This window comes from Eublepharis macularius, chromosome 5 (assembly GCF_028583425.1).
Source record: "Eublepharis macularius isolate TG4126 chromosome 5, MPM_Emac_v1.0, whole genome shotgun sequence".
NCBI classification, from domain to species: Eukaryota; Metazoa; Chordata; class Lepidosauria; order Squamata; family Eublepharidae; genus Eublepharis; species Eublepharis macularius.
Window position 1 is genome coordinate 82,531,173 of NC_072794.1, and position 144,179 is coordinate 82,675,351.

Consider the following 144,179-nt stretch of genomic DNA (forward strand, 5'->3'; position numbering starts at 1 on the left):
TTTATTTATTTATTTCAGGGGTCATTTCATAGAAAAAGAGCTGGAGGGACTCATTAGCATAACTCATTAGCATATGACACGTCCCTTGACAGCACCGGAAGTGTCATTAGCATAACTGATTTGCATATGCCACACACCCTGGCATCACTTTTCCTGGCTGTTTTGGACCCAATCCTGGCCATTCAGGGCTGAAATTGGGCCCAAAATGGCAAAAAGGGGCTGAAAAGGGCCAAAAAGGGGCCCAAAATGGTCAAGATCAGGCTGCTGCTAAGTGGGAGAGTGATCTACCACCCGTCAGAGGCCCGATCAGGGCCATTTTGCCCCCAATCCAGGCTGAAACGGGCCCCAAATAGTCAAGTCAGGTGGGCGGGGCCACTTGACATGTGACCTCTTTGGGGAACTGCTGGAACTGCGTTCCTGTGCGTTCCTGTTCCCTTGAAACGAGCCCTTATTTATTTATTTATTTATTTATTTATTTATTTATTTATTTATTTATTTATTTATTTATTTATTTATTTATTTGATGATCAGGAGGGGGAGGGCTTGGAAAGTGGTACCTAAAGGGCAAATGCTCAAGAGGAGGAGGACAGGTGGTAACTATACAACAGTTTTGCAAACAATGGCAAGATTCCCCCCCTCCCCCATAGCTTATGCAGTATAACCATTGATATGTGTTTTCTCTGTACTTTAAAGCCATGGTAGGGTGCAGTCACAGGGCAATAACAAGCTGGAGCATAGAAATGGCAAGCAGAGAAAGGGGTAAATGCCCATCTCCCCCTGTTGCTTCTCTAATCCCCCTCCTCACTTCCTTTTTTAAAAAAAACCAAAAGGCACCTGGAGTCCTACATAGTTACAGCAAGTACTCAAAGTATTTCTTTTTTAAAATATGGTTTTTATGCTGTATATAGTCTTTACCCATCGGTTGTTATTGTTGTAAAAAACGAGTTATTTTAAAAGAATGAGGCTTCTGGTGATAGCGCCCTTCACCCAGATGTCCAAAGGGTACTGGCATTGAAGGCAAGCTCAGAGACATAGGGCCTCCGCATCGAAAAGGCTGCCCCCAGTGACCCTCAGATGCTTGATGCAAACTGTATCGTGCTCATGTCGAGGGAAATGCCGGTCTTTAATCAGGATAGACCCTCAAAGAGAGCAGAAAATCAAATAACGCAAAAGTTAAGCCACCAATAAATATGGGGAAAGAGGAGGGGGCTTATAGCGAAAGGTAAAAAGCTTGGACCCGCCTGTGGCCTCTGGGAGACGGGTCGAACGCTGGGGGCTCTCTTGCCTGCTTTTGACAAAGTATCTCTCTCTCTCCCCCCACCCTCTCTCTCTGTGCGTGTCTTTCTTCTCGCTGGGAAAAAAATATGGAGTTAATTATCATATGTATATGTCAGCTTCAGGAAGGGGACTGTACTTGGATAGCCCATAAGAGCCTTTAAAAGAAAGGGGGTGGTGGTGGAGGAAAGGATCGGAGGAAATAAAAGTGCAGAACCAGCCAGCCGGATCGCACAGCGGCGGCGGCGGCAGCGGCAGCAGCCAGAGCGGCCACTTGCCCCGGAGAGCAGCGCTGCCTGGTTTGCCGCGGCTCCCATTCATTGCGCGAGGGAATTCCAGCGCTCGCTGGCTCCACTAGCTGCGAGGCTCAACTCATATGGCCAGAGCGCCCGGCCGGGATTGGTTGACTTCCAGACCACGCTGGGCACAAGGCTTGCTTTCCGCCTTTGATTAAACTAACCCTCGTTCTCCAGGACTCATTAACGATCTAGGGGGGATCCCACACTTTCTCCCTTTTCCTGTTCGAGGGAGGGGGGAGTTGCTCCCATATTTAAAGGGCCCGCTGCAAGTGAGCTACAACAACAAACGTCCACGGAACAGCCGCCCCCTTCCTCCTTCTCAGCGAGGGAAGATCCTCTGCGGGCAGCAGCGCTCCGTCGCCTGGAGTTTCCTTCTCTCCGTCCCCCATCCCGCTCCGCTCCGCGACGCTCTTCGGAAGGACGATTTCCCCCAACAATGCAGAATTACAAATACGACAAAGCGATTGCTCCAGAGAGCAAGAATGGGGGCAGCCCTGCCTTGAACAACAACCCCACCAAAAGCAACAGCAAGAAAGTTTTGCTTATTTGCCTCGATCTCTTCTGCCTCTTCATGGGTGAGATTTGAAATCGACCGACTCCCTCCCCCACATTTTAATCCACTTTCCTCGGATATCGTGTTTGTGTTTTTTTAATGCAAGCTTTGGCGTTGCACAAACTTTCCCTCTCTCCGCAGTCTCCGTCTGCCAAAACTAACCAGCCTTCTCCTCCTCCTCGCTCCCTCCGCCTTAAAACTTGGGTCGGTCGCTCTCCCTCTCTCCTTTCCTGCTTTTTTCTGAACTTCGCGACGGAGAATCGCCCTTCTCGAGCCCGTCTGTTTCCCAAGGACTCCTCTGAACGTGTCTTTGTCGGGCAGGCTCCAGTTTTCTCTTTTTTCGTGGGCTACGCCAAGGGGGGGGGGGTCAAGAACCTTCCGCTGCCAGGCTGCGGTGCTCAAATCACAATGCCTGCAGTACGTGTAGAGAATGCCCGAGCCTGCTGGACGCGGGACGCGGCAGCCAGGCGCGGGGAGTGCCAAGGAGTAATTAAAAGGAGGCTTTCTTTGACTCTCGGAAAGCACCCGGCGAAACCGCAGAAATGTATGGAAACCCCTAAGCGTCCTGTGGTCAGTCCAAATAAAATGGAAGTCCCAGCAGAGAGCGGAGTCTCGACTGTAAACACAGCATCTCCCGTCCCGGCTAGCTCTTTAGGAACAGCCGGGAAACAGGCATACTTTTCATCTGGCTGCGCCTGGCTGAAGAATAAGTTGCAAAAGGTGGCCTCCGATGGCTTGTGTGCCTGCGCCCAGGAAAGCAGGGCAGAGAAGATGGGTTAGTGTGGATTTTTAAAACTTTAGAGTTGAAAAATAATCCCCAGACAAAATGCTCTTGCTGCAGTTGTACTGAAGCTGTATGGTTTGTGCAAACTGATTCGGGATGGAAAAAAACCACCTCCTTTTAAAAGGGAGGATTAACTCTACCCACCCACCCCCCAGTGAAATGTTTGTCCCTAGATTCTCCCATCTTAAGGGGGAAGGAGTGGCTGTGGTAGATGGTGGATAGGCTTGGAATTTCCACCCACTAGCTTAGAGCACATTGGCTCGTGTGGCTGCCATAGGGTGTTCCTTGGAATTGTGCTTTGGAAAAAGGCACTTTAAAATCCCATTAAATCCAAACTGGCAGCTCAGTCTACAATATCAAAAGGGGGGGGGGAGTTCTTTAGGGTGTAGGGTTGTCACCTGTTTCCCAACAAGGCTCCTGTGCCTTGTCAGAATCAGCTGTGCAGCAGCTGGGAGCTCAACAAAGGAATCTTTTCCCAGCATTGTACTCCCATACCTGAAAAAGTTTCACCTTCAGCATTTCTACCTACCTGTCCTCTTTCGCACAGGAGCCTTGGCAGGGAAATACAGGTGGCAACTGTACTGTAGTGCTCTCACTGGCTTATTGAGGTTATGGGCTTTTGTGGGCAGCAGACTACATGGAGTGACCTGAAAACATGGTGGGCGTGTGCAAGGGTGGATTGAGTTGCAAAGTAGATTGAACATTAAGTGATCACAAAATACTATCTGCTACTGGCAGACATTTGCCTGCTTCAGGAGCACTGTAGCAGATAGCAAGGTGCAGTCTGTTTGAAAGGTCTGTTTCTTATTTCAGACCATGTATTCCAAAGAACTTTACAAGACATATGACTGCTGTGGGGTATTCTTCAGATCCTCTTAATAGAGATGACACTAAATCGTTATAGTCCACTCTAGGGAGGAAGAAGGATCAAGAGATGCCTGTGAGATAGCACATTAATCCACCTACACTGAAGTAGTGCTGTGGATACTAATGGGCTTACTCTTAAAAATATTTTCTTTTCTTGAAGGATTGTGTCTTTCAGGAAAACTATACATATGATGAAATAAGCAGGCCTAGTGTGCATTACCCAAGCAGGATAAGTCCAATTTCATACATAGTAAGAATCTCAAGTTTGCCACCAACTGTACAAACAACATGGAGCTGCAGCCAACAAGTGAGTCTGCATGGCACTGATGTTTTCAAGCTCCCTGTCACATTCAGGCATCATGTTTCCTGGTATGCACTTAAAAAGCCCAAGTGTGAAACTGTTTAACCAGCATGTGCGTATCTTGCTTGTGCTGTTTGAGAATCTAGCTTTGTCAAGATCACTAATTTGCTTGCTGCTGTCCGACTGCACATATTGATGTATATGATAACAGTGTGTACATAGAACAATTAAACTGTAAAAGTAAAACAGCTCTGTCATATGTCAATATCTGAGCAAACTCTGGTACATGTAGAATGAAGGCCTGTTCCCTACTGCAGTAGATGCTGCATTTTATTGTTTGATTTGGACATCTTCTCTTGTCGCTATATTATGTATCATATGATGAGCAGTACTTGTATCCTAGAACTGTAATCTCCAAAATATCTCTGTCTGATACTAATTTATCGTAAGAAGTGGGTAGAAATCCAATGTGTTTGCTAAGCAAATCTCTATCAACCAGCCCCTACTGGTCATTACGTCAATACAAGAGTGGTTGAATGTGTATCTTTTTAAGGGGTTCACAGTTGGTGGAATTTTGCCAGAAGCTTCAGAATCTGCAATATACAAGGTGGGGAGTAGAGCGGGTGTGAAAGGGGGAGGAGTTTGTGCTCAGCTGAATAGCAGAGCAAATAAAAATTCTGAAGTGCTTTCCTTTGATTTTCTCTAAGTGGAATAATAGAGGTAAGCTGATCCAGCACAGATAGATTGTGTGGTCTTCTTAGAAAGATAAACAAAGGGGAATTAAAACAGTGTTCCAAGAAGGGTTTAAAAAGAAGACAATTGAATTCAGTGTCTGGAATTTTTTTGCTCCACTTTAATCAAGATGACCTATTTTAGTGCAAAGTGCTGGCTCAGTTTTTTAAAAAGTAAAAGATATGATGGAAAACTGAGACTAGGGGGCACTGTGGTCTAGTGAATGTGTAATTAACCATACCTTCAAAAGAGCTTGGATTCCAGTTCTGTTAACTACTGGTTATTGGATGGTGGTGGTAACCTAATATCAGTATACTTGGGCTATCCATCTGTATACTGTAAATAAGGCTTGCCTGGGACTTACAGTGCAGTAGCAGCATTACAAAAGGAAAGTAGACTGACAATCAGAAATGTATGGCCAGGAAATAGTAAGCCATGGAACTGCAGCCAACTGCAGCTGAGAGGCGTCATTTGCTCTAGTCTATGGACAGCTTTAAAAAATATAGCAATATGGGGTCACATAACTTAATTACAGTATTCTAAGAAATATGAATATAGTTCATATGAATATAGTTCATATGAATATGAATATAGGTCATGTAAGTAAAACTATGGTGAGATGCAGAATGCTGTAGCACCTTTAAGCTAACACATGAGCTTTTATACGCAAAGCTCATTCTTTTGAGATTGAAATAATGGTTAATATGCACAGGAGTGGGCTGTGAAATAATGTCAAATAAATAGACCTGTCAGTTTCTCCTTTAATTTAAAGTAAATGAAAGCTCAAGTTACTATAAATCAGCTACAGTGCAACCCTGTGTGGCACTGCAGTCTAACAGTGCAAGTCTAAAACTGGAGTAACTGCTTAGGATTGGACTATAAGCTTATTGGCTTCATGCATAACATTGCACTGTTGGCCTCGAAAGCACTATAGCACATTTTGTTTTGCTCTCTTGCATTCTAATGCAGCTGCCCATCTGGAATATAATGTCTCACATGCACGTCTAGTGCAGCCCAGTATTTAATAAAGAAACAGAATCAGAAACAGTCTTCTGAGAATTGCTTACAGGCGGAAGAATCCAGCAGTTAAAAAAAAAAAAAGTTCAACAGTCAGTTGCTATAGACAAGCAGGAACAATCCACTGGCTTTAAAAAAAGCACTGAATAACTCAACAGCATCTGATTTTAATAAACAGACATTGCCATCTATAAACCTATTGTTCCTGCTTAGAGCACATTTTTCTTCCTACTGTCAGTTTGGTTTAATTGGGGAGGGTGTTCATCTATTACTAGTCATCATGAATGAAGCAAAGAGAGATTATCATTGTTGTTTCCTATTCCCTCATGCCTCTGGGCTTGTGTAGGCAAAACTTTAGTCTTGGTTGCATGGAAAAGATGAAATACTTGAAAGGCGCTATATAAATTTAGCTTACCTTTTGGGTCTAACTAGGAGATTAAATTCCTCTGTTGATATCTACCATATCAGTATTTGGAACAATGGCCCCTCTCTCATGATAGTGTTCCATCTTAATTCCAAAGAATTAGGTCTTGAGAATTCTTTCATGTTCACTTGCCAGCTGAGGACATTCCAGCCAGAGATATTAGGGGGAAGGTAAGACTGAAATCCTGTGAACATTCACCTGGAAGTCAGTCCTATGGAACTCACTGGGACATGCTTTTGAGTAAATGTGAGTAGGATTTAGCTGTCAGATTGAAGTCCTGTGTATATTTACTTGGAAACTGAAATCAGTGAGAGTGATGATTTCTCTGGAAACGACTGTCTTGTGCAAGTCTGTTTATTCTAGATCTTGATGCATTGCACATTAAAAAGTGTAATTAAAATGAGGGGTGACTTTTGAAGCCACAAGCGCTTTTCAGAGAAGGAACATGTGAGCCTGTTGGAGAAGATGAAACTTCACATAAAAGGAATTTTGTTTACAGCCAGTAATTCGATGGCTAGTGAGTAAAGGTGATTAAAATTCCTGTTGAGCCTGAGTGCCAATTTCTTTCCTCCTGTTTTCAAACAAGGAATAATAATATTATGAGGGCATATGAGGTAAGGCTGGTAAAATATTTTGAATAGTAAATCTGTTCTTCTTTATCACATCTAGATTATGTTAAGAAATTATCTGAAAGCGCCACTTTATTTTGACATACATAAAAAAGAATGCTTATAAAAACAACAACCTATGTTATTACTATTGTTCAGTATAGACTACCTGGAGCCAGTTAACAGCAGGAAAATGATCCCTGCAATTTCTTATGTCAGAAAGAATTATGTACAATTAGTACTTTGAAACTCCACCCTTCCCCCTCTTTTATCTTAAAAATGAGGTGAATAATTTTATTTTATAACATTTTCTCCAATCATTAAGAAACCTATTTATTCTAGTGATGAAAGAATGATGGGTTCTTTTAAGCAATGAAGATGGGATTCAAGCTTTTAGTTAAGGTTGAGTGGGAATAAAGTCATTGTTAAACTACCAGGCAAGGAATTTTGAGGCTTTCTGTTGCTTAAAGGTTCAGTGGGCTTCATTTTTAAACCTTTTGTTTCCTAGCAGAAACAACCTTTGTAATGTGATCTTGTTTACCCATTTAGATTAGATTTGTTTACATCCTTGTGAGAATAGTAAGACTTCAGTCGTAAAGAAGTTATGATAGAGGTGAGGCCCACCTAACAACTGACTAAGATAAACTTTATTCTTTCAAAAGGTTTGTTTTTATTTACATCTGGAGTGACTGTAGGGATTAGTGATGACACTTAACAGCCTCTATCCTTTTTACACCTCTTATTCCTAAAGGGAATCGAGCATGTGCTTAAGGACTGATGAAGCACTTTCAGTTAGGGTTGCCAGGTCCAGGTTGGGAAATTCCTGGAGATTTTGGAGGTGGAGCCTGAAGATGGTGGGGTTTGGGGAGTAAAGGGGCCTCAGTGGAATATAATTCCGTAGCGTTCACCCTTCAAAGCAGCCATTTTCTTCAGGGAAACTGATCTCTGTTGCCTGGAGATCAATTGTAATTCTAGGAGATCTCCAGCTATCACCTGGAGGCTGGCAAGCCTACTTTCAATGTTAGTGCATGTTTGGAAGATTGTATTCAGATTGAAAAGTAGGAGCAGGCACATGTCACAGTTGCTATCCAAGGTCAGCACACAAGGCTCTTTTGCACTGATTGCACCAGCCAGATAGTTAACAGTAGCAAGCAAGAGACTCGGAACTGATCATGTGCATGATCTCTGTGAAAGTGAGAGGTTTCCAAAATAGGGTACATCTGAGTGTGGAAATGCCTGAATTAGTGGACACCTACAATGTCCCTTGGGAGATCCCTGAAATAAAGGTCAATTGCTAAAATAAGAGACATTGAACAACTAATCATTTCTGGTAATGAATTATTATTAGTAGTAATTATTTTATTATTTATTGGATTGATTATTTACTCTCCATGTAAATGGGCTCAGAGTGGATTACAACATAAATAAATTACAATTAAAACAGCATTAAAATAATAAAATACAGTAACAATACATTTGGGTGGCACCCCAAGTTGCTCAACCCCCAACCAAAAATATATTAATATTTTAGTGGAAACCGGGCTGAGGTTTTTTTAAACCGCCTCCCCACAACCGGAGACCAGCATGGAAGCCCACCTGCACCTTGGCCTCAGTCATATGCTGAAAAGGATGCAATCCTGTGTATGCTTAATAGGCAGCAAGTCTCATTCAATCAACAGCCCCCTCAGTTAGCCTGCTTTTTGATGTATAATAGGTATGCCTAAATTCTATTGTCAGGAGTAGGAGGACATTCAACTAGGGTTGCCAGGTAGGATTCTCAGGCTCCAGGTGGTGGCTGAAGATCTCCCGGAATTAAAACTGACCTCCAGGCCATAGAGATCTGTTCCCCTGGAGAAAATGGCTGCTTTGGAGGGTGGACTCTATGACATTATACCCTGCTGAGGTCCCTCTCCTTCCCAAATCCTGCCCTCCACTCCTAAAATCTCCAGGAAGTTCCCAACTTTGAGCTGGCAACCCTATTGCCAGGTCCCCTTGACCTCCCAGCAGGAGGGGGGCACCTGCCACTTACCTTTCTGTTCTTCTTGTGCACACGCAAAGTGTGCACGTTCCTGGCAGATGTGATGATGTCACTTCCTGAAGTATACCCACTACATTCTGGCCTGGGAGGTTTCTTGCCTCCCAGGCCTGTTCCCTGGGGCCTTTCCCCCCAACTGGCCAGATGAATGGCAGTGGGGGGGGGAGAAGTTGGGGGTGAAGAACCCCTTGCCTAGATCTGCTGCTTTCACTAGACATGCCAAGCGCTGAATATGAGAACTTCTATAAGCAACGTAGATAGGCACAGTAGTCCAAAGCATGTAATACCATTTATTAATACCAACCAAAATAACAAAAACCAGTGTGCAAATTCTCAGGTTCTGCAGACCTCTTCACCCATTTGGATATTAAATGTTATATTTGTAACATTAAGAAGAGCCTTGTCAGGTCTAACACAGTGGCCAACCAGTTATTCTGGAGGGCCAACAAAGAGGCCAATGAGTTTCCCTGATGTTGCCCCATTGCACTCATTTTCAGAGGTTTACTACCTCGGAAAGTGTATTTTCCTTGCAGTCCCCATGGCTAGTAGCTGATGGACCTATCTTCCATGAATTAATCTAATCCTCTTCTATAGCCATCTGAGCTTGTAGCCATCATTACATCTTTTGGCATTAAATTCTAAAATTAAATTTGAATCTCTTATCGAGTAAAGAAGTACAGTCTGTCCCGAATCTATTGCCCATCAACTTCATTGGGTGCCCTTGAGTTCTAATATTTATCTGCCTTATGAACTTTTCCAGGTGGATCCTGTGATTTCTGTGCAGCACTTGAGGGCCTGAACTGCAGAGCCCCTACTACACTGTGCTACAGATATGCTTTGATTTCCTTCTGTTTTTCTTAATACCCTGCCTATTTTGCAGCTTTCAGCATACCAGAGTTTATATGTTCTCGCTATGTGTAGATTCTTTTGCTGGTGGGAAACTTAACTCTCTAAATCAGGCTTCTGTGTATGAAGGTTTTGTTTTGACAGCTGTCAAAAGATATTGGAAAGGTATACCTTTCCCTTGATTAGTAGGTGATCCCATTAGTTACAAATGTAAGGTCTCTAATTGGTAGAGGCGACTTGTGAAATCATGTAAAGTTGTCATCACTTTAAAAAAGCAGACAGGTGTGAAAACTGAGGGTTCAGTCACCTTTGCATGGATCCGGTTGGTGGTTTGCATCTCCAGAGAGAACAGAATTGTTAATGACAACTTCCAATTAAAAAGAAAACAAACCGGAAGAGATCAGATTCATGAATTGTGTACTTAGGCCTTAGCTTCATAAAGCTTTATTTCTTGCTTAACTGAACCAAATTGCTTTTGAGAAATGTGGTTGATTGGGTATTAGATCTGTCAACTAGCCATGGTAGCCAAAAGTAAACTCTACATTTTTTCAGGAACTCTGATTTCAAGAACTCCCATTACCCAGTGCTGGGGATGGTATCACCATCATGGCCTTCTTGTAAAGCTTCACTAAGCATCTATTTGGTCTTTGTCAGTCAAAAAATGAACAGCTACACAAACCCCTTCATCTGACCTTGCATGGAAATCCTTGGGGAAGCTGATTAATTTGACTAGTAATTCTACTTGTCATAGAGCCTCATCACATAGAGGTGTGATGCCATAGAGATGTGATGCAGGTCTCCAGAGCTGCCATTTTCTCCAGTCAGGAGATCAGTTGTAATTCTTGGAGAACACCAGGCCCCACCTGGAGGCTGGCAACTGTATGTGTAGGAAAAGATGGGCAGTTGAATCAGGAGACTAGGAGATGGTAGCCACAGGAAAGGGGTAAGATCTGTTTAAGGCATGGGCTGATTCCGCATACGTTGGATAATGCACTTTCAATGCACTTTATCAGTCGTTTGAGGTGGATTTTTTATTCCGCACACAACAAAATCTGTTCCAAATGATCTATAAAGAGGATTGGAAGTACATTATCCAACGTGTGTAGAATCACTCATGGACTGCTGCAAGCCACTTCATTTTGGAGCTTTTTCTCAATTACAGTCCATAAGCTTGAGAGATTCCTTAAAAAGTGAAAGAGATGTCAGGGACTCTGGACAGATCTCCCAGCATTCTCTGGTAGTCTTTTCCTGCCAAAGCATAAGGTCATGGTTGCATGTCAGGTTTCTGAAATTATTGCAGCCATACATGTACAGATCTGTTCTTACCCTAGGCTGTTTCACCTGACACATGGGACTATGTTTTCTTGGGTGTGTCATGTCAAGCAAGAAAATTTCTTGTACAATTCCTGTACAAGAAAATTGTACAGGAAAGAGATGGCTTGATTGGAAAGCTCAGGAATTTCCCCCATGGTAGGGAAACTCCTACCTACTTCTTCTAGCATCCTTTCCTCCTTAAACTACAACACAGGAGAATGAGGTTTCAGTATTTGATGATGTTTTGTCAAGTAACATGTTGGTACTCTTTAATTTCTCCACACTCTTTGGGTGATCTGGGTTTGCTTTTTACTAGTACTTTTTATTTTAAGCAATTAAGATACATAATATCTTTCTACTAGTGTCAGGTCATAAGAAGGGAATATTTGGTTTGCTATGCACATGCAAGTTGTGAAAATAGATTAGAGGTTCTCAGATTGGGGTGGGCTCTTCTTGGTGGGGCATGGAAGATCTGGAAGGGTGTGTGCGAAATTCCACCCCTCACAAGCCAAGACTATGAGTGGGCTGAATGCCTAGCAGAAGCTCTTCATTAGCTTCATGCTGGTTTAATGAGGGTGACTACTTCCAATTCCCAATCTGATTTGGAAAGAGTTGTTGCTCTGTTCTATTACTGTTTATTTGTACGTAATCTGAAGAGAAGGTCACAGATGTTTGTTTGATGCCAGTGTTGGTTTAATGCATCAGTCCAGAGATCTCTACACACAGCAGCATGTACATGTGCACATGCGCATCTCTGCTGCAAAACAGATGATTGGTGCTGAGTTGCCCTTCTAGGTGACCATCTCAGAAAGTAGTAGTAGTAGTAGTAGTAGTAGTAACTGTACTTATATGCCACTTTTATAGACAGATTAGTGCCTCACCCAGAGCGGTAAACATGTTAATGTTATTATTATCCCCACAATACAGCTGGAGAGCTGGGGCTGAGAGGAGTGGCTTACCCAAGGCCACCTGCTGAGCTCATGGCAGTAGTGGGATTCAAACCAGTAGAGTGCTGATTTGCAGCCGAACCACTTAACCACTGCTACACCACTGTGCTACAGCACAGAATGTTTAGGGGAACTCATGAAGTTATGGTGTAGATGTATTCATGCAGGGCTTTTTTTCTGGGAAAAGAGGTGGTGGAACTCAGTGGGTTGCCCTCAGAGAAAATGGTCACATGGCTGGTGGCCCCGCCCCCTGATCTCCAGACAGAGGGGAGTTGAGATTGCCCTCCGCGCCACTCAGCGGTGCGGAGGGCAATCTAAACTCCCCTCTGTCTGGAGATCAGGGGGGCGGGGCCACCAGCCATGTGGCCATTTTCAAGAGGTTCTGGAACTCCATTCCCCCGCGTTCCCCCTGAAAAAAAGCCCTGTATTCATGAATGCTTAGTTAAACAACCTTAGTTTCCTTTTGGTCTTACAATTCTGTGATTTTGGTGTTTCTACTTCTACCTACACTGGCCAGATGGAGCTTTGGGTAAATAAAAACATTCATTTCAGGATAGAGCTAATTTTACAGTTGTCAGTGACACCAGCTGCCAAAGTTGTTCTATGAAACCAAACATCTGAGATTACGAAAGGTAGTATTTTTAAGTGTAACTTTTTCCTTTGTAATGTGCTACTCTTCTGACAGATTGCTGGGGTAGCCATTGAAGTTTGTGGCAAAGGAAGTGGCAAAAATGCATCACACCTATATGAAACAAATCTCAAAATGCTTTTATTGTAAACTGGTCTGGATTGCAGTTGTTTTGAAAAGGCTTTTTTTAAGGAAAAAAATATTACTGAATTGCCCAAGGGATCTGACTGTGGCTGTGCCAGAATAAGGTTCACAGAGTGCATATTAATTCCATTCCAGTCTTTTCATAATAGACTTATTCAGACATAATCAGAGTGGGTTCACCCTCCTTTAGTGAATTTGCTTAAACTTTAATTCAGAAGAGCAGAAAATGCAGAGAACGTGAAGCATGTGTGTGCCCCAGCTCTTTTTTATCTTTGAAAGCCATTCCAGCCCTTCTTGGGGGAAGGTGGCATTTTCCCCCACCATCCCCCCCCCCCCCGCCCAGAGATGTTAGTAGAGGTCAGTTCCTGCTGTACATAATTTGCACAGAAGCCAGAGCTAGCAGTATTTCCCACTGTTGCTTTCAGTGTAGGCATTGTAAAAGCTTGGTATCCATGGCAACCAGCCAAGTACTCCAAGCTAAGATCTTCTAAGCAAAAAAAGATTCTGTCTCCATGGTTTTTGAGTAACCACCAAGGAAAGAATAACATAATCCCCCAAGTTTGTTGTTAATTGGTAAGTTTAATACAGTTAATTATATTTCTTGATGGAACAAGCCCAGTAGACTCACAATAATAAGTTCTTTGGAAGCATTTTTTTCTTGGTATAAAAATTTATTTATTTCATTGATGATGCTTATCAGACTGTTTGGGAGCAGATTATCTGGCAGCATAAAATGGCATTATTTGTCTCACTGACATTAGTGGATCTTAATCAAATATTTGCTCTATGTGCAGATAGTATGCATCCGCACAAGTTAGTGTAAGGGTATAGGCAGATTCTGGGAACATCAGCAGGGATCAAACTTGACTGCTGATCAAAGGGGCCTCTCCTTCTATCCCTCAGTTTTAATGTGTGTGTGTGTTTGAGCTTCAACTTGTCATGCATACAATAAGGAATCCAGGGTTCATATGCTGGTACCACATTGGATTACTCAGTAGGGAAATAGGAAGGTACATGAGGACTCCATGAAGGTCTGGAGCATGTAGGTTGCATGAACATAGAAGTTTGTGTGAGGAAAAAAATGTAAAACCACTCATTAAACCAAGCTCCATGATGTAGCCCTCAAGAAGTTAACAGGGTCAAAACGGTTTGGCAGAACACAGACCCTTAGAGTAGTATGGGGGCACACTAGGGCCGTCGTCACACGGGCATCTCTTCCGTTAAATTTACAGCATATAGCGTCCTACCTGTTACCGGCACAGTGACGTTTCTTTGGGTCACCTAACGACTCTTCGCGCCACCAGCTGTCCACACCGAAGCACTCTGTTCTGTTCTCTCTAACCGCGCAGAAGCAGCTCCTCCCCCCCTTTTTAAAAATTATTCTGCCGTTTAATTCCACTATAACGGAATAACAGCATATAAACATTCCGTTAGAGCAAAACATTACGACCCTTTTGTTTTTCCAACTTTGAAATTATATAAATAGCCCTTTGCCCGCAGAAAACTCCCTGTCTGACGTTATCCCCATCGCTGAAGACTCTGCCATGGCGATTGAGTCATTTTTACTTCAGCAGAAAGTTTGCATTGTGTTATGTCGTTATGGCGTTATAAGGACATAATAAAATAAAAAAGGGGAGTCGCAGGAAGAAATGGATTCTGGGATTGAAGGGAGGGCATAGGGCGTTGCGAGGCAAAATACATCGATGTGAGGCATTCACACTGAGGCACAAAATAGCGCAACTATCCAGCACAAAGCAGAAGAGAGAAAATCGCCACAGTGTTGGAATAAGGTGGGTGTTTGCCGGGAAATAGCGCCATTTTAGCGCTAAATAAAAGCCCGTGTGACGACGGCCTAGAAGGAAGCCAGCCAGTTGTGGACAAGGATGTTAAAGAGGATGGGGCTGTGAATAGATCATATTTGCTGAACTCCAGTGGACAGTTGAGGCCATGCTTCTTTTAAGTCACTGCTGCAATTAGGTTATAATTAGAGATGGGCACGAAATTAACGATCCAGCTGATCGTAGATCTGCGCTGGCAACGATCCCGAATTAACGATACACACCGAGCATCTCCCATTCCCGATCTGTGGATCATGGAGGCCAAAGCGGGCCGCGCTGCTATTCCCAGCTATGTGGGAAGGTGGGTGGTGGCGGTGGCCGCCGGGCCTGGCGGGCACGGGAGGCGGCGATGAGCTGCCTCCCCTCAGGTCCCATTCAGCAACAAAGGAGGTCTGTGTTTGGCTGTCAGAGCTGCCTATCAGGGTTTGCAGGGATGAGATTGGAGTGCCCATGGCTACAGAACACCCCCTCCCCCCTCCCTCCCCTGGGTGTCTTCTTCCAACTTGTGACTGCTTTGCTGCTCTGTGGTTGGAAGGAAGCCCTGCTGATCAAGGAAAGCTGGGCTTCCATTCAGGTTTCCAGGGCGACAGAAGGAGGGCAAACAGAGCTCAGGCTTTCCCCTGGCTCCATTGCCAGAGGAATAGATTGCTGGCGCCTGAGTGTCTGGATCTCCGATCTGAGCCCGAACGCAACGATCCAGGCCTCTCCCGATCGCTGGATCGTTGGCCGTGGACGATCACGATCCGCTGGGTTGCGATCACCATTATTGTGGGTTTTTTTCGATTGTAATGCAGATCATGCCCATCTCTAGTTATAATCCTAAGCATACCTACACTTCTTGGAAAACATCCAATTGAACCCAGTGAAATTTACCTCTGAAGAAACACATGTTGGATTGTTAATGTCATTACAGTTTTTTAAAAAAGTGGGGTAGTGGGGGAGAGGACAGAAAAACATCCTATAGATGTTCCACTGAAAGAAAGCTGGTCCACACTTTGCCTGTTTGTTCAAACAAGCCATACAGCAAAGCTGGGACAGAAATTTTGGTTAGGAATTTGCATTTACCCTGTCAATCAGATACTTCTCCTTCAACAGATGTACTTTATATAAGGAATACCCTCTAGAACTAAACTGTTGGCTCCATGCCAAGGTTGCAACAGGTTGTATCAAGCCATTTTTCTGTTTGTTCATTAAAAGGATCTTATTCATCTTGAAGACTTTCAGTGGGTTGAAAAAAGACCAAAATAAAAAATAAAACGGTAACATGAGAAGCATCCACAGGGGTAGGTATTTATGCTTGTAGGAGCAGATCCCTACTAGGCAAGTAAGGTGTTACCTGGAATAAACAATTAATATCCAAACTCTGTGCATGACAGAAGCATCAACTGACATCAAGGCTGATGCTTTGTTAAACTTAGGAAATAAGACTGTCATGCTACTCCCATCCCAAGGGAGGGGGATAAGTAATATAATTTTCTCTTCTCTTTGAGTTCTAACAATCACTTTTTTCACATTCTGTCATTGAACAAGGGGACAACACAGGCATGAGTCATCTTCTGCAACTGGCTCTCAAAGAGGAAAGGTAAAAGGAAAATGAAAGAGATGGGGGCCCAGGCAGTCTGCCCCTTCCTCAATTCTTTCAGTGCTGCGTAGACAACTAAATCAACATGGTAAACAAACAAAAGATCTCTATATTGTCAAGAGGTACCTTAAACATAGAGAACTCTGGACTCTTGGTAAGCATCTGGTTCTCTGTAGTGCCTGTAATTCTACAGGGTAAGCTTTGTTATCTGGTAATCTTTCACTGAAGAAAATAATAGATCCATGAGCTGAAGAAAATGGATACGATGGAGCAGGTCTGTGATAGGATCTGGTGGATTCTAAACATATTAATGGAATTTCACTAATAACTATCACAATAAACACAGAAGAAGCCATCCAAGTAGGGTTGGTTGAGACCCCGTTGGGTTCCCTTATTTTCCTATCATTTTGGCAATAATAATAGAAATTGGGCTGTATTCTACTAATTGGCACATCTGTCCCTATGCCACTTACTGTACAGTTACACCCTTCTAAATCCATTGAAGTCAGTGGACTTAGAAGGATGTAACTCTGCTTAGAATTGCAGTGAGTCTTCTGCAGTTTGATCATATCAGTAGTTCAACAAGCATTACTTGTATTTCAGACAATTTTTATCAGTGAGAGGAGTTGTATATGAGTATGTTATTAATAGTTGGAATGTGGTACAAACCAGTGTGATGCAGATGGAAGGTTTACTGAGGTCCTTTATGGAATCCATCTTGATCAGATTCAGGACTTGACTTTTTTGGGGAATTTTGCACTTCTGTCAAAGAGAACACAGCTCTCAAATGCAGAAAAGCTAATGTCTGATTAACAGGTCTTGTGAAATTTAACAACTTTGATTTGTATCATTGTGAGGCTTAGGCTTCTTTAAAGTGTCAAACTAATGACTATTTATTGAAAGCCAAATATCAAAGATTGACTGCCAAACTAGATATGAAAGTTCTGTGTGAAAAGATGGAATATCTTCTGTCATGAAGAAAGAGGGGTGCAGGGGTTGATCTTTAACATCAGAAAGGGTGTCCTAGCAAGGAGTAGAGGCTTCTTCCTTTGCCTGAGGGCTCACCTTCTCATAGGTCCTCTCCCCAAGCACTTTTCTTTTCAGTAGGGATGCAGAAAGTCCCAGGTTCAAACCATAGCATCTCTAGGGAAAAGGACCAGGTAGTAGGTGATGGAAAATATCTCTACCTGGGACTCTGGACAGCCATTAACAATTAAAGTAGACAATATTGACCTTGGTAGACTAGTGCTCTGATTCAGTGTAAGGCATGCATTCAGGGGTTAAAAAGTAACAAAGTACAATGGGTAATATAATGAAACAATGATTTGTCCAGATTTAAACCTAAGAGCGTTCAAAGTGTGTGCGTTTTAATCTTGATTTCATTCCTTACTGCATCATGTAGTTGTTTAGTCATTTAGATCCATTTTTTAAAAACCATTTGCTTGATTTAAAAAGTTGCCCACAACTAATTGTGTAGTAGTTTAAAAATAAAATAAAAGTAAATATGAGCGTTTAACTTATGTACAAGTACACATTTTAATAAAAGTTCTCATAAAGCATGCGTGTGTATAGGGACCTTGTCTTAGGAGAAAAATCCTCTTTCTGTCCCACGCAGAAGGAAATGCTGCTTCTGGGAGAGTGCCTGCTGAAGCCTATGCATGCATCACCTAATGCTCTGCAAGCTCACTAACTGATTAAAACTCATATGATTAGATGACTTTCTTGAATTAAATGATGGTAAGTGCTGCTGGCATAGGGTTGCCAGCTCCCAGATGATAGCTAGAGATCTCCCAGAATTAGAACTGATCTCCAGGCAACAGAGATTAGTTCCCCTAGAGAAAATGGCTGCTTTGAATGGTGAACTCTATGGAATTATACTCCACTGAGGCCCCTTCCCTCCCCAAACTCCACCCTCTTTAGACTCCACCCCCAAAATCTCCAGGAATTTCTCAACCTGGACCTGGCAACCCTATGCTAGCATCTTTCCTTGGAAGCTACTGAATGTCACCTTTTCCCCTCCCTGTGAGTGGCAGCAAGGATTGGGATCAGAGGGAGAGACAAAAGAGTGGACAACATTAGGATAGTGGGCTCACTCTGCGGAGGGCAGCAAAAAGAACGTTTTATAATAGGGCCTCCCAGACCTGGAGCTGGCACTAGTAACAGTCCTCCTTATTCTTTTATGAGTAGATCTTTTATTAGATTGTTTTTTATTTTGTCTGTTGCATCTGTTTATATTTCATATGGAATTTCAGTAGCATCTTTAATCTTTGCGCGCTACTGTTGAAAATGGGATATCCGGAATGTGGTGCGTTTGCATTTTATTTTTTTAAAAGAGAGCATTTTCTCTGGGGGGAACTCAACAGATAGCATTTTAACATTCAGAATCTAAATGACTGCCAAGTAAAGTTCATACTGGTACGTGGCCCTTGTGTGTGGGGAGATAATTTTTGTGTATGCTTCTTTGTAAAAATATGGTTTCATTTTAACATGTCTGTTTATTCTTTGCTCTACCTTACGGTGCAGGTCTGCAGCTAATTTAAAATGGGGGTGGGAGTGGGGCATTTTTGAACCAAGAAAGGTTTGGAGGGTGAGCAACACGTGCTGCTATGCACAGTAATGCATTGGCCAGCGCTAGTCCAGAAACAGGTTTTGCTGGGAACAAGTGAAAAAACTGTGGAGGATTTATAAGTCCAATTAGTACTTCATAGTAAGTATCTGTAGGGGTCTTTTTCTTACTTTTTAGGGATCTTATCTGTTTAAACATTACCAAAGAGCCACAACATTTAATTTCATTTGTTAGTCTATTTTAATCTCTCCTAGTTGACTGTGGCATTTAAAATAAAGCATTCAGTCTGCACCTGGGCCAGGTCTGTTTTCCCACACCTGCATGTATCCATCTTGTTCATTTTTTTCTGAATGGCTGTTTGCATCATTTGTACAATTTTCTTCCCCTAAGTTGGTATCTGTTTAGGAAAAAAATATCTTGTATGAAGCAGTGTTGGAGTCTATGTATTTCTGAACCATTGTTAAAATGCCATTCAGAATTAAATTTGTGTGTGAGCAAGTATCTAAAAAAGAATGGTTCCTCTCACCCCCCCCTTTCCTTTAAAAGAGAAGTTTCATGACAGTCTGTTTTATTGGGAGTGGGTGGGTGGGTTACTCACTTGGCATGAATCTTTCACAAACACAAACCCATGGAAAAGTCAAATAGAGTTTTGGAGAGGACCCATTTCAGGGGAGAGGGAAATATCCTCACATGTCTAAGGCTACAAAGAAGCTTTCTAAAGACTTGGCTCTACAGGTTCTTGGGAATGTCTTCCAAACCCCAGTCATCTATGTTTCTGGCATCATCAAGCAGACGATATACCAGCATTCATACACTTCTGCTAATTCCCTGGTGCCTTTATGATCATGCTGAACTGAAACACAAAATGCCTGCTTATTTGGATATTACAATCTTTACCTGCTTGCATACTTATTTTCCTTGACTTCACATGCAATAAAATGGGCAGTAAACAGCGGAAAACAAATTATAGACCTCTATTTGAATTTTAGATACATTTTATTCCCTTACCCTGAATGTGATTGCTCTTGTTTCTAAGAGGTTGAGGGATTCAAAGATGAAATATTTATTACTGGTGTGACCTGAGGTCTGCCCTCAGTAGACCCATGGTAGTTTTACATCCGCTGATAACTCAGTGCCAGTGCTATCACAGCAATGTCTATTGGACTTATCAAATGCCTGCACAAGTATTGACAGGAGTGGAGGGGCAAGGATTAATGGATTCAGCACATTTGTTCATGTGGCAGCCACACATAGCTTGCGTTGATTCCCCACCCAACAGTTTAAATAGCTGAGAGGGAGACTGATTAGATCAGCTTGGTGATACAAACTGGCTTGTCCTTAGACTTCAGACACATGACTGATGTGTTTATGATCTCTTTTTACTCTAGCTTAGCTATAAAAACTAAATATTTATCTTGGATGTTCTGTAAAAATGATGTCAAGTTCAGTGCCTTTTTCGGCTATGAAATTGGGAATTGCGTTGACTGAATTGTCCCCTCAAAAGGACTCTTCCCAATGTTAGTCTTCAGCTTGTGTCAACGGCACCTAACATGTCACAGTTTTGACATGATATATTAGTCCACCCCCAGGAAAATGAGTCTATACTGCTAAAAGCTATGGCTGCAATCCTAGGTGCATTTACTAGGAAGGAAGTCCCATTAGAACCAGAGGGATTTACTTATGAATGTGAGTGCTTATGAATGATTACACTGTGGTGTCTCTTACGTCAGATCACTCAGGTTATTCAGGAAAAAATCTATTTTGTGGGTGTATCATATGCAAGAGATTCATAATTGCATTTTCAAGTGCAGCCAGATCAAATGGGATAAGTTGGCTGGTATGGAAACAACAGAATTCACAAGTATAATTCAACTCCCAAGTTCAATGCTGAGTCAGTCATATTCTATTAATTTAGCTGCAGATAAGAGAAAATAACATCTCATTTGTTAAAACAAATAATCTAATGATTTCAGTTCTTAGGCCCAAGCTAATAAACCCGCACGCACATTTTGTGATATTCATATTTTAATCTGCCAATGTGAAAAAGAAAGCTTTTAGAAATGACAGCTTTTGAAAATCACATAAAATTTGTCATTGTTCCTTAGCTTCAGAGTCCTAAAGCTCATATTTGAAGAAGGGAGCTTTGACTCTCAAAAGCTCATACCCTGAAAATCTTGTTGGTCTCTAAGGTGCCACTTGACTCAAATCCTGCTGTTCTAAAGCTCGTGGTTACTTACAATCTTGATTACTTCAGAAAACTCAAAGTACATAATCTTAAGGATTTCAGTTTAGTGGTCCTGAGCCAAATGTGTGGCTGCTGCCAAAAATAGCAACCATGTGTTTAATTTCCTCTTTTCTATTGGTGTAGTAGTGCTTACTATACCAATAGAAAGCATAGAGGTAGAGAATGCCTTCAAGTAATAGCTGACTTATGGCGACCTCCTAGTGGGATTTTCATGGCAAGAGACTAACAGAGGTGGTTTGCCATTGCTTGGTTCTGCAACCGTGGCCTTCATTGGAGGGCTTCTATCCAATTACTAACCAAGGCTGACCCTGCTTAGCTTCTGAGATCTGATGAGTTCAGGCTCACCTGGGCTATTCAAATTAGGGCTACCTCTTATGAGGAAGTTGCAATATTCTGTGTTTCTCTACCTCACATAATTGTCTGGTGATGGTGGGGACACAGTAGATAAATAGAGAGGTTGTGACATCAACACTCAAGTTAAGTCTATTATATGATCTTAAGAGGAATAGGAGAGTCTCTGGAGGGGTAGTATATAAATTTCCTAAATTAATAAAGTAAAGACACCAGTCTGGCAAACATTGCTGCTGTTGAAAGGACAGCTATATGGTATATAGTGTAGTGTGGCCTGCTAGGTGACACACATGTACCTTGCACACCTGTAAAGGGATACCTTTTTAAAATCATGTTTAGCTTAAGTCTGACTGACAGGTAGATAGATAGAACTGTCTAAGATAGAGTCACTATGCACAAACATCTCTTTATAAAGCTGTGAATTTAGCATTTTTGGATTTTGCTCTGCAGGTAAAGCATTCAGACAGAGGGCATCTTTAGCTGCTGTATTTTAAACCTATGCAGCTTGAGGCATATTAAATCTATAATTTAATGTGTGATAAGATGAGTTTAGATCTCTGGTACTTAATGATACAAGTTTTATGTGAAGTCATTTTTTAATATTGCCTTCTCTCCTATCTGTTGTCACCCGCCCCTTTTGCAGTAGAATAAGTTCCTTTAATAATGAATGCCTATATTCAATGCATCACTGAAGTTTGGAAAGCTATTAGTTTGGAAAGCTATTATGGGAACCATAGGCATGCTGGCAGGCCTTACAGTTGCTGAAGCCTGTAAGCACTGCACAGTACTAGGGGTTCAATCACAGGATATGCTGATTTGAGATGCCAAACAAAGAGTCTTTTCAGTGGCAAGATTGTGGTTTGGATTTGCTAAAGAGCAATTTCAGGTCGGAGAAGCATCCAGAGGTCTTGGGAAGGAGCAGAAATATATGGGATAGATGCAGCGATGTAGAAAAATACTTAGCACATCATTTTTCTTTTTTTAAGCATGTAGGAAATTAGCTTTTTTCCTTCTCCATTTACAGTATAAATTCTCTAGTGCAGGTCCTTCCTTAATCCAGCTATCTCTGATGTTAGTTCCCATAGATGTTGTTTATTTAGTGAATACACTTTACAGAACTCTAAATATGCTAAGGAAACAAATACAAATTGTTTATGAAAAAGCCCAGGTTTTTTTTTTAAATTAAATGATGTTCCTGTTGGTTATGGCTTCCAGAACATTCCACAATCTATCCATTTATCTTCTAGAGCTCCTCCTTTCCCTTTGCACTTGTGTTCCATACACTCACCACAGTGTGACTCTTGGCATTAAAAGAATTTAACAATTCCAGTTAAAAGGATTAGCAAGACTACAAATTGTTATCAAAGAGGCCAAGTAATAAAGTGCCAGGCACATATTTTCACATTCTTTCCCAGTTATTTTAGGAAATTCCCACAGTGAGCAAAAAGCTTCCACAACTGCCACAATTGCCTCCTATGCGGAAACATTTATTTAAATCAAAAAAGAAAAGTAGGAAGGGTGGATCACTCTGAAGGTGTTATGAGATCAACAAACCACACAGCATAAGCTGTACAAGTAATATTAATAAGGTCTGAAGTCTGTAGACTTGTATTTGGAGGATGTGCCCTTTCTAGCTTTTAGAAACAATGGGAAACTTACAATGCATTCCTAAACAGAGTTACATCATTCTAAGCCCATCTACTTCAGTGACTTAATAAGGTTGTAAGCTAAGCAGGGTCAGCCTTTGTTAGTACTGGGATGGGAGACTACCAAGGATTCAGGGATGCTATGCAAACACAAGGAATGGCAAACCACTTCTGTTAGCCTCTTGCATAAAACTCCAGCAGGGGTCGCTATATATCAGTTGTGACTTGAGAATACTTTACACACACACTGCTTAAGATTGCAGTACAGAGCAGAGATTGCAGGTTGCCATACTGGTCTAAAGACAAAGCTTTTTAAGGACCAACCCAAATAGCATAAAACAACATGTAGGGTTTTCAGTTCTCCAGAAATCTTCATCTGGTTGGATGCAAAACAAAGTGGGGGGAGGGGGAGATATTTCAGGCCCTGATCTCCAGGCCTCATGTTGGTATCCTCTCTTGAATGCCTTGCAGACCAGAACAGGTGGTGCTGCTGAGTGGAACTGGTATCATGTTGTAGCTTTAGCCTGCTGGAAAGAAAGAAAGCTTAAGACTATAAAAAACCGAGCAAATTCACTTTATTACTAAATGTTGCTTTGAAAGAAATGTTTCCTTCATAAAACAATGCTGAACATTTTGAAAGTACTTATTTCCAAATATTTATTTGGCTTTCTGCAGTCAGCTAGTTTCTCTTCTTTATACTGGCTAGGCAGTTGCATCATGGTTATCAGGAGGCTAGACAGATTCATGGAGGAGCAGTCCATCTGTGGATGACTAATGGAAACTTGTGTATCCAGTAACACAATTAACTTCTGAATAGCAGTGCTAGGAGACAGCTTTGTGGAGGCCTTGGCTTCTGTGCTCAGTCTGTTGGTCCTCGAGGGCAAGTGCTTGGCCACTGTGTGAACCTGGATGGTGGACTAGATGGACCACTGGCCTGACCCAGCAAGACTCTTCTTACATTCATATGAGACATGAATATTTGTACTGTTGTAATTTCCTCTCCTGTTGATGGAAAGGCAGTCAGAAATGAGTTAAATGTGTTTCTATGACTTTCGGCAGGGCTTAAAATCTTTGAAATCAAAACAAATGGTAGCCTCACCTTCCAGAATGAGATGTAACTTCATCTTCTAGGAATTTATGGTATTTTTTAACCTTCTGGGCAGAAATAAGTACACAGAGGAGAAAAAATATACTACTGGTAAGAATGATTGAGGAAAAAAGCTATATTCCTGGGAAGCTCTGAGACATACAAGTCAGAAAAATCTGCGAGCCATGCAAAAGGTCATCATGGGGAATGGTGTAGATTTCAGAATACCCACTAACAGACCATTGCTAGAACAGAATAGAAATCTACTGTAAGGCTGTTAATTCACAGGATCACCATAGGTCAGAAGCAGCATGACACATACAAACAGAATTTTTAGTAGTCAGGAAATGTCCCAAAGTCTTAAGTCATCCTTGAAATGGTTAGAGGGTCTCTAGGCTACCTGTTTCCTTAAAACACTAGTTGGAGCATCCAAAAAACTATAGAAATGGCTTCTCGCTGCACTAGGATTGTCAGCCCCTAGGGTTATCAGGTTCTCTTACTCTTCCAGTGAGAGAGGGGAACCTGGCATTTACCAGAGATGATGTTCTCACATGTGTGCATTTACCAGAGGTGATGTTCTCATATGTGTGCATTTACCAGAGGTGATGTTCTCACATGTGTGCTTTGCGTGTTTGGGCTCCTAACGAGCATGGTGATGTCACTTCCAGAAGTGATGGCATTGTGTCTGGTGGGAGCGCACCCACTGAGTGGTGGCCAGGTGGTTTTTTTGACTCCTGGGCCCATTCCCTGGACCTTTTCTCCCCTGCTGGCCAAGTGAGTGTTAGTGGAGGGCAGAGGCTGGGAGCGGATGGATCCCCTGCCCCCACTGGGGGACTGGCAGCCCCACCAGCCCCTCTTATCTTGTAAGTGGTATGTTTTTATGGCAAAGCCCAAATTCTTGCTTCTCATGTGCATGCTTCATGCACATATGCTCCAGAGGCCATCCAACAACATTTTTACCAACAGTGTAAAAATAGTCTCTTGTGGGCCAAATTGGCTCCAAACAAAATTTTTGCTATGGTTGGGGTTGATTTGCCTCTGCTGAGACCCCATAACTTCGGGTTTTATTGAAGCTTCTGGAATGCATGCATGCACCATGTCACCACATGCTCTGAGAGTAGGTGAGCAGGGCCCGAGGGCAAAAGGTGGGGGTGGGGAATTCTCCTCCCTCACTGGGGGGCTGGCATCCCTACACTGTACACAATGTGGCTCTCTTGAAGACCATGTCAACATGTTACCATTACCAAGCAGTTCTCAAGCTTCTGTGTATAGCCAAAAATACTGGAGATAGTAATTTCTGGTGTGTAGGGTGCTGGTGCTGGGCTTTCCTCCCATTCTGCCCTCCCCAGGCACCACATCCAAATCTCCAGGAATTTTGCAGTCTGGAATTGGCAAGCCTAGACCTAGGAGGAAGCTGCAAAAGCCCTGGTTTCATTCTAGAAGAGATGGTGTGGGGGAAAGAACCAGGAACACTCATGTTTCTTATACCATAATATTTTCATCTCTGCCTTCTGACAGGAATGTCTAACTTCTAATTCCCAACTTCAGTGCCTATCCTCTGTTACTAGGGTTGCCAGCCTCCATGTAGTGGCTGGAGATCTGGAATTACAACTGGCCTCAGAGATCAGTTCACCTGGAGAAAATGGCTTCTTTGGGGAGTGGAACTCTATGGAATTATGCCATGTCAAGGTCCTTTCACTCCCCAAACCCCAGTTTCTCCAGGTTTCTCCCCCCAGATCTCCAGGAATTTCCCAAGTTGGAGCTGGCAACCCTATCTGTTACCCATTGTGTGACAAGTGTGATTTCATACTGAGGACTAACTAGATATAAATGTTATTTTTAGGCTTAAAAGTAGCCATGGAGGGAAGGGAGTACTGAGGAAAGTGGAATTTATCCCTTCTCCTCAAGCCTATTTTTTTCCCTTGCAGTAGCAAGTGACAGTTACAAAAATACAGTTTCCATTGGGAAAATTTTTAAGTGAAAAACCAAACCAAACTTCCCCCAGTGTCAGAGGCCTAAAATTGCCCTCCCTAGTGGCTGCTTTTAACCTTAAAAAACAGAAACACCAAGGGAACATTTGTTCATACATCTTTCACTGTCATGGCTAGTTTGTTCCTGAAGATTGGATTTAATAGAAGTTCACTGCGATGTTTAGTATGCATACCAAAAGAAAATTCCATTTGAAAAAATGAAATTAATTTTGAAACAGTTTGGGTTTTAAAGATGTATGTAACGCATACATAGCCCAGTGGGCTAACAGACAAGTGTGAAAAGTAAAAAATACAACCAAATATTTTTCTCATGTATATGCATATTTTGAACCCCTCTTTGAAAAAAGCCCATTTCAAAGAATATTCCTTCACAGAATGTTGTAAGGACAAATAAATTAAAGATAAGTATGTTGCATATGGAAAATAAATGACTTCTGCTTCTTAAAATTTAGAGACTCCCCATATAGTTCTAATTTACATATATACTATTTTTCTACCTGATTTAACTCTCCAAATATACTATTTCCCCTTCTTTACAGCTCCTTATTATGGATGGAATATTTGGCAGATTATTTGAATTATTTAATATCAAGGTTAATATTTTAACCTGGGTCCTGCTTATTCATTAATCCATTGAATAGGATCTTACAACATTGCCCATTGAGAACTCTAGGTCAGGTCCATAGCAACATGAATCGGTATCCAGATACACATGATAGTGTTTCTTAATCTTCCAAGCTATTTTGTCAGGAAGTTTCCAGAACAGTCTGTATGCCTCAGTTCTTAAACTTGATCGTATCCAAGTCAGGCTACACATATTTGGATACTTTAGAAGGACAATGGCAGCATGACCTGAAAACTCGGTAAGTGATTTTCTAGCAGTATTTTTCTTGGGTCATTGGCTCGATGGTACCTGATCAAGTGGTTAGCTAATGCAGGTCTCACATAGATAAGTCAGAAGAATATATTTGATCTAGGGCAGCTGCAGAAGTACTGTGCTGCTTATCAGAGACAGACAATATAAAGCAAAACATTTCACTCCCCATTTTCCTCAAGAAGCTTTCCTAGAAAATATCTCATATAGTCAGACATTTTTGGTCTGACTTTAAAAGACAGACACTTTAAAAAAATTGTGCAAAGGAGGTTTTCTACTTTGGAAATCAAGCTGAAGTCTTGCAAGGATTCATACTTTGTATGGTTTTTAAATCAGAACCACTCTCAGCTTGGAACATTGCCATCTGTTTGAGATGTCATTGCTGCCAGCTTTTGAATTTTTAAGCCCAAAGGTTCGATTTTTTAATATTCCAAACTTCCCAAATTTAGTCCTTGATGATGCAAATAGTGCATCAGGAATGCATATAAATATTATTTCTCTTGTGATATAGTCACAAAATGAACAGAAATATTCTTTTAGACTTTATGAACAATCTGAGAGGTGGAATGAGAAAATGTTCCACAACATCTTTAGTTTCAATATTGGATCCTTACATTACCATTGAACCAATATTTTTCTTATTTGTCAAATCCTAAAAAAGGGATACTTCACATTATACCATGGATTCCTTTCCAAACTATCCTGTTGGTTTTCCATTCTGACTATCAAAACAATGTTCAGTACTTTGTGGTTCAGATATATGATATGCTCATAGTGCAAAAAAAATCTATCTGTTGCTGTTTTCGGGCATATATTATGCCTGTTTTCAGTCACTGACACTGACTACATACTAAGCAAAATAATGCTATTACAAAGACTGAAGGCCAGTTATACTGCAAATAACCTACCTGATTTGTGTCTGTGGATGATTAGTGAATTAGATGTTGCAAAACCATGTGAATTATTTGAAGGCATTGTGGAGAAGTGTCCTAATAATGAAGGAATTGAAGCACATTCTGAGGTTTTCAGAAGATATTTGCAAATGATGTATGGAACGCTGTAGCAACCATCAAGGAGATGAAGAATCTGTACTTAGAAGAAAGTGAAGGTTTATTTGGCCTTGATGCAAAAAAATATTACTCTGGATGTGGCCACCATGAGAAAGATAGAGCCTATTACAGGGCAGACAGTACAGCTTGTTGTTCTGGATGACTCTGATCAGGCCTGATTCAGATATAGGTGTGGACTTAAGAAGCCCTCAGCACCTAGTTAGCTTTTCTGTATCAAATCACTCCTGGCAAAAGGAACATCACAAATAAGGTTTTAAGAGAAACAAGTAAATGAATGACTTGGAATACTTGTATATATTTGCTAATGCCACTTCTACATTTACCTCTTTGGCAGATATACCAGTAACAAACCCAACAGGTAGCTTTCCTAAACTGAGGTGATATATAGTTTTGTTGTTTGATTGTTGGAATAAAGCCAACCAGGGCAACAATATGAGGAAACTGCTGTTGGTTAATGATAAATGATTTACCTGTCACTAGATACCTACTAGGGTTGCCAGGGACCTGGAGTCCCTCGACAGGGGATCCCCAGGTCCCTGTAGACTCCTGGTGGGGGATTGGGCACCGTTAATTACCCCGACTTCCTTTTTCCACACATACACATAGTGCGCACGCACGCTCCCGGTTCTCGTAATGATGTCACTTCAGCGAGTGACATCATCACACGGGGTCAAAGGGTACCCCTGGGTCAAAGGGGGCCCTTGTTGCCCTGGGTCATGCTGCGACTGTCATTTTGCACATGGGCTGCGGTGGCAAGAGGCAGCAGTTGTGAGAGACAGCAGTGGTGAGAGGTGGCCACAGTGGCAGCATCTTGCCACGGTTGCAGCATCTTGCTGCTGCTGCCACCACTTGTCAGACTATGGAATCCCAGTTATCTAGAGTTCGTCTCCCTCCTTCTGCAAGAAGCACAAAGTTTCTTGATTCCAAAAGGTTTATTGAAAGACAATGCTCAGGATACAGTATCCATATTCCAAGGATTAGGAAGGCCTTGGCTGCTCACACTTTGTTGAGAATGACACACAAAATGAAAGTAACAACACTTCAAGCACCCATTCCCAGCCTCCCCTCTTAGTCCTGTCTAGAAGGCCTGGGAAGGTGAGGACGTCAAGGTCGGCCGGAACGGGGTGATAAGAATTCTTCGCTCCCATGGATATATGCAGCTCGGGCAGCACCTGGGCTTGGACGGAGAGAACTAAACAACTACAGATTATAACACAAGAACATGGCGTAGCTCTGGCTTGAGAACTGACTAGCAAACTGACACTCTGACACCACGATTGCAGCATCTTGCCGCTGCTGCCACCACTGTCTGCTCTCACAGCGCAGGAGTGCACCCCCTGCCTGGGGGCATGCCGTGCCGTCTGTGGAGGGGGTGCCCCAGGAAGCTTGCCCCCCCCATCAGCCAAGTAAGTGACTGTGGGGGGAAGGGTGGGATCTGGGGATCCCTCGCCCCTGGCAGGGGAATGGCAACCCACTAGAACTGTAATGTTTGGCGTGCATTGATGTCTTCTTTTAACTTCATATACATCATAAAAACGTGTTGTAGGCAACTGAAATTAGTCAAGCTCTCTTGTATATTTTTGTCTAGTATGCATAATATATTCATTTTATTTATTTATATTTCAATTTATATACCGCCCATATGCCCAACAAGAGCAACTGATAGACTTTTTTGGCAATATTTATTTATTTATTCATTCAATTATTTATTTATTTATTTATTTGCTTACTTACTTACTTACTTACTTACTTACTTACTTACTTATGTCATTTCTAGTGCACTTTTCTCACTGAGATTCAAGGTGGATTATATAGTGTGAGATTAGTACAATCAGTATCAAGGACATTTCCATACAGTGTCAAGGACATGTCCATAACCAATGTCATAGGATTTTACAAAGACATAGCATTAGTGAGAATCCAATACAGAGTTGTCTAATTGCTGAAACAGAACATAATAAATTCTAGGACTGACATTAGACAATATGAAGCACAGGTAGTATATAAGATTACATATTCAAAGCAACATATAATATGCTAGGCAAAATAGTGGTGAAGTCTATGGTCCCTAACTCATTAGCGAAGCGTCTGAGACCCCCCCCCCTCCCTACAATACTTCTCTCCTATCTGAGTAAAAAGTGTTTTTGAATTATTTGGTTTTGCATCATTTGTGGAAAGCTAGGAGAGTGGGGGGTCTCCTAACCTCCTCAGGCAGGCCGTTCTATAGGACAGGGACCACCACAGAGGAAGTCCGTGTATGGGCTGCTGTTGATTTCACCCATGTGCAGGCTAGCACTTGCAAGAGATCCTTTTCAGATGAGTGAATCTGCTGTGGAGGGACATAGGGAGGGAAGCAGTCTCATAGGTATGCCGGGCCAAGGCCATGAAGAGCTTTGTATGTAATAACCAATACCTTGAATTGAGCATGGTAACTGCTATGTAGCCTATCAGTATAAAGAAAGTTTTTGTATGTACTAGTTCATTAGTTCTTGAGTGTTTTGCAAATGCTGACTGCCTACTTTATTGCTTGTCTTTGCAACCAGGAAGAGAAAAAAGCACACGGTGCAATAGGAGAGTTGTTTATTGATACATATAGATTCCTGACTGTTGTCTTTGCAACTACAGGAACTAGAAACTTGTTCCAGTTTAAAAAAGGAAAGTTGAGATTGTACATAAGTCACCAAAGCCTGCATTTAAATGAGCTGGATTAAGTACTGTACTGTGAGACAAGAATTCCTAAAATTTCTAGAATTCCTGCAAGATCAGCTCTATGATGAGATTTCACCTGCCACTATCCTGCTGTTGTCCATTACAGTTGACTACCTACTGTCCAAGTGTCAATCCACTTGGGAGCCAGAGATTATTCTACTTCCTTTTTTGGTTCCCTAGGCCTATTTGTATATAGTGTGACAAGCTGAGCATACCCTCATGAGATTGCTTCTTCCTATGACAGTCTGAAAACCATTTCTTGTTGCCTGTAGCTAGAATAACAAGAATGGTGGCCAAAACCTTATGAAAGTTCAAATAGCCCTAAAATAGCTACTGCCACCATTGCCCCAAGTAATGAAAAGTTTAAGCTACTGTGGATGCTTGCATATATTGGAGAATGCAAAACAAAATCCAAGGTAACCTTTCAAATTCAACAGGAATAGCTAGTCTATAGAGGATTTGCTTCAAATGTAAGAATCATCTTCATTCAGGTTAGCCATTACTTCAGTCAGAGTTCGTCACAGATAAATCATATCCTAAGATTTCTAGTCCGCGAGCTGAAAAGTTGCTTATTCAGGTGTCTCTCACAACCTCAAACTGAAATATATATTTCTCTATGAAACGCCAGTTGGATACTACTGTTATTTTAAAATGTAAAATAAATATATTCTTTTGAATAGACTGGTTCCATATTTTTGACGTTGATCTACCTGTGAGCCTTCTAGTAGTTGGTTTAATTGGTGTCCTTAGTAGATTAGAATCTGGCAGCAGGTCTATGCTTAATTATAAGGCACCCATGGAAAAACATAAGCAGTGAATGAACTCCTGCCAGGTTATGAATTTTGAGAAGCCTTTCAAAATTTTGTGTAGAATACATAGTGAAAAGTATCAAACTATTCCTTTTGAGAAGCTTCAATAAGGGGCAACTATGAAACTATTAAGCTGTCCCAAATTGCTTTCTGAGAACTTGAGTATCTTATTCACTTGTTCCTAAGTGAGGCAGCTTGGCTAGAGAAATTAGATGATTGTGTGATACAATATTTCTCAAAATCCTTCATATTTCAAGGAAGCCAGAAAGACACTGTGTCTTTGAAGAGAACAGTAATACATTTTACATTCTGAGCGAGTCAAAACAAACTCCCTGCAGTATGGAGAACATGCTTTGATTCTGCTGCAGAAGAAGTGATTTACAATTATTACTCTACGTATGATAAATTGATAATAGCTCAGTGTTATAAGGAAAGAATGTTTGAGAATGTTACTGTCTATAGAAGGAACTTCATATTTTTATGAACATTGAGAGCCATCTTGTGCCCTGCTAAATTCTAGCTGCTATTTGGGCTCTTGCAGTGGCTGTAACATTGGCTCAGCACTTTGTTCCCAATGCTGATTATTAGATTTCACCCAAGTGCTTCTCCCCTTTTCTTGTCTAATTTGACAAAGGGAGTTGTTGTTGAGGGAAAGAAATTTCCATGAAAAACTTTCGATTATCAGGCAAACATACCAGTCCACTCTCATGGCAGTACCATGGTGAAGAGGAATAACGTTATTTGGCACTGAGCCTTCACAAAAAAAGTGTAGAGAACAGGGGTGCCTTTGTCCAAAATTTGCCGCAATAAAACACCAAAAAAAAAAAAAAGGGCGGGGGAAGGAAAACGAGAAAAAGAGGCTGCTATTCACTTAGGCTTCTTTCACCTTTTTTCTCCAATTTATTCACACGTCGCCTGACAGCAGGGCAGGGCATTGTTACAAGAGGTCTGAAAAGGGAAGTTGGGATGTATCCATTTTTATTTGTAAAAGAACACTATACATATTGTGCCCCAAGAGGACAAGTAAACTGTAGATCTGCTATTGCCTGCTCCGTTGGGGATTAGGAATAAATAGAGTCCAGATTTAGACTGAATATCTGAAAATGCTCATGTAGGGAATAGCCAGCTACTTAAGAAGCCACAGAACCCAATTTGGTAAAGATTATATAAATATTTCCCTGTCCTAGATATGAGTATCACTGAAGTGTGTTATTCTGTTCATGCAGACTTAGAAACCAGAGTGATCTGCCCTCCCAACTGTTGCCAGTGTCCTCTATACTTTAATAAACAGAGATCATTGTTCAACATTCTGGAATCTTTGCAGGGAGGGCTATTTAGGGAAAATCTTTGAGAATTCAAAAAGATTGAAAGTGGTTAGAGTTACTGCTGGAAGTCTAACTAGGAATAACATACTTTGTAAACTGCTCTGAGTGGGCATTAAGTTGACCTGAAGGGTGGTATATAAATTGAATGTTGTTGTTGTTGTTATAGGAGATGAGAGTTAGCATTTTGGGGTTCTGTGCGACTGCAGTTCCTATGCTCCATAACAAATAAAAAGACTAAGATGAAATGGACTTAAACCTAAAATTGTGGTATATTTTGTGTTTTATTGAGAAGTCTGAATATATTTGGTTCCATTATTCCTTATGGGGGAATCTTTCTGCTGGGAGCGGGGGATGGAGGAACCATTTTTCAAGCAAACTATACCAAAATTGCAGGGAACCTTGTTCTGCTTACCCATTAAAGAACTCCCAAATTTCAATCCATTTGGGTCAAGAGGTCCAATTCTGTAGGCCCCTGAAATAGTACCCCCTAGACAATCTCCATTATTTCCAATGAGGGCAGAAAACTATTGTTCAGGTCAATGACAGAAGACTAAAAAGAGAGCCAAACAAACAAGAGCAACCACACTGGCCAAGCCTCCCAATGCAAATAGAACCAACAAAGCCCAATAAAACCAATGTCAAACCAGAGAATCCCATCAAAATCAAAATGAAGCAAGGGGCACTGCTACAATCCCAACAGAACCAGTGTCACTTACAAATGCCTGGCAGAACCCAAGGCCAATGCAAGCCCAACAGAATCAAACCAGAGAATCCCAGCACCTAAGCTGGCAAGCCAGTAGTACCAAGGCAGCCAGCCAGACCTGGCAATGGCATATAGCAATGGCATATGGCAAGCAAGCAACACTGCCACAGACACACACCAGAGTAACACTGCCTCCCTATCTTCTCCTCCTGTAGCCTGGGAAACCTTCAAGGGGGGAGGTGCAATTCCCAAATATTCCTTATAATTCATACCATATATGAATTAGAGAGGTGTAATATCAGTTTCAGGAAAAATGGTGGCCCACCCCCATGTTGTCGATGGCTGCCCATCATGTACCCATCCCCAGTCTCCCACTGTTTGCCAGGCACTAAACAAGAGAGAGGAGTACAGAAACATTTCCCCCACTTATAGGAAATGTGGGTATAATCTCTCTCTATGTGTAGATGCTGACTCAGTCTTACTACACCAGCTGGATGGTATTGTTTGATGAAAATGGAGATTTACATCCATGCCACTAATTTGTTTTTTAGAAGAGCTGGAATGCACTTCAGAGGAAGACTTTCACAGATAGCTGCTGAAAGGGGAAGGAAAGAAATCACGGCTGGTGGTGAAGATATGTGTTGCCAAGTGGAGGCAAAAATGAGGACTTGAGGGGTGACAGAATATTTGTGTGAATAATTCTTGAAAGTTTCCCAGTGAACTTTGAGAACAATATTATGTGTGAAGGCCAAAACTGAAGCAGAAATTTGTCCTTGGTCTTGAATTGCCACACAACTACATGAAAAGTATCCTTAATCTTTCAATCATATTTTTATCTTGACCTTTCTTCAAGAAATTCAGGGTGGTTTACATGATTCTCCCCTCCCCCATTTTATCCTCACAACAACCTGTTATGTAGGTTAAACTGATAGAGTATGTACACATATATGTGTTGTCAAGTTGCAACCAACTTATGGCAATCCTGCATGAGATTGTCAAGGCAAGAGATGTGCAGAGGTGGTTTTCCATTGCCTTCCTTTGCAAAGTCTTCCTCAGTGGTTCCCCATCCGAGTACTGGCCCTGCTTAGCTTCCAAGATCCATCAAGATCAGGATATATGCTGCCTTCCCTTCCAAGAGAGAGAGTAACTGGCCCAAAGTGATCTCATGAACTTCTTATCTATGAAGACATTTGAATCCAGGTGTCCCCCTTTCTAATCCAACACTCTAACTACTACAATATGCTGGCTTTTCTAGTAGAAACACTAAGTCCGTTTTTACCGATTTAACATCTTTGCCACATCTTTTCCATTGCTTTTTATCCTTCAACTGCTGCAATGTGAAGACAGAACCCTGTGCTTCCTAACAGGTAGAAGAAGGCAGCCAATAAGTTAACTACAACCATAAAGCAAACCTTACATTTAGTGAAGAACTTTCTCTTTTTGATGTTGTCAAGGTGAATGTGATCTAACAATTGCACATAGGGTTGCAATATTCCTGCTACCAGTGGGGGATTTCCTGCTGCCACTCCAGCTGCCACTCTGTAGACTGTTGGGGGAGGGAAGAAATAAAATTTTAAAACTGAATGTTTTAAAATTGGGGTTTAAAACATTATATAACTTCCAGGGAAATCCCAGAAGTGATATCATGTGGTTCTAGGAATTGGTAGAAACTCTAAGCTGACATCACTTCTGGATTTTCTCTAGAAGTGACACAGTACTGTTACACCAAAAACAACCCCTATGCCCCCCCCCATCTTTCACTGGTTGCCAGCTTCTGGCTGGTAACCCTAACTACACATGGATAAAATCCTTGGTGAGAAATGAGACATTGCCACTTTGAAGGGGAGAAGGAGTGAATTTTCCTGAATCCAATAAGATTTACACTAAATCCTATGGGGGAAAGAGGCAAAAATTCAAAACCCATAAGTGGAGATGAGAACACTGAAGATTTGTGGAGAGTGGAACATATGCTAGGAAACATTAACTTGCAGATAAGCACAGAAACAAAAACCTTAGGGCATATAATTCATGGTTTCCGATGTCTCTAATGTGCAGAGTATGGGAAACAAGCAGAAGGAACTTGAAGTCCTAATACAGGAAGGGGGGGAAGGTAATAGTAGTCCCCTGTACAAGCACCGAGTCGTTACTGACCTATGGGGAACCTCACATCATGACATTTTCTTGGCAGACTTTTTACGGGGTGGTTTGTCATTGCCTTCCCCAGTCATCTACACTTTACCCCCAGGAAACTGGGTACTCATTTTACTGACCTTGGAAGGATGGAAGGCGGAGTCAACCTTGAGCTGGCTACCTGAACCCAGCTTCCGCCGGGATCGAACTTAGGTCATGAGCAGAGCTTGGGCTGCAGTACTGCAGCTTACCACTCTGCGCCACAGGGCTCCATACAGGGGACTATGACATAATAGGCATTACTGAAACTTGGTGAAATGACACTCACAATTGGAATACTAGGATCGAGGGATACAACTTGTTTAAAATGGACAGACAAATAAGGAAGGGAAGAAGCAGTAGAATTATATGAAAAGGAGGTATATACTGGTGAGGAAATAGAAGTATCTGAGCATGGAAGTTCAGTTGAGGGTCTCTGGGTAAAAATAAAAGGAGTAAGAAATAATAGTGATATTATGGTGGGGGTCTGCTATAGACCACCAAGTCAGGCAGAGGACTTGGATAAGATGCTCCTAGAACAAATTATAAAGTTCTCAAAGAGACACAGTGGTCATGAGAGATTTCAATCACCCAGATATCTGTTGGAAGTCTAACTCCGCTAAAAATGAGAGGTCAAATAGATTCCTGACTTGTCTTGCTGACAACTTCATTTTTCAGAAAGTGGAGAGGGAAACGAGGGGTTCTGTTATCTTGGACTTGATTCTCACGAACAAGGAAGAACTGGTTGACGAGGTGAAAGTAGTGGGCACTCTGGGTAGCAATGACCATGCAATTTTGGAATTTACAGTCTTGGGGAAGGGGAAAGTTGTACATTGTCAGACATATAGTTTGGACTTTAGGAAAGCAAATTTTAACAAACTGAAAGTTATGCCGTGTAGAATCCCATGCTCAGAAATACTTAAGGAGAAGGGAGTTCAAGAGGGGTGGGAGTTTCTTAAAGGTGAAATATTAAAGACACAATCACAAATGATTCCTATAAGAAGGAAAAACCGGAGGAGCCTAAAGAAGCCAAGGTAGATCCATAAACTACTTTCTAATGAGCTGAGAAATAAAAAAAGACTCATTTAGGAAATGGAAGGAGGGCCTTATAACCAAGGATGAAAATAAACAAATAACCAGTGCTTGTAGGGAGAGTGTTAGAAAAGCTAAAGATCAGTATGAGCTTAGGCTAGCAAGAGATGCTAAAAACAACAAAAAGGGGTTCTTTGCTTATGCTCAAAGTAAGTTAAAGAGCAAGGGCATGATAGGCCCTGTCAAGATCTGGCTGTGTCAGGAAGGCCTAGCAAGGCCTCAGAAGCCTGTTAGCAGTGGGAGTAGGCCAGCCTACAATTCCTAGGAGCCTCTGGGCCGTTTTGGTGCCCTTTTTGGCCAATCAGAACACAGGGGGCTGTTGCTATATAAGTCTGGGAGGGAAAACGCCTGTGTTCTTCCCCCCAGGGAGGAGGCCAGAGGAGGTTTCTGCTAGGGAGAGAGGCCCTCATCCAGGTGGGGTCAGAAGACAGACCTGGCAGACAGAGGGACAGTGAGTTCACTCACGCTAGGGCCTTTTGTTTATTTTGCTTTTACCCATCTGTTGTTGCTAATGCACCTTGTTTGCTTGTTGTTTGATTAACTGACCTCCTTGTAAATAAACCCTTTTGTTTGTTGTTACTCTGCTGGGTCCTCACACCTGTTTATTGGCCAAGCTACGGAGGTCAGAAGGGTTGGAGAGTTCTCTCGGCCTTCCCAAGGGACCCTAAATCCCAGAGTGGTGGCAGCATAAGGTGGCTCACCCCGCCTGAGGCATGACAGGCCCATTGCAGGGACAGGAAAGTAAAATTGTAACAGGCGATGAAGAGAGGGGAGAACTGCTCAATTCCTACTTTTCCTCAGTCTTCTCCTGCAAGGGGAATGGTAATAACTAGAGATGGGCACAATCCCCCCAAAATACCGATTAAGCGGCTCATGGATCCGGGCCGCTACCGAACCCAGGCCACCGATTCTGACCGATCAAGTCCCATTTCCGATCCGGAATCGGGAAGGCCAAAGCGGGAGGGCGCCCTGCTGTTTCCAGCGATATAGGAACGGTGGTTGGTGGCAGCGGCCACCAGGCCTGGCGGGCAGGGGGAGGCGGCGATGAGCCGCCTCCCTTCAGGGAGGGAGGGGACATCCACACACACACACACACACTTAGAGTAGAGGGGGGGAGTTTTTAACCTGGCAACGAGCCGCCTCCCCTCAGGGAGGGGACATTCCCAGGGCCAGATCTACGGTTGCCAGCGCCCAGGGCAACCGTAGTCAGGCTCTTACGCGTGCACGCATGCGTGCTCCTGGGTCACCCCCCCTGCCCACACAGCAAGCCGGCTGTCCTGGTGCGCTGCGGAGCTGGCGGCAGCTCGAGTGGCTCAGTGGCTGCCCGCGCTGTTCACCTGCCCCGCAAGACAAAGGGCGGCCGGCTTGCCTGTGCACCCCTTGTCCTGGGGAAAGGCGAACTGCGCAGGCGGCCTCCCAGCCTCCCGTGCTGCCTTTTGCCTTTCCCCAGGACAAGGGGCAGCCGGCTTGCCCACGCGCCCCTTGTTCTGGGGAAAGACAAGCGGCGCGGGCAGCCTCCCAGCCACCCGCACTGCCTTTTGCCTTTCCTCAGGACAAGGGGTGGCTGGCTTGCCCATGCGCCCCTTGTCCTGGGGAAAGGCGAATGGCGCAGGCGGCCTCCCAGCCACCCGCACTGCCTTTTGCCTTTCCCCAGGACAAGGGGCGGCTGGCTTGCCCACGCGCCCCTTGTCCTGGGGAAAGACGAATGGCGCGGGTGGCCTCCCAGCCTCCCGCGCTGCCTTTTGCCTTTCCTTTGCCTTTGACAGGGGGAGGGAGTTACAGCCTAAGACTGGCATAGGGGTAGTACATAAACACTTAGTTTCTTTAAATGAAACTAAGTCCTCAGGGCCAGATAAATTGCACCCAATGGTACTAAAGGAACTCACAAATGAAATTTCTCAGCCTCTGTCCATCTTTTTTGAGAATTCTTGGAGAATAGGTGAGGTGCCGGAAGATTGGAGGCAGGCAAATGTTGTCACCATCTTCAAGAAGGGGAAAAAGAAGGATCCAGGTAACTACCGACCTCTCAGCTTGTCATCTATACTTGGAAAAGTTTTAGAACAAATCATCAAACAGTCCTTGAGCATTTAGAAAGGATGGCTGTGCTTACTAAGAGCCAGCCAGCATAGGTTTCTCAAGAACAAGTCATTACAGATTTATCTCTTGAGAAAGTTACTACCTTGCTGGATCAGGGGAATTGTGTAGACATAGTTTATCTCGATTTCAGTAAGGCTTTTGATAAGGTTCCACATAATATCCTTGTTGACAAGTTGGTAGAATGTGGTTTGGATCCTATTATTTTAGGTGGATCGGTAATTGGTTGACACCCAAAGAATGCTTGTTAATGGTTTCTCGTCCTCTTGGAGAAAAGTGACAAGTGGAGTGCCTCAGGGATCATTCCTGGGACCTTTTCTGTTCAATATTTTTATAAATGATTTGGATGAAGAAATAAAAGAAATGCTTATTAAATTTGCAGATGATACTAAATTGGGAGGAGTAGCAAATACAGTAGAAGACAGAATCAGGATACAGGATGATCTTGACATCCTGGAAAACTGGGCTAAAACAAAATGAATTTCAACATGGATAAATGTAAAGTTCTGCATTTAGGTGGGAAAAATCAAATATATAATTACAGGATGGGGGAGATTTGTCTTGGCAGTAGTATGTGTGAAAAGGATTTAGGGGTCTTAGTAGACCATACACAGAACTTGAGTCAGCAGTGTGATATGGAAGCTAAAAAGGCAAATGTGATTTTAGGCTGTATAGTGTCCAGATCATACAAAGTGATGGTATCACTCTGTTCTCGTTAGACCTTACCTAGAGTATTGCGTTCAGTTTTGGACACCACAACTTGAGAAAGATTTAGACAAGCTGGAACGAGTCCAGAGGAGGGCAACGAAGATGGTGAAAGGTCTGGAGACCAAGTCCTATGAGGAAATTTTGAAGGAGCTCAGTATGTTTAGCTTGGAGACAACTGAGAGGTGATACGATAACCATCTTCAAGTACTTGAAGGGTTGTCATATAGAAGATGGCATGGAGTTGTTTTCTGTTGCCCCAAAGGGTTGGACCAGAATCAATGAGTTGATATTAAATCAAAAGAGTTTTCAACTAAACTTTAGGAAGAACCTGACAATTAGAGCAGTCCCTCAGTGGAACAGGCTTCCTTGGGAGGTAGTGAGCTCTCTTTCTTTGGAGGTTTTTAAGCAGAGGCTAGATGGCCATCTGACAGGAATGCTGTTTCTGTGAACCTAGGCAGATCATGGGGGGGGGGGCAGGAAGGGTTACATCAGTGCTTACTTCTTGTAGCCCTTCTTACATGCCCAGGGTAATGCAGATCATCACCTTTGGGTCAGGAAGCAATTTTCCCCAGGCCAGTTCAGCTAGGTATCTTGACAGTGTTTTGCCATCTTCTGGGCATGGAGCAAGGGGTCAGTAGGATGGAGAGGCAATTATGAATTTCCTGCATTGTGAAGGGGTTGGACTAGATGATCCTGGAGGTCCCTTCTAACCGTATGATTCTATGATTCTAAGATTCAGTGGCATGTTTTAAATGTCTAGCAGAAACTTACATATAATTCATTGTAGTGTGCTGAAATTTGCTTCTCAGAACAATAAATCAAGCCTTTAAAATTTGAATTTAAAAAAATCTCATGTAAGTCACTACAGAAATTGAATAGAGCTACTTATTAAGATACAGTTCTCACCAGTCTCTGCCCCTTCAAAGTAAAATCAAAGACAATGTATAAGAAGAAATACGTTTTAATTTAAAAATCAAATGTGTGTTGATTTAATTCAAAGATTATTTATTTATTTATATTTCTTTCTTTAGAATATTTCTATAGGGCAAGGGGCTCAGGGGCTCATGATTCTGGCATTCATTATATTTTTACACCTTGTGACAGAGAGTGACCAGCCTGAGGTCACCCATTAGGTTTCATGGTAAAGGAAGAATTTAACTATTATCTCTGGTCCTTGATCAACACTCTAACCACTCTGCTATGCTGGCTGTCTAGCCTACAAATTTCTGATATTAAAAAAAAACTGGCTAGTATCAGATCTTGTATTATTTGTGTGGGTAGCTGAAAGAGCCACAAAAATGATCCCGCAATTAAAACAGTGACTTTGAAGAGCTGAGTTAGTAGACTTACAGTCACCTCCTACAGTCACCTTTTGTAGGAGCCTAAATGAGCCTGGAAATAATTTACCAGGATCTTCATATATCCAAACACCGTTTGGATATATGCAAGTTAAGCTCTATATAGTAGTAGCAGCCATGATCAGGGGACATCTTACAAATAGACAGGAGAGACTCAGGTCATTGCATGAGGACCTTCTGCCATTGTTCAGGTTTAGCACTGGAAGTGGAAATGTGGAATATCCATCTAGGGCCCTTTCCACACGTCCTTAAAGGGGCGGCCCGCTCACTGAACACTGCCGGCTTTCCCCCTTGACTCCAGACGTCTCTGTTTTCAAAACGGTTGCTGGCTTTTTGGCTTCTTCTTTTTTGGCACCTCTTCTGGGAGCGCACTTTCCTGCAGTGAGTGGGCCATCCCTTTAAGGATGGGTGGAAAGGGTCTAGGAGAAAGATCAATGTGGGAGCCCCATTCTCTCCTCTGTTAGAACTGAATTTGAGCTCAGTTTCACTTAAAGCTCAGCCCCAGATGCATTTTCCCCCAGCATTGTGGCTTAACTTCAAAACATTTGAAGCCTTAATAAAGAAGATATGTCTAGATAATGAAAGGCTTTGCTCTTATTATTGGTATAATGTGGGCATTAAGCCTGTTATGAATTTTATGAATTTTTATGAATAATTGTATGTAACTATGTTTATTGTGTTTTAAATGATGTGATCCACCCTGAGCCTGCTTGCGGGAAGGGCAGAATAGAAATCCCAATAAAATAATAATAGTAAAAAAAATGAGCCTCTTCAACTGAAAGATTTATTCAGGGAAAGACACTTGTATGGTATAAACAAATATAAATAGCCCAAGCAAAGATTCAAACTTTTCACCATGCATTTGTTTGTGTCAAGGAGAAAACTAGAAGTCCTGTAAAAGGCCCCCTTTAAACAGTAATATTTTATTGGAAGGATTAATTTGGCACATGATGAACTATATCAGAGCTACTATAGCATAGTGATTAAGTGGTTGGTAGGGTTGCCAGCCTCCAGATAGTGGTTGGAGATCTCCCAGAATTACAACTGGTCTCCAGGCCACAGAGATCAGTTCACCTGGAGAAAATGGCTACTTTGGGGGGTGGACTTTATGGAATTAAGCCATGCCAAGATCCGTTCCCTCCCCAAACCCTACTTTCTCCAGGTTTCACCCCCCAGATCTCCTGGTTCAAATCCTAGTATTGCCATGAGCTCAGCAAGTGGTCATTGGTAAGCCGCTCCTCTCAGCCCCAACTCCCCAGTTGTATTGTGGGGATGATAACACTGACTTTATTCACTGCTTTGAGTGGGGCGCTAACTTTTCTAGAAGAGCGATATATAAGTGCACTGTTGTTGTTGTTAGGCCCAAAGTTCCTGTTGTGGTTCTCTTGACTCTTCTGGGGCATCATCAGGGTACAACTCAACAGTAACAATAGGTAGGAATCCTATAACTACCCCATGTCCAGTAGCACCTTTAAGACTAACCAACTTTATTGTAGCATAAGCTTTCGAGAATCACAGTTCTCTTCGTCAGATGCATGGAGGGCAAGAAGAAACTGGTCAGATATATAGGTGGAGATGGGAGGGAGTAGTAGTTGCAAACAGTAGCTTCTGATATGGAGATCAGTTTGCTTCTGTTAAGGAAGTCAGTTACTTCTGATAATGAGATAACCATTCATAGTCTCTATTCAATCCCAGCCTGACTGAGTCAAATTTACATATGAATTCCAATTCAGCAGCTTCCTTTGGATTTTGTTTTTGAAAGGTTTCTGTTGAACAACAGTGACCTTTAAGTCCTTGATGGAATGTCCTGGTAGATTAAGGTGTTCTCCCACTGGTTTCTGGATGTTGCCATTTTTAATGTCAGATTTGTGTCCATTTATTCTTTTGCGCATAGGTTGGCTGGTTTGTCCAATGTACAGAGCAGATGGACATTGTTGGCACATGAGGGCATATATCATATTGGAGGATGAGCGGTTGTAGAGCCAGAGATAGTGTAGTTGACGCCATTGGGTCCTGTAATTGTATTTCCTGGGTAGATATAAGGGCAGAGCTGGCATCTGGGTCTGTTGCAGGGCCTGGTACCTGTGCTAGTGACTCTGCTAGCCGATTCATGATTGTAAGTGAGAAGTCGTTTCAGGTTGGGGGGCTGTCTGTAGGCAAGGAGAGGTCTTCCAATCAGGGCTTCTGAGAGAGAGGCATCATTTTCCAGGATGGGTTGTAGATCACTGATGATACGTTGGATGGGTTTGAGCTGGGAACTATAGGTGACAACCAGTGGTGTTCTGTGGTTAGTTCCTTTAGGTTTGTCCTGTAGCAGGCTGTTTCTGGGTACTAGTCTGGCCCTGTCGATTTGTTTCCTCACTTCATTTGGTGGGTACTGTAGTCTCAAAAATGTTTGTTGTAAATCTCTTAAGTGGGAGTCCCGATCAAGAGCATTGGAGCAGATATGATTGTAATGTAAGGCTTGGTTGTAGACAATTGACCGAGTGGTATGTTTAGGGTGGTAGCTGGAGGCATGTAGATATGAATATCGGTCTGTGGGTTTCCGGCGTAAGGTGGTATTTATCCTTCCATTATGTAGTTGTACACTAGTACCCATCTGCTCTGCACATTGGACAAACCAGCCAACCTCTGCGCAAAAGAATAAATGGACACAAATCTAACATTAAAAATGGCAACATCCAGAAACCAGTGGGAGAACACTTCAATCTACCAGGACATTCCATCAAGGACTTAAAGGTCACTGTAGTTCAACAGAAACCTTTCAAAAACAAAATCCAACGGGAAGCTGCTGAATTGGAATTCATGTGTAAATTTGACTCAGTCAGGCTGGGATTGAATAGAGACTATGAATGGTTATCTCATTATCAGAAGTAACTGACTTCCTTAACAGAAGCAAACTGATCTCCATATCAGAAGCTACTGTTTGCATCTACTCCTCCCTCCCCTCTCCACCTATATATCTGACCAGTTTCTTCTTGCCCTCCATGCATCTGACGAAGAGAACTGTGATTCTCGAAAGCTTATGCTACAATAAAGTTGGTTAGTCTTAAAGGTGCTACTGGACTCTTTTTGATTTTGCTACTACAGAGTAACACGGCTAACTCCTCTGCATCTATGACCATGTCACTTCCTGATTGTATACAGAAGTAATGTAGTGACATTGTCAACATAACCCCTTCATGCCCCTCCCAACCCTCCCAGGCTCAGTCTGGCAACCCTACAAACTAATTACCCCTTTCCATTCCATTTCCAGCACAATAATTATGAATATTCAGTGTTTTGCAGAATATTTCAGAATTACAAGTTTTTCATTCCTACTGGCTCACCCAAGACCAGCAACATGTTATCTGCATCTGGAACTTTCCATACATTTAAATGTATAATGTGCTGTGAAACAAGCTGCCTCCTTGAATTTTCATGGAATATCAGGTTGTGTTAGAGTTGGTGTGAATGATATTCAGTGCCTTGTTGAATCTAGTCATGTGCTTAAGAGTCTTACAATTTATAATCAGTGATTATGGAGCATCAGAAATTACTTGAGAAATTTAACGTGACTTTATGGGATGCATGTGTCTCAAGTGAAATCTTGATATGCTCATTAATCAATGGGTTGTGGGGGATAGGGAGCTAATTGAATATGCTGTGGTAACAACAGGTCATGTTAATAGCAATCAGAGCCGGTAGTTTCCCTGATAAATACGGCAACACCCCCCGCCCCCAAGAACTTAGTTTAGTCAAAACTGGATTATATCCAACATGGAAGAGGCTGAAGAAATATAGTAAAATAAATAAGGCTCAGGCATTTCCAAAGCTCCTAGCCATGTGCACATTACACACCACTCAAATATTTGCAACATGTACCTGGAATCAAAAATTCCAGTATGTTGCTTAATCCTACCAAAATGATTTTATGTTTTTTTTTAAGTGTTCAGAGTTCTACTTGATACTTTCCAATCGAAGCTGGGAAAGTATTTGAAATTCTTTGGAACCAGCATCACAGTTTTAGTACTGCAAATGGTAAATATTTCAAAAGTGTGGGATACCGGCAGCAAGTCTTTTTGCAGAGGACAACCAGACATTATTTTGCAGTTACCAGTTTTAATCCATTTGGAAGCTGTTTTCTTAGTTGCTGAAACATAGGGCAAATCCACACGCCCTCGGAGCGTCCCGGCATTGCGCTAAATGTTTGCTAAACACCCAGAAGTATAGCATCTTTCTAGCGTGATTTCTGAAATTGCGCTAGAAAGACGCTATACTTCCAGGTGTTTATCGAACATTTAGCGCAACGCTGGGATGCACCGAGGGTGTGTGGAGTTGCCCATAGTAAATTTGTATCTAATGCTGGAGCAATAGGACAGTGTTGGCTGGTAGAATTAGCATGGTAGAATTTGGCTAGTAGAGTTGGCTGGAGGAATCAGCATTCTATTTCTACTACTTTCTTGGTTGGATTTTATATCTAATATAATGAGCCCTTCCATAGATACACCAGGTATAATTGTTTTTAAGTAAATAATATGTGGACTGTCCATATACTAGGTGGAGAGGCAGCTTTGTTCCTGTCCCTCTCAAAAGTCTGGGACCTTCCTCAGTAAGAGGCAGACCTGCAGGGCACCCCTAGTCCCAGTGGAGTGTAGGGGCAGGCCCTCTTTCCCTCTTGGTGAAGAAGGAGGGCAATAATGACATTTTGCATTTCTAGAGTTTCCAGATCTCCCTGGCGTCTGGGAGGGGGTGGCAAGTTGTTATCAGTTTTCCCAGTATGCACATGCCAGTGCTTCTGGATCTCTGGCCCATGAAGTTACCTGAAAGTGACTGTGTTGCTTCAGAGCTGATTTCTTAATAATCAGACCCAAATACAGGGTTTTATTACAGAATTGGCCCTGGCATGATGCTGTCGCTTTTGGAAGAACTGATGTCATCAATTGATGCTGTTGCTTTCATACCAGAACTGATGTCATTGGCCAGGGATATTTCAGCTTTTAGGGAATGTAACAGTACAACTCTTGCCCTTCTTTCACAGTACTCGTGTGCATTGCAGAATATTCTGGGAGTCTGAGACATCTTCCAGAGTGCACGTTCAGGTCCTTCTGAATAAGTAGCTGACTGTTTTGACCTCATTCCTCTATGGGAACTGAAAGTGTCCCCATTGTACAATGGTTCTGCAATGAACATAAAGATAGGTAGTGGTTGACAATTAGTGATCTTTTGACTGACAAGATTTCAAGTATAAAATTCCATAATTCCTTAGTGAAGTTTGTTTGCCACCCTAATGGAAGTAAAATGTTCCCAGAGATTGCTCCATATATACAGCTCCCAATATCACATACAATATAAAGTAAGCATTTCTGCTGTCATTAACACTGTGATGGCATTCAGCTGTTAGGACAAACTGTGACTTATAAACTATGGATTGATCACGTCCCAGTTAGTTGGGACATCTGAATCCACATGATCTACCAAATTAGGATTTCAAGCTAGGATTTGTATCCAGTTTGTTAACCACAGTTAGTACCAGTTGTGGTTTCTTGTGAGTACTGGTGCTGCAGACTTTGTGGCAAACATATTCAATTGGTTTTCAACATATTGGTTGAAACGTATTCATGGTTTTCAACAGCCATGATTTGTTTTGTAAGCCAAGCTTTGGATCTCATTGCTGCTGTACAACTCAAGCAAATACCAAACAGCTTTGTGGCTGTGTGGTGGTAGATACGATAGTGGACTTTAATTTCCTTCTGCCTTGCAGCTATTTTTGAATCTGAAATCTCAGGGTCATAGAAAGTCAGGTCAGATAATTAAATAATATTTGGATTGCCAGGTTCCCTTGAACTCAAACTGGGGGACAGGGGATTGGAGGGGCACGAAGGGAGTACTTACCCCTTGCGCTTCCTGGAGAACTTCTGCATTGCACTGGGGTTGATTTGGTAAAAATCAGCCCTCAATGAAGAGTCAGTTGATTTTTATCAAATCAGCCCCTAGCGCTACCCTGCACTTCTGCATCACATGGGGAATGATGTCTGGAGGGTTGATAACCCACTCCTTCTTCCTCCCACTGGCCAGGTGCGAGGTGGTGGAAGCAGGGAGTGGGAGATCCCCCCACCCCCACCAGGGGAATGGGATTCCTATGACATGATGGCAGGGAATGAAGATGAACACTAAACTAATATTTTTTAAAAAGCAAAGTATTTACAACCACTGGCTAACTGGTTTGCTCTTTATTGAAATGATTGGCTACCTAGTGGCATACAGTGACAACAAGTCTGTGAGGGAAGGGTAAAGTAGTACTCCTGTCGGGCTGAGTGGGAACACACAGGAATGAAATGCTGCTGATTGCATTGGGCTGAACTGTTATTTGCATGGGCAAGATGCTCTGTGGCAATTTAGCCACCTACCCTTCGTAATGGTTTTATTTATTCTATGCTTGCTTTAAAGGGTGTTCTGCACTTAGGCCTTTTTTATTTGACAGTCAGTTACTACAAGGTGAAATAAAAGATTAGGGCATACTGACCAATTATCCAATTAAAAGTTCTGTCTCTCATTTAATTCATAACTGTCCCTTGTAAAACAAACTCATATATAAAGCAATTTGAGAAGTTGTTGTTTAATCTTATTTAAGATTAAATATTAAATCTTGTTTGAAATTAAATGGTTGGGTAAACAATCCTGTTCAATAGAAGTAATATTCCACAGAGGATGTTTATGCAGTAATAATTTTAAAATGTTGAGATATTTTTGTGGGAATATAATTTTTCTCTCCTGGTAGTGTCTATAGAGAATTGAAGAGGATACTTCTTACATGGCTTTAATTGGGGGTAGGAGAAGCAACTGTATTTAATTAAGTGTAAAGGTGAAACACTAGCTGGCAAGATCAGAGCTGTCTCGCTGGGTCACCACAGTAACACATCCCACATGACTTTATCAATGGGTGGCCAATGAAAGCCTATCGTGTCCTTTGCTCCCCCATCTGCCCGAGTGTTGTTTTCAAAGGTCCACTGTTTCAAAGGACTGAATCCAACATAGAGACCTTTGGTTTTCTATACATTGCAAGCTGCTCAATGAGAGCACACTTTTAAAAATCACCTCCTGAGTCTCTGTAATTGTTCATTCCCCGGAGGTATAGAAAAATTAATTGATTGTTGAGATGGATGTTGTACAACAGACTTACTTTGCACCTGGAGTTCAAAATCTGCTTATTAGAATGTGAAGCAGAAAGCACTGTAAGCCTTTGTTATGGCAGCTTTGTTCAGGGGTCTAGCAGTGAGGCGTCAGAAAAAAATCACCATGATGACTTCCACCCAGCAAAAGGAGCATCAATTTTTCTCCTGAACATGGCAACAAAGTCTCCTAAAGGGCTGAGCTGAATTAATTAACATCCACACCTGTTTCTTCTAAGCAAAATCTCTAGCAAAGTGCTCCTCCTTGGCCAAAGGAAAAACCCAAGAAATAGGTTAGTACTTCATTGATAAAGCCTAGTTCTCTGTCTGAGGAATTAATTTTATTCAATCAAATTCTTTCAATGACTCAGGCAGCTGAGAAGTAACCTCTCTAATGAGAAAGGATAATAAGGCTCTTGATAGTTCCCTCTCACCAGGTAGGACATTTTGGGCAACTGGCCTCCTCCCAACCCCATCCAAAGAAATCCATGCAATCCGAAACTCACTTCAGCCAATCACGAGCAGAGTGCTAGCTCATAAGATGCTTTCGGAATGTATGTAGTATTGGCTTTACAGAGAACTAGATGAGATTGTTGGAAGTGTGAGATCACTGCAAGGGACAGGCCTCATCCTTTTAATTGCTATGTCACAGAAAGGTGTGTAGAAAATACCTCATTGTTTATATTAGAACTGGATCCTGTAAAATGTTGTTGAAGATTTTCTGATATCAAAGGTTATCTCAACATTTGATTGGTAAAACTAGTGTTGCCAGCTCTGGTTTGGAAAATTCCTGGAAATTTGAGGGTGGTGCTTGGGAAGGGTAGACTTTGAGGAAGGTAAGGAGTTCAGCAGGGATTTGGTGCCCTGAAGCCTGCCCTCAGAAGTTCCCGTTTCCTTCTGGTGAACTGATCTCTGTAGTCTAGAGATCAGCTGTAATTAGAGTTGCCAGATGGGGTCCAGACTAATACTGGTCCCCCAGGGAGAGTAAGGGGGGGCTTATTTTTTTATACAGATGATGTGCATGCTGTGCGTGCACTCCCAGAACAGTGCAATGACATCACTGCAGGAAGTGATGTCATCATGCCAACACCCCCTACTTCTGGGTGCCAGTCCTGGGCAGCACTGTCCTTGGCAGCAGCTGCAGGAGGCTGCCCAGGCTGCTGTCCACTCTCTTGGGCTGCACCACACAACCACTGGAGGCTGCCTAGGCACCCAGACTGACTGACCACTTCTCTGGCTTGGTGGCACCACTGTGCAGTCAGATGAGAGAGGGAAAGGAGAAGGACCAGGTGTTTTGGGAGAATGTTTTCCCCCAGACAGTCCCCTAAAATACCAGACTGTCTGGATGAAAACCAGATCTCTGGCAACCCTAGTTGTAATTAGGGTTGCCAGGCTACCTTTTGTTACTTCTGGGTTGTACCCCAAAGTGGTATAGCAACATTGGTGATGCTGCTGGTTTATATTTTGTTTTCTCCGTCCACCACTAGTACAAGGCTTGATGAGCCTAAACTCTAGGCCCTACCTGGAGGTTGGCAACCTTAGTTAAATGTTGTTGAAGTTTGACTTGATCTTCAATATTGATGGAAGAATGAAAGAACCATTTTAACCTGATGATAATCTGTTAAATATTCTTATGATCCAAGTAGTTTGTGACTTCTCCATGAAATTGATTCAAATGAGACAATACTGCAGGGTATTACAGCATGGTACCCCTTAGTTCTTGGATGCCACGCCTGTTAATCTTCCAGATGGCTTGCCTCCCAACAAAATGCATCATGAAAGGGAAAGTCTTCAGTAGTATAGGATACTTAGATGGATATTTTGGTATAAATGAAAGTGGGGCACGGACATTTTCTTGTAATTATTATTTATGAGGTTTCATCAGGGAATTTTAAAAGTTCAGTAATTTATACTGTTGAGATTTACATGTTTTTTCATTTGTTATCCAGCTTGGGTCTCAGTTGCTATGGAAAAGGTGGGCTTGTTTTAAATAAATTAAAATTATGCAGCAAGTATTTCCATTTTGATATCCCTTCCTTTCACACTTGATTTTTATCTCTAGCATTTCTTTCTAGATTGCTAGCCACAGTATCTTTTCAAAATCTGGTTTCAGGGTGGCCATTCGAATCTATCCATGTTGGAACCTCAGTGCTAACTATTCCCAGAAGACAGAGCTGGAGCCAAAGCTGTGGGTGGTGACACAATTCCTCGATCAGTGTGCACTCTAAGAGAGATACTCATTTGGAAGCAAGATTGCCTTAGCAAAGGCCCTTGCACCACGTTATTACTAGGGCAGTGTGTTCCCTGAACCAGATGGTGACGTTCTTGAGCACTGCTTTTAGCCCGGGTTTCTAAGTCTAGGGCATATTCTGGGTTTCTGTGAGCAGTATCTCTTCAGTGCTTGAGTGTATGTTTATGTTTCTCTTATGAAAGTAGGGAATCTGAGGTTACTGTTGTGCTGGAAAAATGTCAAAACTCAATTGGCAATATCCCACCAAACCACAAGTTTGTAGGAGAAAAAACAAAACCATCAGATTTCAAAACCCTGTCTGTATGCTTTTAAAGAAAATATATACAATATAAGTGAAGTCATGCTATATAGCTATGGCAGGCCTGAAAAGAACTGAAATGTGGAATGTTGTTCAGTGAATCAAGAGAAAATAAATCTTTATTATTCCAGATTTCACATAATATACAGGAACACCATTCTCTTTCTGTCCCTCCCTTCCTCCCTTTTTTTTTTCTTTCTCTTTTTGTAAAGGCCTGATTTAGCTCTCAGATATGTTTTATTGTTTGAGGGAACATGTGTTTTACAGACCTGTCATGTGAAAGCTATTAAAAAGAGGAATTGGAATAATAACAAAAAGCCACGTAACCATTGAATGGTTACTTTGCAAAGTTTGACTGTTAAAGTGCTGCTTCTAGGGGATGTGAAACCAGATCTCATTGTGCAGTGCTAGCCTTTTGGCAGCAATTTTTCATTGAGATACTAAAGGATTTTTAAAAAGGCTATTAATATCCTTTATTGTTGGCTCAAGAAAGAGATTTTGTGTATGAGTTGGCACTATTCCAATATGTTTTAGGTAGTAGAATGAAGATAGTTTGGATCCACATGATATGTTTGAGTTGCAAACACAGATTGGTTGAAAGAGAAATGGCATGTTTATGCACTGTTTTAAGCACTGTGTTGCAAAACAGACACTTCTCTTTACACAGTTAACTTTTTTACTTGGTTTGCAAAGTTACCACTTATTTTCTCTAATCTATAAGAAAGCACTCAACAATAGAAGATTACTGGCCAAATATTTGGGGAAGAACATAGTTTGTTCTGCTAAGTTTTACAAATTAACATTTAGATAATAAACGTGTGTGCATGTTCAGATGATATACCTTTGGCATTTGCTTGTTCAAATTATATAGATACCGTTGAGCTGATGGGGCCTGAGGATGTGGACAAGATCCTAGGAGAGATGAGGCCTACTATTTGTGCTCCTGACCAGTTTTTTTCCTGGCTGAAAAAAGTTGTCAGAGTGAACTGGCCTAGAATTGCCAGGTGTCCTTACCATCCTGGCAGGAGGTGGGGAACCTGGCACTTACCTATGGTAGTGTTGGTGTCCGGTTTTGCATGTGTGCAAAGCCTGCCTGTGCTTCTGGCGTGATGATGCTACTTCTGGGAAGTAAGGTTATCATGCCAGCAGCAGGTGTGCTCCTGCACTTTGCACAGGGCTAATTCTGGCCTGCTTTGGGCCAAAATTGGCCCTAGCAAAGAGTGGGAGCGTGCCTGTGGCCAGTGTAACAACATCACTTCAGGAAGTGACATCACGCCCCCCAGGAGTGCATGCACCACACGTGTTCTTGAGGTGCCTGCCAGTGGCAGGTGACCTCTGGAGGGTTTGCCACCTCCTACCGATTGCTGGCAGATCAGTGGGCAATAGGGCAACTCCCCCCCCCCCAGTGAGCACCTAAGAACCCTAGACTGTCCAAATGTGGAAGGGGAGTGGTAAATGCTTCCTTGATAGAAGGAGTTATATGACTCATGCTCAAGGAAGCAGTGGTTAGACTTGCTTTGGAAAAGCCTTCCCTGGGCCTTACTATATTGGAGATCTTCCAGCCAGTCTCCAATATTCCATTCTTAGGCAAGGTGCTAGAGTGGGTAGTTGCTTCCCAGCTCCAGGGGCTCTTGGAAGAGACTGAGTTTCTGGAACCATTTTGGTCTGGCTTCAAACTAGGGTTTGGAACAGAGACTGCTGGATCAGACCAGGGGTCCATCTATTCTAGCATCCTGTCTCACTCAGAGGCCAACCAGTTAGTATGGAGGGGCAGCAAGAGGGTGAGGCAGTCCTCTGAAGTTGCCTCCTGGATTTGGTATTCAGAGGTTCATTGCCTCTGAATGTGGAGGTTCCCTTTGGCCACCATGGCTAGTAGGCACTGATAGATGTATCCTCCCTGCCTCTATTTAATCTCGTTTTGAAGCTGTCTATGCCCGTGGCTATTACAACAACCTTTGGCAATGAATACTACATCTTAATCACTTGTTGTATAAAGAAGCATTTACTTATGTCTGTCCTGAATCTACTACCCATCAACTTCATTGAATGCCCTTGAGTTGTAATATTATGAGAGAGGGAGAAAAGGTTATCTTTGTCCATCCTCTCTACCATGTGTATAATTTTATAAGCCTCTATCATGTCCCCTCTTACTCATCTTTTTTCCTAAACTGAAAAGTTAGAGATTCCCCAGCCATTCCTCATAGGAAAGGTGTTCCAACCCCCTAATCATCTTGGTTGCCTTCTTTTGTACTTTTTCTGGCCCTGCAATGTCCTTTTTGAGATATGGTGACCAGAACTGCACACAGTATTCCAGCCCCGATACCAATCCTTGTGGGACCCCACCGCTTCCTTCCTTCCATTGTGATAACTGCCCATTTATTCCTACTCTTTACTTCCTGTCATTGGTTGATGACCTCCCTCAAGAACTGGACAGGAGAATATGACCCTGCTAGTCCTACTGTATCTGTTAATAGCCTTTGATACTATCCACTACAGTATCCTGCTGAGCCACCTTTTGACACTGGGACTAAGGGGTACAGTGTTACAGTGGTTTGACTTTTATCTGTTCTCAAAAGTTGGTGCTGGGGGATTTCTGCTGTGCCCCTTGGTCATTGGCCTGTGGGGTTCCACGAGGTCCAATCATCCCCCATGCTATATGAAGTCACTGGGAGAGGTCATCAGGAGGTATGGGCTGTGGTGTCACCCATATGCAGATATTTCCAGCTCTATCTTACTGTTCCACCCAGTTCCAAGGATGCCATTCATGTTTTCAACTGGTGCTTGAAGTCAGTAATGGTCTGGATACGGGTCCCTTGACTCAACAGTTACCAGGTGGTTGTGTTGGTTCAGAGTGCTTTTGGCCAGCTTTGGCTGGTACAGCAGCTCCACCTGTTCCTAGCATAGTCAGATCTAGCCACAGTGATCCATGCCTTAGTTACATCTAGACTGGACAATGGCAATATGGTCTATTTGGGGCTACCCTTGAAATGTGTTCAGAAGCTGCAGCTAGTGCAGAATGCTGCAGCTAGACTGCTGGTTTGGATCGGCTATTAGGAGCATGTGACCCTGATAGTACAGCTATTATACTGGCTGCCAATCCGCTCCTGAGCACAATTCAAGGTGTTGGTTTTGTCTTTTAAAGTCCTGCATGGCTTGGGATCAGTGTATCTGAAGGACTGTCTTCTGTCCTGTTTTCCAGCCTGGGAATTAAGATCACAGAGAGAGGGCCTCCTCCTGACTGTCCCAGCAGCCTAAAGAAGCTCAACTGGTGGATTCACAAGAGAAAGGCTTTTCCACGGCAGTCCCACAATTATGGGACAGCATCCCTAGGGAGGTGTGCCTGGAGTAGGGTTGCCAGCCTCCCAGTGGGGGCTGGAGATCTTCCGAAATTACAACTGATCTCTAGACCATTCCGATCAATTCCCGTGAAGAAAATGGCCTCTTTGGAGGGTGGACTGTATGACATTATACCCTGTTGAGGTCCCTCCCCTCCCCAAACTCCAGCCTCTCGAGGCTCCACCTCCAAAATCTCCATGAATTTCCCAACTTGGAGCTAGCAACCCTAGCCTGGAGGCATTTTTATTTAGGACTGCTTTTAATTAACTTTGTTTCTATGTTTATTGGTAGTCTTAAATTTCACTTTTAAACTTTGTTTTTATTAATTTTATTATTGTTGTAAGCCACCTTGAGTTCTTACAATGCAGAAAGGCAGCTAATAAATGTTTAAAATAAATATCAGGCTAATCTGAAAAATAGCTGGAAATGACAGAAAATTTTTAATGACTCCCACAAAAGTAAAATATATTTTACTGGTAGCACAGTAAAGAAATTACTTGATTTTTCTAACAGATTAAAATCTCATCAGGTGTTAACCTTGGTGTTTAAAGTCCTTCACGGACTAGGACCTGCATACCTGTGGGTCCCGCTCTCCCATTACGTCCCCTGCAGGGTATTGCCCTCTTCAGACAAGCAACTCCTGATGGTCACCAGCCCATAGGACATCTGTCTGGCCTTGACCAGGGCCAGGGCTTTTTCTGCCCTGGCCCTGGCCTGGTGGAACGCTCTCCCGCTGGAGATCCAGGCCCTACAGGACCTGTTACAGTTGCACAGGGCCTGTAAAATGGAGATGTTCTTTTTTTTAAAAAAAATTATTCAATGGGTTAACAAACATAAACATAATAATCATTATCATTTTCCACCCCATTGCATTTTCCCCATCCTTTCCCCCCTCCCTTATCTAATGACTCCCAACAGTTTTCCATACCCAACTTAACCTAAAGAATATATACTATAAACTCTTAAAATCTATAATAATATGTATAATATATATCTATATATATCTATATAATACATACTAATCTAGTCTATTTAGTTGTATTAACTATATTAATAGAATACTTATCTAAATTAAGAGTATAAAAATATATAAGTATATAATAGGTACATATACTAACTACAATATATATATATATATATATATATATATATATATATATATATATATATATATCTCCTTAAATACCTATTATCTATATTATAGATCTATTGCTTCTAATACATTACTAAAATATTATATATACTCCCTATTACCTATTCAACCTTATTATTCAACCTTATTTCTTCCCATATGAATACACTGTCTTACTCTTAACTTTATAATACTATAATACTATAACTCTATAATATAAAAACTCTATAATATAAATATATATAAAATATAATAAAATATACCCCCTTCTAACCTTAAGTAAAGTTCTATCTCCCCCTTAACAACTATCCAAAGACCACAATTTCCCCTTCATGTCCCACTTTTTCTCCACATATTTCTTGAATTTTTCCCAACTTAATGTATATTCCGATACTTATGCTCTTTCAATTTCCTCGTTAGTTTGTCCATTTCTGCCATATTCAGAACTTTCAAGATCCAGTCTTCCATAGATGGTATCTCTTGAGTCTTCCACAACTGTGCGTAACACATTCTGGCTGCTGTAATCATATAAAATACCATAACTCTATCCATTTTATCAAAGTCTTCTAGGTTCATACATAATAACAACAATTCCAGGGTTTTAATTACATTCCTTTGTAAAGTATCTGACATAACCTTTACTATATCCCCCCAGAACTGTTTTGCCTTGTCATAAGACCACCACATATGATAAAATGAACCTTCATGTTGTTTACATTTCCAGCATTTATCAGACATCTGACTATTACCATTGGCCAACTTCTTCGGTGTTAAATACCATCTATACATCATTTTATAAACATTTTCTCGCACCGTGGTACATGCTGAAATTTTAACTGTATTTTTCCATAACTTTTCCCAAGCTTCCATTGAAATTTCCTTATTACAGTTTATTGCCCATTTGACCATCTGAACTTTAACAACTTCCTCCTCTGTAAACCATTTCAGTAATATCTTATATATTTTAGAAATTATTTTCTTCCCCCCCTGAAGCAAACAATTCTCAATCTCAGAGTTTTGTAGTCTAAAACCATTTTTCCTTTTGTCTTTCTCATATAGGTCTTTTATCTGCATATAATGAAACCATCCATATTGGAATGGCAATTCTTCATTACCTTTAAGCATATATTCTGTTGTATCTCAAGAATTTCTTTATATGTCAACCAGTCTTCCCCTGCATATTCTGTTCTTGGATTTACTACTTCAGCAGGAATAATCCACATTGGTATAGTCTCTTCCATATATTTCTTGTATTTGGTCCATACAGCAAACAAGCTTCTTCTTACATAATGATGTAAAAACATAGAGTCTGCTTTTACTTTGTCATACCATAGATATGCATGCCATCCGAATAGTTTATTATATCCTTCCAATGCTAACAGCTTCAAATGCTTCAATGTCAACCATTCCTTTATCCAGTCCAAACATACCGCTTTATGATATAATTTAAAGTTTGGTAATTGTAAACCTCCTCTTTCTTTTGCATCATACAGTACCTTCATTTTAACTCTGGGTTTCTTTCCAGCCCAAACAAAGTTTAAAATCGTTCTCTGCCACTATCTAAACTCATGAAAATCTTGTTTCTTTATCACCGTGGCTAAAAAGGAAGCCACTATAGCAGAGGTTTGATTGTCAGGAAAGTTATCAGGCAATAACACTGAGATTGCCCAAGGAAGGAAGGGAAGCTTTTCTTTTAACATAATAGGAATAATAAATCTCTCTCTTTCCTTACTCCACTTAGGGCAAAAAACTATTATATGATCCAAGGTCTCTAACTTTCCTTGTCCACAGTCACAAACTCGTTCAGAATAAGGGAGTCCAGAGAAACGACCAGAAAGCACTTTAGAGGGGAAGGAGTTAAGTCTAGCCAATGTGAAGGCTCTGCGTTGAGCTGGAATCTTTAAAGAATAGCAATAAGATGGAATAGCCTCTGGGGGTGAAAGTCCCAGGGATAAGCCCGAACATGTACGTCTGGCTCTCTGGAGAGTACTGCTGTAATCGAGATCCTTTAGTTTTAATTTTATAACTCTTAGGGCCTCATTTGTCTGTAAAGATGTTATATCAATATCCAGAATTTTTAGTTTCTGGTTAATTAAATTAGTTCGGCTACTCTTATAGGTATCCTGCGAGATCAAATGTGCAAAACCTACTTTCCCTGAATTGTCCTTGTAAATTTCCTTGTTCAAGAACAACTTAAAGGCTGTAATCCATGCTCTCTTCTCAATTGAGGGTTGGGTGAATTCCACCCTAAGTGCAGTACCTGCTACGCATCTCGGGACTGCCGCTATCTCCCTCAAAAATGTGTGTAGAGGGGTGTCAAGGTTGTCGGATACACCTTCAATCCACACTCCACACCCATAAAGTATCTGTGGGATAACCTTAGCATTAAAAATCCTAATGGCTGCTGGTATATGTTTTGCTCCTTTGGAGTAAAAGAATTTTTTAATTGCCATTGATGAAATGTTTGCGGCCTTCAGAGCAGCCTGAATATGTGGTTTCCATGACAGATTGTAGTTAAAAGTGATACCAAGATAACTAAAGGAGGGGACTCTCTCCAAAGCCCCTCCCAGTACTCTTATCGATTTGGAGCCGTTATGGAAGGACCTGGAAAATCTCAGGACTTTTGATTTAGCATAATTAACTTTAAGTTCCTCATTATTACAATATGTAATAAATGCGTTAATTAGTGATTTTAAACCTAGTTCTGTTTTGGAGATAAGGAGAGCATTGTCTGCGTATAAAAGAATCGAAATTGGAGTATTTGCTAGATAAGGGGGGTGTCTGGTATGTGATTTCACAAATGGAATCATGTCATTAATGAATAGATTAAATAAGGATGGAGCCAGCAAACAACCTTGTTTCACACCTTTATCGGTTTGAAAACTTGGAGTTAATTGACCCTGCCGGTTGTACCTAATTTGGGCGGAAGTGTCAGTATCTAAGTTCGTTATTAAATATAAAAGTCTTTTATCTATTGTAGATTCTGACAATTTACGCCACAATCTACAACGATTAATAGAGTCAAATGCGGTCTTCAAATCCATGAAGGCTGCATAGAGTTTACCGCCAGGGGGTGCCAAATATTTGCTTGCTAGATGGTGTAAAACCAAACAATGATCCATAGTCGAGGCCCCTGTACGGAAGCCTGTTTGTTCAGGGTAGAGTTCTGCTTCTTGATCCATCCAATCCGTTAACCTATCGAGAAGTTGTGCCGCAAAGATTTTCCCTGGAATAGAAAGTAGACTTATAGGACGATAGTTATGAGGGTCGGACCTATTACCTTTCTTATAAATTGGGATTATAATTGAACGCTTCCAGTCAGATGGCATGGAACCTGAACTATTTATTGATGAAAGATGGGAGCTAAACAAGCCCCCCACCAATCAGGGTTCATTAGGAACAATTCAGGAGGGATAAAATCCGGTCCGGGTGCTTTGCCCTGTTTCAGTATCAGTATCAATGTAATATTAGCCTCATTCCATGTATCTGGCATCTCTGCCCCCTCCAATATCTCATTCATCACTTTTTGCATCAATTGTTTTAAATCCTCTACCATCACTTTATAAAATTTTGCTGTAATTCCATCCGGTCCCGGAGCTTTACCCACTGTAGTAGCTTGTATTGCTTGCACCACTTCCATTGTTGTTATTTCAGCACCAAGCTTCTCTTTCAACTTCTCCGGCACCTTAGGCAAATCGATTATGTCAAAATAGTCTCATCTTTTTATAGTCCACTATTTTTTTCTGATATAGTCTTGCATAATATTTATAGAATGCTCTCTCAATCAGTCCTTGATCATATAATTCCTTCCCGTCTTCCATAATTTTACTTATTGTTCTTTTTTCTCTCTTTTTCTTCAGTTGCCACGCCAAATATCTCCCTGGTTTATTGGCTCCTTCAAATGATTTTTGCTTCATTTTCTTCAATTCCCACTCCACTTCTTTATTTTCCATAACCCTAATTTGTTCTTGCAATAACTTTATTTCATACAACAATTTCTTTTTACCTGGCCTCTTTTTTAATTGCTGTTCTACTTGAATAATTTTTTTCCTGAATCTCTTTTAACTTCATTTCTTTTTTCTTTTTGTCTCTTCCATTTAAGTCCATCAACACACCTCTAATTACTGCTTTATATGTATCCCAGACCTTATGTGTTGACACTCCTTTATCAACATTGCATTGAATGAAAAACTTTGTTAATTTTTTAAGTACCTCCACACATTCTGGGTCTCCCAAAAGATCCTCATTAATTCTCCATCTCCGTTTCTTATTTCTCATTCCAAATCTGTAAAATGGAGATGTTCCACCGGGCCTTTGACTGAGGACCAGTGGGTGTCCCCCCTCTTCCACCTAAGACCACCACTTTTTCTGGGACTGCCCTCGGCCATGTGCTATGCCAATATGTATGCCTATATATATGGACTCCCATCTGTTTATTTAAGTAGACTATGGATACAGCGTCTGGACTATTTTAATGACTGTTTTAATATTACTGATTTTATGGTTTTATGATTAATTTATTATATTTTATGAATGTTGTGAGCCGCCCTGAGCCCATTCGTGGGAAGGGCAGGGGATAAAATAAATAAATAGATCATTAATTGTAGTTCAGCTTTTAAAAAGTCACAAACTGATTAACAGTTTTATTCCCCCAAGTATCTGATCATAGGTTTGCTAGATCAGGTTGAGAAGTTCCTTGAAATTTTGGGGGTGGAGCCTGGAGAGGGTGGGGTTTAGGGAAGGAAGGGACCTCAGCCAGGTATAATGCCATGAAGTCCACCTTCTGAAACAGCCATTTTCTCCAGGAGAACTGATCTCTGTGGCCTGGAAATTGGCAATTTTATCTGATCATGAAAATAAAAGGTACCCTACAGCATTGTTTTCAAAACTAATATTTTAATGTTAATATAAGTCAGCTTCACATACAATCCATTTGGAAACATCTTTTACTAACATCCCATCAGTGTTCTGGCCCCATTCCTTGTCCCCCAGGATGCACATAAATCCCCTTATGGATGTGCACATTCTACCTGCCCAAATTACATTCCTTTCATTTTAAAGATATTGTTATTTTGTAAATGGTCAATATTTTAATTATGTATTCATTTGAAATCCATTGACCCCATCTTTTTCATTCAAAGGATTCAAGATAGCTTACAAAGAAAAAAATCTAAAACAAGACTATGCAGCAAGTCATAAAGCAACAACCAAGGAACCATCATATATACAACAATCAATCCAGAAATAACTAAGAGACCCTATTGAGATGAATGGAGTTGCCACATGGGTTGTATGGGTAGAAGTTGTCTTTCAGTTATATAGGTCCCAGGTTGTAAAGGGCTTTACAGGTTAAAGAACTGCTGTAGAATAATGGCTGGATTGTGGATCAGCATTCTGCTGGTTTGAACATGCTACTGCCATGAGCTTAGCAGGTAGCCTTAGGTAAGCCCCTCCTTTCAGTTCCAGCTCCCAAGCTATATTGTCTGGACTTTGTTCACTGCTCTGAGTGGGAACTAATCTGTCTAAAAGAGCAGCATATAAACTCAGTTATTAAATCATGGTAACCTTTAAATCAAACTGCTGCTGTTTGAACCAATCACAGTTTCTCAGTTGTTTTCAAGGATAACCCCAGGCAGAGTGTATTGCAGTAATCCCATTTACCACAATATGTATCTGTATAGTTAAATTGATTAAGATTAGAAAGAGATTAGCCATCATACTAACTTTTGCTCTCCAAACATCTTTATTCATATTGGGGTCTAAAGTGAAGTATTTTTTTAAAAAATGTGAGTATAAATGATTTTTAACATATCTTTAGGACAACATTCCCCCATACAGTAAACTTTATCCCTGCCTTTATTCATATACAAATACAAATATACTAATAACCTCCAACAGAAGTTTTGGTTGGCTGGATAGTTCAGATTTTGAAAACATTTGAAATCCTTTGAATTAGGTGATTGGCTGAAATTAAATTTGTTGAACTCCTAAATCTAGTCAGAGTCAGCACATCACTGAAATAGTGAGATGTCATTTTTCAGTCTCCTTCAACCAGGGCTTTTTTTCAGGGGGAACGTGGGGGAACAGAGTTCCGGAACCTCTTGAAAATGGTCACATGGCTGGTGGCCCCGCCCCCTGATCTCCAGACAGAGGGGAGTTGAGATTGCCCTCTGCGCCGCTGAGCGGTGCGGAGGGCAATCTCAACTCCCCTCTGCCTGGAGATCAGGGGGCGGGGCCACCAGCCATGTGACCATTTTCTCCGAGGGCAACCCACTGAGTTCCACCACCTCTTTTCCCAGAAAAAAAAGCCCTGCCTTCAACCATTCTAGGTTTGGGGCCTCTTTGTAGTTTTGTCTATTCCTCTGCCCATGTTTATCTTGCCATTCATCATTAGGATAAGGGAAGGGGCTCATCTCTTAATTTTTACTGCACTTCAGTGTCCAGAACCTGAGTGTCTCTGAGGTTCCGTGTGATTGTAGAGACAAGGCTATGCTTCCTCCTCAATGATGGATTGGAGGCTGCAACCACAAACTTTATTTGGATAGAAGGCCAAACGTATTAGAAGCACAATGGCTTTTTGCATCTGCATCAAAACAAAAACATCTTACGTGAAATGTATTCTTTATTTACATATCACTAGCAAACTGAATAATAGAAACTACCTTCCAACTGGCAGGTCTTTTTGTTTACCAAAAATATTTTTAACACTAATAGCGGTGATATTGCAAACATTCAACAGCTGTCATTTCAATCTGTTGAAGTCAAGGAGGAAGTCATTTAATGATTTGTGATCAAGTACCAAGGGTTATTTTTGGTTTTTGTGGGGTCGAAATTTCCCCTTTTCTGCTACTTTGTCATCATAATGCTCTGTGACAGGGGTTCCTGGGGGAATTTTAGGAATTCTGACACAGCATGGTGGACACAGCCACAAAATATCTGCCATAGGAGGTGGAGCCAGGCGCAAAATGGCTACTGCAGCTTATCTTCAATCACACTGAAGATGCTTATGCTGTGGTGACAGCTGCTGCCAAAGCATTGCTTTTAAAAATTTGCACAGCCAGTCAAATCTCCAGTGGCCAATCAGAAGCCTTGCTGCCCTGTCCATGCCCACTTTCTAAAACAGTTGGCAGGTGCCATGACACCCACCGTATTGGGGACCCCTGGTCTATGATGAAAGGAAATTTGGGGAAAGTTAAGCTGCAAATCTTCATTGGGTTGTTCTAGTGATCAATTATTTCTTTTGATGTTGCCATAAGTTGGTCAGTGCTTGCCTGTATTTCTGATTACTCTTTTGTTTCTTTTTCTCCCTACTAGCTGGCCTACCATTCCTGATAATTGAAACAAGCACAATTGCACCATATGAACGAGGATTTTACTGCAATGATGAGAGTATCAGCTACCCCTTAAAAAGTGGAGAGACCATCAACGATGCTGTCTTGTGTGCTGCAGGCATTCTTATAGCCATACTTGCTGTAAGTAGGACTATACTCTGTGGGGATCTCCTAATCAAGTGACAGTAACAGTTCCTGTATTGAAAGTTATTTCAGAAATTTACTTTTAGGAGCACACATATAAAATATAAATAATATATGAATTATGATATATATATCTTATAGTTCAGCATTTTTTATTTTAGGGTTAATTATTTAAAATTCTTTGTCATTGGAAGTTGATAATAAAATAAGCTCAAACTGGACAGCACTTTAGCTGGTGGTTCATTTGATGGACAGAAATTCTTCCTTTATTTATAGCCTGCCTTTTTCTCTAAGACTCATGATAGATATAGATGATAAAAACAATGCACTCAAGCAGCATACAGTATCCAATACACAATGCAATAGGACTATGATTACAAAAATAGATTAATTACAAAATTAGAAAACATACACACATACACACACATATACCGTGACGTCATTAAACAGGGCCCGGAGGTGTACCACCCGTGCGGCAAGCTGGCTGCCCCGGTGCATGGTGGGCTGCAGAGCTGGAGGCAGCAGCATGGGCAGCTGAGCGGAGGGCGGGGAATCCGCCCGCGCTGTTCACCTGCCCCACTGATGGGGTGGCCAGCTTGCCGCACGCTCACTGTCCTGAGTGTGCGGCAAGCCAGCTGCCCTGTCGGCAGACTCCCAGCCCTCTGCTCAGCCACCAGCGCTGCCACCGCCAGCTCCGGCGTGCTCCCAGCAGCTGGCAGCTGAGCCCAGCGCTCCCTCTTTGGTGGCACCGGGGGCAGGCTACTCCCCTGCCCCCCCCGTCGATCCAACCCTGCTATAGACTTCAGTACTGTGTGCTACTAGTACAATCTGTTGCCTTATGTCCTATGTGTTGCTTTAAAGATGTGCTACTATGTACTATCTGTTGCTTTAAGCATAATCCTACTGTTGTTTAATGTCAGTCTGAAAATTGCTAATGCTTTCTTTCAGCATTTCTTCAGCTCTGTATTGGATTTTTTGCTGATGTTATGTTTTTGCAATTTTTAATTTATGAACCCTAAGGTATTGTTTATTGAAATGTCTTTGATATTGAATGTACTAATCTCACTCTATGTAATGTACCTTGAGCCTCAGTGAGAAAGATGGACTGTAAATGTCTTATATAAAATAAGTAAGTAAGTAAATAAATAAATATTAATAATAATACTGCAATCAGAAGGACTACTTTTGAAGAAAGTGGTTTGTAGATTACTTTGTTGTTTTAAAGCATAGAAATAAAGCTGTCTTGCAAAATCACTAAACAGATCAGTCTACTCTTTATATCAGTAGATTAAAGAAGTTAGGATCTTATCCAAACTCTGATAATGATATTAGGGGATTCACCAAAAATCTAATCAAACTAATGCTGTTAATTATCTGACAGAGATATGCAAACATCAGGCAAATAAACTCAGAACTGGAGACAGTAAAGTCATTTCAAAACTACACAAGCAAGCCAAATCCTGTCAGCTTCATAGAACAACTAAGGTTGCAGCCACTTATATTTCAGCGATTGCAAGCTCCCAGGGAAAATAGAATTTAGAGTAATTAAGGATTTAATGTGCTTTGTCCACACTCAAATAATTTTTGTAGTATTTACATATTCTGTATTTCATAGTTAATTATGAAGTATATTCTATCTTACAGCCAATAACTGCCTTGAAATGTTTCCGAGACAATATTAGGTTCTGACATGTACTAAACTTGGCATGTTTAAAGAGAAATATGCAGCCTAGATGGAAGAAGGGAACAATTTCTGTGTTTCCCGGTTTTCATCATGCTAAAATATATAGTGCCGTTTGCTTGTTCTTTCTTTTGGATTTATACTAATATTTTCTCATTACTGAATAAAACACTGCTGTAGGTTTTGTGTTACTTTTAAGCAAGGAGAGCTTTATCCAGTGCTGACATCTGAATGGAATCTGCATATAGCATTTCACTAATAATATTAATAATAACAACATTCAATTTATATACAGCCCTTCAGGACAACTTAATGCCCACTCAGAGCGGTTTACAAAGTATGCCATTATTATCCCCACAACAAAACACCCTGTGAGGTGGGTGGGGCTGAGAGAGCTCCAGAGAACTGTGACTAGCCCAAGGTCACCCAGCTGGCTTCAAGTGGAGGAGTGGGGAATCAAACCCGGCTTTCCAGATTAGAGTCCCGTGCTCTTAACAACTACACCAAACTGGCTCTCTAATGAAGACTTTACTAATGTTATTTATAATTTTATTATTTACTTAATAATTACTAACTTTCTTCTCAGTGGGGGCCCAAAGCATCTTATATCAGTCTCCTCTCTTCCATTTAAACCTGCAAGAGGACAATGGGATTAAACAAAATAATTGCTACCTCTATGTAGGGTTGCCAGGGGCCCAAACAGGGTGCAGGGGGATGGGGGGCAGTGGGGTACCTCCTGCACTCCCTTATTGCCCTAGAAAATGACATCTTTTTTGGCACAAAAATGGGGGAGCATAGGAGTACATGCATGTGCTTCTTACCCCTCCCTTTGCTTTACCCCCAACCGACTAGGTAAGCAGTGTTGGGGTGGGGGGAGGGATGGCCAAGCTTACCTCTACGGCTATCACTTTTGGATGGCTAATGTTCATATCATTTCTGTTTAAAAACCATGGGATAGTCAAACAGGAGAATCTGAGTCTAGTGACACCTTAGAGACCCACAAAATTTTCAATGCATAAGTTTTCAAGAGTTGACACTCCCTTCTTCTAATTACAAAATTGGAAAACATACACACACATATACCGTGACGTCATCAAACAGGGCCATGCAGCAAACCGGCTGCCTCAGCGCATGGTGGGTTGCAGAGCTGGTGGCAGCAGTATGGGCGGCTGAGCGGAGGGCGAGGAGTCTGCCTGCACCATTCACCTGCTCCACTGATGGGGTGGCTGGCTTGCCACACACTCACTGTCCTGCGCGCGTGGCAAGCTAGCTGCCCCGTCTTCAGATACCCTTCTTCCTTGTCTCTCAGGTGCCACTAGACTCAAATCCTGCTGTTTTACTGCAGACCAACCAGGCTATAAAGGAACCAAAATTTCACCTACTCCAGATCTTTCCTAAAGGCATTGCCAAATATTTATAAACCTACCCTCTCACACTCACTCCATTCCCACCCCACCTATTTCACTATGTTAAAAAACAAAGAAGATGCTTTAGTGCAGACAGCTGCAGAAATAGGGCTGGTGGATGAGGGTTCATAAGGGTGTCACCTTCCTATATGACTGTTTCTCTCAGGACTCATACAGGAGAACTTGCTGGTATATTGTGCTCCATACAGATGCCTATATCCTTTAAGGGGATTCAGATTTTAACTCCTGAAAGGGGTTTCTCAACCCCCAAAAGTTTAAACCATGTGCCTTCTTACCTCTAAGCAAAAGAGCTTGTCTGTTTCATTGATCTTTCTAATCTTGGCAGGTGTTTGCTGTGAATCTAGCTATACAGGAGTAGGAGTCAACAGTGTTGAGGGCTGAGTAGAGTTGCCAGGGATGTCTGAGCAGGGTGGGAAATTCCTGGAGGTTTGGCAGTGGAGCCTGGAGAAGGCAGGTTTTGCGAAAGGAAGGAAGCTCAGCAGGGATGTGATGCCATAGCGTCCACCCTTCCAAACTGCTATTTTCTCCAAGGAACTGATCTCTGAAGTCTGGAAATCAGCTGTAATTCTGGAAGAATTCCAACCCCTCATCTTGAAGTTGACAATCCTAGGTCTACGATGAATGCTGCAGTTGAGACTGTAGCTGGAGATCTGCTGAACCTGCCCCATGTTGTTGCTATGCGCTTCAATTTTGTAGTCGGGGGGGAGGGGGGAGAGAAGGTGCTGAAGCACATGATCAAGTCTGGATGACTGTTAAACAGGTGAGACTCATGGATAATCACTCCTGGAGTGTTAATGATAAGAAAAACTTAAAGGCATACAAGGAGAGATGGTTTACATTACTAATTATAACAAGAGACAAGGACTCTAACTGTATGACTACCCCAATCTCCAAAGTGAAAAGTTAAATTGCAAACAAATAGGGTTTTGATCCAAGAAAGAAGGAATTCAGATCTTTGCTGTGTTCTTCTCCACTCTTGCCATCCCTTCTTATCCCTTCTGAAAGGTGATTCCAAGACACCTATGACCTGCATGGATGTTAGTTGAGGGACTTCTTTGGCAAGGGGGTGGGGGTGGGAATTGCCCTATTACCTCTTCCATCACCAGAGCTCCCCTGATAGAAGAGGCAGGAACAGCTATTTTGCCCATTCCCTCTCCCCACTGCAATCCTCAGTCTATTAATTCATGCAGTACTGCAACCCATGGAATTTACATTCCAGGACTGGAAGCGATTGTTGGGGGAAGGGGAACGTAGCAAAGATCAACCTTTCCACTGGTAGTAGATAGGATCCAGGCTTGTGGTGCTTAGCACTAGAGTTTCCACTTTTTAAGACAATTGATTAACAACACAAATAATAAAAGGTGCACTATTTCCATAAAGGACCCATTAGAATGTAGTTGGTCTAGTGAATAGGAGGTACCAAAGAATGGTCTGAATGCACATGATTGTATTAATATATTGTTCAAACTAAGCAGATCTCAGCATGGTTAGTAGTTTCTATATGGGGGAAACTACTGGGAGACTATTCTGAGCTTCTATATGGGAGAAACTACTGGGAGACTATTCTGAGCTTCTTAAAACAAAGTATAGGATTGAAGTGTAACAAACAATTAAGTAAAACTCTATGTTGCATTTTAAGTGGCCATTGTGCTTAGTTGTACACAGATCTCTTCACCTTTATAAAGCAATTGCATGTGACAACCCAAACTTTTTGATGTGAAATAATGAGATTTGCTAATGTTTGATATAGATTGCAAAGATTTTTGTCTTTATATTCTTATGACACTCTTCAGAAAACTCTTCCATCTTTTTTTAGCTATATAAACTTTTGATTCGAGCTCTTTATAGCATCTTTGATGTCATACTACTATGTGGTGGGAAGGTAAAAGCTTAAGGGAAAAAATACAAAGGCAGAAAGTGATTCATAATGAAACATGGGTCTCTGTGAATAAGAATTTTGTGTGGTTGTTGGCCAATGGCTGGGATTTAACTAACTTATGTTTTCCGCTGGCAAATGCTACCAGTGAGAAAGAGGGAGGGTGATTTTCACTGATATTCCCCTCTTACTACTGACATCTTCTTTCTGGAGTCCCAGGAGAGGGGGGGGGGAAGAGATTTCAGGAGATACAGTAGATTGCAGTAGTAGTGGAGCTGTTGAAAATTTAGTGTGAGTACTTCCTCACACTAAATAGGATCCAAGCCATTGCATCATATCAAGTCCAAAGGTGAATGAATATTTTCATGGTTGTTTTCATGGGTGACACTTTCTCGTGCCTCTCTATATGTAGTTATGTTTCAGAGATAAAAAAGTGGTTCTTATATCCATTATGAACCAGAAGTCCCAATAATCAATTGCTTTTCATTCAAAATGTGAAAGCTAATGAATAAACCTATAAACAAGAAGGAATTTTGCCCTGCAGGGAAACTTCCCCTTTATGGAAAAACCATAAACTAAAGTGAAAAAAAAAGAGTCTAATTTTCATGTAACTGCCTAATATACCGGCATTTTGGCTCCTTGCAGAATCTGCTTCTGATCAGGAGCAAGCCCATGATGTGTATAAATGCTGGAAATGTGACTGGAAACATAATCAGCTGACTATATAATCCATCAATTTTCTAACACAAAATGGCAGGCTAATTAAAACCTGAAGGAAGGAAAAGAAACGAAAGGGGGGGGGGGCGGAACCCAGCAACTCTGAAGTTGCTGTGTTGGTTTTGTGGCTTCTACAACCTGGTAAGAAAAATGGGGGGAAACTGAATATTTTTATTGTGGATAGTTACAAAGCACTAACAAGGAAGTGAACAAACAGATTTGATGTTGTGGAAAAAGATATGGGAAAACACATTTCTTTCTAGTTTCTTCCTTTTTATTTATTTTTACTTTTATTACCACAGTAAACATACATAAACTTACTACACATGAAAGGCTACAACTATAAATTAAAGAAATATGATTTAACGTAAAATGTATTAATTAACAAATGAGAATACTGCTCAGCAGTTATATTGATTGTTTGGGATAATGTGTTTTCTGGTGCCCTGTAAAACCGCAAAACTACTTCAGACAAATTTATTGACTGCATGCATAGGGTTGTCAGGTACCCAGACCCTCCCAATGGGGAGGGGGACCTAGTACTCACTGGTGGGATGGTCATCACATGTGCACTTCTTGAAGTGCACATGTGATGATCACTGGAGGGATGATCAAGTGCTCACTGGTGGGATGATCATCACTTCTTGAAGTGATATCATTACGCTTCATACTGGAGTGTTCCCGCACTTCACATGGGGTGGATTCTTTTAGTTTTTTTTTTGAATTTTTTTTTTATTTTTAATATCTAAAACAAAAACCTACAAAAAAAACTACAAAAGTACTAGGAAAGGGGAAAAGGGAAAGAAGAAAGAAAAGGGGAAGGAGGGCTGGAAAAGGGGGGGAGGTTACATACAAACAATAAACACTACACTACAATGTTTTCCCTTCATACTGCCATAGTTAAAAATTTAAGCCTTCATAAAGTAATGATGGAGTGGTTGACCTTGCAAAATACAAAATACAACCCATATTAAATTTTCTTCTCCCCCGCCCCCTGGGCCTCGGACGCAGTTCTCTCTGAGCAGCTACAGCCACTGCGCTCACTGCCTCCCCCCTCCCTTCAGGCTTCGAGTCTTCTTCATTTTGCATGGTATCTTGCCCGAATTCTTGATTTTTGTCCACAAAATCCCTTAGCTGATCCTCTGAGTTTATCTTGTAGGCTTGATCTTTATAATTAAACCAAATTCCTTCTGGAAATAGCCATTTATACTTTATCCCTCGTTCCCTCAGGAGAGCTGTGAGCTTTTTGTACTTAAATCTTCTTTTCCGAACTAGAAATGGAACGTCCTTCAGTATCTTGACTTTATTTCCCAGAAAGTCCAAGTCCGCATTATATGAGTTAAATAGGATAGTGTCTCGGACCTTCCTAGATGAAAACTCAATAAAAATCTTGTGAGGCAGCTGCTGCTTCATTGCATATTTTGAAGAAGCCCGACGGACTTCCAAAATGGTGCTTTTTACCTCTTCCTTAGTTGCCCTCGCGGGTGACGCCAATAATTCCGAGGCAAGCTCCCTTAGATCCTCGTTTTCCTCCTCTTTAACATTCTGGAGACGCAAAACAGTCTGTGTTCGTTCCACTTGCAGCCCGATCAGCTGGTTTTCCACCAGCTTTAGCTCCTTGTTTGTTGCTCTCATGAGTGACGCATTTTCCCAAGCAGACTTCTCTGCCCCCCCACTGCTTCCTTAATGGCTTTCACATCTCTCTCAATTAAGCCCACCCTTTGATCTGTTTCATTCAGCTTGTCAACAAAGGGTTTTACGGCTTCGATGACCGACCTTTTCACCAATTCCTCGAGCGACTCCGCTTTTCCCTGCAGGGCAGCCGAAATTGACTTGCCCAAAGCGGGACTCTGCTTTTTCGCTGCCATTTTAAGGGGGGGGACCGCCAACCTTCTGAAACTCAGCGAGGGGGAAGAAATCCGAGTCTTCTTAACTTCAGATCCCACCACTCCTTCGCATACGCTTGTAATAACAGAAGGGATTCACTTACTTACAGGCTTCCGCCTAGTCCTGTTCTTTGCCGTTTTCTGTGGCCCGGCAGCACGCAAGGTGCCGCGCACGTCTGCCGGCCTCCATGGGGACAAACGGGCAATTTACCCCCTGCCTCGATTTGCCAGAGGGCTCTTCCCGCAGCGTCCCGGACCCTGACTCCCTCCCTGGGAGTCCTGGGGGCTAATCTTTGCAGATCAGCCGCCCGGTCAGGCTGCTCGGACGTTTCCTCTCGGACCTGCGAAGAGGAGCGTCCGACATGGCCGCGAAAACGAAACCGAATCGGGGGCGGATTCTTTTAGAATCTGCCTGTTTGGGGCTAAAACGGCCTCCTTTCAAAGCATGGGAACGCTTCCTTGCAAAGCGTAATTACATCACTTCAGGAAGCTCTCTGGCCAATATTTTGTCCAACAGAAGTTTTGGGTCAGCCTGTGATTTGTTCTGTTCACACCCAAGTGACCTGCAAATGGACTGGCATGAGCCACTCTTAGTAAATCCATCCTGTACTTTCTTGGCACCACTAATTGCTGATGTGGTTCAAATGCAGTGTGTCCGCTTTTCTTCAAAGACTCCCTATATAATCTGCTTTGTTAATATATGAATCTCACAGGTTGTTCAGGTGACAAGTCAGGAGGGCTGGTGTTAGCTAGTTTCTTTATGGACTTTAATGTGTCATCAGCTATAAATTCAGTGGATCCCTGTGTTCCCCCGGAATCACACTAGTCCCCTCCAAACAAGCCTGTTCTTTCATTCAGTCCTCAAAGCTTTTATTGTTCTCTGAGCTTTTCTGGGTATCCACCTCTTGTTCTAGGAGATGTGAAGATTGCTGCATTTTTATTTGTGGATAAGTGTTCACGTCCACCTTTTCTGCTTGATTGGCAAGGTCATTATCCAGGACCATGGGAACAGGGAACCTAATCCAGCACACCTACTTTTCAAAGTCCTTTCCAGTCTTTAGATGGTATATTAACTTTAGCCACAGGTACTGGGAAAGCAGGACCTCCTAGCTCTTTAATTATCATGCTTTTCTCTTCCACTAGTTCCTCTGAGTTCACCAAGTGGGGTTTACTGCCATTCACTTCAGTACCTGAATCCCTCCATGGTAATACTTGCGATCCATTCACTTCCACAGATTCACTATAGTCAGGATTTATGCCTTTCTCAGGTGTTACTGTTACACACTCTGGCATGTCCTGAAATTAAAATGGTAATTTGGTTCTCCCCTCATCAACAACAATTCATCCATGATCTCAGCAGCTTGAGCTATTGTTTCTGACTTTTTATCTCATACTAGCTAGCAATATTCAGTAGGTAACAGTTTTTACAACTGCTCCAATACTATGAAATTAATAGTATCCTGGTGGCTTTCTGTTTTGTCTCTAGCCCATTTCTTCAACAAAGTATCTAATTTGCAGGCTGTTTGAACATAAGTTTCTCCAGGTTCTTTTGTCAAGTTCCTGAAATTCTTTCCTGCTATACTCTCTTTCTTCCCTTGCTAACTCATTTTCTCTTTTGAGTTCCTTCATTTGAGCTCTTAGCTGGACTATCTCTCTTTGTTTCCTATTGGCTAATTAAAATTCTGTTTCGCTGTTTTTCTTCCTTTCTTCTTTTTGAGCTGTTAACCTGGCTAATTCAATTATTTCCCTGCTTTTATGCATTTCTAAAGATTCTTGTTCCATTTCAACTTTGCTCTTAGTACTAATAATTGCATCAGCACCTCCTTTTTTCTCTGCAGCTGGCTTTATTTTCTTAGGTCGTATTTTGGTGACAACTCCTTACACTTTACCCTTTTTGATTTTCCTTGGGAGTGTCAAATCTTTTTGGAACCCCTGTTTCTTTTAAAGGGTCTGTGGTCTGTGCTGCTTCTCCTTACTTTACCTCAAAACATTTACCTCAGGCGGGCAACTCCTTTTGCCAAACCTGTCAGTTCTGTTAAACTACTTGTGATTTATATTACAACTCCTCTGTACTTTTTTACCACAAATGTTTACCTCAGAAGGGCAGCCCCTTTTGACAAACCTATCTGTTCTGTTAAACTGCTTGTGGTTTTTCTTACAGCTCCTCCTTACTTTTTACCTCAGGAGAGCAACCCCTTATCAAATCATTCCTTTTTTAAATTCACTCTATGATCCTCTTCATAGCACCTTCTTACAATTACCTTTAACTTTTACCTCAGGACTTTCATTCTGAATTTCCTCTCTCTCTCTCTCTCTCTCTCTCTCTCTCTCTCTCTTCTTGAAGATCATTACAGAGTTCATTTGATTAACCCCTTGACAAAGAGGGTAATTCTTTAGAATTCCATTTCTATACTATTAAAATGCTAAATGCATCTAATAGATAAAATATTAACTTGTTCTTACTCCATTTACCAGTCTCCTTGAAATAACTAATGGACCCCTGGAAAGATAATGCTTGATGCTTGTTTTCAAACTGTTTGTTACATATGGACAAAATTACTATGTAGTTTAATTTCTATTCACCATATACATTTTTTCTTTTTTTTAAGTATAACCCAAATACCAGAATTATCTTAGCATAGATATTAATTCTTCCCTAATCCACACAAAATTATTTTTCCCTTTTCCTTTTGAAGTGTTTGTTTTTCCAGACCCATGGCTAGCATGGGGCATTGGGAAATAATAAGGAAGACAATCATTTTAACACTGCTAACTCTTTATTTTAAATAGTGTTATCAATGGAGTCTCTAGTCCATGGTGAAAGGTCTAGGTCATGTTTTATGAGGCTTGAAGGAATCACAAAGTTCTTGTTAAATAAACATCAAAGGTCATGGCCTTTGTCTCTATCAGTACATTGGAGGATATAAATGCATAAGACCCTTGAGATATCAGTAGCCTTAGGGGACTATGATTTGCAGACCTCCCCTAAATATTTCTAGTGTGCAGAGCATTCCATTTAGTTTAGAAAATATGGCTCTGCTGACCCTTCAAGAGGTTACTTTATCTCCAATTATGGTAGTAGCCATGTAAACTTTTCCTGACTGTCCAACTTGGAGGTTAGCATGTTCATCCCTGCTCAGTTTTGTGTGTGTAAGATTGCCACAGAGATCAATTCCCCTGGAGAAAATGGCTGCTTTGGAGGGGAAACTCTATTGCATTATACCTTACTGAGGTACCTCCTCTCATCAAACCCAGCCCTCTCCAGGCTCCACCCCCCCCCAAATCTCCAGGAATTTCCCAACCTGGAGCTGGCAACCCCAGAAACATGTAAATATTTGTTTCCTTTATCAGAAGTTCATGTACAGAGAAGAAAACATGCCTCCTGTTCTCATTTAATTGATCAAAATAGGACTTAATACTTGGTGTTTTCTGCTCTATGAAATATTGAATTGCTACAGAACCTTCATAAGGTGGAAGCACAGCAATATGGGAAAGGAAATGGATAAGCTTTAGTGAGGCTTGTTGATTCTGGGCTGCAAGCACTTTACTGCTATTCAAAAATTACATGTATTCATCTCATGGGATTGTATGGGACTGTAGGTGCTACAAGTTTGTACCAAGCACAGAATGCCTCATGTTTTCTGTTAGGTCTGGATTTGAGTCAGTGACCTAAAGGTGAAAGGATATGTTATCTCCTTAAGCTGTCGTTTGGAGTATACCACAATCCAACCCCCACCACCCACCACCCCAGACACACCTAAAGCACAGCTGTAACGTCTTTAAAAGTATGAAAACAGTTGTATTTAGAAGAGTGAAAATAAATGCAATCCCAATAGGGAGGAATATGTGTCAAGTTTAAATCTTCTGTGTTCCCATCTGATTAAATAGTGGAAAAATAATTACTTGAAAATGAAGCTTTCCTGAAAAATAAATAGCAGCAACTAAATAATGCAAACTAATTACATAAGGGCTTTTCAAGGATTTGTTAAAAGGGGGTTTGCAGCTCTGCTTTCTAAACGCCAAAACATTTTGCACTCTGTGTCTTCCCAGTTTTTTTCCTCTTTAAACATTTCCAGCAGTTCACATTGTAGCACCATGTACATATTGCTTTCTGGAGATACAAGTCAGAAGAGGAGCTTAATATCTTTAAGACTTATTTATTCAGGATGAAGTTTCAGCTCTTGTACATCTGTGCTGAATTAGTTGCCTGGGCTTTCTTTCTTTTTCTTTCCCCCTCTCCACTTCTTAATCAAGGACAGCACTGCCAAAAGAACAAGTTTATCCTACTTCAGCTTCTCATTAAGGGTCCAGCCATGATTTCAACGAAAGCAGGACAGGTCATGACTACACAGTGGTGTGCTGGTAGGGGGCTGAAGCCTCCAATTTATAGTCTGCTACATCTGTGCAATTACTAGGACCACCAGCAGTGACAGAAAATATTAATCCTTAGGCTTGGGCGGTCCTTTTTAAAATATTCACATGCCTATCTTAGGCTAGGCATCTATGTTTTAAGAGGCTCCAAATGTTTATGAATGCTGAGGATATAATGTTGCACCCTACTGCTACATTTTCACCCTAATCCAGTCTCCCCCCCTTTTCTTCCTTGTTTTAGGCCAAAATCTCAACCTCTTTAAAATAAGGATTATTATTGCTGTTGTTTCACATTCATCATGTATATTGATACATATAGAAAGCAGATGCCATCTTGGGCAGTTGACATTTGTACACTTTACCTGTACTTATTTGTCCTTTGAATGGGGTACTTCCAAGGCCATCTTTATCTGTATGCATGTGGCAGAAATGCAGAAGTGTTCATAAGGGCCACAGGGGATTTATGAAAACACCATGAGGCGATGTCCCCCCCACCCCTTTGGGTCAGTAATAACTCTGAGCTTGTACGGGGGACTACCTTTACCTTTTACACCATTCCATAAATTAGTAATATAGAAAAGAGACTGATGGCTTCCCTTTTAGAGGAGAAGCCTTGCCTGTAGATATATATTAGAGGCATAGAGGCCTGTAGATATATATTAGAGGTAAATTATCCAAATGCTGTCAATGCAAGAGAGAGAGAGAGTGATTCAGATGTTTGCTTCCTTCTTAGATACAAATATAGAGTCACTGAATGCATTTGAAGATAGTCCAGCAGTTAGATATACCATCAGCTGTGCAGCATTTGTACTATTCACAATGTATATGTAATTCTGGAAAAGGTTACCTCCTAAATTGGTCTAGCCTCAGAGATCTTCATATTAATTTCCTTTGTGGTAGCAGCTCTTTAGTGCCAAACAGCATCTACATTCTATCTGTTGGCCCAATCAAAAATCTGTCAACTCCACAATTCCTAGATTCTCTAACATACCTTAAAGTATTCAGGTAAAGATTTGTCTGTTCCATTAATCAATTTCCACAGCTCAGCTCATCACTTGATTTCCACAACCTTTTCTGAAACCTTCAAAAATCTATTCTGTTTCTAGTTTTGCCTTTCTGAATCCAGCTTTCCAACATTAGGAAACCTAACTAGACTGATACACATCTTTTTCTGCCAGACATCATATGATCTCTGGCATTTGCTGTCTTACCACTGAACTTTCGATTACCTGCTATGAATTGCACCTAAAGAAGAACTCATTGCTCTCTTGAATGGCTCAGGTTCTCTAGGTCTTCCTTTGCATCACCCCAAACAGGATATGTAGAATTCCCAAACAAGATATATTTATATATTTATTTTTATTTCAAATTTGTATTCCGCCCTCCCCGCAAGTGGGCTCAGGGTGGATAACAACATATACAATTAAAAATTCATGTTCATTAAAAACAACACATTTAAAACAGGATGGTGGACAGCCTTCACAGGGAGGGTTAAGATTTATACACCCCTTTTTTCCAGGCCGGCAGAGTCCCAGTCTCAGCCATATGCCTGGCAGAACAACTCTGTCTTGCAGGCCCGGCAAAAAGATAGTAGGTCCTGCCGGGCCCTGATTTCAGCAGACAGAGTGTTCCACCAGGTGGGAGCCAGGACTGAAAAGGCCCTGGCTCTAGTCGAAGCTAGGCTGGCCTCCTTGGGGCCGGGGACCACCAACAGCTGTTTGTCCCCTGATTGGAGTGTCCTCTGGGGAATATATGGGGAGAGACAGTCCCGTAGATACGCTAGTCCCAGTCTGCACAGGGCCTTATAGGTTAATACCAGAACCTTGAATCTGATCCAGTACTCCACTGGCAACCAATGCAGCTCGCGTAAGAACAGTGTTATATGCACTTTATTTGGCACTCTCATAATAATACGCGCCGTTGCATTTTGTACCAGCTGTAATCTCTGGGTCAGGCTCAAGGGCAGTCCCGCGTAGAGCGAGTTACAGTAATCTAGCCTAGAGATGACCGTTGCTTGGATCACTGTAGTTAAGTCATGGGTTGACAGGTAAGGGACAAGTTGCCTGGTCTGCCGCAGATGGAAAAAAGAGGACCTGACAACCGCTGTGACCTGTGCCTCCATTTTCAGGGAGGCATCCAAGATCACCCCCAGGCTCTTAACCCTCAGAACTGGCACTAACGGTGCCCCATCAAGGGCTGAGAGCCGGAGTCCCAAACCTAATCCCCTGTGGCTCAAGTACAGGGCCTCCGTCTTCATCGGGTTCAGTTTCAGCTGACTTTGCTTCAACCAACCAGTCACAGCTGCAAAAGCATGTTCCAGGACATCTGGGGCTGAGCTGGGCCATCCATCCATCATCAGGTGCAACTGGGTGTCATCTGCATATTGATGACACCCAAGTCCAAAACTTCGCATCAACTGGGCAAGGGGGCACATATAGATGTTAAACAATAATGGGGAGAGTATTGCTCCCTGTGGGACCCCGCACACCAAAGGGTGGCGGGATGACAATTTCTCCCCAAGCGCCACCCTCTGTCCCTGACCATGGATAAAAGAGACAAGCCACTGTAAGGCAGTCCCTCGTATCCCCACATTGGCAAGGCGGTGAGTCAGAAGATCGTAATTGACTGTATCAAATGTCAACAGATCCAATAATATCAGCACCGCCAAGCCGCCTCAATCCAGATGTCTACGAAGATTGTCTGAGAGGGCAACCAGCAACGTCTCCGCCCCATGTCCTGGACGGAACCCGGACTGGAAGGGGTCTAGGGCTGAGACATCTTTCAAGAAGCCCTGCAGCTGTTCCACCACCACAATACAATATATACAATATAACTACATACTATTTTAATGTCTTTGACAGGAACATTGCATATTGTTAGCAACTTGTATCATATAGTCACAAGGACACATACATGCTCAAACTCCAATAGGCCATGGAGATCAGCTTCTGACCAGAAGCAGAATACTCCTGTTTTGAAACATCCATAAGAGATATTTGCCCACCTTCCTTGGTTCACCCTCCTTTAAAAATAGTACAAAATATTAACAAAAAGACTAGAGAGGAGAAAAAACCAAATGCTGAACAAACAGAAATGTTTCTACATAGTACATAACACTCAACAGACTAGGGAAGGCATTCCATATCTGAGCCACCACGTCCAAAAACACCTTATCTCTAATGAGCACCCAAATGAAATTGTAGTGCAGCTCCCCCACCCCACTAATTAAAGTTGTCAAGTAGATTCATATGGGCACAAGGGTCCCAACTGTAAAAACAATTCCACTTTTGGAACACAAAAGTAAACCCTGTCTCTGCACGTTCATTATAGTCTCTTTTTAGCTGGGGAAAAAGATTGGGGGGGGGGGGAAGTCCCACAGACCGTGTCAGGCATCTGATGAAGAGAACTTGATTCTCGAAAGCTTATGCTAAAATAAAATTGGTTAGTCTTAAAGGTGCTACTGGACTCTTTTTGATTTTGAGACCGTGTTAGTGTTTCCTTCCAGTGTTCTAGTTTATCCTCTCTTTTAAGATACTATTTTAGAAATAATGTTTCCCATTTAACTTAAATATGGAATTAGAAAGTACTTAATGGCATAGTTTCATTTTGAAGTCTTTTTTCACCAGTTTATTGGTATTCAGAGTTCTTATAGAGCATAAAAGAATAAGTAAGGGAGGATATACTTGCTTGTTCATGCATTTGGCATGTTGCCATGGTGAGAGTAATATTACTGGTTGTTTAAGAAGTGGAGTTACATGAAGGAATTTTCCTGACGATTAAATATATATATCACATTGCTACTGACCAGAACAAAACAGGGGTGGGCTGGAAAGGGTGGGAGAGGTAACCTGTTTTTATTACTTATATATAAAAACAATGAAATAATGAATTAAATCCTAAAATTGTAAAGTGGAGCTCAAAAATGTAGCTGGGTAACGCAAAAAAGAACAATCTAAGCCTTTTGCCTCTTTCAGAGAAGTGTGACATTTAGAGTTGATTTCACAGCCTGAATTTCATTAAACTGCCTTTTAAGACCTGGGATTATAAGAAACCAGACAACCACGTTCATAATGATGATCGACAGCATTACTGTCAAGTCTAAAAATAATCCTTTTAAATGTGACACACAAGAAATAATATGGGACAAGGGTTATTGGGTGCAGCAAAAACATGCTGCATTGTAGGACTAGCAATTCAGAAGTACATGATGTAAGTATGTTTCTCAAAATTCATAAAATTATGGCTCTATAAAGCACTCTTTCATACTTACTCTATTTTTCTCCCCTTCTTTGTCCCTTGATCTCCCTTCTGTGATAACTGACTCTATAGCAGTCAGGAATTTGTGATCCCTGTCTTCCCAGTGGAGTCCGAACCAAAAGAGTTTGATTCCCCTTAAGGCATGCAAAATTGGTTTGACCCACCATTGAGTATTGATATCCTCTGTCCCTCCAGTTTGAAGAACACTAGTCTGCTAGACTTCATTTTAAACCCAGTGTTTTACAGAAATGGAATGCAGAAATGTACAGAACTTGGTATGTAAAAAAGCTGCATTAAAAGTAATTATATTAGGAGACAATGGATGGATCCACATATAATTGAATATTATGCTATTATATAACCATTCCCTGCCCAGATTCTCCAAGAGGTAAATGATTACAACAGTGTAGTACCCAATGAGGTTTTAAAAACAAATACACCTTGATACAATCCTTGACTCTGTTGTTAAGCAAACCATGCTGTCCTTTGGTAAACAAGTAATTTAAAACCTAAAACAGAAACTTTCATTTCTAAATGTCATTGTTTTTTGTATATGGATATTGTCCGTGTCATGAAGGCTGTTTTATAACTTGCATGTTATTAACTATCTTATTTACTATTCATATAGCTTCATCTGAGTCTGGGCACTTTACAGGGGAATAAAAGGGATCTGACTTCACTTTCACACACATAGAAATGATGAAAATGAAATACATTATATAGAACTTGCCAGAAAAAGGAATAAACATTCTAGTCAACAGCTTCCTTAGCTATTGGAGATGGCTTTATCATTGTTTTGCCCTTTAGTATTATTTATAAAACCATAAAATACCAAGAATATTTCAAGATGTGGTAATATGATCTTACCACATGGAGTATTTTTGCAAGACCTTTTTGAATATCAAGGCAGAAGGTCCCTCTGTGGTGACTCCTTCCTTTCATAAATAGGCAAGTGAGTTGGTTGTGCTTCATTGAGGTTTGGCTACAACACTAGCATTTTCATAACTCTGTTCATCAAGTTTGGCCTACTTTGTAGGCTTAACAACTGTTACACTTGGGGAATCACTACTGTTCCTGAATCTTGTATTTTACTGAAGAAGAATCAGCCAGTGAATAATATGATGGACACAATATACCCAGATCTTTTAGATGTGATTGTTTTGTTTCAATTTCTAGGTAATAGGCAGTAGATAGGATCACCAAAGGAAAGCAGCTATACCAGTTTTCTAATGATTTGTCATCGTTGCTGTAAGCTAAGGTTAAGAATAAGAGATAATTTTCATTTTACAGCATATACAAGAGGTTCCCCCAATGCCTTCTAATACTATGTACCAAGTTACACTTATAATCTAGTAATTTTGGAATGAATAAACTGGTTTGAAAATGTTGGCTGTCTGTGTTCTAATAAGCACTTTTCCTCTTCATGTGTACTCAATCTTAGAGGAGTAGTCAGGGCCCGACAAGTGTCATGTGGATTCTTATTTCAAGTATACTCTGAATATTTGTTGTAACATAATATATTTCACACAAACATTAGACTTGATAAACTACAGCAGATTTGGGAACTTGAGCCAATGGATGGAATGGACCATGAGTGCCCATAACAAAAGTACCTATTATTTGAGAGTCAGTGTAATGTAATGTTTGAATGGAAACTAGGGTTTGAATCCACACTCAGGCCATGCAACTCACTGGATGACCTTGGACCAGTCACTCTTCTCAGTCTAATTTATTTTATTGGCTTGCTCTGAGAAAATAGGACAGTCTCATTCAGGTGTACCATCTAAAGCTCCTTGAAGGAAAGGTGGGATACAAATATGAGGAATGAATGGATGTGAAGAATAATATGCATGAGGGGAGACAGTAGTTAGTTATAAACAACTGCAGGAGGCAGGAAGTGTTGCATAATTAATAGTGCCCATATAGTGAAGTAAGATTGTGTTCAAAAGGCACACGCGAGAGAAAGATTGATTCTCTATCTCACCTCTCAGCTAGTTCCTGTAACACAGCAGCATGGTATGTTGGTCTGGGCACAGCCTTCTAATTCCCTAAGAAACTAAAATGCATACACATACACTGAGCTTTGAGTAGCACCTTAGAGACCAACAAGATTTTCAGAGTGTAGGCCTTCAAGATTCAGAGCTCCCTTCTTCAGAACCCATACTGAGAAGATCTCTGAAGCTAAACCTCCAAAAGGTTGAGAGGAGATGTGACAAGTTTTAAAAGTGCCCTGTGATCCTGCATCCTTACAATATTACATGGAGTTCTTCTTGTGCATCATTACTTAGGCATTACTTTAAAACAACAACTAAGACATATATAAAGATCATTCAGACATGTGCCCATCTGTCTATTGCAATTAAAATGACCAATGAAAATATTTTAATGTAATGATAATCTCATCATGTGTGCATGAAAGCTTTCCTTTCATGTATAGCTTTCCATCACTGTTTGGAGAGCCACTAAATAAAGAAAGCCTCAAAAGACCATGGTATGTCCCCCAATGGAAGAGTGAAAACAATTGGCACAGAGATTTCAGCAATTTTAAGGGTAGAACAGGTTTTTCTGAAAAATAAAGCTTATACAATATTTATTTTCAAATATGCTGTTACTATCTCCTGTGATGAAGCTGTACTGTCATGTGGCCTAGTCATAGAAAATGAGGTGTTTTTTTTCCCAATAATTATTTATTTAAAATAATGAATCTGTGTTTTTGCAGATCATAATAGGAGAGTTTTATCGGATCCACTGCTTGAAGGAGAAGTCTCGATCATTCATCCAGAACCCATATGTGGCAGCTTTATATAAACAAGTTGGTTGCTTTGCTTTTGGTTGTGCCATCAGCCAGTCTTTCACAGATATTGCAAAAGTTTCTGTTGGACGCTTAAGACCCAATTTCCTGGCAGTTTGCAATCCAAATATTTCATTAACTGACTGTTCGAAAGGTTATATCGAAGTTTATCGGTGCCTTAATGAAGATGAAAGCAAAGTCCAGGAAGCCAGGTAAGAAGAATTTGCCTTTCAATTGAAACAGAATTGTGTGATTTAAGCCAAAAGAACATCTCCATTTGCCTGTATGATCTTAGAGGGTCAGTTAAAAATAGCTGGATCATTAATGTGTTGAAAAAGAGGAATCTTAATAATTTGGGGTCATATATGGACATACAAAGAAGTTGGATAAATTGGTGGTAGCATTTTTTTTATATCTGAAAAATTCATTTTTCCTTCTCTAAAATAATATCTTGTGGAATGCCACAGTATATGAGGAACATTTGTTATGTTCATTTACTTCCATTTATAGTAAATGTACGTAACATTTGTTATGTACATTTGTTATGTACATTTACTGCTCTGAGAACTGGTGTAGCATAGTGGCTGGAAGATTAATTTATGACTCAGGAATAATAACATTTTATTTATACACCACCTTTCAGAACAACTTAATGCCTACTTAGAGGGGTTCACAAAGTGTGTTATTATTATCCTCATGACAATCACCTTGTGAGGTGGGTGTGGCTGAGAGAGCTCCAAAGAACTGACCAAAAGTCACCTGGCTGGCTTCAAGGGGAGTGGGGTATCAAACCCAGTTCTCCAGATTAAAGTCCTGCCGCTCTTCACCACTACACCAAACTGGGTCTTCAATTTGATTCTCACATCTGCTATGATGAACTGTCTATGAAGTGGAGATGATAGCACTGACCTATCTTACACTGCATAGTTATAATTACAAGAATGTGAATGTGAAATTATTTGAATATTCAAAACTCTTTAAGAACCAATGTTATGGTTTAAGTAAGCAACTGTTGCTCAATATAGAAATAAAACTAAACTGGAAGGTGATTTACTTTTTTCAGTATTAAAATCAAATGATTGAATACTGACAATTTCCTCAAATTTCCTCTCACTCTTTCCTCCCAAGCTGTTCCTATGGGTCCCCTTTCTCCCAGAAGCAGCATTCCAGGGTGATTAGTAGCTTGTAGCAGGAGGGAAAGGCAGGAAAGCGCTGTTCTTCTAATGGATGTGCTTTTCATTAGAGGAAATTTATTGATAATGACAATCTGGGCCACATGAAATTACTCCAGAATTTTATTTAAATGCCAATCATTATGGCATGTGAGATAAGTGTGGAGGGAGAACTTGTAACTGCCTGAACATTCCATCAATTAGAACTGAGCCACACCAAGGATTATCTTCTCCACAAAAGTGTGTCCAAGTGCAATGATTTTATTTTGCCCAGAGAAGTGAACAATAGCCATACACCTATATGAAGGAATGTAAGTGCTCTTCAGTTCCCTTGGGGACACCCATTAAATTAAACCAATTATTCAAATCTGTCTATTTAGAGGAATACAAAGTAGCAGCATAGTAAATGACTACATTGATCTGAATATAAATACATTGCTCTAAATAGACATATATTCTATTCTCCTTTTTTTCCTTTAGTACTTAAAACTAATTTTGACTTTAAACTAAAAAAAAATAGACTTGGAGATTTTTAAAAGAAGAATTTATAGTCATTTGAATGTACCATTTTGATGACTCTCTATTACTGTATGTTATTAGGTGAATCGTGTTTGTTCATCCTTTCACATTGTGTAATGGCAGCTCTATTTTGTTACTTCTTTCAGGAAATCTTTCTTCTCTGGCCATGCCTCCTTCTCCCTCTACACCATGCTTTATTTGGTGGTAAGTTTAATTCTATCTGGCCTGTAACAAATCATGTATAGCATTTACAAAGGGCACGTGATGCGCATAGAGGTACATTTACAGAGTTATGTGAAACTAGTCTTTTCTAAGAGAGGTTTTAAGGTAGTGATGTGTGTATTGTATACTTGTGCACTGTGTGCTTATCAAGAAGCAAGAAACAACTCTCCCCCCCTCCCCCCCAGCACTGCAGTGAAAAAGTTATTCCAGTATACTGACCTAATGTACTGGGTTTTTTTCCCTTGCTCCATACTTGGTGCAACCCTGTTCTCCAGCATGCTTATTAAGAAGAACAAAAGAGTCACTTGTGAAAGCCATTGTACCTTTTGCCACATCTCCAGAGACATGAAGCTTTATGATCTTAAAATCTCTGTAAATGAGATTTAATGTGGCCAAAAGTTTTCTCTTACAGTTGGTTCACTCTGTCAAATTAATCCATTTGAGCATTTACTCTGATGTAGGGATGCTTGAATACCCACCAGTTCAGTTTACATCTTGTTTGCTGATTGTGAACAGAAACCTGATTTATTTATTTTTGGTCTGATAGTTCATTGATCTGTTTGTTGGTGTTCAGCAGGTTGTTTCACTGTATGCCTTACTAACCATGCAGTACAGCACAACTGGCTTTTCATGCACGGACATTCTCAAATGGCCCAGTTGAGTCCCCTCCCCACTCCATCCTTGCTGGTGAACTGCTGTGCTGAGCAGGCAATTGTTTAAATAAACAATTAGATCACTCACAAATCATATAAATCATATAATCAATAAATGCCCTATTTCAATGAAATCCTGCCCTTCAATATTCATCTAAATAGTCCTTAGTGATGCTAAGGGCCCCCATTCAATTTGAATCCACAGTATCATTATGTAGGTGCAGTTGTTGGAAAATACAATGCAAACCAGTTGAGCTGCTGTTCACAGCTGCTTGGCACTAACTGAACAGACCAAGTGATCAGCTCACATCTGATCACCAAATTTGAACATGGTAAGTTTGACAGTCAAATGTGTTGGTGGAAAAATTTGCAGTTATCCCTACTCTGGTGCTGAAAAGTTAATGTGACGTGGGTGGTAGAGAGCCACAGCCTAAGTCATGGCTGCAAGTTCATGGTGTAGAGTACTGCTTTCAGAGTAACCTCTCTCCACGTCATCATGTACCAGAATACAAAATTGCTTGGATAAATTCTGCAGTAGGCCTTAGGGTGAGTTTTTTTAGCCAGGTTTTTGCAGAACAATGTCAACATTATATTTTGTAATCTGGCTTGAATCTCATTGAGAAAGGAGGGTTATAAAGTGCAGTAAATAAATATATAAACAAAAATGAAGTTATTTAGGATACTCTGACATTATGGTAACCAACTGTGTATGACACTCTTCAAGGCAAAAGAAGCAGACACTGATCACATTAGAGTAGTAATGAAGGCAAGACTGTGGGAAAGATCTTATTTCGGCTTCTGACCATGATTGCCTTTAATATTGTGCCACAGAAGCATTTATGCTGCCTGATGGATGGACTTTGGAGTTTCCCTCTCAGAAACATTTGTTTTTGCAGTTCTACCAGAATTTCTTGAAGAGAGGCATTAATACTTCCTGTATCATGACTAGACATGGGCACGAACAGCATTACGAACAGAAAAAAACAACAAACAGCCTAATCTGCTGTTCTTGAACAAGCTGTTCGTGAGGCCCCATCCTAAACGAATAGGTAGTCATTAAAAGCCTTGTTCGTTGCCGTTTGGCAAGCCAGATAGTCTGGCACCTGCTGCAATCAATCCCCTTGGCAACTGGAGGCAAGGAGGGACTGAACTCTGTCTGAACTCCTTCTGGCTTTCCTTCTGGCTTTAACCCTTCAAAGTACTTCCAGCAGAGAGTCTCGTTTTTGCCACTGTGAAGAGAAAATGACGGCCAATGGGGAGACCCATGGATTATGCCTTTCCCAGGGTGCAATCTCTCTGAAACTTGGGGGGTCTTCAGAGGACAGTGAGGACTATGTCCCAAGCAAATTTGGTGGGCATTGGACATTGGGAAGGTCAGTTTGTGGGGTGTTTAAAGGGCCCTGCCCCTTGCACGTGGCAGGAAAGGGCCCTTTAAATTATCAGCTGGCAGGCGGCAGGAGGGAATCTCCCCTGCCGCCTGCCCACTGATAGTTTAAAGGGATCTTTAAAGGGCCAGGTAAGTGGGTTTGAGGGGAGGGGGGGCTAAGTGGGGTGGAGGTTGGGGTGTGGGGGTTCTGGCCCCCACAAACAATGAACAATGAACATGTCCGGGAACAGTTCATGTTGGTCCATGTTCCTTGTTCGTTGTTCGTGGATGGCACCGAACGAAGAACAGGGTGTTTAGGGTTTTTTTTCCCGTTCGTGCCCATGTCTAATCATGACATACTATATTGATGTATGTTAAAGGTAAGATTGCAGGGTCTCCTTACCTTCCTAGTGGGAGGGGAGATCTGGCATGTACCTCAATTTTCTTCTCACATGCACACTCCTAGCAAGCATGATGATATCACTTCTGGAAGTGATGTCATCGCTCTCAGCAGGAGTGCACCCACTGTGCACTGGCCCAGGAAGTCAAGACTCCTGGGCCCATTCCCCAGGCCTGCCCCCCTACCAGCCAGGTGAGTGATGGTGGAGGCCAGAGGCTGGGAGTGGGGGATCCTCCACCCCCACTGGGGGACAGGCAGCCCTAGTTAGAGGGCCAAAAATATGTAAATTTGAAAATTGAATTATCATTGTATCAACATAAATGGGACCATTTTAAATGGATACTGCCATGGAATTCTATAGAAAAAGAAAAATGTCAGAAAGTGGCCTCTTTAGTTCCTTGTTAGTAATAGCATTCAAAGAGGCATTTGGATGCTAGCATAGGAAGGTGGCAAGGACTCAGTATCTTATCCACCTTAAAAAATCACATCTGGTCTCATCCTAGTTTCACTGGACAAAGCAAGAGCACATAAAGTGAGGAATGTAGACCTACCTACATGTATTTCATTTCACCAAGGACATAATTGAGATAATGTTAGACTGCTTATCTGGTATCTGCATACATTTAGAAAAATCATAATTATCTGGTTCATTAGGTTAAAAAATTACTTTCTGGGTAACATTTTAGGGAGTATGGCAGGTGGACTGCCCAGCCCACGTAGTTTCACTCAAAACTATGAGGCTGGTCTTGTTTTTCTTTGTCAATGAAAAATGGCTCTGCCCTTCCTTTCCTCAGCTTGTTATGCCACACTGCTTCCTGACTGTAACTGCTTGAAGCATGCTTGATAGAACTTGTGAAAGGAACCCAGTGCAGTGCAATTATGGGTGGAACTCCCCTAAGCTTTTTGGAAGGAAAAGAAAGAGAGAGATTTAGGGAATGATTTGTGGTAAATGTAATTAGGGAAAAGCTTTTTTTAAAAGAAAGACTTTCAAAAGATTTGTGGGCCCGTATCTCCTGTAACCTTAGATTTGAAATTAGGGTGGGGGGGAAACAGGTCTGAACTTATACAAACATTAAGCATGAACTTTTATATATTGATGAAAAGACCTTCTGCACCACAGCTCCTTGTCTTTGCAGTCCAAAAAAGATAGATTAACACACAACTCCCTGCTGTTTTTTCTTCTCTTTTCCCCTCCACTCCTTAAGCTGGAAGCAGCCTCTGTAATTTAATTACTAAACCTTTCAGACTGTTTTGGGATCTATATGAATTTATTTCCACATATTTTTCTCTCACTTTTCTTTAAATGTTTCAAAGTTATTCTGTAAACATTTACACTATTTCCTTTCAGTGATGCTAAAATAACATTTCCCGGGAACTACAGGGCGAATATATAACATGAAAGAAATTAAAACTCCCTTTTTTGTTCTCTCCTCTCTCCTCTCTGTTCCAAGAATTCCTACACAGAGTGTGTGTCTGGCTATAGTAATGGCGCTGTCTTTAATTTTTCTTTTAATAAATGGCTTGTTTTAGGGTTGCCATGCCAGGTCCCCTTACCCTCCCAGCAGGAGGTGGTAGACGTGGCATTCTCCTTCAGCTGTCCCTGGGAATGCTACCGCACAGTGCAGTGGGGCTGAATCGGGCACATTTGGGGCCTAAATTGGTCTGCTGTGAAGTGCAGGAGCTCTCCAGGGCCCTCCCAGCAGTACTTCTGCTTTCTGCAGTGGGCCAATTTAGGCCTGTTTGGGGCCCAGATCAACCCACTGCAAAGTGCAGGAGTGCTGTTGGGGCAGCACAACATTGTTGTACAGAGCTCCAGAGTGCTCCTGTGCTTCACAGTGGGCTGATTTTGGCCCCAAATGGGCCTGATTTGTCCCTAAACGGGCCCAAATCAGCCCACTGTAGAGCTTGGGAACATGTTGCACCACCCAGAAGTGCATTCCCCTGCCTTTCCCCCCTGCCAGCCAGGTAAATGGTGGTAGAGGTGGGAGCGAAGGATCCCCCGCCACAAACAGGGGACAGGTGGTAATCCTGGTTTGTTTTAACCTATCACATTTGCCATGAAATGCTGCTACCTCCGCCACCACCTGAATCTCTTTAGAGGTAATTTCTATTCAGTAGTTTAAATAAAGCAGAAGGTTGGAAAGATCCTATATAATTGGAGGATAAGGAAAATGTCATGGTATGAGAAAAAACAAATCAACGTGATTTCGCAAAATTAGAAATACTTGGTGGTTGAGTTACAGAGTTCTCCGAATTTGAACTTGGAAGTCATTGCCTGTGATGGTAGGGAGGAAGCCTGAAGGAAGTAGGGAGCATCTGTACATTCAAAGCATGTTATCTTTGACTTAACAACTCACTTCTAATTTTGGATTCATAAAAGAGCAGACATCTTCAAACAGAAGGATGTTTCTGCAAAACTAGGACAGTGCATATAGCTTTTATTTTAAATTTTATTCCAGTAAATGTACATATGCTTAATAACTACCAACTAAGCTACTGCTGATTCTGAAAATGCAGAGAAGTGGCTTCCAGGCTTTGTGAGCCTGACTGATTATTTCATTAAAAAACCTGTTCTGCTGCTTTCTTTGTTAAAATGCGCAACTTGAAGAGCTGCTGACTAATGTCAAACACTCCCACAAGATCCTAATTTTCTCCTCCTCTTCTTTGGCTTCAGGTGAAGGAAACTTTCACTGTGGGGTCAGTGCCTGAAGGTCTCTCCCTCTCCTGCTGTAGCCCTGGAGGGAGTGAAATTTGCCAGGCTGCACATTTTGGGTTCCTGCAGATTCAGCACTGCATTCCTCAAAGCTGCTTTACACATTAGATTTTAAACAGGTTTTTATTATAGAACTATGTTGTGTACTAGTTAACATTTTAAAAATATAAAACCCTTTTCCCCCCAGCATCACCTCTGAAGGAAAGAAGTTTCAGGAGCTGTGGTAGTTTTGTACTCCATGACACATGGTTCCTTAGTGCTTACAAGAAAATCCATAAATATGCTTAAAGGGAAGGAGCCAGTTTGGTGTAGTGATTAACAGTCTAGGGACTCTAATCTGGAGAACTGGATTTAATAATAATAATAAATAATAATAACATTCGATTTATATACCGCCCTTCAGGACAACTTAATGCCCACTCAGAGCGGTTTACAAAGTGTTATTATTACCCCACAACAATCACCCTGTGAGGTGGGTGGGGCTAAGAGAGCTCAAGAGAACTGTGACTCGCCCAAGGTCACCCAGCTGGCTTTGTGGAGGAGTGGGGAATCAAACCCGGCTCTCCAGATTAGAGTCCCGTGCTCTTAACCACTACACCAAACTGGCTCTCAAACCACTCTGATTCCCCACTCTTCCACTTGAAGCCAGCTGGGTAACCTTTGGTCAGTCACAGTTCTTTCAGAGCTCTCTCAGCCCCACCCACCTCACAGGGTGATTGTTGTGGAGATAATAATAACACACTTTGTAAACCGCTCAGAATGGGTGTTAAGTAGAGATGGGCATGAACCGGTAAAAAACCGAACTGTGCAGTTCATGGTTTGTCGCATTTCATGAACCACAAACTTTCACGAACCTGCCCTGGTTCATGAACCAGTTCGTTTGGTTAGTGAAAATGTCACATCCAGGTCAGCAAATCGTTTCTTCCGGGTCAGAAGAAGGTCACATTTGGGCCAGCAGAAGGCCACTTCCAGGTCAGCAGAAGGTCTGCAGGAAGTCCATCCCCTGTTGCCTAGAAAACTGATCAATTGGTGCCAGGCTGTCTGTAGTGATGAACCAAAAAATGAACCAAACAAACCAGCCTAAAGTTCGTGGCAGTCTGTCAGAAATGGGCTCTGACAAACTGCTGGTTCACGAACCATGAACCAGCCCAGTTTGTCACAAACTTTGGTTCGTATTTTGGTTTGTGCCCGTCTCAGTGTTAAGTTGTCCTGAAGAGTGGTATATAAATTGAATGTTGTTGTTGTTCATACCTTACATTAGTGGGTATACAACAGGGAACTACCACACCGTATCAAAATTATAGCTTGTAAAGTAACTTCTCAAGAGAAGAAAAGCTATTCTCTTTTTGAGAGTTTTTTTTAGGTTTCTTTTCCATGAATTTCATATTAGCCATGTCATTCTCTTTCACGGACTTTAAAGGGACTATTTGCCCACATTCTGGTTCTGTTCTGAGATGCTGCAAGAAGACAGGCCACCAGAATCAACTATCTGACCCCCCCCCCCGTTTTTATGTGGAAATAGATTAGCCTTTATTTTTTGCAACTTCAGATCTGGGTTTCTGCCAAACTTAGCTCTACTTTTTGCTCTATATCTTAATGCTCCTTAAGGAATAAAATGAGGTGAGGAGAACTTGCAAGATGACAAATAATTCATCTATGCCTTATATCACCTTGGTGGAAATTCTCAGAATCTAATCAGAAGATTCTGGTTTTCCATGTTCTCTGCAATGGGGACCTTTGAATTTCACCACTACTGGGCACATGGCTTCTGAACTATTATCCATGACTTCATGAACTGCAGAGAGATTTAAATATGCATCTGATAAAATAGACTGTTGCCTCCAAAATCTCATGGCATGTTAAATTGATTTCTTTTATAACTTCTCTGACATTTATTTAGATCTGCCATGTGGGGTTACGAAATAAATCCCTGAAGTGGTATCATAAATTCTGTTTGTTTTCTGTTCCCAGAATTGCACTATACTTTACTCGAACTGCTAGATGAACAGTGTGTTCATGACTCCAGGGACAGCAAATAGCAAGAATCTGATTATATTTCAATGGGATCGTGGCCAATGTGTTAGTCATTAGATAAACATCAGTGACGATTCCCAACTGCCAGACTCAACAAAGGGAAGGACTTTTGTCTTCTTTTTCATATTTTTTCAACTCACCTAACATTAACAAGGCTGGACTCGGGGCCTCATTTATCTGAAATGACTTCAACTTCCTTTAAAAGTATGAATAACTTCCAAAATCATTTTTAATCTACAAAGTCTTTTACTGCCAGGTTAAACCACACCCCATTGAGTCGAATGGCTAAGCCAAGATTTGGATGTGGGCCTTGAATGTCCACAGCAATCTGAATTACTGCTTTATTTTATATTTTCAAAGAAAGAACAGGCATTATTTATTTCTCTCTCCCAGTAGTCCTTGATGCAATCTGTAATGTTTTTGCACCTAGAACTAAATAGAATACCTCCTATTAGGGGTGCCATTCCCCTGCCCGGGGTGGAGGATCCCCTACTCCCACCCTTCCCCCCACCTCCACTTACCTGGCTGGTGGGGAGGCGCACTTCCTGGGGCACCCCTCTGGGCAGCGTGGCATGTTCCCGTGCCCACAGTGGCCCAATTTGGGCTGAATTGTGCCCATAGCAGGCCCAATTCAGGCTGAATCATGCCCCACATCAGGCCAATTCAGCCCTCTGGTGAGCATGGGCACTTTCCCAAGCCACCCTATGACCCGTTTGATGATGTCACTTCCCAGCAGTGATGTCATTGCACAAGCCTAGGAGTGCATGCGCAAAAACAAAAAATAGGGATGCTGCCAGGTAGGTGCCAGGCTCCTGATCTCCTGCCAAGGGAGTCAGGGGACTTGGCAACCCTACCTCCCCCCAAAGGATGTTGAAAATGAGCTGCAGATTTATGTTCTTTTCCACAATTCCATGATTTTTAAAAAAAAATATCTCCCTCCCCTTTTATTTTTCTTGAACATCTCAACAGAATCAAAGTTGGGGAATTCAAGAGCTTGTTCATGATTGTAGTTGTTTCTAATAAAAGGTATTATGCAACTGTTGCATTTGGATGTTTGCTCATGGACCTACATGGCTACTTGCAATTGTTGTTAAACTTGATACAGTTGCTATCACACAACATAAATATTGCCTTGTAGTGGCTTTATGGGCTAAGAAGATTAGTTGACCCACATCTCCTTCCACAACTGACTGTCCAGTATTATTTCAACAGCCCTTCCATATTTATTTAAAGCATTCCAAGTAGTACAAAATTCTCCAAGAGCACCTTCGCGAAGCGACTAAAAATGTTTACAAGCAACCGGACAAGAATTACTCTTCATAAATGTATATATTCGCTAATCCTATTGGATATGTGAATAGTAAGTGGATAGTAAATGGGCTAGAAAATTATGCCAGTAATAATACTTAACAACTGCATGGTGCTCTTAGTATTCAAAGTACTTCATGTGCATTGTCTTCCTGAAATCCTTATAATTAGGGTTGCCAACTCTGGTTTGGGAAATTCCTGGAGACTGGGTGCAGGGTTTGGGTAGGGTGTAATTTGGGAAGGGGATGGAGTTCAGAAGGAATGTGATGCCATAAAGTTGCTTTCCAAAGCTGCCATTTTCTTGAAGAGAACTGATCTTTGTAGGCAGGAGATGAGCTGTAATTCCTGGAGAACTCCAGGCCCCCGGGAGGTTAGTAATCCTACTTATAACTGTCCTTTAAGGTAGGTTACTATTATTATCTTCTGATTACTGATGGGAAGCTCAGGATGAAAGAGTAGCTTGCCTGAGACCACCTACTGAGAACATAATAAAGGCAAAATTAGATCCAAGGACCTCCGGGATCAGAGCTCATTTTCTGAGTCACTACATCATGCAAACTCCTGGACTAATGGTGATGGCCAGATTTATTAATCCAGTTTGAGCCACTAACTGGAAATGGAAAGGTGCTTCCTGCAAAGCATTAAAAAAAACTTCGTAAGAATATAAATGTAGACTGTTACTATTAGTTTTCTCCTCCTCCTCCTCCTCTATAACTCACTGAATAAGCATGAATTTGTTTAGGGTCCCTGGATAAACAAAGCCTGTTTGTTCCCATTGACATCATGGAAGCCCTCTAATCATGGCCAGATTGCATATGACACTCAGAAATTTCTGTCTAATAAGGCTGCCATGACAGCTGGTTTGAGAAGCTTTCCAAAACTGCTACTACGTATGGTCACCAGGTCACTCCTTTATTCCCTCCTTCTTTAGTTTTGTCACACCCATTTCTTTTATGCTATTGGGTAATACTTTCCTCCTCCTGCTTATTGGCCCGCAATAGAAACTGTTCATTTTATATTACTGTATAAATACCACACAGGCGCCTCCATAAACCTACTAAGACTGAGCTAGCAGCAGTTCAAAACCCACTTGTAATTCGCATACTGTCTGCTATAAAAACAACTTCAAATTCAGTTGTATTTTTTTTACATTAAATGTTTGTTTTCCTTAGCTTGGTTTTACTTTATAATGAAAGCCTTTGGGATATGAGGACACAAGAGAGAGTAATATCAATGACAAAAAATGGTTCATGGATGAGGAATGGGGAGGTTTTCATAAACAGCAACATGGGATTGGATTCATTAACCCTTCACACACTGTAACAAATATTTGTTTGCTGACAATAGTAAAAGGGGGCCAAAAGAGGGGTTTTTCCCAGTTGAAAGGTGATTTTAGTACTCTTTATCCTTTTAAAGATTTCCTGTGCCTTGCAAATTGCATAAAATTCCATCAGGTCTGGCTTTTCCTGCTATTATAACCAGTTGAAAGAGAGATGGTAACTGGAGAAATTCTTCCGCACCCATTGGATAAGTAACCTTGGAAAATATGCCTTAACGTATAGAATTGGAACTTTAAACCTACATTAATCACAACAAGGAAAGCAGATACAAAGGTATGCTTAATCACAGATACAGAAAACCATGATATACTTCTCCTTTGTCTGCCCCCTCAGCCCCTAACTTTTTGCATTACTTTAATAAAAACTGAACACTATTTCATCAGTGCATTTGACAATGGAACCATATAAAGACATTTCACAGAAATATTGGAGCCTTTAATTCCGAGATGTTTGATTTTTTTTTTAAGTTTATCATCTTCAAAATATTAAAAGCCTCATTTATCTCATTGGGGCTCCTGCCAGCTCACATGATGGGGTCAAGCCATTCTACTGTTTCCCCCTTTAAAAAATCTTCTTTCAAACTGTTCTGCTGCCATTCTACCAACCTTCTCCAAATCTTTTAATCAAATATCAAAGGAGAGTCCTGTGGCCTTTTGAAGACTAGAAAAAACAACAAAAGCTTTGGAGGTTTGGAGCCCACTTTGTCAGATGCAAAAGTAATGTTAGAAAGAGTATTTGTAGTAAAAAAAAAAAGGCCTTTGTATAAAGAGCAACATAAATCACTAGCATAGAATCAGGACTCTCCAGAGTTCAGCCCTCAAATTCCCATTCACTGTTAGGATGTTCTGCAGCCCTGGAATATGTCAGGTAATGTCACCAAGTGAATTTTTCACCACAGTGGGAAGGGTTTGTCTCCTACCATCAAGTTTTCCAAACCATTAATAGAAAAATACTGATGAGTTGCATAGGGATAGCTTGAGATTGAGCTTCAACAACATACCTTTAGCAATTAACTGCTAATCCAGTTGCCTTCTTTTTATTCAGGTAATTGAGGGAATTGGAAGTCTCACTGTGTATTTTTTATTCTTAAGAAGAGCACAGCAAACATGTAACTCATCCCCCAAATGTGTGGGTGGCTTTTTGAACACTATATTATACGAGTAATAATATATATTATTTATAAAGTGCTTCAACAGCTAGGCACCTTACACTGATTATATTGAAAGCAAACAACCCTACCTGCAGGCATATCACCTTGAACAGGTGTGATATAGCAGGTGCAGCATAATAGCTATGGCGCCATGCTTACCTTCCCTGCATAGATTATACATTGCTGACAGTTCTGTGACCTTTTAATGTGTAACCCTCACACTCCCTGCCCTGTTTTATTCCACTTCCTCCATCTTACACAGGAGGCCAACACTTGGACAGATGATTCAGTGCACTTCTCTGCTGATCAGATTCTGCTTTAATTTGAGGGTAGATTTTTATGCCATTCCTGCTGCCCCTTTCTTTTTTTTGGCATCTGAGGTCCCACACATGGATGCCAAATCCAGCCTGGGAAATTTGTGGACATTTGGAGGTGGTGTTTGGGGAGGGCCAAGTTTGAGAACAGCAGGGAGCTCAGTGGGAATGTGAGGCCATAGGGTCTACTCTCTGAAGGTACTGTTTCCTCTAGGGAGCAATTCTGTGTAGACTGGAGATTAGTTGTAATTCTGGGAGAACTCTGGACCATACTTAATAACAACAACAACAACATTCAATTTATATACCGCCCTTCAGGACGACTTAACATCCACTCAGAGCAGTTTAAAAAGTATGTTATTATTATCCCCACAACAACAAACACCCTATGATGTGGGTGGGGCTGAGAGAGCTCCTAGAAGCTGTGACTGACCCAAGGCCAGCTGGCTTCAAGTGGAAGAGTGGGGAATCAAACCTGGTTCTCCAGATCAGAGTCCCATACTCTTACCAAACTGGCTCTCCCTACACCATACAGAGGTTGGTAGGCTTATTTCCACAGGAATTTGGGAAACAGATAATGTCCACAGCATTTGAAAGGAAACTAGATCAGGGTAAGTGGGGAGATGCAAAGTAGGGAGGAGGCAGCAATACTTCTTTGATATCATTTTAACAACTTTGTTTTAGGTCAAGTCCTTGGTTGGTTGCTGAGTTTTTCCCCCTTTACTGAAGCCAAAATATCATTTACCACTAGTATTTCATAGCCAAGGAATTTGGGTTTAAGGCAAATCAGAAAAGAGGTTGAAAATGAAATGACAGTACTATAATGTCTTTGTATGTTTGGGCCATATTGGATACTGTGTACTGTTCTCATCACCCCATTTCAAAAATAATGTAGATCTGTAAAGGATAAATGAAGGAAGGGGTCACCAAAATGATTGAGTACTCTGTGAGGAAAGACTGAAATGTTGGAGCCCCTTTTGTTTAGAAAAAAAATGAACAAACAAGGAGCATGATAGAAATTTAAGAAATTTTGGTGTGGAGAAAGTACATGGAAAACATTATTCTCTTTCATAATATTAGACCTTGGAGAACAACATTCAGTAAAGTTATATGGCAGTAGAGAATGGAGAAAAAAGAAAATATTTTTTACTTTATGTGTAATTAACTACGGAAATGGCTGCTACAAGATGAGTTGATGGCTACTGCTAGGGTCGCCAGGTCCGCTGACTCCCCTGGTGGGAGACAGGGAGCCTGGCACCTACCTTGCTGTGCCCCCGGGTACTGGTTTTGCACCCATGTGCAGAGCGCGCACATTCCTGGCTTGCACGATGACGTCACTTCTAGGAAGTGATGTCATCACGTAGGGTCAAACGGCGACTGGGAGCACTCCCATGGGCTGGTTTGGCCCACTGTGGGCCATGACTGGCTTGAAATAGGCCTGCTGCAGGGTGCGCTTTGGCCCGAATCAGGTTGCTGTGTGCGTGGGGATGTGCTACACCACCCGGGGGGGGCATCCTGGGGAGAACACACACACCCCTGCCGGCCAAGTAAGTGGGTGTGGAGGGGGGAAGGGTGGGAGCAGGGTGTCCAGGGTTGAGCACCCCAGACTTGCCACAGCCCCCTTACTTGAAAGCCGATGGAATGCCAGCAGCAGTAACGGGAGGCCCCAGGGAGGGGGCGCAGCTCCAGACAGCAGCAAGGGAAGGGAAAAGGGAGCCAGAGAAAGAGACCAGCCAGGGGCACACCAGCCAACCCCACCCCAAAGGGTAAGAGGTACCCACACCTGCCAAAGGTGCCAAGGAGGGGATAGAGGTACTGGAAGCCCCTGCACAAGCCCTGGGGGGAACCAGCAACCCGAGCTACCTAAGGGAGCCAGCTGAAGTCCAGGAGACCAGCACAGCACCTTGTGAGCAAAGACAGAGGAGGCTGCGGTGCATCACCTGGAAGGGCCCTGCCAGCCCAATCCTGCAGGAAAGAATGAGGGAGAATGGAAGAGGGAAAGGAGGCACACCTGAGGGAAGCCCCAGCTGGGATACATTCAGCCCTGCCCAGCAAGAGGAGAGAGGAATGCAAGGAGAAGCTAGTGAAAGGGAAGAAACACTTGAGGGCAGACACAGCTTGGCAGCATCAGGAGAGGGAAGGATTCTGGGAGGAAGGGCGGGGGAAGGTGGAGAAAACCCTATAAAAGCTGGCTTAGGAGAAAGGTTGTGGTGGGTTGTAAAGGAGGAGTGATGGAGTACAGTGGAAGTTGTTGGAAGCAAAGGAGTAGGAGTATGCAAGGAAGAAAAGGAAGGTTGGTGAAGGAGGAGAAAGAGGGAAGTGAAAGTGATGGCTGGGTCAGGTTGAGTGGACTGAGAGGGAATCAGGGTGATGTAGACTGCCCCTCCTGCCACAGAGCAAGGTCCTGCAGTATCCCTACTGACCCTCCAGAGTCAGAATCAGGCATCCCGGTGCCCAGTGTAGGAGTGCCTGGGACAAGCCCTGACACAGGGAATGCCCTGCCCTGGGTGGGGAAATGGCACCCCTAGCCACTGTTGTTAATGGCTTTAAAAAGGGATTAGTCAAATTCATTGAGGATAGATCTGTTAATGCTTACTAACCATAATAGCTAAATAGAATTTCCAGGTTCAGAGGCAAAATAGCTATGAAAATCAGGTTTGGGTGCAAATGACAGTAATACCTGGCTTGTGAGATTTTTGAAAGTATCTGGCTATACTCTGTTGGAAACAGTAGGCTCCATAAACCCTTGGTATGATGAACCACAAGAGCTCTTGTGCATTTAGAAAATGTACTACTTCTCCAGGTACCTGCTCAAGGTGGTTCACAAAGTTAAAACAAATTCATCTGTGCATGTTCTTAGGTAACTTCTCAACTGAAAACTATAATACAATAAGAAAATAAATCTATAGAGTGATGCAGCTTTTAGGTATAAGTAATGTATTAGAGTGTTGGACTATGATCTGGAAGATGAAGGTTCAAATGCTACTCTGCCCTGGGATTTTGCTGAATGATCTTGGTCAAGTTAGCAAGCTTTTGGAATATGGTGTAAGAGCACTCTGGCCCTTTCCAAGACCCAGGTTTTTCCTTCCTCCTATCCCTTCAACAGTGGATCTAATGCTATTATATCACATTCATCATGAAACAAGCATACATTTATCCTCTTTTAATTTGCATGGGCACCATGATGGGGCAGTGCAGGCTGTTCCTTCCATAGGATCCAGCATGCAGTATTAGCATGGTATTCTGTTGGTCCACATCACAGTTACTTTTAGAGAAAAGTTCTTCCCCCTCTGATGTGATTCTAATCCAGCAGCCGAAGAAATGTATAGCAATGTATAGCCAGTTTGGTGTAGTGGTTAAGAGCGTGGGACTCTAATCTGGAGAGCTGGGTTTGATTCCCCACTCCTCCACTTGAAGCCAACTGGGTGACCTTGGGCTAGTCACAGTTCTCTGGAGCTCCCTCAGCCCCACCCACCTCACAGGGTGTTTTGTTGTGGGGATAATAGTAACATACTTTGTAAACCGCTCTCAGTGGGCATTAAGTTGTCCTGAAGGGTGGTATATAAATCGAATGTTGTTGTTGTTGTTGTTGTTGTTATTACTATATTGCCCCAGTAAACTGAAGTATTAGGGAAATCCTAGTCATCTCTGTTTTGAACTAATAATAGATTCTGTGTAGCTTCAATATTGTCTTTTATGCAGACTAATGGGTGGATAACATTATAATGCTTTTGCCTTTTTTTTCTTTTGCAGCTATATCTGCAAGCCAGGTTCACCTGGAGAGGAGCCCGCCTGTTACGTCCTCTGCTGCAGTTTACACTGCTAATGATGGCATTTTACACAGGACTGTCTCGTGTGTCTGACCACAAACATCACCCATCAGATGTATTGGCAGGCTTTGCACAAGGGGCCCTGGTGGCTTACTGCATAGTAAGTGGTATATAGTATGTTATTACACTAAATACCTTATGCAGTATACCATATTTATGTGAGAGATCTATTGAGCTCTTGATAAGATTATGTTGGGACTCTAGTTGCATTGTGGCAGGTTGCAATAGGCAAAGTCAAACCTCCGTGGACAGAAGCATGACTTCTTTACCTGCCCCATACCACTATGTCCCTGGAAATTCTTCTCCTGGGAAACAGGAGATGCCAAGGAGGCAGCATGAGGGGCAGGTTAAAGGGCTGCTGCAGCAAGCAGAAGATCCGTGAAAATTGCCTCCCCACTTTGAGTGTGCAGCTGTTTTCCACAGTATCCAACCCATGATCCAAAAGCCAATTTAAAAGATGTCATCTTCATCCCTCTGAGGAATTCAAGGAATATCTGTCTAAGGAAGGTGTACAATGTTCCACCTGCAGTGAGGCGCTCAGAGTAAAGACACTATTTGCTTATCTAGAGGCGTACTCCTAAAGAGCTCTGTTCAGAAATTAATCTAGGGTTGCCTCCTCTGATCTCAGAAATTCATAGAGATTTGGAGGTATTTCCCGGGGAAGGCAGAATTTGGAAAGTTCAGAGGGAAGGTGATGCCATAAATTCCACCTGCTGAAGTTGTCATTTCCTCCAGGGGAGCTGATATCTGTAGTTTGGAGATCGTTCGTAATTTTAGGAGATTTCCAGGCCCACCTGGAGACTGGCAAATCCCATTTTATTCTATGTGGTTTACTCCCAGGAAAATGTTCTTAGGATTGCAGCCTGATTATGCAAACCGAAAATACTCTCAGGGCCAAGCTACACATGACGAATGACACTTGAACGGCAAGTGGATTGAGTGGAGGGCAAGTGAACAGGGAGAAATACACTTGCCGTTCAAGTGTCATTCGTCATGTGTAGCTTGGCCCACAGACTGTCAATTAGATTTACTTCATCTAGTTCCTGGGATTTGTGATAATAACAGTGCCACTCAGTGCAGAGTTATCCCAGGCTAAATCTATTGATTTCAATGGGTTGAAACTGGAGTACCTCTGCATACAGTTGTATGGTTAAAGTGCTAAAAGCACAGCCATAAGGTATTTTATTTCCCAGTCCAAAACTGTTTAAAGAGTAGAGCAGGACTTCTTACTGAGGTACATAAAAGTATTCTAGATCAATTAATGGGGATTAACATAGGATTGTGCTAATGCTTCCATAAATATATGTTGAGATATCAAGTTCAAAGCAGTATCCAACATGCAAAGAGCCCTGGAACATGTTGCTTCTGGGGTACCTGATATCCCTTCTTAAACGCTCCACTGTCCTGGTGAACTACATGTCCCACAATGCTGCCATTTCAGAGTCCGTTTTGCCAGGAATAATGAAGGCTGTTTCAGTGATGCTTCCTGTGCAAGCATGTTTCTTGTTGCAACCATTGCCATGAAAATTTGGATGGAGGCAATTGTGGTCTCAGGGACTTGTAGATGTTTAAAGTAAGTCATTTTAGGGCCCGTTTACAGACCTAATAATGTCATTGGAGGCCCAGTGGGATCCAAACTGTAGAATAAGCTGAGAATCCGAACAAATTATTTTCCTGTTTTGGAAAATAGCTCAGATCACTAATTGAGCTCATATTGACTCAAGAGGGGGATGGGTAGCTGGGTTTCAATCTGCTGCTAGGTAAGATTTTTCAGGAGTTTAAAGGCAAGAAGGAAATGAGGAAAAGTTTTAAGTGCAGAAAATAAATATGAGATGTTCCAATATAATGAGGGAAACTTGAAAGATACCTGCAAAGTGCACTGTGACCTTTCAGATATATCAACTGAACCATAGCTCATGTGTCACAGCTGTTTTCTGCATTTCCCTCTCAGTATTAGGTTCTGTGCATGGAAAGGAGCTTTCCTTGAAGCCCTGCCAAACTGGGCATATTACCAGTAGTTCACATAGGTGAATGTGTAAATGATTACAGCAGTTTTTCCTGAAAGGCTAAACACTTTCAAAGACAGCTGAATATTTTTTTTTCTTTTCCATTTGTGCCCTTGCTAGCCAAGCCACTGTCAACATTCTCTGAGCAATGTAGTCTCTGATTTCTCAAGTACAGATTGAAACCCCAAGCAGAAATACTGGGAACTTAAGGGGGCATGCCCAGATCCTTTTGAATTAAACCAGAAAACTTGGGAATATGAAATGCGATTCCATTATTTTGATTGGAAGTGCAGATTGTTGTTTCTTTACTGGTGAAATGGTTTGTGAAAAAAAAATCCAAGCCATAATTGCTTTGTCTGTCACTGCCTCACTTTTTCTTATGCAATTCACTTTTCTGAAGTGACCAGACTGTTCAGGCCTTTTAACTCAAAATGACAAACAGAAAAATCATGTAAACAGAGTAGACTTTAAAAAAATTGTTTTGGCCTTGTTCTCTTGAAACAAAAGGCCTGATCACTATTCACCCTTTAGTAGTTCTGAGCATTATAAAAGAGCCAGTGAGGAATAGAGCATCAGGCCAAGACTTGGAAGACCTGTGTTCAAATCCCAACACAGGCATGAAGCAGTTTTTTCGATGAACCACACACAGTCTCTCTCTCAGTCTAGCTAATTGAAAGTGGCCCTCCTGCCCAGCAAGTGTTCTCTCTAGAGTGTATAAGTGCATGAAATGGGAAATAAGAGATTGAGAAACCCACATTTTTCATCACAATGTCTAGATCAACTACTGATTGCTTTATCTGGAGCAGAAGTATAAGGCCCCATGTTTCCTGTTTACTCTAGGGTGCCAGTTCCCCGGTGGACAATTAAACACAACTGGACCATGGTGTGAGTGTTAGACATACATGAAAGACAACACGAAGTATACTTGTAACAGTGGTCAACAGTTCCCCAGTTGAGGCAGAGGATCCCCACTCCCAGCCTCTGTCCCCCACTGCCACTCACCTGGCCAGTGGGGGAGGGAAGGCCCAGAGAATGTGCTGAAGAGGCAAAAAACCTCTTGGGCTAGCACACAGTGGGCATGTTCCCACTGGTCGTAGGGATGCCAGACCCCTGGAGGGGGTGGGGGATGCCCCGCCCCCAGCCCCCACACCCTGCCGCCACTTACCTGGCCAGCAGGGGTGCGCACCTTCTGTTTTGGCCCAGATCAGGGCCACTGCAGAGCGTGGGAGCACTCCTGCATTCTGCAGTGCCCCAAAACGGGCCCGTTTTAGGTGCTGCGGTACTCCACAGCACATCAAAACGGGCCCGATTTGGGGCTGCTGTGGAGGGCAGGAGCGTTCCTGTGCTCCGCAGCAGCCCCCAACCCAAGCCCCTGTGGAGCGTAGGTGTGCTCCCAGGGCTGCAAGATGATGTTACTTCCCGGAAGTGACATCATCACACTTGTGGGAGCACGCGCTCCCCCCCTGCTCAAAGGTAAGAGCCAGGCCTCAATCCCCCGCTGGGAGATTAAGGGGGCCTGGCAACCCTAACTGGCTGTGATGACATCACTTTCAGAAGTGATAACATTGAGCCCGCTGCACGTGCAAGAAAATCACCCAAGACAAATACCAGGTCCTCCCCCCGCTCCCAATGGGCAGGTAAGGGGACCTGATGATCCTTGTTTACACACACATCACAAGTATTTCTCAAAGGTTATTTTTGTGATCTTTTTATTATCTCTGCTGCTGATTAAAGAAACAATACGTCACTCCATGAAGAGGTTTGGGGAGTTTAGGAGAGAAAGACCTTGGTAACTGTTGAAAACAGTGAACCAGTTTCTTTTCAGCTCAGGTGCTTCATAATGCGACATGTGGCTTTGTCTTGATGCTATTAGTGCTTGTATCTGTTCCATATGTTCCCTGTTTGTCATTCTAAATGCTTTGTCAAATATGGAGGATGGGGAGAGATGGAAAATGAAATTATACGATGCAAGGTGTAGATGACAATGATGATTCAGTGCATAGAATCAAAAAGCTTGTGGCAGACAATAGGATTCCTGACATTAGAGATGGACATTTGACCTTTTCCTGTCTAATGGCCAGATGAAAATCTGGCACTATTCCCCCCCCCTCACCCTTAAACAGATGGCAGGTTTTAGTAGGCCAGAGGAAGGGTGAGAGTTCAGCTGCTATAGGCTGACTTTCCTGTAACGAGGTAAAGCTGTTGAGGAAGCAGCTGCTTGAGAAACTCCATCCACCTCCAAAGTCCTTCCTTTTTAGCCCTGGGCTCTCCCTCCCTGGCTGCTGGGTTTTTTTGTGTGCTTTAGCCCTTGGCCAGGATATGAAGAGGGCATTGGTCACTGTCTGCCCTGCCCTTGTACATGCATGGTACTAGAAGAGGAAGCTAAGAGAGGGGTGGCTACTGATTTCCAAGTCTTTTCCACAATTTCCTGTTCCCAAAGAATGATTTAAACATTCAGTTATACTCTGTGTCACTTACAGAACAATATCATTTGATCCAGAAATGTCCTAGTACTCCTTGTCTGTAATTTTATATATTTATACTTTTATTTCCATTTTGTGTCTGGTCTGGGTTTGGTCTTTTCAGTTAGCAGCATTATTTACTTCCCTGTAGAAGGTGCTGATTGTTAAGTCATACTGATTGTTTTCAGTGTAACTGGGGCTGCAGCAGTTCTTTTAAAGGCTGTTTGCATGGCTCCTCCCCTTCACAGCCAGTCTGCACAATTTGTGACAAAATAAAGAATACACAGCCCATAAGCCCTGGTGTTTTGTGCTTAAGATCTGGCCCATGTTTTCAGTTCCAGATTTTTTCTTAAAGGTCCATTAAAATAATACCCTACTAAAACCCTGGGAGAGAAGATCTATAAGCACTGGAATCCCTCAGGTTCTCTTGTGTATGCTTTTTGTGAAAAAGTATGTGATATGCTTCATATATTTTCACAGCTATGCAGATGCAGGTGAGCCCGAGCCTTTCAGTCATACTCCTTGCCTGTATTTTCAAACCTGTTACTGCAACCATGAGGGCTAGGAACTTCATAAAAGGAAATACAGGACTGGGATCAGATGTCTCATGTAATCACCATTAAAAACAGCTTGTTGTCAGGCTCTCACTTGTGCCTGTCTCCTTCCTTTCCATTCCCCCTCCAACACCAAGTATAATGGTTAAACATTAACTCCAGTTACCTGTGATGTACAAAGCAGGCACATGGTTTAACTAGAGTTAGAGCAGGGCTTTTTTTCAGCAGGAATGTGGTGGAACGGAGTTTCGGCACCTCTTGAAAATGGTCACATGGCCGGTGGCCCTGCCCCCTGATCTCCAGACGGAGGGGAGTTTAAATTGCCCTCTGCGCAAGATCAGGGGGCGGGGCCACCAGCCATGCAACCATTTTCGCCGAGGGCAATTTAAACTTTAAAAAACTCCTTCCTTGTTCCAGCTGACCCAAAGTGACATCACTGTGCGGTCCTGAGTTCCATCACTGAGTTCCACCGCCTCTTTTCCCAGAAAAAAAGCCCTGAGTTAGAGTAAGCCTAAGCAGATCTACTGAGATTTTGTTCAATGGGGTATACTTCCAGGAAAGTGTTCATGAGAGTGCATCCTTAGTCTCTCGCGTCCCGATTATCATGATTCTGTGATAAATTTGGTCTAGGATAAATTTGTGATAAATTTGGTTCAGTTAGAGGGCACAGAACAACTCTACTTAACATGCATACCTGCATTCTGTGTCACAGCTAACCACAGTTATTAATATAAGAAGGGAGGGAAGAACAAAGCATTTTCACAAGCCCAGCAACAAGCTGGATTTGTGAATATTTTCTTGAATTTGATGCCTCAGTGCAAGTAGCAGCTCAGAATTATAACAGAAGTGAGAAGTCTGGTGGCTGCGGAGGGTCCAGTGTGTTGAAAGAAATATTATCTGACCTTCCCTAAGCATATCAGAGTAATAGCTATGAACATAGGCATCTATCTATCCATCTATTAACTTCGTAGGTGGGATTTTCCTTCTTCCCCTTCCCACTGTAGTTCCAGTGAGCCCTTTCTGAATTTTTTTCCTGGGGTCTATAAGAGAAGGTGGGGGAAATTGGCTGAAAGAAGGGAGAATTAGAAATCGCTTCCCCCTATTCAGATGACTTATTTAGTCTTGGGAACTGCATTAGATTCCTACCACTGTTTCATCCTCTCCTTTCATTTCAGAGCTTATCGACTGTGATTAGGACTTGTTCGTCCTGAAAACTATTTTAAGGTTGCCTGCTGAGTCATATCCATATCACTAGACCTTTTTTTAAGCCAACATAATAACAAAAAAGGTCTGGCCTTTGGCTCCCATGCTATTGGAGGCTGTTCTGTGACCGGTTTTGTCATTTGCCACTATATTTCTGTACAACAATGACTGAAAGCCAAGTTTTAACATACTTGTAACTGAAGATTCCATAGTGTGATGGGGGGGCAGTAAAAAAAGACTCTTTTGTCTCAGACTTGATGAGTTTGCCCATCGTTAAGCAGCAATTCCCTTCAAAAGTCACTTGATGTTTTATCTCCAAGGGGTTACTAAAGCTATACCCACTGCTTCACTTGCATTCCCCAGCCTGAAATAACAAATGCAAAACATTTATTTTAGACCCTCCCAGCTGATGAAACAGTCTTGTTTTGTTTGGAATCGAAACACAAAGAATTTCTGAAATCAAAATAGGTGAAGTTTTAATATGAACACCCATCCCCAACTATGTGGTTCTGAAATGGCTGCTTATTGGGCTGTGTGTTTTCCTCCACTCCTTTTCACCTGTATGTCAGATGGTTGCTAATGATTTCTGGGTCTATAACATTCTAATATAACAAAGAACAAGAAACTCATCAGCTGAAATGCTAAGCTGCCAGCTTACAACTTTATACAGCACATTCCCAGTCCTCTGCTGTTGAGTTTTCTTTATGGGTGGAGAGCACCTTCTACAGGAAATGGAATAAATCCAAGCAAAAACAGTCTGTGCAGTTGCCCTCTCTCTTTTTTTGTGTTAAGCAGCTGAAGCATTAGTACGGTTTAACACACTGTTCTAACCTTAGAAGATCATGTTTCATGATTTCTGTAAGTGTTTTTATAACCTCAGGCCTTGGTAAAGTGAAATACAGTTTAAAAGGGGAATTAATGCTACTACCAGGTATCTGATTTAAAGCCCCACACACCATGAACTACAGAGCAAGGGTAAGAAAGCCAAGATGACTCTCCATCCAGAACTGATTCATTTAGAAAATAAAGGCCAGATTTAATCTAATTCACAACTGCCACTTGTACCATGCAATCGCCACTTCACTCCTGCCACAAATTGATTTGTCATGGAGATCTTGGTATGGGGTGTGGATTTTGCTGTGTTTGAAACCAGTCTTGGAAGTGGGCAAGTAAGAGACATGGCATCAGAATGGCCTTCCAACCCACAATTGAAGTCCAAATGAGTAACCTTCCAACGGAAGGTTCTGTTATGTTAAGGTATTTATTTTACATATTCTACAACCAGTCCAGAAGAAGTTGAGCACACCTACATCCCACTGAACTCGAGGAGGCAGAGTTAAGCACTTCCATCCCACTGACTTCAGTGGGAATCAGGTGTGTTTTAGACCTTTCCCCAGCTCTGTAAGAGTTGCTTCTCTGTGTGCTGGCTCACTTAAACATTCTTCAGAAGACACAGGAGCTGCTGACTGATAAGTGGCTTCTGTGAAGCCGGGGCAACATCTTCAATGTATCCTTCTCAATTCAAATTCCAACAAGTTCCAAACTGTAGCAGTGAAAGCTACGCATCTTCACAGGCCTGCATGCAGGCCCATTACAAGACTTCTCCATCAACAGCAGGTGCAAATGGGAGGCATAAATATTTAGCACAATTCAACCAGACTTAAGTCAGAATTAATCTCCTCTGAAAACATGACATAAGGTCATGACTAAATTAAGTCCCATTGATTTCAGTAGAACTTAGTCACAACTAACTGCTGATAGATTGTGCCAGTAGTTTGCAGTGTTTTTTTCTTAGTGAACCCTAATATGCGTAACAGGAAATATTACTTTCTTTTCCTGGGGGGAAAAATCTTGAGTGGCTATCCATCTGCAGGGTGGGCTAATTGATATCAATGGAGCCATGTGCCAGCCATGAAGAAAGGAAATGTAGAGTCTGGGCATGAGAAACATAACTTCTAAATAAATAATAATCCTAAAGAAATAACCTTAGGAAAGAGATTGATCCTGTTTGCTTTTTCTTTGCCAAGTATCTATTTCTCTGACTACAGTTCTGTTTCCACAATGAACTGACTGTAGGCACCAATGCCAATATTTAGATGTCAAACTAATTGAACTGAGAAGATAGCAAGACAATTGGAAGCCTGAATGCAAACATCTGCATCTAGTAAAACAAGCAGTCTTTTTAAATAATCAAGCGGGCACTTTGTGGTTTCTTACACTGAAAAGCCTGTTAACCTATTGATGGAGTCCTGCAACTAGTAGCCCAATTATCCTAATCCTACTCTTACTAAATCTTGTACTTTAAAAAAATCATAAAAAACAAGCATATTATCTATAACATCTGAACAAGAAGAATATTTGTCCTGGATACCATTACCACTGGAGTAGGAGTCAGTCATGTGGTTGTTTCAATGCAGAATAGAGAGGAGGAATTCTTTAGGTTTAGATTGTCTACAGACTCCCACACGCTATGAACCAAACGGCTTATCCAATTCCTTTCTCAGAAAGTGGCCTGTACTTTGCAAATCTTCACAAACTGATAATGGTGCCTCTGTTACAATAGTATAATGCATTCAGTAACAATCTAGCTAATTACTTGTTATATATGAAAATGCACAAATGCCTTGCATACATAAAACTCTGTCTGAATGTATATTGTGTGTGTGTGTGTGTGTAGTAGGTTGGGTTTTGCTTTGTTTTGTTTAGCAAACTTGCAGCACTGGGTAAGAAAAGTGTCCTATTCTGTGTCTGCAGAGCCTGGGCTCTGTCTGATTCTTTTCCTTTCTAGGTTAAAATCTGCAAGGGAGAAAGTTCATCATCAGTCATGCTAGCTTGATAATGTCTAGGCTGTGGCAGCTGAAGGAGGATGTCCAAGTTTCCTCTTAGTGTTTTCTCATTGTGTGACTGCTTCTCTGAATTGTCAGATGTGGGCATGTTCACATCCGTAAGAGTGGATACGTCATTGAGTATTTCAGGGAAAGAAGCTAGGAATATCTCTTCCTAAACCCTTAAAAGTCTGCTAGAAAGTCATTCTGATTAAGCTTTACTAGTAGAAAGGAAAAGCCAGTGGGGGAGGGATGGGAACATGAGGAAAATACCAAGCCAACCTGAGTAATAATTCTACAGAACTGACTTTTATGGGAAGTTTAATTTTAGGTGCATTTTACACCCCAAGGGAAATTGTACCTTCCCGTGTGAACTTTCTTGCTATTAAAACTTTATTGATAAGTGACAGGAGACAATAAAAAATCTCAATAGTATAATCATTTTTGTAAGACAGTAAATTTGATATCGCTTCAATATCCCCTCCTCCCTCAAATTTCTTTATCCAGTAAATTCCTCCCCCCAATAAATACTTTTGACTTTAAATGGTAAAGAGAGCTATAATCAATGGGTGAATAAAATAATGGAAAGAAAGAAAGAAAGAAAGAAAGAAAGAAAGAAAGAAAGAAAGAAAGAAAGAAAGAAAGAAAGAAAGAAAGAAAGAAAGAAAGAAAGAAAGAAAGAAAGAAAGAAAGAAAGAAAGAAAGAGTGAGTACAGGCCACGGCCACCCTGGGAGTTCCCAGAAGTGATGTCATCATGTGGGCCTGGGAGTGTGCGCACACTTCGTGCATGTGCAAAAAACAACAGCACAAGTAGGTGCCAGGTCCCCCACCTCTCGCCAGGAGGACCTGGCAACCCTATTTGTATCACAGAAGAAGATGGCTGAATTCTAGCTGAAAAGACTGTGAGGCAGTTTTATAGTTTCAGACAAGACAGAAATTGTTCTACCAATGACATAATTGCAAACAACCAAACAAAAAGCAAAAAACCAGCGCAGAACGATACCAACATATATTGACTAGATTACTTGAAAAAACTCCATATCTGCAGCATTTGTCTTTTTGTAAAATGCCCACATCAGAAACCTTTGGGGAGAGGGGAAGAATGAGTATGAGTACCGTTTTATGCCTAAATTTAAGCCTAAATTGAAAATCAGTAGATGGTGAGGTGATTGCTTTGAGGGTAGCCTTCTGCTGTGCCTTTGTGATGAATTTACCTCTCAAATATGCCATGTTCTATTTGAGGCAATCTCAAACAGTTGCATAAAATTGCAGATGGTTTCAAGAGAATGGCTAGAATTTAAGAAGGGTTTTGAGGCAGGAAACACATCAGGAACAAACTACTGAGACAGACATCACTGTGATTACATATTTGAACACAGGTGAAGTTGCCTTCCTTGATGGACCATTTGTCCATCAAGGTCTATATTGTCTACTCAAACTGGCAGCAGGTCTCTAGGGTCTCAGGCGGAGGTCTTTCGCATCACCTGCTGCCTGGTCCTTTCAGTTGCCAGGGATTGAACCTAGGATCTTCTGCATGCAAAGCAGAGGATCTTCCACCAAGCCACAGCCCCCCGCTTTAATTATGTAGATTATGTCAAGATTTTTCTGTTTCTGATAATGTGTCATTTCTCTACCAAAATGAAATTCACTGGTTCTTGACCAATCATGATAATGTCTGCACAAAAAATAATTGACCTGTCTAGATATGTCAGGGAGAGTCATCCATCAGCTTTGAGTTCTTCCACTTTGCTGAGGTGAAGCAGAAGATGTATCTAAATTGAAGTTGTAACTGGATGCAGGCTTAGCATCTATTCTTGTATAGTGGAATTAGTTCTTTCTCAAAATAACATACCTTAACATTGGAATGATAGACAGACAGACTGGCGGACAGTCGTGGGTAGGATGCCAGGGTAGGATCTGGGAAACCCATGTCCAAATCTCAACTCTGCCACGAAGTTTTCTGGATGACCATGGGCCAGTCACTCACTCAGCCTGACTGACCTCATAGGGTCATTGTGCGGATAAAATGGAGGAAGGGATTGCTCCTTGGAGGACAGGTGGGATAAAAATATGCTAAATGAACAAATAATCAAAATGAATGGAAAAATGTGGAAAGCAAAAGGGAGTAGGAACAAAACTTTGCATTGTTCTACTGAATGCAATCATCTATTTTTCATTGTATTCACAGGTATTTTATGTCTCAGATCTCTTCAAACAGAAAACAAAGGCATCTCTGCCTCCTCCTCCAATTCGTAAGGAGATCCTTTCACCTGTGGACATCATTGACCGGAACAATCATCACAACATGGTGTAAACAATTGACAGATTTTTAAAAAAATTGTTTTGTTTTTGCAAAATGACTGCTGACAGCAACTACCTGCTGCTCTCAATCTCATCAGACAGTAGAATGTAGGGAGAGACTCTTACCTGATACATAAGGTCTTACTTGGTGGCCTTTATATTCTTACAACATTTGCATAAAATGAGTGTTGTTTAACTAAGTCTAAGGCAAAATTACAAAACAATTCAATACATGATGCAGGAATTCTAAATGTGCAATTGGCTGAGTGTTCATGTTGTAGTGAATGCTGAATTGTTCATAGCTTAATGAACACTAAATGATTCCTAGGATACTGGCCATCTCTGCTTTTTTTCACTATGATGATTTCCAATTCCTGTTGAGAGAGGGGGAGGGAAGAAGAAAATAAAAAACCCTTACCATCCTAGACAATAGCACTGTCTACAAGAAATAAGCACTGATTCAGGATTTGTGATCACTTTTTCTAAGACTAATTTTTTTTATTTTATATGTTGGCTTTATTTGACTCCATTCCATACTGTGACTTACTTTTGGTTTAGAAGAAGCTTGCCCAGTAAAATGTTGCAAGGGTTTCTAGTCCCACTACACAAACCCTTAAAAATACCTAATTAAGAATAACGGAATTCATACTCCATTTGGTACACAATACAGTTATTTGTTTTCAGCTATCATCTTTCCCATTTCCCTCCAGTATCTGCATGACGTTCTCCATATTCACATTTTTTTATCTTCTGTTAAAGATAAGATAGCAGATTAGACTTGTCAAATAAGGAACGCTTGAACATAATTGGACCTATATCTTTACATAAGTATCATTACCAGTACTGTATGAAATGTCCTGTCTGCGTAGAGCTTGCTTTACGGCCTGGTAAAGTTTCCTTCTTGCTCCCACTGACCTATACCAATTCCTAAAGTAATTTCTAAACAGTTGAGGGTCACTTCATTTTAAATTCACAGAATGTTCTTTTATTAGTTGGTCAATCTCGTTGAAATGTGTTAGCGCTATGGGTTTGGGGCTTGAGACCCAGAGTACATGGATCCTGCAGATCTGGGACGGACTGCTGGGCGGAACCGTCCTTTATTGACGTTCAGTGAAATCCCTCTCCTTATTTTCGATGCCCTGAAGAAAAAGGATTCATTAGACTCTAGGCCAGATGCTGTTCTCATTATCACCAAGGGTGCCTGAAGAAGGCCAACAGGAGCAGAACTTTGCCCAGTAACTCTCATTCTAGGATTTCAGACTGAATTCCAAAAGACAGTTGTTTTAAAAAATGTTTAAGAACTGAACAGTGAATGCTAATCAAGCAGACTGGCCTTTGCACACCCTTGTCATACAGAATCCGTCCTATCATTTCAATTCTAGCAAGCTATGATTTTTATAAATATATATAAATATTATATAAATAATGTATAAAACATTAAAAATTAACTATGTAAAATATTATTTCTGAATAATTTTAGATATATCCACTATGACTATAAACTGTGTTTTGACCTGTGTTATTTACATTTTGCTGCTTAAAAAAAGCATTGACTTAATTTTTTATAGTCAACTAAAATATTGTAGTTCTGTGGTAGCAATATTTTAATGAAAATAACAACTAAAGACAATTGTATAAAATCATATTAAATTGTCTGTATTTTTGTAATTTTTCTTTTTTTGTAAAAAGAGGAATATGCAAGATTTTTGTAGAGTACAAAATAAAAATTTGTGTTTGCAAAAACAAAAGTTTGTATTTGCTGTATGAATGTGCTTTATAAATAAATTTCTGGGCACAATTATTTCATATACCGTGAGCTCCTATACTGCATTTGACTATTATTTAGAACCCCAAAACAAAGGAAGTTTGCACTGGAACGTTGTTATAATTAATCGCACACAGAAGAGGCATTACATGCATATCTTCATGACAATGATCTAGAAAGGGTGTGCAGTATACAGTTAAGTAACATACAGCTTATCATTTTATTATGTTTTGACATACTGAAGTAGAGGAAAATTAACCCAAAACATCCTTTAAGGGACAACTCATGGTCATGTCCAGTGTACTGAACATTTGTGGGACATAATGCAGCATAGACATGCTTCCTTCTTTTAGCTTAATTGAATGTGGTGGATTGTAACAAAAACATTTAAACTAAGTTTTATCAATACCTCGATCAGTGGCATAGGGTGGCATAGCTGGAACCCTGGGCATTGCGTCCATGACACACAACTTGATTTGGAAGGTATTCCTATATCAAAATTGTAGTGACATAATCCAGTAAGGCACTTCCAATAGGAGAGAAATGTATGTGCCGTAAAGTTGCAACCGACTTATGGCAACTCCAACAAAGGGCTTTCAAGGCAATTGAGAAGCAGAGGTGGTTTGCCATTGACTCTGCATGGTCTTCCTTGGTGGTCCCTCATCCAAGTACTGACCAAGCTTGACTTTTGAGATAAGGTGTATTATCCCATGCCATATCCTAAACCCTGCTTAACTGTGTTTAAATTGTCCCCATCTCAGAGCAAACCACCATTTCATATGTCTGTATGACAGTAACATTCCAGTAAGTGGGCAATGATGTTCTACAGCAAACTTTAAATGTCATAATGTTGTATAAACTAAAAGGACAATGAAAAGACAACCTGGTCTCCTGATACTTAGTTTCATGCTCTGTAAAGCAAAGTGATTTCTCCCCTTTGCTCACAATGGAGCTCTGAATTCTCTTCTCCTTTAAGAAGACATTTGCTATATTATTTATAACACATTTTTACAATTTTATAATAATATGTATTTTTTTACCATTAATTCTCATAATGAATGAGGAATAGTGTATATAAAAAATAAACCAAGGCCATCTGGACTTTGAATAGGGAGATGCTTCCAAGATCTATGTTCAATATATATAGTGCCTAAATTTTGGTTAGCTAGTAATAAGAAAGACTCTGCACAGTCTTCCTTGGTGGTCCCTCATCCAAGTACTGACTTAATAGCCCAGTGCTTGGCAAAACATGATTTTAAATGTGAATTAACCTATTCATGTGATATTCAAGATAAAGATTAAGACCAATGTCAGGGGTTAATATACATGGGCACATATTGAGTCCTGACAGAGGATCACTTCTTAAGATATTGGATTGATGCCCCATTTTCCATTGGGAGAAATGGCTGGAAGCAATGAAGAAAGCAGAGCTTGAGAATTGCATTATGCTTCTTGTTTTTAGACACAGCTGCACTGATGGGAGTAAAAAGGACCGTGAGAGAGTTACAAGTTGCTCCCTGTAAAGTAGCCGTAACTGGGGAGAAAGATCACTATAATTCCTATAGTAAGGTAATGAAGTGGAAAGATGTGAATTTATTACTGCTGGGTCTATACTGGAGAAGACTGTCCTGAAACAGCAAGATGCTGGAAACAAGGGAGGCTGAACCCTTTCAGGGACAGGTTACCCAACCAGTACCAACTTGTGGCAATTTGGTTACTATCATAGTAACTTTGCTCATCTGATTCTTGATTCTGTTTTGGCAACACATCCAACCTTCCAACCAGAGACAGACATTAAGGAAAGGGAGAGTTTAAATTTATGAGGCCTTGGGGGAGGGGAGATCAAACATTGTTTCCTGGCATGCAAGCTTACTTATGGGGTGGTCTCTTCCATCAGCATGCCACATCTGTATATGTTACATTGAACATACAGAAGTGCAAATTGAAATGATTTGGGTCTCTTAGGCAGTTTCCAACAATCACCCATGCAAGGAGCTTGATTTTGACATTAATACATAAAACAGATTTTGTGCATGGAGCTGTGTTAAAATCATAGAGAGAAAATAACCATTCCATTTGAATGCAATCTGAAGCAAATGTTATTTTAAAAGCAAACTGTTCTGTTAAGATTAATATATCTTATTCTCTTTAATTCAACATTCAAAATATTAATAAAAATAGTCATAGTGATTATGAAGGTTGGCACACCAGTTATTTTAAAATGGCTATTAAGAACATTCACACACACACACACACACACACACACACATTTCTTTTTCCTTTGGAAAGGCTTTAAAGAGTATGAAAAAATGACGCACAAATAGAGACCTTTGGGGCAGAAAATATAAGAAACAAAGAACGAACTGCTTCAAAATATAAAGTCACTCAGAAATTCAAACTCAGTTTTTAAAAGTCCTGATTGGCTTTGATAAGTTCTCCCAAGTATTTTTAGACTGGCATTATTTTTGATTGCTAAAGGGCCAGGATCCAAAGAATTAACACTCAAGAGAACTTTAGACTCATTTTCCCCATACAACAGATGATGATTATGATAATAAACATTTATATAGTATATTCAGTTCAAAACAAACACTTTATCTTATTGTAAGCGTTCCAACTACCCTTTAAAATAAGCTAGTATTATTACTCTTGCAGATAGGGGGTGAGCTTGAGAATAGTTTGAACACAGGACTTCTTGGATCACTCGTCATTTCCTTAGCCACTGAGCTATACCTCTTATAGTAAAATCCTAAGCAAAGTTTCTCTAGTCTAAACCCATTGACTTCAAAGGGTTTAGACTGAAGTAACTCTGCTTAGGATTTCATTGGTAGTAACCTGCTTTTAAAATTAAGAGAGTTGAGAAAGCAGTTTGAAATACAGCATGATAGAGGCAGGAAGTCAACAATTTCACAGATACAGTTAAAGCTGCATGACGGAACCTAAGCAGTCTTTTGGATCCAGCCAAGCTATAAGTTTCTTAATGTCAGCTTGGCTCCAGCTTTCATTAAATGGCAGCTTTCATTAATTGGCAATAAATTGAAGAGAGATAAAATTTATTGGCAATACACGGTGCAGAAAGTGCTTCTTGACACACTACATAGTTTATAGTATTCACTGTCATAAAACATTAATTTGTTTATTTGCCTTTAAAGAGGAATTAGATTAATAGAGAATGGATCTATCGGTGGCTATTAGTCTGAAATAAAAATTGGCAACACTGCCTAGCAGGACATTGAATGGAGCTAATGGTGGTTCCTTGCTGCTACTGGCTGTGATGACGGCTCCAGCACCCTACCCTCCACCATACTATCAGGCAAGTGTTTGGCTGCAAGGGCTGTCAGGGTGAGGAGGAGGGGAAAGCCTTCAAATCTGAAGACCGAACAGTACATTTCTGGGGTTATATTTTCACTGACTCATAATATTACCTTGGAAGAAAATGGATCTGATAATTTCAGATATCAAAACATAGTTGGATCCAATGGGGCATTTCTGCAAATGGCTGCCTGCAGAGCAGAACATTCTCCCTTTACTCTTCCCACTGTAGCCCTAAAATGCCCCCACCCAGGCTATTCCTGGAAGCCATATTTTCTGGGGTATTTTGAACTTCAGAGGAGGGGAAAGGTAAAAAAGTCGTATACTGTGAATAGAGATGGGCATGAACAGAAACAAAATGGACATGATGTTTGTTTTTCGTTGCCATCCACGAACAGGAACTCACGAACAACCACAAACATGGTCCTGTTCACGAACATGTTCATGGTTGGCTGTTCGTGGGGGCCTGCAGGCTCTCCTCCAGCCATCATCCAAGTCAAGATCCCTACCGCTCCACTCCCAGAAACCTGACCTGAGCAGGCAGCAGGAAAGGTACCAATAATAAATAATAGCTTGGCCCCAGAGCCTGGCAGCAGCCCTGGAACTTGAAGGGGTAGATCCCTATCCCACCACACACAAAGAAAATTCAAACTCCAATGCACTCTATCAAAATGCCAACAGCTCCACTGTCTGCAAAGTCACAGCTGGGAGCCCCCCTCCCCCCTGCTCTTTGTTCCTTTGTTGTAACAAATTTGGAGCTCCACACTTGAAAGGAAGCTATCAAGCTAAATTGGGCTTAGATTGGGGTTTCCAGGGCAACAGCAGGAGTTCAGACAGAGTTAAGAAATCCCTGCCTAAGTTGCCAAGGGAATTGATTGCAAGTGCCAGATTGTCTGGATTGACGAACAGCAATGAATGAAGCTTGCAACAACCACCTGTTTGTTTAGAATGGGGCCTCATGAATAGCTTATTCGTGAACAGCAGACTGGGCTGTTCATAGCTTTTTTTTGTTCTTATTGCTATTCGTGCCCATCTCTAACTGTGAATAGAAATCCTTTTGTTCATAGAATTGCTCTGCACAAGCCACACTACTGCTTGTTATCACTGATGTGGCTTCATGTGCCTATGAGGCCTAGGTACTTGCTCTCATTGTCCCCCATCATTACCAAAGTGCTTTTCAGTACTGCATCATTTTTAAAAGAAAGTGTCCACACTAGGAATCCAGGAAACGAGTAGTCACTTACCTAGTTTACATCCTATGGAGTGTTTGACATTTAGAGCTAAGCTACAAGAGATGAATTACACAAAGACGAGCACGTGAAGAGAGTCACAATGTTAGCCAGGAAACTGAGTTTTAAAAGAGATCGGAAGACTTTGTCAATTTCCCCTCTCTACAGAGTCAGGCAGATGCTGCTCAGAGGGTTTCTTAATTTCCTCTTTGCCTCCTGAAGGATCTGTCAGTTTCACCTCCCCTTCTAGGAGGCAAAGAGGAAATTAACAAACCCTCTGAGCAGCCATCTCCCTGGCTCTGTAGAGAGGGGAAATTGACAAAGCCTTCCGATTTCTTTTAAAACTCAGCTTCCTGGTTAACATTGAGACTCCCTTCACGTGCTCCTCCTTGTGTAATTTGTCTTTTGTAGTTTGGCTCTCAGTCCTATGTGCATTTAAAGATAAGACTCACAGAGTTCTGTAGTGCTTTCTTCCACATAAGTGTGATGGGATCACAGCCTTAATGTCAGAATGATAATTTAAAGGCATAGTTAAACAGACACTGAGAGATCTCTGTCTTTCGGTGCTACACCTCTGAAGATGCCAGTCACAGCTGCTGGCAAAATGTCAGGAACTACAATGCCAAGACCACGGCGATCCAGCCCGGAAAATCCACAACCATTAAACAGAACTGTTAACACAACAATAAGAATTGTGACTTTCACTTTATTCAAGTACTAGCAACAAAGCCAGTTGTGGGGGGGAAATACAACGAGCTCTAGAAAGGGGAAGGCAGGCAGGCGGGCATTCCCTCCTCCTCCGTCACTGATCCCAGCCAGATGAAGGCAGGGAGGAAGGAATGGCCACCTCCTCTGCACCTGATCCTGGCCGAGTAAAGGGGCTTTGCCACCTGCTGTGCGCCTGATCCCAGCCGGGTGAATGGGGGGCAGGCATTGCCTCCTGCTCCGCACCTGATCCCGGTATGCTAGGAAGGACAAGCCCACGGGGAATACAATGAAACAATGCTTCACAAACTGTTAAATTTTTAAAGTGCCAATGCTATATAATTCATACATTCATACATATTTGTGCAACTCTTTCAGGAACAAGAATAAATACATCATACAAGAAATGCATTCATGAATATTGCAACATATCCGGGTGTAATAAAATCAGTACAAATTCAAATCCTTGCATTGGTCTCTTTCTTTCTTTCTTTCTTGTGACCTTTCCATGCACAGAGCAAACGCAGAGGTGGGATAGATGTAAAAAATCCTCCTCAGGCCTGATCTGGGGCCAGCTTAGAAACCACAGATTTCGTGTCCTCTTCTATGGGAGCACTGCCTCTGGTTACATATGCTTGGAGATTCTCACATTACATCAACCGGATTGGGTGGCTGGATTGGCGCGCCCTGGAATAGATGGCTGCCCAATCCGGTTGATGTAATGTGTAATTTGTACTGATTTTATTACACCCGGATATGTTGCAATATTCATGAATGCACTTCTTGTATGATGTATTTATTCTTGTTCCTGAAAGAGTTGCACAAATATGTATGAATGTATGAATTATATAGCACTGGAACTTTAAAAATTTAACACTTTGTGAAGCATTGTTTCATTGTATTCCCCATGGGCTTGTCCTTCCTAGCATACCAGGTTATAACGGGGTTTGCCACCCCTCCCTTTTTCCGCTCCTGATCCTGGCTGGAGGAAGAAGGGACGGGCATTGCCTCCTACACTGTGCCTGATTTCGGCTGGGTGAAGTGGGTGGTGGGCATTGCCTCATGCTCTGCTCCTGATTCTCGACGGGTGAAGGGGTGGACATTGTCACCTTCTCCTCGCCTGATCCCAGTCGAGTGAAGGGGGGGCAGGCATTGCCACCTGCTCCACTCCTGATCCCAGCCGGGTGAAGTTGGGGGCAGGTATTACCTCCTGCTCTGCACCTGATCCATGCTGGGTGAAGGGGAATGGGCATTGCCTCATGCGCCACTCCTCGTCTCGGCCAAGTGAAGGAGGCAGGCATTGTTATCAGCTCCTCGCTTGATCCTGGCCTGGTGATGGGGGGTGGGCATTGCCACCTGTTCTGCCTCTGATCCCAGCTGAGTGAAGGAGGGGCGGGCATTTCCACTTGCTCCGCGGCTGATCCCAGCCAGGTAAAGAGAGCAGGCATTGCCATCTGCTCCACTTCTGATCTCAGCTGGGTGAAGGACAGGCAGGCATTGCCACTAGATATGGGCATGAACAGCATTACGAACAGAAAAAACCTGCGAACAGCCTAATCTGCTGTTCTTGAACAAGCTATTCGTGAGGCCCCATCCTAAATGAGCAGGTAGTCATTAAAAGCCTTGTTCGTTGCCTTTGGCAGCCGTTCAGCAAGCCAGACAGTCTAGCACCTGCTGCAATCAATCCCTTTGGCAACCGGAGACAGGGAGGGACTGAACTCTGTCTGAACTCCTTCTGGCTTTCCTTCTGGCTTTAACCCTTCAAAGTACTTCCAACAGAGAGTCCCATTTTTGCCACTGTGAAGAGAAAATGACAGCCAATAGGAAGACCCATGGATCATGCCTTTCCCAGGGTGCAATCTCTCTGAAACTTGGGGGGTCTTCAGAGGACAGTGAGGACTATGTCCCCTGCAAATGTGGTGGGTATTGGACATTGGGAAGGTCAGTTTGTGGGGTGTTTAAAGGCCCTGCCCCTTGCATGTGGCAGGAAATGGCCTTTTAAACTATCAGCTAGCAAGTGGCAGGAGGGAATCCCCCCTGCCGCCTGCCAGCTGATAGTTTAAAGGGATCTTTAAAGGGCCAGGTAAGTGGATTTGAGGGGAGGGGGTCCAAGTGGGGGGTTGGGGTGGGGGGGTTCTGGCCCCCACGAACAACGAACAATTAACATGTCCGGGAACAGTTCATGTTCGTCCATGTTCGTTGTTTGTTGTTTGTGGATGGCACTGAACGACAAACAGGGTGTTCGGTTTTTTTTTCCGTTCGTGCCCATATCTAATTGCCACCTGCTCCATGCCTGATCCCAGCTAGGTGAAGGTGGGGGTGGCCATTGCCACCTGCTCCTGATCTCTGCCAGGTGAAGGGGGGAGTAGGCTTTGCTCCTGATCTGAGCTGGGTGAAGAGGGGATGGGCATTTCCACCTGCTCCACTTCTGATCCCAGCTGAATGATGGCGGGGGGTGGGCATTGCCACCTGTTCTGTTCCTGATTCCATCTGAGTGAAGGTGGGGGTGGGTATAGTTCCATCTGCTCTGACCGACTGAGAGATGAATTAGGGTACTATCGGTGTCCATTTATAATAATTTTGCCTGTGAGGAAGTAAGAGTACGAAACGGAAATTGAAAATATGATGGAAAAACCCCATCGGCTGATTGTTTGAAGAAATGTTCAGCCCCAGCTCTTCTCAACTCATTTGGTGGTCACTCTTATGAAAATTACATCTGTTAACAAATTAACGGAATATTTATTATTATATGACTCTTCACCAGTTGGACTTTTAAACTAATAATTGTTCTATTTATTAATTGTATTACTTGTATTATATATTGACTGTGCTGGTTTATTGATGTATTGGAATATAAAGTGACTTATTATTTTTGTAAATACTATTTATAAGATTACACACTATTAGCACTTTGCACTTTGATAAAAATTCTTTAAAAATTGTTATAATAGCTGTTTAGTATTGTAATGTTCTTCCGGAGTGTCTTGTGGGTTTAGTCTGTTCTTTTCGGAGGTGCCCCATTTGGATTGGTTTTGCTCCTGATCTCAGCTGGGTGAAGGTGGGGGGGGCGGGCATTGACCCCTCTCTGCTCCTGATCCCAAGTGGGTGGAGATGGGGAATTGGCATTGCCACCTGTTCTGCTCCTGATCCCAGCTGGGTGAAGGCAGGGATTGGGAATTCCCCCCTCTCTGATCCTGATCCCAGCTGGGTGACGACAGGGGGTTGGCATTGACATCTACTCCATTCCTCATCCCAGCTGAGTGAAGGTGGAGGATGGGTATTGCCCCCTGTTCTGTGCCTGATCCCAGCTGGGTAAAGGGTGGGTGGGCATTGCCACCTGCTCTGCAACTGATTCTGCTGGGTGAGAGCAGTGGGCAGGGATTGCCACCTGCTCCACTCCTGATCCCAGCTGAGTGAAGGAGTTCCAGGCATTGCCACTTGCTCCACTCCTGATCCCAACTGGGTTAATGTGAGTGTGGGCATTGCCACCTGCTCCACTCCTGCTCCCAGCTAGGTGAAGGGCAGGCAGACATTGCCACCTGCTCCATTCCTGATTCCAGCTGGGTGAAGGTGGGGGCGGACATTGTCACCTCTTTTGCTCCTGACCTCAGCTGGGTGAAGAGGTGATGGGCATTTCATAGAATCATAGAATCATAGAGTTGGAAGGGGCCATACAGACCATCTAGTCCAACCCCCTGCCCAGTGCAGGATCAGCCTAAAGCATCTCTGACAAGTATTCATCCAGCCTCTTCTTGAAAGCTGCCAGTGAAAGGGAGCTCACCACCTCCCTAGGGAGCTGATTCCACTTTTGAACTACTCTGACCGTGAAAAAGTTTTTCCTAATATCCAGTCGGTACCTTTGTGGATGTAGTTTTAGCCCATTGCTTCGTGTCCTACCCTCTGCTGCCAACTGGAACAGCTCTTTGCCCTCCTCCAAATGACAGCCTTTCAAATATTTAAAGAGAGCAATCATGTCCCCCCTCAACCTCCTCTTCTCCAAACTAAACATTCCCAAGGCCCTCAGCCTTTCCTCGTAGGGCTCAGTCTCCAGACCCCTGATCATTCTTGTCGCTCTCCTCTGCACCCTCTCGATTTTGTCCACATCCTTTTTGAAGTGAGGCCTCCAGAACTGCACACAATACTCCAGGTGTGGCCTGACCAAGGCAGTATAGAGAGGGGCTATGACCTCCTGCGATTTTGACGCTATGGCCCCTTTGATACAACCCAGGATTGAATTAGCCTTTTTTGCCACCACATCACACTGACTGCTCATATTCAGTTTACAGTCCACTCTTACCCCAAGATCCCTTTCACATATACTACTGCCCAGAAGTGTATCCCCCATCCAGTATTTGTGCTTCTCATTTTTGTGGACCAGATGTAATACTGTGCACTTGTCTTTGTTGAATTGCATCCTATTCACAGCTGCCCACTTCTCCAGAGTATTCAGGTCTTGTTGAATTTTAATTCTATCTTCTTGGGTGTTTGCTACCGCTCCCAATTTGGTATCATCAGCAAATTTAATGAGCAGCCCTTCCACTCCTTCATCCAGATCATTGATAAAAATATTGAAAAGTACTGGGCCCAAAACCGAGCCCTGCAGCACCCCACTGGACACCTCCCTCCAATCTGATGAAACGCCGTTGACCACCACTCTTTGAGTGCGGTCCTCCAACCAGTTCCCTATCTACCAAACTGTCCTATAGTCTACTCCACAGTCTTCCAGTTTGCCCATCAGAATGTCATGGGGGACCTTATCAAAAGCTTTACTGAAATCCAGATAAATCACGTCAACAGAGTTCCCCCGATCCAGTAAGCTGGTCACTCGATCAAAGAAGGAAACCAGGTTGGTCTGGCAAGATCTGTTAGAAACAAAACCATGCTGACTTCCCCGGATCACTGAGTGGTCCTTCAGATGCTTACAGATTGATCCCTTTAAAATCTGTTCTAATATCTTCCCGGCAACAGAAGTCAGACTGACCGGCCTGTAGTTTCCCGGGTCATCCTTCCTCCCTTTCTTAAAGATTGGGATAACATTTGCTCTTCTCCAATCTTGTGGCACATCCCCAGTCCTCCAGGAGGCCTTGAAGATGATGGACAGGGGTTCTGCAAGTTCTCTGGAAAGTTCTTTCAGCACTCTTGGGTGCACCCCATCCGGCCCAGGGGATTTGTATTCATCCAGTGCAGCCAGATGCCTCTCCACTACCTCTCTGTCAATGTCAATTAGCCACTCAGGTGTCCTGCCACATTTTCTACTATCTCTAGATGTGCCTGAGTTCTTCAGGGAGAAAACAGAGGCAAAAAAGTCATTAAGCCTGTCTGCTTTTTCTCTGTCCTGCATCAGAGTTTCTCCATCTACTCCCAACAGCGGTCCAATTGCCTCTTTTACCGTGCGTTTGCTTCTCACATAGCTGTAGAAGTTTTTCTTGTTGTAGCGAGCCCTCCTGGCCAGACCCAGCTCGTACTGAGCTTGGCCTCTCTGATGGCTGATCTGCAGTACCTAGTAACACTCATATACTCCTCTTTAGAGGTCTGTCCTTCTCTCCATTTCCTGAACATTTCCTTTTTCTCCCTTAGCTTATTCTGGAGCTCTCTGTGCATCCACATCGGTTTCTTGGAGCCCTTACCATATTTCTGTCTTGCTGGGATAGTGAGGGCTTGAGCTTGCAAAAGCTCGTGTTTGAGAATGTCCCACCCTTCACTCGCTCCTTTTCCTTCCAGCACACTCCCCCACGGAATGACTCTCATCAAGCCCCTGAGTTCATTGAAGTTGGCCCTATGAAAATCTAACCTACGAGTCTGGCTACGAACTTCCTTGGCTCCCCACAGCAACTGGAATTCAAGAAGGACATGGTCACTTCCCCCTAAGGTCCCCACTACCTTCATCTCATCTACCAATTCTTCTCTGTTGGTTAATATCAAGTCTAGTATGGCCAAACCCCTTGTAGCTTCCTCCACCTTTTGAAAAAGGAAGTTATCGGCCAGGCAGGTCAGGAAATTGCGTGATTCATGACGCTTTGCTGAGCCTGTCTCCCAGCACACATCGGGGAAGTTGAAGTCACCCATAATTACAAAGTTCTGATGTCTGGATACTCTGCCAATCTGTTCAAAGAGGGCATCATCCATTTCTTCTTGCTGGTCAGGTAGTCTGTAGCAGACTCCAACAATAATACCCTTTGTCCTTCCTCCCCTTATTTCTACCCATATACTTTCCACCGGGCTGTCCGCCCCATTCTCCATAACTTCTTGACAATCAAGCCCTCTCCTCACATACAATGCCACTCCACCTCCTCTTCTACACTTCCGGTTTTACTTGAACAACTCATACCCATCCACTAGCACAACTCATACCCATTCACTAGCACATTCCAGTCAGATCAGATTTCCACCTGCTCCCCTCCTCATACCAACTGGGTGAAGGTCAGGCAGGCATTGCTACCTGCTTCGCTCCTGATGCCAGCTGGGTGAACGCAGAGGGTGGGCATTGTCACCTGCTCTGACCCTAATTCCAGCTGGGTGAAGGTGGGGGCAGCCATTGCCACCTCTTTTGTTCCTGATCTCAGCTGGGTGAAGTTGGAGGTCAAGCATTGCCCCCTCTCTGCTCCTGATTCCAGCTGGGTGAGGATGGGAAGCTGGCATTGCCACCTGCTCTGCTCCTGATCCCAGCTGGGTGTAGGCAGGGGATGGGCATTACCACCTGCTCTGCACCTAATCCCAGCTGGGTGAAAGTCAGGCAGGCATTGCTACCTGTTCTGCTCCTGATCCCAGCTGGGTGAACACAGAGCAACCAGCAAAGGGCTGATACGGGTATGACAAGAAAAAACAGACCCCTTAGATGTCAGGGGAAAGGACCCCTCTGCCCTTAGATGTGAGGTCACCCAGTGTAACACAGTTTATGGTGCAGAGACAGTAAACCAAGGCACACAGAAGGAAAAATATTTTTTATTCTAAGGAACTCAAACTTTGCAAGCATCTATAAAATAACAAATCCTCACTAAAAGGCTAATTAGGGCTAACATAACTGAAACACTTAGATTAGCTGACTAATACTCCCACAGGTCGGCCTCACCAATGGACTCCACAGCATGATAACAGGTCTTGCGACGTTCAGATCAAAGCAGTGGACCAGCAGCGTCGAAAGCAGGGAAAGCCATGGGCGGACATTGCCACATGCTCTGCTCCTGATCCCAGCTGGGTGAAGGTGGGGAATGGGCATTGCCACCTTCTCAGCTCCTGATCCCAGCTGGGTGAAGACGGGGAGTGGGCATTGCCACCTGCTTCTGATCCCAGCTGAGTGAAGACAGGGGGTGGGCATTGCCACCTGCTTCCCTCCTGATCCCAGCTGGGTGAACACAGAGGGCAGGCATTGTCACCTTCTCTGCTCCTGATCTCAGATGGGTGAAAGTGGGGGGTGGGCATTGCCACCTGCTCTGCTCCTGATCCCAGCTGGGTGACGATGGGGAGTGGGCATTGCCACCTGCTCCTGATCCCAGCTGTGTGAAGACAGGGGCGGGCATTGCCACCTGCTTCCCTCCTGATCCCAGCTGGGTAAAAGTCAGGCAGACATTGCCACCTGTTCTGCTCCTGATCCCAGCTGGGTAAATGCAAAGGGCAGGCATTGCCACCTGCTCTGCTCCTGATTCCAGCTGGGTGAAGGTGGGGGATGGGCATTGCCACCTCCTATGCTTCTGATCCCAGCTGGGTGAAGATGGGGAGTGGGCATTGCCACCTGCTCCACTCTTGATCCCAGCTGGGTGAAGGCAGGGGCAGGCATTGCCACCTGCTCTGCTCCTGATCCCGGTCTGGGCTTTCTGCTGCAGCACATTCTCTGGAGGTCTGGCTGCCTTTTCTGGGCTTCCCTCCACAGCAGCACCCTCAGGTAGCACACCAGGGTGGGAAGTGAGTTGTCTTGAATCCGCTTAGCCTTTTACATAGTAGGATTATTAGGAATTGGAATGTGGCCAAAAACTGCATGGAGGATCTTGTGTGGAAACATGGGATAGAAATAATTTATTTAAAGATATGGGGAAGACCATTTTCACAAAGGAAAAAACAAAGCCAAGGTTTTGTGTCTGGTGTCAGGCATTACAATAATATATGCAAGTTTGTGGATGATGCCAACTTATTCAGAACAGAAAAGTCCAAAGAAAACTGTGGTGAGCTCCAAAAAGATGCCTCCCAGCTGAGCTTGGTATACATACACAACAGAACAATAAGAATACCATGAGATAATAATGAGATTGGGGCATCTTTTTAAGAGATATAAAAATATGAAGCTGTTTACTGATTTGGACCATACCATTTCTTTCTGTGATTAGCAACAGCTCCCCAAAATCTTAGCCAGAGAACGGTCTTTTACAACACCTGCTGCTTTAGCTTGAGTTCCATGATGGAATTTGACCTGAGGCATGTAGCCATAGAGTTACACCAAAAATGACCTGAGATGACAAAATAAATAAACAAAGGGGAGGGGACATGACAGAAGTTTATGTAATAGATGGTGTGAAGAAAATCAATAGAACAATTATTCTGATTCTTCTGAAATTGAAATTGACTAGCAGTAGGTTCAGGACAGGAAAAAAAGAAGTAATCTCCACTTTTAGGAAGCAAGCCTAAGCAAGTTTACTTGCAAAAAGCCTAAGCAAAAGTAAGTCCTATTTTTATAAAATGGGATTTATACCCAGGAAAGTGTTCTTGGGATTCAGCCATGGTCTAGCATGCTAATCATTATATCATACTAGCTCTCTATTAATAATGCTAGGATCTGAAATTAATGGCTAAAATGAATTCTGGCTAAAATGAATTCTGTAATCTGCCTTGAGTCTTAGTGAGAAAGTTAGGTTATTAATAAGGTAACTAAGTAACCAATAAACTAAGAGATCAATACTATATTTACTCAAATGCAGAACTAATTTTTTTTCAGGTATGCCATTAAGAAAAGGAAGAGGACATCTGACATTTGCATAAAAGTTATAATTATGTGCAATAATAATTGTGTGTATGTGTGTGCGCACATGCATGTATAACATTTTAAGGGGGTCATCTTTCACTCAGGGTTGTCTTCCTTTACAGTAAATATGGCAGGTGGCAAATTTAGGAGGATGCCTTTTAAATTTCATGTATTTGTGCAATACTTTAAGGCTGAGCTCATTGAAGCCAGGATGAAGATATTTTCTCAATACCAGTGACAAAATATCATTGTCTTTTTTAGAAACCTTAAAGAAGTATGCACTGTCCATCTTATTCCCATGGAGTTGTTACTTGTTGGTTTCCCTTTTTATCCATAACCTTGAAAATTAACTATGTGGTTAAATACAGCTGGAGAAATAAGCCGGGTGATACTGTAGACCCAGGTTGTAGATGACAATCGACAAAGGAAATAAAGATTAATATGTTCTTTAAATACCTACAAAGGAAACTGACATGGAGTCAGCAGGTCTGCTTGCAGACAGAGATGAAGGCTAATGACAGATGATGCTGATATTTCTAAGAAGCTTAATGAATTGTTTACTGTTGCTAACAGGGCTATGGCATCCTCCATATCAGATACATTTCCTGGGAGGAGAGGAAATACTAAAGACTTTTAATATCTTTTGACCTAAAAGTTCCATACAAGAATTTTACAGGAAGTAAACAAGAAAATAAAAAGGACTCTATTTTGATAGCTTGCTCAGGACAAATAGTGAAGGATAAGAGGAATACTGCGCATAGTGGTTGTCAACCATATATTTAGGATTGGAGCAAAGTAAGTGATTTAGGAAACAACTGTATATTTTTAACACCCCTATGGTATGGCCTAAAACATACATTTAGCACAATGAGTTTTCTGTTTTCATGTGACAGATTTGTTTGCAAAGGTTACCACACGCATTTAAAATCTTCATTAGTAACTTGCTACCTTAAAAATCCACCTCCAGAATTTGTGTGTTGTTTTAAGCCCTTGACATCTTGGAAGTTTGTATAATGCTCATGAGAAATGTGGCTTTCGTTAATGTCATGTTTCTGTTAGCTATTGTACTCTGATTTCAAACTACCTGAAAGAACTGAGACTATCTAGTTGTCTATGCTTCTATGGTTCTTCCTCATAGTCTTGGCTTTGAATATAGCTTTGATAATTTCCCTTATAAAGTTAACAATGGCTTATGGGATTTGGAAGCTCTGGAGCTCCAAAAGATGGGAGGGTGAAAGCACAATGGTTGTGGGATATAAATGTAACAACATCTTCTTATAATTTTGGGCTTGAGAAAGTATTGCCTAAGAACATTTATCAGGTGTGCATTAAGGAACATTTGAATACTGACCCCCCCACCCCAACTTGGAAATTAAAGCTTCCAAATTGCAGCCAAAAGACGGAGCAATGAAATCTACTCCTGTCCAAGAATTTTACACTTTCATCAAAGGAATGAGTATCAAAATTGCTCAGTAGTTCTTGGATATTTGTGTGTGTGTGTGATTTATTCATTTTTTTAAAAAGTAGCTATATAGCCCACTTTATCCACAGGATATGAAGCAAATCATAGCACAAAGCAAAAAAAAAAAGTATGTTAAAAATGTTGCTGCTAAAGCCATTCTAGTTAACTCCATTCAGTACATTTTCTTACAAACAGAAAATTCTTATTTTACATCCAGAAAGATTTTGGGACTTGCCTTTGGGAACACTTTAAGACAAGCATAGGCTCAGTTTAGACATGAAACTATGGTTTATTTCAATTATGTTTAGTTTGTGAAACCATGATTTGGCTCATAAATAACCATCTAACTCCTGGTTTGAACCAACAAGTGTTGGTTTCTTTGCCTTCGCTCTCCCCATATTCCCAGCCTACACTGCAGTGAGGCAGCTGCTGGAGAACAAGGTTTGAACCAAAATCTCCGTTGTCTGTGCATCGTATGGAGGCATAGTTAAAACTAACTATGAAGAAACCAACTTCAAACCATGGTTTCAGATCATAGCTGGATCATAGTTGGATGGGCTAGTTAGTGGAGTGGCCTATCTTAGATGATCACATTAACAATGGCTCATTTAATTAAACCATGGATTTATGTGATGTCTGAACTGAGCGAATAACTAGAAAACAACAAAAATGCCTTATAGTGCAAACCTAAGTACACTTTACTGGAGATAAGAAGCATTGGATAGTTGTTGGTAGGATTCTGAGTAGCCCTGCTTAAGATTGCTTTTTTAATCATGTAACACATATTCTACTTACTATTGAAGTACATCCCACACTTCTCTCATACCATTTATGTTCCGAATTTTTCTTAGTTTCCTGCCAAACCCTTGCCCCCTTGTAGGATTGAAGCATCTGAGCTAAAAACAGTTCTAAAAATAGTTTCTTCTGCAACTGAATAAAAATAATCCCATTATTTTTCAAATCTTAGAACAATACTTCTGTTAATATACTAAAATCACATTTAGCCTACTGTGCCACAGCATCACACTGCGGATTCACAATACATTTATTAGCCAATTTGTAACCTGTAAATCCTACTCAACAAGTGTACTGCCAATTATTTCTATCTTGTACTTGTGTGTGTGTGTGGGGGGGGGAGTTGAACAACTACAAAATCAATCAAACCACAAACCTACAGTAGTTCTCAACACAGCTGACAAAAATAGAACAATTCCTGCGAGAATAAGAGACTTTATACATGTTGTTTTTCCAAAGCTTACACATTGTGTGTGTGAACTTGAAATAGGTCCTTGCCTCCTTTTCCGGCCTTACTTACAGGAATGGAACCATACAGCAGCCTCTAGGTGGGGTCCTGCAAGGTTCCATCTTGTTCTCTATGCTTTTCAGCTTCCCTATGAAGTCATTGGGTGATGTCATCCAGAGGTTTGGGCTAGGTCGTTACGAATATATGGATGATATTCAGATCAGTCTTGCACTTCCAGCTGATTCAAAGGAGGCTGTAGAAACTGTGAACTGATGAACTTCCAGCTGCTAGGCTGTAGAAACCCTGAACTGGTGCCTGGGGACAGCTTGGGCAGGGGGGATGCAGGTTAATAAACTGAAGCTTGATCCCCAAAAGATGGATGTGCTAATGAAGGTCTTAAAGTCTATCTGTATGGAATTTGGAAGTACGGATGTCCTACAATCCCCCCGAGGTTTGTCCATTTCAGATGGAAAATAATGAAGGTACAGATCTAAGAAACCAATAGGAAATAATGAGATACAATCATGAAAATAAAACAATAACGAAAGATGAAATAATGAAACAAAACCATATGAAACAATCCAATGATGCAGACCCTTTGGGAATTTATGAAAAATGAAATAAATTAAAAGAACTCCCAAGCACAAGACTATTTAATTGTTTTAATGATGTGTTTTTGTTTGGTTTCCATGGTTTTTAAGACATGTTTTTATTATGTATGTTTTTGATCTACTAGCCACCGTGATGGCCCTGATGAGAATGGAAAGGTGGGGTATAAATTTTGTAAACAAATAAACAAATCTACTATTCAGAATAAAAAGAATTTAAGCAAGCTAAATAACTTTTAATAAATAAAGAAAATAGTCATAGCCTACAAAATACTACCAGTAATAACTATGGTAAACTGAGTATGTTTTGATGGCTGTCTTCATCAGTGATCAGTTTAACAAAATTCTCTAAATGCAAGTATTCCTATGAATATATATATATATATATATATATATATATATATATATATATATTAAAAAGCAATATATACAAAGTTGAAAAGTCAGAAATAAAAGTCAATTGGCAATGTCATATTGGCTAATATAAAGAAGGCATCCCAAATAATGGGAGGTTTGCATCAACATCATGTCAAGGCAAAGAGATGAGGTTTGTCCAAACATCCAATTCAGCCCTGTGGAAATGCACAAAGCCTGGAGGAGCTGGGCACGTCAGGATGGGAAAACTGAAATGCTGCAGCTACTAGAATGTAATCAGCAAAGAGAACAATGAGATGTTGGAAAAATGGATGCTGGGCATGATTTTAAAAGGCAGCCAGCAACTGAAAGCAAGAAAAGATTCCCTAACACAACTAAAACTGAAGTAGTCCCTAGATACTGGTCTATCCCATGGATTCTGTCAGCCAGCTCACATGTGCTATATGAGGGCACAGCTTCCCTGGCTAGTGGCCCTTGGCTACCAAGCTATCATGCAAAATGCCTACCTGACTACCTGAGAGGAGAGAGATATAGATTTTCCAAAATCCCTGCCCCTCCCTGTTGAAAACTGGTGTGCACTTGGTCAACTGGATAGTCAAGGAGCCAATCCTGATTTTTGAGTTTCACCTTGGAGATTGAGGGCAGGGAGAGATTCTAAAAATCTCTTTAAGGACATGACTGGTTTATGGTGGCTTAAACACCAAACAGGGATGCTCTCAGAAGGTCATTACCAAGCAAAGATTGTAGAAGTTCAATGAAAACAAGAACAATGATAATGACTCCATGGCCCATGATTTATGACAGCCTCCCATAAGGCTGTGCAAAAATGTGCATGTATACACTAGCCTTGACAACAGAGATTTAAAACCAAACAGTAAGACTTATTAAAAGAAGTTTTTGGTAATCACTCACTGGCTGACGATTAATTGATCATTATTTATTTTTTTAACTAATAAATGTGCAATGAAAACAGGTCTGTCAGGAGGGCGGCTAAAACTCTCAATGGGTTGTGTGAGAATGTGCATATGTGAAACATTGCTAAATGAACAGCACAGTACTGTTTGAATACACAAAAAGTCATTAGAAATTGCTGGGTAACTGATGAAAAACTGGCTTCCTGTTCACAAATGGTGAACAGCATGTGAGTAAAACCTGCAGGTGTTTGAGCATCCTTATATATCACTCAAAGTGCAGGTTGTGCTAATGACAGTTTAGAAGTCAAACAAAAAGCTGAACTTCCAAACATGCAGCTCACCTGCTTTTGTTGTCTTCCTGATCAACAATTCAGTCTCTCTGTGCAGTAGCTACTGGAGCTACAGCTACAATTATGGTTTGTTAAATCAAGCGTTATGTCAAATATTTCATACAACCTCTGGTTTGTGAACCCACTTCAGACCATGTTTTCTGATTCTGATTTGCCAGAATTATCTAAATCATCTAAAATCACAGTTAAGCTTTCTTGCTGATTTGGTGTGATTCAGTGATTCAGATGTTACCCTATTTGCCACAATGGACACGAAAGTGTTTTGTTTCTATAGGCCTCTTGCAGTCTTCCTTCTTCCCTCTTCCCTTGTCTCGGCCCTTGTCCCACAGAGTATAACTATTTGTTCCTGATGTGAAGAACCGAACTCTTGTTCTCTGTGAAATACAAATGCAAGCCTGGGTGAATCAGAGTTTCTTTACTCTCCCCAAACTGGAATTGGAAGTCAACAAATGCCAGTTTACTTGGGCACAAACATTCATACATCACTAGGGGACTGGAGTAATTTTCAAATCAGGAATCCTTAAATATGCCCCATGTGTAAGTGAAGAGGGGGAAGGGAGGAGCACAAGGAGTACCCAGGCATGAGAGACAAGATGCATCCATGCCCATTCTGGCAAACTGTAACCATACAGTTTCCTACATCATGTAGGAAAGGCAAAGTTGTTTTTCTGCTGCTAGGCTATTTGGAACAATTGTAAAGAAATACCATATTTAGAAATGTAGAGCAGTGTATTTGATGACTCCCTCTTCAGTGACAAATGAACACATTCATTCAAAAGTGAATACTTTTAGTCCAAATCACATCATATTTAATCAGAACTCAAGACCAATTCAAATACTAATTCCAGGAAAAATACTGACTTATTTTTGACAAGAAACACAGCAAGTTTTGAGAAAACAAAATTAGTCACAGAGCACTGTTAAAAAACTTTGAGGACACTTCTAAAATTTGTGCTGGACATGGTTTATAATGTGTGAAGTCATTTGTAGATGGAATTTTGTAATGTGCTGGTTCCTTCCCAAGTGGGGATAACAGTCTGAGCAGAAATTAATGAAACTGTAAAGACTGTTTGGGTTTTTTAATATTCATATTAGGAGATTACTTAAAATTTAAAAAGTAAGGGGGAAAGGAGTGATTTTTTTTCAGAATGTTTATTAATGTACAACCCAATACTATGAATTTATTATGCTACAGAAGCTAACTCTGTAACAGAAATGGCTGTCTGGCCTGGAGCAGCACTGCATCATTTTCAGCAAGGCTATATTTATTTCCAGCGGGTCCATTCAAGCTGCAGAGCTGCTGCCCGGTCCCCCTTCTCATTTTATACAACAAAAATTACACCTAGGACAAAAAGTGTTAAATGAAACAGCTTTGCAGGAGGTGTTACTGCACTTTTTGGCCTCCTCATCACAAAAATTCTGGCTATAGGCGTAAAATTTCTGGATACATAGATAAAGACTAACAGTACGTGAAATGGCTTAAAACACTTTGATATCTTGTACAACAGTCTCTAAACCTTGTTCATGTAATGTTAGGGCAAGTCTAAAAGCTACCAGTTCCCAAACTGCCTCTAAATTATAAATTTGATCACTACTAAGTGCCTGCTGCTACTGATGAAATTGGGTTTCTGCTTTCAGACAATACAACAAACCACATGGAATTGGGGGCACATCATAAGAAGACAAGACACAATGGGAAAGGCAATAATGCTAGGAAAAGGTGAGATGGCTTATGGCTTGACTCAATAAAGTAAGCCTCTGCCTTTGCAAAACCTGAGTAAGGCTGATAGGAAGTTTTACAGGTTGTTAATTCATAGGGTCACCATAAGTCAGAAGTGACTTGACAGCACATAACACCCAGGTAGTATTATACAAGGCAGACATGCATCACAGTTTAGCACTCTTCAACAAACCATAATGGGGGGGGGGGGGCGTCAGCATTCCAATGTTATACTAAACTGGAGTGAAATCATACCATACTTTATAAACTGTGGTTTATTGTAACATCCGAATGCAGCCAGTTACTGTCAAACACTGAATGCTACTACATAGCAGTCATCTTAGATGGACTGTATTGCTGTGCATCAGCTGTCAAATGGCAACTGCTACTGCAGGTTAGCCATTAAAAATCGTATTATGAGAATTTTTTTCCAAATGTTTACTGCTATTGCCTTAGATATCTAGCACTACAACATGTTAATCTCTTCTATGATTCAATAGTCAAAGAATATTTGCCACTAAGATTTATAGGAGAAAATTCTTCAAACTTTTAGAAGCAAATATTTGTGATGGGCTATGGAAACATATAAACAACATGTCTGTTTTCTGAACTATACTTAAACGTGAATATTTTATTTATTTATGTCATTTATGGTCTGCCTTTCTCACTGAGACTCAAGGTGGATTACACAGTGTGAGAGTTGTACAGTCAGTATCAAGGACAATTTCATAAACAATGCTGTAGGGTAAATAAACACAAGTTTACAAAGAATTAGCAAGAATCCAATATAGAGTTGAAGAAATGCTGAAACAGAACACAAGCAATTCTATTGGCTGACATAGGATCACATATTTAAAGCAATAGATACATAAATCAATACATAAATCAGGCTTATTCTTGCCAACTGTGACTTGTACCGTGCTCATAGAAATCAATTTTTCTGCTTCTTAGGTAGGGATCTTGATGGTTGGAGGAGAGCCTGCTGGCCCCCGTGAACAACGAACATGTTCATGACAGGATCATGTTCATCAGTGTTCCTTGTTTGCGGATGGCAACGAACAACAAACACCATGTTCGGTTTTTTTTTCTGTTCATGCCTATGTCTAGTCTTGATTTCTGAAATGCTGACGAGTTGCAGCAACTCATCCTGCTTCAAAGTGTCTATGAAGCTCATTCAGAGGGAAGGTTTTACAGCTTCTATGGAACCCTGCCAAAGAGGCACAGGAAGTTTCTTCCACAAAAGCCAGTGCTCCCACTAAAAATGCTGCTTCTCATCATTACCACATATAGACTTAAGAGTAGAAAGAATCCAGGGTTCAATATACTATGATCGTATTCTACTTACATTCTTTTCCCCAAGGTTACCAAGACTTATTTTGGCTAAAAGCAATTTTCTACAAATATATGGAATAATTCCCTTAAAGCACTTCCATGATCCAATAGTTAAACCACTGGTTCCATTAAAACGTTTCATCTCTGAAAGAAGGAGTTGCGATAGCAAGATGAATAGGTCTAGTGACAACATCGACCTAGGTAAAGATTTACCGCCATCTTTAGACCAGAAAAAGGAATCTAATGAAAGGGAAGGCAAGCAGGGAAAGTCATCCCCCAACAGTAGAAAGGAAACTAAAGAAGTAGTTGATCTGAATCCAACGAATGACCCCTTCAACAATTTAGCTAGCAAATTCCATGATCTAACTGCTACATCAGCTTTGGACTCAATTGAAACCAACTTGTTTATATCCTTTTCCAACCTGGACTTACAAGAACAGGGCAATATGATAAAACGTTTTCAAGTTCTTCAATAGAAACTAGAGGATCTTCATCAATCGTCTCATAGAAAATATAGCAGGCTTGAAACGCAAAGTCCTGCAGAAATCTACTCCACCCCAATTGCCCAAGCAAGTGTTCATGATGGAGCTCTCAACAAGCTTGAAGTTAGTGACATGGAGCATGAAGGCAATGCCCCGCTGCCCCTTGAACCCAAGATTGTAATGAGGAAACCCAAGGCTTGCACCACACAGACCCCAGATACGATCTTGCCATTTTCCCAAGATTGACTCCCAAGTACCTCTGTCGAAATCCTTTCATGGAATGTGGCGGGATGGACATCCAGGATAGCGTCTCCAGGTGTAGCTGAGTTCCTCAACAACTTTTCAATAATACTACTTCAAGAGACCTGGGCTCTGGAGGATGTGTCCCTCCCAGGATACACAGCCTTTACGGAGAAAGCAATAAGAGGGAGGAAAGGGGGCGCCCCAAAGCTGGCATCTCTTGTATGATCTCAAATGCTCTGAAATATAATACAGTAGAACTTCTTGAATCCTCTTCTTCAACATTAGCTTCTCATCATCACAAATTTGAATCAATAGTGAGGAGCCACAATTAGTAAGACCTCTTGATGGGATCAGGGAAAGTTTACCACATAAGTAATCTAAGCAGCTACTTGATGAGTCCAATATGAAGATGTTATAGATGTAGTTTACTCCCATTGATGCTTTCCAGATTTGCCCTACCACATCCCACATGAACATCAGCAGTACTACCAGTACTGGTAGGGATGTGAGGACTTGCATTTTTTCCTGTATCCTAATTGCTGGTGATGTGGGAGGATTTGGGTGTAGCTTTACATATTATGTGCCAACCTGTATCTCCACTGCCTAGGAGAAAGACAAGCTCCAGTGGTAACAGCAGAGGCCAGTGGTAGAATGGAATGAAATGATTTGCTACCTGGGTGGAAGGTAAGCTCCAGTAGTACTGGGAATTTATGATTTTGAGAGAAAAGGAGTGGGTCATGTGATTTCCACACTATTTCCAATCCCTATATCATAGATATTTATTTCTTTTTAAAAAAGAGCCAGCATGGGTTTCTCAAGACTAACCTGATCTTTTTTTTTTTTTAGAAAGTTACTACCCTGCTGAATCAGAAGCAGTAGACATAGGCCGTTTCCACACACGTTGAATAATGCACTTTCAATGCACTTTAGTTATCCTTTAGAAGTGGATTTTTTGTTCCACACATGGAAAATCAGTTATAAATGTTCACTAAAGCGTATTGAAAGTGGATTATCCAACGTGTGTGGAAGCAGCCCTAGTTTATCTTGATTTCAGTAAGGCTTTTGATAAGGTTCCACATAATATTCTTGTTGACAAGTTGGTAAAATGTGGTTTGGATCTTATTATTTTTAGGTAGATCACACTCAAAGAGTGCTTGTTAATGGTTCCTCATCCTCTTGGAGAAGATAACAAATGAAGTGCCCTAGGGATCAATCCTGGGACATGTTTTGTTCAATTTTTTTTATAAATGATTTGGAAGAAGGAATAGCAAGAATGCTTATTAAATTTGCAGATGATACTAAACTGGGAGGAGTAGCAAATATGGTTGAGGGCAGTGTACAGGCTGATCTTGACAGGATGGAAAACTGGATTAAAACAAAATAAATTTCAACAGATAAATGTAAAGTTATGCATTTAGGTAGGAAAAATCAAATGCATAATTATAGAATGGAGGAGACTTGTCTTGGTGGTAGTATGTGTGAAAGGGATCTAGAGGTCTTACAGTGCAATCCTAAGCAAAGTTACTCCAGTCTAAGCCCATTGACTTCAATGGACTTAGACTGGAGTAACTCTGCTTAGGATTGCACTGTAGGTAGACCGTACACTGAACGTGAGTCAGCAGTGTGATGGCAAATGCGATTTTGGGCTGTATCAACAGAAGTATAATGTCCAGATCATGCAAAGTGATGGTATTGCTCGACTCTGCTCTGGTCAGACCTTACCTAGAGTATTGTGTTCAGTTTTTGGAACCACAATTTAAGAAGGATATAGAGAAGCTGGAACATGTCCAGAGGGCAATGAAGATGGTGAATGGTCTGGAAACTAAGTCCTATGAGGAAAGGTTGAAGGAGCTCAGTACATTTAGCCTGGAGAGGAGAAAACTAAAAGGCAATATGATAACCATCTTCGAGTACTTGAAGGGCTGTCATATAGAGGTCAGACCAGAACCAACAAAAAGAGTTTTTGGCTAAATGTTAGGAAGGACTTCCTGACAGTTAAGAGCAGTTTCCCAGTGGAACATGCTTCCTCGGGAGGTGGAGCGCTCTCCTTCTTTGGAGGTTTTTAATCAGAGGCTAGATGGTCATCTGACAGCAATACTGCTTCTGTGAACGTAGGCAGATCATGAGAGGGAGGGCATGAAGGGTTACATCAGTGCTTAGTTCTCGTGGCTCTTTCTTACATGCCCAGGATAATACCAATAGCAACTTTGGGGTCAGGAAGCAGTTTTCTCCAGGCCAGTTTGGCTAGGGATCCTGGAGGTGTTTTGCCACATTCTGGGGCAAGGAGCAAGGGTCACTGGGGGTATGTTGGGGAAGGTAGTTGTGAATTTCCTGCATTGTACAGGGGGTTAGAATAGATGATCCTGGAGGCCCTTCCAATTCTATGATTATTTACTTTAATGATACTGCTCATACAGCCTATTTGGCTCTGAGCAGTGCCACACTAGAATTAGAGTTAAAATAGGAAAAATCTTTTAATATATAAACTGTATAATATTAAAATTTAGCAATTTCTTTAACCAATTGGGAGAGGAACTTGGGTACCAGTTCTATGATTCTATGATTTTTACTCTGCCTTTCATATAAATATCTACAAAGCTTCTAGTCATTATGTACAGTAAATGCCAGTCTACATTGTGTATACTGTTTTGATAATCTTTTGAGGTTCTCCAAGATTCTTTTCAGAAAACCTATTTTTAATAGGCCTCACTGACTGACATACATCTGCTACTGAATGACCGAAAAAGATAATACAAAACGAGTTTTTAAGCCTTGCTACCAATTGCCATTGAGTAGATTTCAGGGCTGAATCCATTTATCCCTGTAATGTAAAACTTTTCTTGAGCACACACTGACTCTACTGGGGAACATGATAAATATGTCATTCATCTGAAGGTCTAAAAACCATTAAACCATTAAATCAATGCAGTGAATAACCTGGAAAGCTTCAATATGTTTGAGTTCATATTGCTATGGAACAGCATATACCCAGGCAGTCTAAATATTTACATTATTTTGACAATATTTCATTCTAATTAGTAAACAAAAGCATATGCACACGGGGACAAAACAAGAAGAGCTTTAATTAGGGATGCTGTGAAACTGAACTTTGGGTTTTCTCCAAGTCTCCATAATGCAAAATATTGAAGAGTAACTGTTACTTTCAATAATACCATCGGTGTGGATTTTACCCAGAGACCATTTTTGGTATTGTCAGCATGGCTGATGGGTCATGTCTCTCCACAGAAATAAAAGGAACAGCCATTCTTGGAACTGCTTTTAAGTTATAGTACCTAGTCTCTATATTTGGTCTGCCTAAAGAAAGAAAGAAAGAAAGAAAGAAAGAAAGAAAGAAAGAAAGAAAGAAAGAAAGAAAGAAAGAAAGAAAGAAAGAAAGAAAGAAAGAAAGAAAAAGCCTGATGAGCTTACAATTGAAGTTCCAAAAGAGAAGAGGTGCATATTAATTATTTCTGTCAGTCCGTCAAAGGTAAATTTCTCAGCTGCAATTTGAATCAGGACCATGCAGTAAGAGCAGAGTGGATTTAATCCTTCAGCCCCAGTTCTTATTAGCATTTCAAAAGGGGTAAAGGTTCTTTTAAGAACAGATCTTTTAAAAATAATAGCAAAAGAGTAGGAAGTGAAATGGTGTTTGAAGGGTTAAAATCTCTTCTGCCTACCTGTTTGGCTTCACATCAGGGCTGCTCTTGCGTGAAATTTACATTTTACAGGAAAGATGTAGGTTGAAATCTTTAGTACCTTGGTTTGGCCCTTAATATAGTGGAGATGAAAAGAGATGAAAAAGCATTACCAGAAGTTACAGAGCAAGTGTCACTTCATGTACTAAAGCATCATTTCAGTGAAAAGTACTTGGGATTTTTTTCTGTTATATGTATTAACAGGAACTAGGCAGGGTCTCCTTCCCTTTTCTTCCATGGAGCCAAAACAGACCAGGTGTGCTGTAACTGGATTACAGGATTAGACTACAGATTGCTACCTCTCCCCAAAAGAAAACTGGGGATGGGAGAATAATCTCTGAAGTTAGATCCAAGATCTTACCCCTGCCCCATCCAGTATTTAAAGAATCCCAAAGTGACAGATGGAATCATTCAATACAAACCTGATTTCAATAAATACAAATTTGCCTCAAAACTTGAGAAATTTCTCACTATTCCTTGTGCTAAGGGTACAAGGAATATGTGTGTGTGCGTGCAGTGGAAGGGAGAGCTACAAAGGAAACAGGCTGGCATAGTTTTATAGTGAAGTAAAAACGATCATAACAAGAATGGAAATCTTCCAAATATCACAAGGAAACTGCAATTCAGAGAGCTGGGAAAGGTTTTCTGTTAAATGAGGTAATGCTGTAAATAGAATCTTCTAATATGATGTAATGTATATTTGATTTTAAAACCTTAGTCTAGCCTGTTTGCAAGCCCATGGATTGAGTCTAAAAACATAAATATTTTTGATTATCCTGAAAGATAAACGCTTTCATTGCTTGACCAAGTTTCAGGTCCATTAGCCCAAACAACTCCTCACTCACAACAATGCGTACCCCAACATGGACACGAACTCTGGTACTGTAAGCCATCAAGCCGTACCCTCATGCTAATAGGGAAATTTATGAATATGACCATATCATGAACCCCTCTCCTTATGTGCTTCAAGGACATGGCATGTTGCCTGGCTAGGTAGAACAGTTCCAATCCAGCTGGAAGGGAAAATCACTGGAATGTGAATCATGAGGCAGGACTGGCCAGCAGCCCCACACCCCAGAAATATGCAAAGATGTAAGACAGAAGAGGTCTTGCAGGAGTCCCTGAGGTAATCTCCACACCCTTCCAATCTTCCCTCACCCACCTTCCTCATCAAAGCTACTCAGGGATCTGATAGCCCTTCTTATCTAGCAATTGCGGGTCATGAATCACCTTTCCTTCCTTTTGTAACACCCAGGAAGTTTTAACAAGCTTTCCCCATTTTATTGTCTCGCTTCCAGAGACAGCCATTAAGCTGTTGTTTTGGGGGGCAGAAGACATGAGCCTGCCCCAGGGTACATTCCATGGTATAATTGGGCTGCCCAGCCAGAATTCTGTGTATGTGCATTCTTGGGACCCTAAGCACATTCTCAGATGTGTGTCTGAGCCTTCTTCTTCTTCTTCTTGCTGTGAAGTGGTGGTCGCTCAACCATTACTCTCTATGGACTTCCTCTATCTCTTAGATTAGTAAATATCACCCGACACTGACTCTCTCTCCCTCTTCCTGTTTTCTAATTAAGCTTTGTGCATATATTGTGTGTGTTTTCTCATATGTTTGTTTTTGCTGCCCCTTTAATAAAACCATTCTTGTTGAACACCTACCTGTTTATTTCAGAGTGTTCTCTAAGGAAACGATCCTGGTATAACTTCCAACATTATATATGCCATCAATGCCCAAATCTGATATCAAAAATCACAACATTCAAAAACCTATGAGAGAACACTTAAATAATAACAACAACATTCAATTTATAACATTTTAATCTGCCAGGCCACTCCATCGCTTACCTAACAGTAGCTGTTCTCAAATGGAGAAACGTCAAAGGAAAATTACATGAGATTGCTGAAATTGAGTTAATTTGCAAATTTGGAACAATGGATACCCCAGGGTTGAATTGGGACATAGGATTTTTCTCGCATTACAGATACGAATTCTACATACTTCCCACCCATGTTCTATCTAGCAAATTACAACATGTATTATAGCCAGCTTCCTGTGAATCTAACTTGCAATACCCCTCCCACCTTTTGCCTGGACTTTAAAGACTCCTACTCTTTTCCACTCCATGATAAAGGGAGTTTTGTCTCTTGAAAGTGCACTCCCTGGTAATATAGTTGGTCTCTAAGGTGCTACTGGACCTGAATCCTCTACTACAGACCAATACAGCTACTCACCTGAAACACTGCATGACCAAGTTTCCAGTTTTCCTACCAGTAAAGACACTGCTTTTAGTGAGCCAGGATGATAGTTCTCTCCAACTTAAGTTGGGTATGTACCTCCGTTCTCTGGCCTCTCCTTCTGTAAAACACGGCTTGCAAAATGCAGTGTCACCTGGGCTCTACAAAGAAATTTGTGTGTAACACAAAACACATGGCACGCCAATTCCTGCTTGGAATGTTATCCTGAGATCCTGTGAGAGAATTCAGAATTGGCTACTGAGCTGAGACCCTGCCCTCCATATGAGGAGAACAGAGGTGATTGTCTGGAAAGGTAATACAAAAGGAGTAGTTTATGCCTGGGACCCTGGGACTCCATTCCATTACTGGTGGTGCTTCCTTCCAGTGTGAGGTGCCTTCTATTTTATCAGGGGAAGGTTTCTTATCCTGCAGAAAAGTGTCCCCATTGGTGGAATAGAGTCATAAGAAAAAACCTTATGTAGTTGACAATATTTATTTTAAAAGTTAAATTCAAAAGAAATGAATCAATTTCTACTTTGCCTTGGTCTTCCCTTGCAAGGGAAACTATGTTCAACCCTGGCAAAAAGAGAACATGTGATGAAGGAAGGCAGTCACAACCTAGGATAGACGTGGGGTGGTACCTAAACACCTAGCTTCTTTAAATAAGATCATATCTTCAGAGCCAGATGAATTGCATCTTTGGGTATTAAACTTGCTGATGTAATTTCAGAGCCTCTGTCTACTTGATAATGCTTATGAGAACAGGTGAAGAGACAGTGACAGAAGACTGGAGGTGGGCAAAGAAGGGGAGGAAAGAGGATCCAAGTAACTACTGATCTGTAAGCCTGATGACCGTACCTGGAAAGGTTTGAGAACATATCATCAATTAGTCAGCCCTTGAGCATCTAGAAAAGAAGGCTGTGATTACTAACAGCCAGCATGGATTCCTCAAGAACAAGTCATGCAAGACTAATCTTATCTCCTTTTTTGATAGAGATACTACTTTGTTGGATTGGGGAATGCTTTGGACATAGTTTATCTTGATTTCAGTAAGACTTTTGATAATGTCCTATATTCTTGTTGACAAGCCGGTAAAATGTGGTTTGTATCCTACTACTGTTCGGTGGATGTGTAACTGGTTGACAGATCACACCCAAAGAGTGCTTATAAATGGTTCTTCATCCTCTTCGAGAGGAGTGACAAGTGCCTCAGAGATCTGTCCTGAGCCCTGTGTTCAATATCTTTATAAATTACTTGGATATTAAATAGGGAGGGTTAGCCAATACAGTACAAGATAGAATCAAAATTCAGAATGATCTCGACAGGCTGGAAAATGGAGGTAAATCTAAGAAAATGAATTTCAACAGAGATAAAGGTAACGTTCTGCATTAAGGTAGAAAAATGCACAATTATAGGAGACTTGTTTTGGCAGTAGTACATGTGAAAAATATCTAGGGGTCTTAGTAGATCATATACTGGACATGAGTCAGCAATGTGATGCAGTAGCTAAAAAGACAAATGTGATTTTGGGCTGCATCAACAGAAGTATAGTTTCCAGATCACATGAACTGATGATATCATTTTACTTTGCTCTGGTTAGATCTCACTTAGAGTACTGTGTGTAGTTTTGGATATCATAGTTTTAAAAGGATAATGGCAATCTTGTCCATGCCTGAACCTCATTGTTATGGTCTGTGTATTCAAACTTGGTGGGTCAGTCAATGAGTAGGAGGGAGGAGTGTGTTCCGAGTGTCTTTGATGCTGTTAAGTGCAACAACAGCTGCCCCAGAACCTTGTTTCTCAAACCCTCTTGAAAAGAACAGTGTATGTCTGTGCATGCATGGCTAATGCCAGCCTTGCGTGCACACACTGAGCCTGAAACTCATGAAAAAAAACCCACAAATGGATCAGATCTGACCTGGCACTGGCCTGCCCAGAACAAACCAATAATGGAATGGAATTGGTCCAGAACCTCTGGAACCAACATTGAAATGGAAATTTTCTTGAAGATCATTATATTAGGAGAGCTATTTTGAGAATTTGGAATAAATATAAATTGAGACTAACACAGAAGACACCACTTTGGATTTCAACACAGGAAGCGTTCTACAGAAGGGAGATGACTTTCAAACAGGGATGGTTGACTTATGGAGATTTAATAGAATCTTCACAAGAAAATTGCAAATTGAAGACAAGGGAGGAGTTAGTAGCTAAGGGTTATAAATGTCAATGGTTTGCATATGCTCAGCTTTTAGAAAGATTTACATTAGATAAAAAAACTATGGGGCTTGGAGTAGGAAAAGACAGAGTTTGAAAAAGAGCCTTGTTCAAATGATGAACATATTATTTCCAAAAGGTATAAGTTGTTACTGAAATTTGAAATGGAAGAAGAATCTGTGAAAGATTGTATGGTAAAATGTGCTAATAATTTTGGGTATAATATAATGATGGACCAATGTGAAAATATGTGGGTAAAGGGGCTTAAATTTACGTTGAGTGTTAGACTTAATGAAAAATTTTATAAAATGATGTATGGTGGTATATGTCTCCTGATAGATTAACCAAAATGAGCAAACGTATGTCAAATAAGTCTTGGAAATGTGAGAAACAAGAAAGAACATTTTATCATCTCTGGTGGACTTGCCATAAAGCGAAAAAATTTTGGACCCAGATTCATATGGTAATACAAAAAATACTAAAAACTACCGTACAGTTCAAACCAGAAGCCTTTTTGTTGAGAGTAATAGATAAACAGTTGGAAAATCGGCATGGGATTTTATTTCTATACATGATTACAGCAGCTAGGCTTTTGTATGCACAGAAATGGAAAAATATGGAATTACCTTCAATAGAGGACTGGACTATGAAAATGACAGAGTTAGCGGATATGGCGAAACTTACAGCTTTGATCAGATACAAAACATTGTCTATCTTTTTGGCTAACTGGAAACCCTTTATTGACTTTCTGCACGAAATGAGGAATAGTGACTTGATAATTTATGTTTTTGATCATTAAGAAGATAATGGGAGAATATAAAACAAATAGAAGGGAGGCAGTAGTGGAAAAGAAATGTTTTGAGAGATTGTAACTTTGTTAAAATAAGACAAATGTAGAGAAGACTGGAAATGAAATATATATTGTTCTTTTTCTTTTCTAAGTTTCAAGTTCTGTTTGCTTTTTCTCTTCTTTTTCTTTTTGTTTCTTTCTTTTCTCTTACTTGTAAGCTTTCTTTACTACTTTTTTTACTTTTTCTTTATTCTTTTTTGCCCTTTCCATGGGCTTTTATTTCTATTAATAAAATAAAAATCACTTTGAAAAAAAAGAAATGGAAATTTTCTTGGCGCACATCCCTAATAGCCATTTTCAAGTATTTGAAGGGCTGTCACATAGATGATGAGGAAGAGTTGTTTTCTGTTGCTCCAGAATCTGTTGGACCAGAATCCATGCATTAAAATCAAGCCAAAAGATTTTTTTGGCTAAACATTAGGAAGAACTTCCTGCTGGCTAAAGCAGTTCCCCAGCAGAACAGGCTTCCTTGAGAGGTG

The 144,179-nt window shown here is 41.5% G+C and overlaps 1 protein-coding gene across 1 annotated transcript; it reads left to right on the top strand.

Annotated features, from left to right (window-relative positions):
* Positions 1-1,497: 1,497 nt before the first annotated feature.
* Positions 1,498-111,821, top strand: PLPP3 (phospholipid phosphatase 3). The gene is made up of 6 exons (XM_054979744.1): positions 1,498-2,149; positions 62,474-62,631; positions 81,569-81,852; positions 83,478-83,535; positions 98,585-98,761; positions 109,901-111,821. The coding sequence occupies exons 1-6, from the start codon at positions 2,011-2,013 to the stop codon at positions 110,024-110,026; spliced, it is 942 nt and encodes a 313-aa protein (XP_054835719.1). The 5' UTR covers positions 1,498-2,010; the 3' UTR covers positions 110,027-111,821.
* Positions 111,822-144,179: the final 32,358 nt, after the last annotated feature.

Coding starts and splice junctions, on each gene's coding strand:
- PLPP3 (XM_054979744.1), top strand. CDS start 2,011: ATGCAGAATTACAAATACGACAAAGCGATTGCTCCAGAGAGCAAGAAT. Junction 2,150..62,473: donor TCTCTTCTGCCTCTTCATGG/GTGAGATTTGAA, acceptor TCTCCCTACTAG/CTGGCCTACCATTCCTGATA. Junction 81,853..83,477: donor AGCAAAGTCCAGGAAGCCAG/GTAAGAAGAATT, acceptor TACTTCTTTCAG/GAAATCTTTCTTCTCTGGCC.